Source organism: Urocitellus parryii, chromosome 8, assembly GCF_045843805.1.
Source record: "Urocitellus parryii isolate mUroPar1 chromosome 8, mUroPar1.hap1, whole genome shotgun sequence".
Taxonomy (NCBI): Eukaryota; Metazoa; Chordata; class Mammalia; order Rodentia; family Sciuridae; genus Urocitellus; species Urocitellus parryii.
The window spans coordinates 138754544-138898722 of NC_135538.1; the positions used below are offsets into that span (position 1 = coordinate 138754544).

Sequence of the window (144179 nt, forward strand, 5' to 3'; positions counted from 1 at the left end):
ATCTTGACGTTCAATCACATTGTCTGGACTCCTCATGTACATGATTATATTTGGCTGAGTTTTTCACATTGTATATGAAAAAGTGTAGGGAGAATTTAAGACCTAAGATGATGTCATAGTCCTCTAATGAGCAATATAAATTTGTTCTTGATAGATGTCTAAGGACACTGACCATCTCAATTACCTTAACCCTACAGTTGCACCACAATGTCTTTGAGGGATGATCTTTTTATGTCCACACTTATTCCTGTTGTGTAGCCTCTCAGGGTTCTGATCTAAAGTCTTACTTGCTAACTGCTGTGTCAAATCCTAACTCAAAGTTTTGTTCTCTAATTTCCCGAGTTTGTTAAAATCTCTGCTCAGCTTATCATCTTAACAGCTACCTCTTCTGAAACAGTCCTTATGGGAAAAAAGTAGGCCCAAATGCTCACGTTTGTATAATTCTTTCTTCTCCCAGATCTTGGCAATATAATTATTCACGAACCTGTTTGCATATCAACATATTCAAACAAAAAATATGTTTTAAATTTTGTTCTCCAAGGAGGGTTGGTCTAAATTGACCACACTGCCATGAATAGAAGCAAATCCCTACTGTAAATGTTTTCTTACATTTACATATTAAATACTTACCCATTCATGTTAATAGTATGCTGATCATAGCCGTACACATAATATTTTTCATAAATTAAGTGTAAAGCTATTTCCAAGCATTATTTGATAATCAGAGAGCACAACACTATCACAATTTTTTTTTGACAGGATGGTAAAGAATAAACACTATTCCTTAATTCCACAGATTTTAGAGTATGGAGAGATTATTTGAATTACCCTCCCTTCTCATCTTACAGGGACAATAACTGAACCCCAAAGAGGTTGAATAAGTTGTCCAAGATCACACAACCACTTAGTGGCAAGAGTGGACTTTAAAACCTGTTATCACACCTCCTAGATCTCTTAGGTTCTTTCTTCTACAACACGTTGGTTTTGTTGTTAGAGAAAGTTTCTGTACATGAACTGGGGGTTCAAGTGTTTTTGATACTAAGAGAGAGGCAAAGCGAGAGAACCTGAGATAATAGGGCATTCTAGTAATTAGGTACAACTTAAAGAAGGCTTGGGTAGGCATGGGGTGATCAGGTGAAATCACCGATGGATTGTTTTGAGATGAACAATGAAGAAAGCAGACAGAAACTAGGAAGAGTTGGGGGTATCCTGTCAAACATCCTTAGAAATTGGGGGTCTTGGCTGTAATAATGGTCAGACCAGGCAGCAATAATGGAAGGGAGGGGTTGATCATGCTGTGTGTCCACCAGGGTGGTGATAAGAAGCAGGACAAGATGAGAAGGAATGGCAGGAAAGGATGGTGTCCATTGCAGTGGGGAAATGTAACAGAAGTTAACGTTTTGTGGAAAATGGAGTTTTTTGAACCCATACACTTTATAAACATAGGGCACCATTTGTTTTGTGGAATAGCAAACTAGTCTTGGATGAGTTTGCAGTCTTTTTGCATTAGCTGTTGTGTAAGATGAAGGCACCATGACTTACACGGAAATGTATTTCCGTACGTCTCTGCCCCTAAAGGCACCTGCGACTTCGAGGGGGCTAGAAACTTGAAGGAGCCCTGTCTCCAGTGTGATGTTATTAGCATCACTCCTGAGCCACGCTAATTCATCCAGGCTCACACTAATTCACCCATCTGAGAAGCACTTATTAAAATTTATGCTAAGAACTAAGGAAACAGATAAAAGACATGATTGCTGCTGCCAAGAAGTTGTTTGGATTACTGATGGAATTTCCTAATACCCCATGTTGCTCTTGGCTAGGCAAAAAGTAGATTAAAAATTTTTATTATTATATAAAAAATTATAGGCCATGCCACTTGGAGAATGAAAAAGACCTCGTTGGTGTAGCAGGTTGAGGCTGCCCCTGGCGTATCAGGTACACATGGCCCCCCTGTGATGGAGGGGATCTGAGCACAGCCACTGCCTTGCACAGGGACAGCCTGTGCTGCTTTTTCTAAAACTGGGAAAACAGCAAAATGACACCTTGGAACTGTTTTCAAAGATCTTAGTGACCATAAAGACAGCCAGCACTCTTCTCAGGAAGGAAGAAAATGGTCCTGCCAGTTCTGAATGTTTGCTAGATGCTAAAGTCAGACTGGGCTGGTGACGTGAGGAATGCCAAAGCTCAGCTGGCGTTCTTATTTACAAGTTAACTAAACCAAGTCACGGTAGGCACGTCCAAGTGCCAGCACAGGGACAGGACATTTCTACCACCTTTTGCCACCACAGAAAGCTCCACTACGCCATACTGGGATGGAATGGGTCCCATAAAGAGGTTGAAAGTTGCTAGGAGCACTGCACACACCTGTAATCCCAGCAACTGGGGAGGCTGAGGCAGGAGGATCACGAGGTTTGAGGTCAGTCTCGGCAATTTAGCAAGACCCTCAGCAACTTAGAGAGACTCTGTCTCAAAAAGCAAAACAAAAACCCTAAAAAGGACTGGGATGTATTTCAGTGCCTCTGTGTTCAATCCTCAGTACCAAAAAGAAAAAAGTAAAAGACTGAAAGTTAGGGCTGCATGGGTGTGGTTAGCAAAAACGAGTAATTATGAAAAAATACAATTAAATAAGAGATTTTTTTTTAATTGCAGATGAAACTTTTTAACATGGAATTAAACCTTGAAAAGCGATGCAAACTTTCTCCTGGCACTTTGGGTGTGTGGGTATCTGAGTGTCTTGAATCTGGTCTGTGGGACTTGCAAGATGCTGTGCCCTTGTGTGCAGCCACCAGGTGGGCCGGGGATCACCGACTGCCCTGTGACTGTGCGCACACACACATGAATGCGAGCACACATGCAAACACACCCTGTCTGTCTGCTACTGGCTTCCATCACGTGGGTGAGAGTCTGTTTAAAAAGAAGGTTCTCTTACCCATGTAGTTGGACACTTTGAAGTTCTCCCTTGACCTAGTCACATGGGAGGCACGGGATGAAGTCACTCTGCAGTTGATTGCAGCTAATGCAATTCATCTTGCTCTGTTGACAGGCATGAATTCTGTGCTGCATTTACTTGCTCAAATCCAAGTCAGTTTGACACATGCTGCACTTGATTTTCAAACATAAGACAGAAGGACATGGATGCAGTACTTATTGTATCCGTGAATGACCAGGGCCTAAAACAATGTCAAATCTGTAACTGGGACTACATGACATTGGGGAGCGCTGGTTTCTCTGATGGCTTCTGTCCACCCCCTGGTGGAGGGATTCATTACCAGTTGAAGCCAAAGAAGGAAAGAGATGGAAACATGATTTCCTGAATATCTATTGTCCCCCCATAATCTGCTGTTTCTAGGTGATTGCCAGCTCACCAGGAGACGCGAAGCCTGTTCTTGCCCTTTGAACATGCTCTCGCCTGGGGATGGCAGGGGGAGCCCAGCAGCAGGAGGCTCAGCTGCCAAAACGCTGAACTTGGAACCCAAGGGGCCATGGCTCTGCTGCTCTGGCAGCTTGGACTCCTTCCCTGGGCCGTGGAGGAGACCTGGTGATTCAGAGGAAATACTGTCAGCTCTTCAAAGCAGACCCAGCTCATTGTGTAATGTTATTCTGAGGCATTGGAGAAGCCAAAAAAGACGGGAGGCTGGGAGAAATTCCTTCCTTTGCAGTGATCAGCTTACATCCTGCACCATCAGATTTGATTATCCTTATCTTTTTTTTTGCATAACTACAAATGTTATGACTGCTCATAGTGACCAGACTTCCAAAAAAAAAAAAAATCCTCCACAATATTTGAATCCATGACTGTGGCAGTAAATTCCTTAGACTGGCTACATGCTGTGGCAAAGGCTATTTCCTCTGATTTATTCCTCTACCAGTTCTTAACTCCATGAGGCACCCCCTGTTCTCACATTGGAAAAACGGGGGGGGGGGCATTCTGTTCCTTTTCCATCATTCCTTTCAGAGAGACCATTTAAATATCCTCTAACGTCTTTTTTTTCTCATATTGAATAGTAATTTAAAAAATTAACACTGTTTTTAAACTTTTTCCAAAAATTCTGAGTGACAAAAAGAACTGATTGGAAATGTTTAGGACCCACAATAAATAGAAAAAGCAAACATATCTGCCACTTCAGACTTGCAGAATCTTGATCTACCCCAAAGCAGGCAATAATACCAACTGCTGGGGTGTGCTCAAGAAATTCCCAAATCCAAATATGTGTGCATTTCCTCCTTTTAAAATGTATCTTGCTTTTCTATATCAACACATCTTAGAGACTACTCCGCATCATTCCACAGACAGTGCTGCCTCATTCTTCTTTCAGGGCTGCCTAATATAACAGTTTGAATGCACCACGGTTTGAATCAACCAGTTCCATATTGATGGGAATGTATGTTGTTTCCAGTGTTTTGTCTGTATATGAAAAGCTCCAACAAAGATCTTTGTAGGTCTTAACATACAAATGCAAGTATGTGCATTTTAAATGTTGATAGCTATTTCCAGATTGCCCTCCAAAGAGGTCATATCAATTTAAACTGTCACCAACAGTATAGGAAGAGCCCTTTCCACTTTTTTGTAAACACAGTACTTCTAATTATATTTTTCAATTTTCTATCATATGCAGTTCTGCTTGAAAACCCTCCTGTGTGTGGTGTGAGGATTTAAAACAAACACACCTGAGTCCTGTGTAGGGGGTGGAGCGCATACTTTACAAGGGTGCGGCCCTGGTTTTGATCCTCATAAGAAATTTTATAAATTGGGTCCTGACTCTGAGCCTTCCATCCAGTCTCTTCTCACACCAATCTCATCTCATAAACGCTGAAATCTAACAGAACAAAATAAATGAGATGAAAAAAACAAGCAGCCAGACAGAGCCACTTACAAGTAGGTCCCCAGGCTTATGTGCCACCAAAAATGCCAACCAGCCAGTCTGCACCCGCAACTGCCTGAGTCTGTGTTTGTGGGGGTGGAGGCGGGGAAAAGTGCTATAATTTTCATCAGACTTCCAAAACAGTCCATGATTTCTGCCAAAAAAGCTAAGAACCAGTGATCTAGGAGATTAAAAAAAAAAGAGAGAGAGATAAAATGACATGGATAAAAATCCAAATGCATGAGTTTATGGTTTTGTGTAGATAAACTAAATAACACTACACACTCAAATTACTATAAAATAATAAAAATAAAAAATTACTATAAAATAATTTAAGTGTAAAATATCTACATAAAATAATGAAGTCACTCTAGAATAGTGATTCTCAAATTTCAGACTACAATTTGTGACTCAACCTGGGTTTTGCCAAAGTTCTCTTATGTAAAACAGAGATATCAACCCCAAAACAGCTGTTCTTCTCTGTTGTCACTGCATAATTTATTTTAACACCCAAAAGTAGGAAAGCTACATCCTGAGAATAAAAGGCACTTCTTGGAGCTGGATGGATTCAACGTTTCCTCACCGTGCCATCCAGCCTGAGAATCTGAATGACACATTCAGGACAACTGTGTCACATGGGATGGCCGTACCTGGATCCGCACTTGGACAATGACTTCAACCAGGAGCCCTCTCTTGCTACAGTCTTGTTTTTGATACGTGCAGTTGGGAAATCTAGAGGAAAGAGGGATTTTTGAGTCTTGGATTTGTCCCTAATTGACTTTCATTAAGTTATTTGACCTCTTTTCAAACTTCAGTTAACATCAGGTAAGAATATTAACACATTTCCTGCCCACTTCATGGAGGTGACAAGATCAAAGGGAATGAATATATGAGCAAGTTTTTTTAAAAAAACTATAAGGTGATACAATTAAGTACTCATATTTATTGAACATTAAAAGTGCCAGATATTCTTCTAAATGCCTCATAAAGATGATGCCAACTATTCCTCTTAACAATCAGATGAGGAAACTGAGGCCTAGGGAGCCTAAAGTCATGTGCTAAATTCAACAGCCTGTGAGGAGCAAAGTTAGGAGAGCACCTCGTGACTAATGGTTTCAATTCCAAATTCTTCTTCTTCTTTTTTTTGGTACCAAGAATTAAACCCAGGGGTGCTTAACCACTGAGCAACGTCCCTTTCTTATATTTTATTTTGAGACAGGGTCTCGCCAAGTTGCTTAGAGCCTTGCCAATTTGCTAAGGCCGACTTTGAACTTGGCGATCCTCCTGCTTCCGCTTCCTGAGCAGAGGGGATTAGAAGAGTGCACCATCGCACCCAGCCTCCATATTCTTAATCATTATGGTCAACAATTTTCCTAACTAATGATATGATTACTACTGTGTTTATCATTCTTGCTTATTTTAATTCCAGCGAATGGGCAAACATCATAATAATTAACAGTTTGTCTGACTCAGGCTCTTTTATGTGTTAGCATGACTTAAGCTCTTAGTTCCATAAACAAAGGATTTGCTCAGGAGTCACTCAGTTAATAGAGGCTACTTGTTTTCTTATATTCAGGTGTAAACTTCTGCAGTTAATTCTGTGACCTAGCAGCTATAAGCACCAGCCTATATTGTTGAGAAAAAGGATTGGGCATCCTTGCTTTCAAGTTGGAAACACGTCACTGGGTGAAGAAAGGAGGGATGGCATATAGAATTAGAAATGTCAGGCCCATGAGAAATGGGACTGATGATGGAAACAGTGGGAGCTTTGCCAAGGCTGAGGTCTCTTCCCTTAGGACACTCCAGAGTGTGCCATGTTTTTCTTTCATTTTACTATGTGATTTATTTAGAGTAAAACATTACTGATTTTACCCTCTGATCAAGACAGACTCACTCTTGGTGAACTTCAGGTGGACTGTGGCTCCCGTGTGTAACAGAGAACTGTGCGGGGCTCCTGGTGGGAGGTGGAGGAGGCCTGTGGTGGTGCCCCCGGCTGAGGCTGCAGGCCGGCCCCTCCCGCAGGAGGACAGCTTGGCCTTGCTGTCCTTCCCCGGCCCAGCGCAGGGCCACATTACCCGCACTTCAGCTTCCCAGGGGGACCTGCAGCACCCGGCCCCCACACGCTGCCTAGAGCCACCCTCTTCGGGCCTCCCACCCGGGAGCTGCCAGGAGCTGGCTGGTGAGCCCGGTCCCTGGGGCACCTGGTCTGGAGTCCCCGCTGCCATCTGCCTTATCGAAAGTTCCCATCACTTCGCCAGCCTCCCTATTCCAGTCTCCTTTCTAGGGCAGACCCTGGGCCTGTGCTTACTCTCTGTCTGCGATTTTCTACTTGATCTTTCAACAGAGGACAGAATACAGAGAGGACCGGAGTCAGACAAGGTGTGGCTCTGACCCTCAGTAAAACTGCACACACACACACTATACACACACACCACATACACACTACACACACACCACACACACACACCACATACACACTATATACACACACACACACCACATACACACTACACACATACCACATATACACACACACACACCACATACACACTATACACACTACACACACACCACACACACTGCATACACACCACACACACACTACACACACACTACACACATACCATACACACACTGCATACACACCACACACACTACACACACCACACACACTATACACATTATACACACACCACACACACTATACACACACCACACACACACTGCATACACACCACACACACTACACATATACCACACACACACTACACACACCACATATACTACACACACTACACACATACCATACACACACTGCATACACACCACACACACTATACACACTATACACACACCACACACACTATACACACTATACACACACCACGCACACAATGCATACACACCACACACACTACACATACACCACACACACACCACATATACTACACACACCACACACACTACACACACACCACATATACTACACACACTACACATACACCACACACACACTACACACACACCACATATACTACACACACCACACACACACTACACACACACCACATATACTACACACACCACACACACACTACACACACACCACATATACTACACACACTACACATACACCACACACACACTACACACACACCACATATACTACACACACCACACACACACTACACACACACCACATATACTACACACACTACACATACACCACACACACACTACATACACACCACACACCACACACACACCACGTATACTACACACACTACACCTCACACTACACACACTACACACACTACGCACACCACACACACACTACACAACACCACAAAACACACACCCACAGTACACACACCACACACACACACTACACTCACACCACACACACAGGTCTGTGTAATTTGTTGGTATTTGTGGAGTGCTCCCAGTTTGTCACTGTGCTAAGTGCCTTGTCTCCCTGAATGCTTACGCACCACATAAACCTCTGAAGTAGCTGCTATTATTTCCATCTCTTGCAGATGAAAGATTGAAGTACAAAGAAACAATTTACAAGCCTGTTCAGGGGCAGAGCTGTCTGGGATATGGAGCCAATCACCTCAACTGCTGCCTGCCAGGAATTCATGAGCTTGTGGACTTGAGCAAAGCTACTTGACCTCTCCAATCCTTGACATTCTCACGGATAAACAGGGATGTGAATGTCTGCTTCCGTGGGATTAATGGGATTATGGACACGATGGCATTCCAAGAGGCTCCATGAATGTTGCAGTCTCCTTCTGTTCCTGCTCAGTTATTCGCCAAACATCTTTCACATCTGCCTCTTCTGTGCAGCCTCTCTGGAAGATGGAATGACCTATTGACCTACAGTGATTTCTTTCTTTTTTCTTTTCTTTTTGGTACCCGGATTGAACTCAGGGGCACTCAACCACCGAGTCACATCCCCAGCCCTAATTTGTATTTTATTTAAAGACAGGGTCTCACTGAGTTGCTAAGTGCCTCACTAAATTGCTGAGGCTGACTTTGATCTTGCAATCCTCCTTCCTCAGCCTCCTGAGCTGCTGGGATTATAGGCCTGCATCACCGTGCCTGGTTATGATGATTTCTTCCTCTTACAAAATTCAAACGTGCCAAGACTTAGTGTAAAATCATTTTCCAACTATTTCACTTAGGTTTTAGCCTTTACTTCCTCAACTAAAGTTTTTTTACAGGGCAGTAGCCACATTTACATTTCATTGATATCTCTTGTACTTAGAAAAGTACACAGTGAGAAATAGATAAATATTGACTGGCTTAGCGACACAGCCTGTCATTTAAAATAGCTCCTGCTAGAAATGCATATAAGTAGGTATACGGCAAATGTAGATTCATAATCTACCATTTATCCCAAAAGGGTAAATTATCCAGAAAGGGTGAATTAAAAACCAGGAAGGAGTTTTAACTTTCTTACCTGTAGATAGCCTAGGCTATGATGTACCCAGCTGTTGAAGGCTAACAGACTCTTGGTTCCTTATTAAAAAGTGATACTGTATCTTCCGGAACTGCTGTCCTACCAGAAAAATAATCTGTATTAAAAAACATGTGTCCACCAACCTTCGATGTATATGGCAGCCTATTAAGATTTAAGTGCTTCACAGACATGCTGATTATTCATGGCTGGTGTTTCCCTCTGGAGTGAGTTATGAAGACCAGTAAGGAACTGTAATTTATAGAGTTGGCTAACTATTGTGTTAAGCCAGTCCTGGGAATGAGCCAAGATAGGAACGCCAGGAATGATTCCACTGATACAAACGAGAGCCTGCAGGATTAGCTGCAGACGCAGTTCATTGCTGGGGAATTATTAACGAGGCCTGAATCAGGTTCCAGCATATTCCCCAGAATGAGTGAGATGCCAGGGCCTCACGTCTGGTCCTTTACCATCCTGAAAAACTAGCTAAACTCCAACCCCAGAGCTGCCCGTGGTCCACTTTGTATCCATTGTGCGAGGTCACACAAGCCCTTCTTTTGCTTTTACCTTTTGTCACTGACCCTTCAGATGTGATGAATTTTACCTAGGGCTGTTTTTAATGAAGCAAATGGACCCATTTCCACATATAGTTTCTCCATTTGAGTTTCTTGGATGGATGTGAGTCGGTGGGAGTTCAAAGGACACAGAAGCAAGAGGGAAGGAGTTGTCTACAGAGCACATGTGGCCAGCCACACTGTCCCATCAGGCAAAGGCAGGGCTAACTGGAGAGAGATGTTAATGAAGAAAACCTCAATGTGACTCTAGGTCAGTGCCCTTTCCATCAGGGTCACAAAAATCTGATCATTAACTTATAAAGAGGAAGGATTGATTTTGGCTCAGTGTGGAGGTCCCAGCCTATGGTTGGTTGGTCGGCCCTGTTGCTTTGGGCCTGCGGTGAGGAGTGGGCGATGGAACAGAACCACTCATCCTCATAGCCAGGAAGCGAAAGAGAGAGAGAGAGGAAGAGACCAGGGTCCCCCAGTCCCCAGGCAGTGACCTGAGGATCTCCTACTAGGCCACACCTATTAAGTTTCCACCACATCCCAACAGGATCATCCAGGGGACCCAGCCTCTGGGGGGACACCTAGCCATACCACAGCAGCTCTGCTTACGACTTATGGGAACCGGTTGGTTTCTGATATAATAAAAACTAAGCAATTTTAATTGCAGATTTCATACTATACTTCTAACAATTATATATTTCATTCAAGAAAATGTCAGACAAGTTGATTCTGGTGCATCAGAAGTCAAAATCAATAGCCTGGGCTTCCAAAAAGGGATAAGGTTTCTGAATACCCAAATAAGCCAGACTGAGAACGGCAGCCAGCCTTTGGGGAAGCTTCTGGAGCCAGCCGCCCACCCTCCCTAAGGATCCTTGCAGAGAGCGTCTCCCTTTTCTCTTCATCCTGCTGGGGGGGGGGGGTCCCCACGGTTTTTCTCAAGATACCAAGAATGGATGTGCCCGGCTGATGTACCAGTTTCCCTTCAGATGAGAATTCCAGAAGACAACATCTCAATAGTAGCAATCTTCTTGTTCTTTTCCACCATGACTACCGCAAAGCGGCCTTGGTGATGTTTAGATTCTTAAGGATTGGAGAACAGACAGTTCTGAGGAACGTCTGCTAATTCACATCCACAATGTAGGAGCCCAGGGGTTCAAGCAGCTCTCCCACTACGACCCAACATGCTCGGCTGCAATGGATATGCATTCTTTCTAGAAAGTGTACATTTCTTATCTGGAGAGTCTGAAACAGAAGTCCTGAATCCCCTTTCAGAGTAAAAGTCCTAAAATAAGTCTAACTGGAATAAACTGCAAGTAATCCTCGGGTACCTGGACCCCCAACCCTGCAGGAGTAAGAAGGCAGTACCCTGTTCACAGACCACAGCCCCTCTCAGTGACACTGAGTGGAATTAATTATCTCTGGTCACTGGGTCTTAGTGAAGGAAATTGGAATCTCATACCTTCATTCACAACACCGGCTCATGGAATTATTTTTTCCGGATTCCTTGGGAAGTTAAAGTATTTGAGAAGAATATCAGGAACTGTTGTTTCAGCCTGTTTTGTGAGCAGATAATTGCCTTCCAACTCCATTATTTCAGGAAATGATGTGTGCGGCATTGTTCCTAGGTGTGGGGGGGTGCAGCAGGACCGTACATGCATGCTAAAGCAAAACAAAACAGAGCATGCCATCCAAGTCACTTCGCTGAACTCAGACTTTTTGAATCTGGTCTCCAGATAAGAGGCTGGCCCCAGACAACGTACCCACATACCAATCACATTCCTTGGAAAGGGTGTAAGCATGTCTTGTTTTGAGAAATGAGAGAGATCACCAAAATTACTAAATGTGGTCATGAGTAACTTGGGTCAATTAAATGCTATCAAAATGGGTGCAGCAGGGGTCTATTGGAAAGGGTCAACTTTTCTCCATATTGGGTCCAAATCCAAAACCAGCCTGGGAACGAGAAGTAGAACTCATTTCATCCCAAGAAGTACCTTTGATTCCATGGAATATATTAGCCGATCTTCCTGAAATGTGACATCATTTGTGGTACCAGCTGGATGGGTGTGCCATTGAAGGATTTACAAAACTAGTACTTCTTTGCCTTTCATGCTTGTTTTAAGACCATAGAAAGCAGGCTAATCCAGCTAAATGCTCCAAGGGGAATCATTACAGACTTCAATTTAAGAAGTTTAAAGTTTTTATGATCAGAACCTATCAACCTTTTTATGGCTGATCACACAGAGTTATTCCCCAAGGGACATCTCAAATCAATGATGATGATGACGCTGAAATTGCTATAAAGCAAACATTAAATGCCATACTTTCATGTCAGGTTCTTTAAACATTATATACATGAACTCATTTAATTCTCCAAACAAATCTACGAGGAAAGTATTGGTACTTTTGCATCTCTCCTTCACTGAGGAGGAAACTGAGGCACAGAGAGGTTAAGTAACTCGCCCAAGGTTGCCTAGTTAGCAAGGAACACAGCTGGGATCTGCTCTGGTGACACTCTTATCCCCTCTGCTCTGCCACCTCTCATGATGTGAAGACAATTTTGTTTGACTCAGTTATGAGACAATGGTTACATCTTAACAGAGGATACTGAACATACTGAAATTTTCTAGCGAGGCTCTAAATATTTTCTAATTAGAATCTAAGTATTTTCAATATCAAGTGTGAGAAAGTCCAGATGCAAAGAGCCCCCGACTGTACCACACACCAGTCCCTCCATTCAGTACATTCCATATTCCAGGCTCTGGGAATACAGGACACATGAGGTGAACAAGGGTCCTGCTGTCACAGAGTTTATGTTTTAGTGGGGGGACATGGAATAAGAATAGAAAGGCACTATTTAGACTGGGTGACCAGGGCAGGCCTCTCTGAGGAGGTGATGTCTGAAGAGAGCTAGAAGAAGTGAGAGGAGGTCTTGACAGGACCTGAGGGAAGAACAGAGAGGCGGGGCTCCCCGGTGGACGGGAGCCTGGGCATGTCTGAAGGCCAGCAAGAAGGCCACAGGGTTAGATGAAACCCAGCAAGGGCCAGGGGTGGGAGGTGAGGAATGGGACAGACGGGACATGGGTGGCCGAGGCAGGGACTGTGGGTTTCATTGTGTGGGAGAGTCAGCAGTGTCCTAAGGAGGAAAATGACATGGCGTGGCCGGTGTTCTGTAAGACATGGCTGTTTCTAAAAATAGCTAGTGGGAGCAACCATAAAAGCGGATTGGTTAAGAGGCACGGCCTAGAATCGGGCCGGGGAGATGGTGGGGGTGGGTGGCTTGATTTGGGAAGGAGGCAGGGTCAACCTGACTAGCTGATGAGTTAGATAGGGAGAAGGAGGGGGAATCAAGCACAAGCCAGTGGGTAAACAGTGGTGCCACATACTGAAATGGGGAAGGCTGGGGCAGGGAAGGAAGAGGGGAAAGTGAGGCTAGAGGTGTCAACTGGGAGTCCACAGCCGGGGGACTGGCTGCAGGGAATGGCCCGTGGGGAAGAGAGGAGCCAGAGGCCTGTCCTTAGGGCTTGTTAGTCAAAAGAGGAGGTGAGCTCGAGGCAGAAGGCAAGCCAGGAATATCCAGCAATCAGAGCCAAGTGAAGAAAGTGGTGTGCTCCACGGAGGATGCGGGTGATCCTGATGAGATTGGTTTTAGGGAGGAGTGGAATTGAAAGTGGGTTATAAACGGGTCAGGGGAGAACACGGAGTTAGGTAAGTGGAGGCAGCTCTTCCCAGACATTTTGCTATACACACGAACAGATACTGGGGCCCTAACTGAAGGACAAATGTGGAGCCTCGGAGGGCTTCTTGGGCTTGAGTGGCAACTTCTACCACACTTGTGATATGTTAAATGATTTTTAAAATAATCTCTAACTTCCTTTCTCTTCATCTCCTAAAAAGATGAAAATAAAAATTAGTTTAGTTGATAACAGTTTGAAATATATTTTTCTCCTGTAAACATTTAATCTTTGTACAGAATATCATTATTTTTTTGAGCCACGAGGTAGCATACAAATGGTTGTGTGGACGTGGCTCAGCCGGTCAGCGGGGCCACGGTAACCTTGAGTTGACCAGTTACTTTTCAGGGGCTAGCTGGAGTTCTGCTTTCTCTAGCACTATTGAAAAGGGAACTTGACCTCTTCTTTGCTGAGATCCAGTGTAGTTGCCCCTTGTGGGTGAGGAGATGAATCCGCCATGGAGAGTGGTAACAGCTCACAGGCCCGACACCCACTTGTCCTCAGAGGTCCCTCCCAGCCGTCACGCCCCACACGTTTGATGTGGAGGGAGAGCGCCTTTCTTAATTCCCTCTGCACAGCTGAGATCATCTTGGAACATTTAAGCAAGGTTTCATGGAGGACTTGGGGGTTACAAAATGGAAACAGCCACAAATAAAACTAGAGAATCTGGTTTACAAAGCATAAATCACTCATCCTTGTCCCGGGTACTCCTACACAGACGAGGCCTGCAGACTACAGTCCACCTCCAGGTGGCAGGGGTCATCTGAATCTCCACCCCGTGGAAGAAGAGGGAGAGAGAGAAGGGAAGGTGGGGAGAGGGAGAGGGTGTGACGGAGGCAGGTCCTCACACCTGCCTGGGCCTCTCTCAGAACTCACCGTTTCCTCAGGCCATTAACATTAATGATGTCCCCTCACTCCAGGACTCAAGTGTGGCCTGAACTCTGTGGCTTTAACAAAATACCTTCGTGAGATTTTGAGACAGTAACTCAACATCAATCCAGGGACACACATAGGCCCGAGTATCAGATACAGAAGGTCGGAGAATGTTGTGCCACATGTGGGACTCACATGTCTGTGAGGACAGGTGTGGCTGGTGTAGACAAGAAGAGAAGTGAAATTCTTGGGGGGCTGCTCCCTACCTCAGTTGTTCTTTCTCCAGCCCCAGGGTAAGACTGTAGGCAGTAATCTCATGGCCAATGTCAGCACCTCAGAGTATCAGAGACCCCGGCTGCAATGTTATGGAAGCTCACTGAATCTGCAGGTGGAGATGCCTTGACCTGGTGACGGGTTTGAAGAGCATGACCGCCAACTACACACACTTAAAAATGTGGGTATTTGTGTTAGGGGTGAGGAGAGGGGTCCTTCTCATCTACTTCTTATTCTCAAGAAATCATATTATAAACCTCAAAAACCTCTTTTAGCATCACTTAAGAAGGAAACTGAGACTCCTTTTTTTTTTTTTTTTTTTTGAGATGAAGAACTGTTTTGAGTCAGTAGGGTAGCAACAGAAAGGGGAGTATATTGGTGGGAGGCCAGGGCTGGGGCCAAAGAGGACTTGACCCTCAATAGAAGCCTCCCTCAGTGACCAGAACTAAGAGATTCTGCTTCCTCTGCTCCTACCTGGCAATGTTACTTTCACAGCTGCAGCAAAAGCCTACATCCAGCTCCTACTAGGCAAGACTGTGGATCAATTTTTTAAAAATCATTAAATGTAGTGGCTGATTATGAGCTTTTAGCATTACAGACTGCTACTGGTGCTGTAATATTTTGAGACATGATTGTCTCTGAGGGCCAGCTAAGAGCCTAATCACCAAGGACATCATTGTTTCTATTAGGAGACTCAGTCTGAGTTCCAAACAGATGACCTAAGTGAAGTTTTAGAAAAATAAACTATTTGTTAATTGGGGGTAATTGTTTTTTTCCCAAAGAAGTAAGATTTCAAGTTTCTATTTTAGCTGTATATAATTTACCTTAAAAACTTTCCAGATTTCCAGATGAAGAACTGAACCAACAGGAATTAAATAAATCCTCAACCATTTGGCTAGGAAGTGAGCAGATCCAGAATTTGGCTACCACTTTCCTACCTCATCATTCTACAGTGAAGTACATCTAGAAAACAGTTGGCCCCACGAATCCAGAGATTTAAAACGAATAAACAAACAAACAAACAACAACAAGAAACTTCCATTCATTTAGATCCAGAAGTTCCTTTCTAGAGTACCCAGGCTGGGGACAGTTATATGCTAAGCCAATCAGCTAAGAGTTGCATGTGGCATGTTCATACAGTGATGTGTAAAACCAATGGCTGAAGCAGAATATTTGAACAAGAATTGCATCATGCAGCTTTCAAGATGGATGTTGGTCTTAGCAATTACCTGGCCAACCTGTTCACTGTATCATAATAATCATTCAAAATAAAAAACATATTAAAAACAATAACATCAGAATAAACCTTTCCAGGAAGTTTCCAGGTACAATGGTGCAGATGTATAATCCCAGCTACTTGGGAGGCTGAGGAAGGGAGATGGCAAGCTTGGGGTCAGCCTGGCCAACTCAGTGAGACCCTGTCTCAAGAAAAAAAAAAAAAAAGGCTGGGGATGAGGCTCAGTAGTACAGCATCCCTGGGTTCAATCCCCAGTTTCACAAATAAACAAAAGCTTTACAGAAAGAAACAGCAAATATTTTCAACGAGGTGATCAAAGACTTAAAGACTACTTAGAAACCTGACAGTATAGATTAAAAATAATGAAACACATCTAATCTTTATGTATTTCTTCATATTCCACACAAATGTAAATAGTAAGGATAATTAAAATCTTTTTTAACCACACTCTTGATGGGCCTTATAATGAATGTGAACTTCCCTTTTTAAAATACATAGTCAATGCATATCTGAAGCATGGGATATAAAAACTCATAAAATATTCTTTGTCTTTGAACAATTTAGTCTTCTGGGAAAGGAAATGGGAAATCCTTAAATAGGAGTAGCGGCTTAATAAAACCTCATAGTATTTCCTCACCAACTAGATAAAAGCAAAATATTTCTCTCAAAGACATACAGAAATAGCTTTAATAACTTTCTTGATTTTCCTAATTTGTAGTGGTGGTGTTTTCAAAAATTCAGTCATGGGGACTAACAATTATAAATATACATAACAAGGAAAATAGGGCAGATTATCTGAATCCCAGGCTGTGCCAGTAATGTAAGGAATATAAATAGTACACAGACGTATCTAAATATGAGTATTAAAATTCCCATAATCTTACATTACAAACTAAGATCTTCACCTCTACCCCTGTCTGTCTAGGAAATGCTATTTTCAGCTACATTCTGAAAAATCCTATGTGGGCTGGCAAATTCTTTGATCCATCAGTCATTCATCTGAATCCACAGAGCAACCTTCCTGTAACATTTCTATGGTGGCTCTTACTTTAATAGTCTCATTATCTGAAGGTTAGGCACAAATTATGGAAGTTGGGGACAATGTGAGAACCATCCAAGTGATGTTTTTGAAGTCCCTGTATAAATTTAGTGATGTAAACATGGCTAAAATGCAAGGCTCTGATTCTCAACTCGAGGTGCTTTACAATTTCTGGTCTTATCTACCACTGTTTGGACATCAAGAAGTCTATGAGTTACTGTTTGGATTTGCCAGGAGTATCTCTGGTTGTGTTTTTGACAAAATAAGGGCAGAAAATAAGTTTGAGGCACCCTTCAGCCCTAATATCTCCTAGGAGTACAAAGTGCTGGGGAATACTGGTGATCCCTAAGTGCTCACTAAACTAAACCAATCGGAAATACTCTGCCAGCTTCCCATTACCCAAATCCTAATGAATTCTTTGTCTTTATTACAAATGATTTCCTAGTCATGAGTCACAGAGATGGCTCCCACTGGAATTATTTTAATCATGTACTGTTATGCTTGGTATAGAATGATCTTCAATGTAATATTCAGATCATTTTTGGTCTTGGTTGTCAATTTTATTATTGTATGTGCACAACTGGATTGTAAAGTCCTTCAGGATAGAGGGCTATACTGCCTGGATTTCTTTTAGAACACTGACCCCGCTCAGGGCTCTGATAAACAAATGCAATTCTACTTTTTGCTTCCACACTAGGTGGGAAAAATTACCCAAATACTAGCTTTGAATTTCTATTGCTATTTTCCACTGGTTGTTATATTTTTGTGTCTCTAAATGCTGATTTAAAATTTTTGACTCCATCTTAATTTTCAAGAAAGGAATAAGGAGGTTTTCAGATTCTATATAAAAACATTGGAAATAGTTTCTGATTTGGATTTGCCAGGAATATCTCTGGTTGCGTTTTTTAAAGAATTTTTAATATTTATTTTTCAGTTTTCGGCGGACACAACATCTTTGTTTGTAAGTGGTGCTGAGGATCGAACCCGGGCCGCACGCATGCCAGGCGAGCGCGCTACCGCTTGAGCCACATCCCCAGCCCTCTGGTTGCGTTTTTGACAAAATAAGGGCAAAAAATAAGTTTGAGGCACCCTTCAGCCCTAATATCTCCTAGGAGTACAAAGTGCCGGGGGAATACTAGTGATACTGTTGGTTATACAAATGGTAACCTCGTGATTTGTGTACTATTCTGTATATCCATATAAAATCCAAAAACTGTGTTTTTAAACTGTTTTTATTCCCAATAAACCCATCACTTCAACTATATAATAAAGGAATCTGTATATTTGAGACATGAATAAAGGTAAGAAAAAATACAATTATCAAAACCATCTGGGAACACTGTGCATGTTTGCTAAATTACACATCTTTGTCCACAAATGTAATATACCCACTACACAAAATTGCTTAGAAAGTAGAAAGGGAAAAAAAAAAAAATCTGTTATCGTAGTGACACCTGCTGGTGAGTATTTAGCTACAAATTTTAGATCATTTAGTCAGAATTTTTCTTAGTAAAATAAATATTAATGTTTTCCATTTTAATAAATTATTTGATGTATAAGTAATCTTAAAACAAAGTTGTTTAGTATACACTTTACCAGATTTTTTTCCTTTGTGACAATGATGTTACTGTAATCTTTTTTTTTACTGTAATTTTATGAATCCTTCTCTTAAAAAAAAAAATACACTTCCAAAACAGGTGCTTAAGTATTTCTGATGACATAAAACTTAAAAAAGTGAATTGACCTGAGATTTTCTTTTCAAACTCTTCACCACTTCTATTTTAAGGTAAGAATTATATTAAATCTTAACATTTACAGAATCTTTTCTCTGAAGAATTATGGTAGCAATCTGGGTGATTTCGTAAATATCAGGAATCAGATTCACATGGAGCCAATTAAAGCCCTCTCTAGCCAGTTTACACAATTTTCTCTCACAGTCAAACTTCACACTCGTAGATGGTGCTAATATTTGCTCTGCAGGTTGACTCTGATTCCTGTCTGGTTTCACCACATTTTCTTTTTGAAATTTAAAAAGAAAAATGATTACTCCAGGAACGATGAAAAGGCACACACCTTCATTTTCTGCAGAGCGCATTGGGGCTGAGCGTGGAGCTGCTGGTCATGAGAGACACGTCCTTGCCAGCCCATGCCCTCCTCTCTTGCTGCAGTAGTAAGCGCTGCGCCAGGGTGCCACTTCACTTAGCATGGCTGGTTCCAAGTAGCTTTGAGTCACTCACTGGTCTCTGCAGGGGGGTACTTAACTGCTTCTTAACCTGGTCATGATCAATATATTTTTCTTTTAAATTGCCAAACCATAACTGTACATATTTATGGTATTCAATGTGATATTTCAATACACATATACATTGTGGAAAGACCAAGTCGGGCTCATTACCATATCCATCACCTCACATTCTATTCTATCTTGCAGCACAGCCTGATGACCTAGTGAATGGTTAAACAAAATTTTATGTATTCATTTATTAATGTTTGTAGCACAGAAGACTTTTTAGAAAGCTATGGAAAACTTTTTTGATCCATCTGTACTATGGATCTTTATGATATCACCTAGGAAAGTTTTTAAAAAGCATAAAAGTATTGTCTCATCTAGTCATGCAATGGGTTGTTGGTAGGTAAAACACTATATTCCTCATGTTTCCCTACGTTTTTTTCTTTAAAAGGGCCAAGTGGGTACTACTTGGTTACAAGAACAAAGTAAGATGAAATTATATATAAGGCACTTAAAAGTACTTGCAAGCTACATTATACAAACATATGCACTGTGTTTAAATACCTTACATTTATGTTGACTATTTCTTCAGAGATCTGGACCCTGAGTTTTTGTGAGGACCAAATATTAGTTCATTTATTAAGTTACTGAAATGTTGGTAACGTAGGTTTGTATTCTCTTGCTTGTGGAACATGAATATAAATATCAGAATACTGCTTTGCTGTGGCTGCCAGAATAGTCACAAGAAAGCACTATTTGGGGGAGTTAAAATTTTAAAATGAGCAAGCCAGGTGCAGTGGCCCATGCCTGTAATCCCAGTGATTTGAAAGGCTAAGGAAGGAGGATGGCAAGTTCAAAGCCAGCCTCAGCAATTTAGCAAGGCCCTAAGCAACTCAGAGAGACTCTGTCTCTAAATAAAATACAAAAAAGGGCTGGAGATGTGGCTCAGTGGTTAAACACCCTTGGGTTTGATTCTTGATACCAAAACAAATAAATAAAATTTTAAAATGAGCAGAATGAGGAAGAACAGGCAAACAGTAATTTGACTGATTTCTATTCCCTGTTCACTGAATAACTATGAGCTGTACCAAGAGAAAATATTAATGTTCACATTTTATGAGAACTGAAACTAGTGAAATAATTATAAAACATTTCTGAAGGATTAAGAATAAACCACAAGAGTTACAAAGGGGCGCAAGAGAGTCCTCTGGGAAAGCCTTGTCACACACAGTCACATCTGTTTAGGTCTAAATTCATAGACAGCACTGGAACTGGAGAGGCAAGGCACCAAGGAGAAATTGACATTGAAGCTGCGTGGGGTTTGCAGTGTTCTGAGAAAGGTATCGGTAGTACACAGAAAAGTCCAGGGGACTATGAACTCACAACCAACAATCACCAGTCACACTAAGACACTAGTCACCAGTCACCATAAGTTTGTATCAGCCACAGCAACAAACTATAGGTTCAGACACACAAATGCCTTACATACACCCCGCCCCCTCAAATACTACAATTATCACAGAATTCAAAATAAGGATTTAGTATGTTCAAAGAAAAGAAAAAAGGGCCTAATAGAACTATCCTTAATTATAAGGAAAGTTTGGAAAAAGTACCAAGGCAACCCTTCTAAAAATGAAAAAAAAAAAAACCCACAATAACTCTAAAAAATAGCAAAAGAGAAGTTAAAGAGGTGAGAGGGTGGAGAGGAGGAGGGAGAAGACAAAATTAGTGAACTGGACAACAGATCTAAAGAAATTATCCAGAATTCAACAAATAGAGGAAAAATATGTAGAAAATATGAAACCAAGATTTAGAGATTTGGAGAAGTCGGGGAGAAGGTAAAACACAAGGCTAATTTGATTTCGTGAAGGACAGAATAGAGAGAACTCAGGAGACAAAAAATTCAAAGAGATAATAGCTAAGAATCTTCCATAATTCACAAAAAGCCTAAATTAAGCATTAATTTGGGATGATGACAAGAAAGCCTTAGCTAAACACATTGTGATGCGATGAAACAAGGCTGTGGAACACCAAAGACAAAAATCTTAAACATGACTTGGGGAGAGAAGACAGAGTAGCTACAAGAATATTAGTCACACCGACAGCTGTCCCTTCAGAAGCAAAGGAATAACTGAAGAAAGAGAATGGAGGAGAAATATCAGAGAGAAGACAGCTGTCAACCTAGACGTGTTCACCCTGCTAGCTTTTTTAAAAAAATATTTTATCTAGTTGTGCATGGACACAATACCTTTATCTATCTATCTTCTATCTATCTATCTATCTATCTATCTATATGTGGTGCTGAAGACCAAACCCAGTGCCTCACACGAGCTAAGCAAGCAGTCTACCACTGAGCTACAGCCCCAGCCTCCAGCTAGCTTTTTTGAGAACAATAAAATGGAAACTTGTAGGTAAGTCTAAACAAACATTGACTCTATAAAATAATTATATTTGGAGTTAAACCTAGACAGGACTAAAATTCTAGACAATAATGTATTTGTAAATTTAGGGGAGACTATCAGACAGTTCTAAAGTCTCTAATTAAAAGTTTAGGAAGAGAGTAAAAATATTAACTTTAGATTTTGTTAACTGTGCAAGTTAAATTTCCTGATAAGCACTAAAAGATAAAATTTGAATACTTAACTTATATAAACTATTACAAGTTAACATAACAAAACTCAATCTAAAAGAAGACAAGAAAAAGGGCTTTGAAAAAACAGAAAAGGCAGGACAGAAACCAAGAAATAAAATAAACCACAAAATAATCCCTAAAATTAGTAATTTCAACAAATGTAAATAGATTAAACTCCCCAATTTAAAAAATAACCAAAAAGAAAATTACACTTTTAAGTAATTTGACTGCAGAACTGTATTCACTCAATGAAGTGATGGAAAATATTGAAGTTTATCATGAGTTCTGGTTTGAGGAAGCCACAAATTTGGCACCCAAACTTGATATTTTAATGTAATTCCCTGGGAATTCTACAGGCCCAGTGAGGTAACCTGGAATCTCGGCTAACCTCTTCAGGGTTACTGTAAAGAAGCCCTAAGTGTTCCCAGAGTGAAGCACCTTACTCAGGAACTTATCTCAGAAAAGTACCTTCAACGTACAAGCTCTTCAATGCTTATCTCTGGCACCTTCGGTCATGGAACAGCTCAAATTCTACAGGTCAGTGGAACCCCATGCTGACATGTATGAAAGTAGTGTACCTAATCCCATCACATTCTCGGCTTCAGTGTGGAAAATAAAATGAAAACCCAGAGGGAAAGACAGAGCCATTTATAGTTTTGAAGAGACCTACTTAAAACCTAATAGAGAAATCCAACAAAAGGATAAAAATCCCATATAAATACTAAATTAGTTTATGTTTTAAGGCAATGCAAACTGAAGCATCACTAGAAATAGATGCTATTGAAATTAGTAACTCCATTAGAAAATTCTAACATGTTTCAGAATATGAGATCAAGTAGAAGGAAAAAAGGTAACAGTAAAATAGAGAATTTGAGCAATACAAAAAAAAATGTTGTTCTAATGAACAAGCAACATCTGGAAAATATGTATACTTTTCAAAAAACATTTACATAAGTTGACCACCGTCTAGGTCTTAAAGCAGTTATCAACGAATTTCAGCAGATCAGTATTATATGTATCTATTCTCTATAATTCCATTAAAGAATCAATAATCAAAACAGAATTTAAAAATCTGTTAGGAAATGAAGGGAAAAAGCCTCCTGCACTCAGACAAGAAATCATAATGAATACTGGAAAATACTTAGAATTTAAAATAATTAAATAATTCTATAGTGCTTTAAAATCACAAAATATTACTTCATTTGATAATCATAATCCCGTGAACTTCAGAGGACCCACAGTATTTCTGTTCAACATAGCAGAAATGTAAATTATGAAATCATTAATATCAATTTTTACATAAAATAAATACATAACAAAAGTAGTTTGGAAAACTGGGAAACAGAAGCAAAAGTGTTCAGCACTAAAAATATCAAAAGGAGGGTAAACGAACCAGCCCTTTTAGAAGTCAGGTTGAATAACAAAATTACAAAGAAAGAACTGAGTATCTTACTGTTTAAAGCTCAAGAACCCCTTGAATTTGTTTTGGTCTAAAAGTCTCTTAGACACTTGTGTAATATATACAAACTTACAAGGTAAAGTATTTATTCATGTGAGATTAACAAAAACTATCAGAAAAGTTTTCCTGTGCCAGTTGAGCAACCACAGAGCACATTCCCACTCACACATATAATCCCGAGTTCTTGGCTACAGCATCTGTTCAATGGTGTGTTGGCGATTAATGGCATTCCGTAAAGTGCCTATGATACAAAGGGAATTTTCATTTAAGGCCCCCCTCCCTTTTTATGTGTGGGATATTTTTGGAAGTTTTTTTTTTTTTTTCCATCCACTGAAAGAGAATTAAGAAAATTCCAGCATGCCTTAGTGTCAGCAAGTACTCTTTTTAGTCCAGGTACCAGAGGATGATTGATGAACCTGTCAAGCCTACAGTAGCAGACAGAGAAAGTTGGCAGAAGTTCAGTGTTATTGAAAGAAATCTCAAATACTTATTTCATCTCCTCTATTAACTTTAATCACATTTTCAACATGCAGCCAAGAATGAAGCTTTGACAGTAAGCCATAAGTTTACACAGTCAAGCTTTGTCAATTTTCTGCAGTCGCAACACTGAGATAAGATGAGAAAGTTATTTTCTTTCTTGTACCTTTCTTGACTGAAAAGCAATGAAAACTATTAGAAAGATTTGGCCATACCTCAAATTAATTTTCCATAATTCTCTTGAAATTATTGCATTTACTTTTGCTTGGTTTATGGCAAACAAAATCAACTTAGTTCTTCAATTCAATTGTTAAATGCAGAATTTTAAGAATCACAGTGATGACAAAATTGGTACATGTTTCATCATAATACACCTGCTTATGAGAACAGACGTGAACATTAAAAAGGATTTACATTTAACATGGATCATTTGCCACGTGGACAAACACTTCTGGTTCTTTCAGAGCCAGAATGCTTATATGGTTCCAGAGGGACTCCTTGGCAGAATTTGCTAATTACTCATTAAACAGTTGAACATGTATAGATGTTATTTATCTTATAAAGCTTACCCACAGAAAAATAGACACAAAAATGAGGTAAATACTACGGGCAAGATTGTGGTTCTTGGAAAAAGGCTAAAAGCCAACATATATTTTTGGTAAGCTTTTCCTCCTAAGCATGTTTCAAAAGATGAAAATAGTAAGAGCTGGAAGGCCACAAACTTAACACACACGTCTTGTCCTCCAGGGAAATGAACGGCACTCTGCTGCACTGCAAAATCTGATCTTTCCCAACAGACAGTGCCAGCACCATCGCAGCCATCTTTGTCATAGTGGAGACAATGCTTTGATCATTCCCTCTTTTAAATGTGATCTTTGTTCCAAGACCAGCTGTTTGTTTACATTACTCATTTGGAATAACACTTCATGCATCCTTAGGTCTCTCACAGCCAGGGAAGCTGTGGGAGGCAGCTATGCTACCTGCCTTTTAAGCTACAGTAATTAACATCAACCCTGTATGAGAATGAGGTGAATGATCCTTCTAAGAAGTCTGTAGTTATAGTTCTCTCAGCTAATGATCAGAAAACAAATCAAATTCTGACAAAGAGTAAATTCATCCCATTTTCCCCCTCTTCTTCCCCATTCAAATAATCATATTTAGGCACTTGAAACAGGAATGGTAGAGCACTCTTCTTCTCTTGGCCATTCAGTCAGGCTCCAGCTGCAGTTTCTCCGTGTGCCACCGAAGAGTGCCACTGAAGGTATTGCTAAGCTTGAAGCAGAGGCTAAATGTTGGTGGGAGTATTTTGTGGAGCAGTCAATGAATTCTCCTCCATTTGTGAATGTTGTTGTTCAAGTTCTTAAAAAGTTGAGAATTTTGCTAGGCCCTTCTCCATCTCAGCATATTGTTCTTTAAGCCTTTCCATGGCTCTTCTGTGTTCTTCATCCACCTCAGCCTGACGGCGGGGTTGTTCTTTCATGAAATCCTCCCACTGGAGTTGATGCTGTTTCTCAGTAGCTATTAAGTGGTCATGATACATCTGAGAAAAGAAAATGTGAAAATCACCTAAGATCTTCTATACAGTTATTTCTATATGCAGATAAGACAAATGTAACTTTATTGCTTGATGTTTGGTTTCTGTAATGATCAACTATAAATCACAATAAGAAAAATTACATTATCATTTTAACATCCAATAAGAATAGGACACATTAGAAACACTGAAGGCTTTTTTAATTATAACTGAACATGAGTACTCACATTTTTGAAAATTCATAGGTGTTTAGTATCCTTAAATGACAAAAATCCAAGTAATTTTAATACCTCTATTTTTCTCAAGTTCCAAATTACATATACTTTATCAAGTTTAAAGAACATATGCTAAGACAATCATAAGAAATTAAAATGTCTGTCTTACATAATATGTTTTGAGTACATTAGAAGGAATCATAGATCATTAGCTACTGAAGGAGAAATCGAGAAATCTCTTCAGTTCAATTCTAGCCCTTAAAGCAAATCAACATCCAAAACAGGCAAATTAGTGTTTTCTCAAATATTTAAGGTCGAATATGTCAAATATCTAAATTCTTCTTGAGATGGTCCTTAAAGTTTCTATAAAGATAAAAGGGTTTTTCTTTGGAGCACTACAGCAACAAATAGGGAATACTACTGTAGAAAAACAACAGCAACTTAATTTTCTACCCTGAAAGAAAAACTTCAATTATTATCTTTGAACACACACAACAAAGAATTAAATTAAAAAAAGGGTATGAAAAGTAACTTTCTATATTTTCTTCAAGTATTCTACATGCATGTTAGAAGTTTTGATGTGGTTTTGATTCCCGCTATGTTCTTTTAAACAAACCAAGGGAAACTGTGACAGAAGCAAACCACAGAAGCCTATAATGCATCTGAAATCACAACTGATTCCTCCATATTAACTCCATAGAGCTCTAATGGAAAGGGACACCTGGTGGGCTCAGAGACTCGACTGGCCACTCAGAGGCTGGAGCCTGAAGCTTGTATATTAGTAGTAGGGATCTGAATAAGTACTAGAGTGGTGGTGAGAAAGGGTTCATATACCAGGGGAAGGGAAACAACTTCAGCACACTCCTTTTTAACTTCTCAGCCTTATGGATTTCAACTCCCCCCCCCCCCAAAAAAAAAAAGACAATACATGAAGAGTTTAATTAATTTTTTGGTAGGACTTCTGCCAAAAACTATTAATAGTCTCACAGAAAAGTCACAGATTAAAAACAGAATAAAAATTAAAACTTCATCAACATAGTTATCTTGCTTTAACTTACTTATTTACTTTGTTATTTATCTACTTATTTATGGTTGTGGAGATTTAATCCAGGGACACTCAGCCACTGAGTGTCATCCCCAGCCCTTATTGTTTTTTAATTTTGAGACAGCCTAAGTTTCTGAAGCTGGCCTTGAACTTGCAATCCTCCTGTCTCAGCCTCCTGAGCTGCTGGAATTACAGGCATGTGCCACAGACATAATTGGCTTAGCTGCTCTTTTGATCTGGCTGATGGCCTGGGTGCCTACTCCTATCAGGCAGCACTTTTTATCCAGAGCAGCAGACTTGGGAACCATATGCATCTCACTTCCAAGTTCTAACTCACCCATTGCCAGTTGTCTAAAGACACTAAGTTAAAGTTTAATCTAAAAATGAGAAAAATATTACTTTGTTCAAAAATAAATAATATTTATGAAGACTAGAGGTAATACATGTCAACTTCCTAGCTCAGTACCTGAGGTGCTTAAGAAAAATTAAATATTATTATAGAAATCACAAGCACAGCATCTAGAAGGCAGATCACTCCACTTTTTATCCCCGGGTAGTGAAGTTTTTGTTCTTTAATTAATTAATTAAATTTTTTTAAAAAGATTTTTAGTTCTAGGTGGACACAATATCTTTATTTTATTTTTTTATGTGGTGCTGAGGATCGAACCCAGTGCCTCATGCATGCCAGGTGAGCGCGATACCACCTGAGCCACATCCCCAGCCCCTTTACTTTATTTAACAATAGATTCTTGTAATAAATTGAAGCATACAAGTAATGCAAATAAAGTAAGTTTGCCCCTCCCATTTTTCATATTCACTGCATTCCTCCTGGATATAGCCACTGCTGATGAATTGGCTGCCAACAATCAGTGTCTCCATTTTGTACTACAGAACATTATAACTAAAGACATACACATCCAAGTGGCCTTCCCACATCAGTTATATCACTGCTTTCTCTCAAAGTCCAGGAGACAAGTTGAAAGCTGACAATCCCCAGCCCCAAATGAAAACCCAGTCTTGCTTTCTTCTCTTGAAGTTCCTGAGGTCAGTCTACTTGACCTAATTTCTTAGTCTCTCACCATTAATAATAATAATTGCTATGCACTCTTCATAAAAATTACACACACAAAAAACAGAGAAGTTGACTGTATGTTTCCATATTGACAACACTGCAGTCTTCACATATATAAAACTCAGCTACCCGGGAAGAACATCCCCTTGAGACTTAGCTGAGGAACTATGCAGCAGGGTCTTTGAGCTTACAACAAAAAAAAAGATGTAACAAAGTCCATTGGCAAGAATGCTGTTTTCAGAAGATTCTGAACCTATTTGGCCTATCACAATTCTAACTAGTTAACTGGTTTTCAGGACTACACCATATGAAAAATCACAAATAAGAAAGAGCTGATAAATGAGATATGAAGAAATGATAGTCAGCCTACGGCAAAGGAGGAGACAGAAAAACCCGAAGCACAGTATTTGAAGGCATTTGGTATAGAAACACAATCCTTTCTCTCTGATCCCAACCCCACTCTCTCTCCATGATATAAAATTTATGCATAGAAGAACACAGAATATATTTTTAAAGATTTTCATCCAAAACAGTTTTTAAAAGTCCTATAAGAGCTCCATGTTTAAGGAAGACAAAAACTTGGGCTTTTTTGTAAACCTAGCTATATAATATTATAGAGGTTCCTCCAAACATTAAATGTAGAATCACACATGACTCAGTAATTTCACTTTGAGGTCATACCCCAAAGAACAGAGAGCAAGAATGTGAACAGATATTTACACACTCATGCTTACAGCAGTATTTTCCACAACAGCTCAAAGGTGGAAGCAACCCAAGCACCCATAGACAGGTGGATAGGTGCACAAAATGTGGTCTATACACATAATGGAATAGTTCTTCAGCCTTAAAATGGAACTTAAGTCTGTAACATGCTACAAACACAGATGAGCCTTGATGATATAATACTAAAGAAACAAACCAGTCACAAAAAACCAAAATATTATGATTCCACTTTGAGCAGCCAAATTCAGAGACAGAAAGTAGAATGGTGGTTCTGAGGAGTGTGGGCAGAGAGAAGTGGGAGTTGATGGTTAGTGGATACAGAATCTCATTAGTTTTGCAAGATCAAAGAGTTTTACCGAGAGTTGGTGGTGATATAACCATGGGAATATATTTAAAGTCACTGCAATGTAAACTTAAAAATATGGTTAGGGGGAAAAAATGGTTAAGAAGGTGAATTTTATGCTGTACATATTTTACCACAATAAAAAAAATTGAAATCAAGTTTCAGATGAAAACAATTGCATTCTTAAATGGATATATTTGCTTTCTTTTGGGGATAAACTGAGAAAATTCTAAGTTTAAAAGAAAATGAAGAGGAAGTTTATTAGTGAGCTACAACATGTAGCAGAAGTCATAAGCGGCAATGGTATTATATCTAATTAACATTAGCCTGTGCAATGAGTAAATTGTACAAATTAAGTCACAACAGAGAAAGAAATAGTAATAATATACTGAGATACCTATCTATATCTATCTATATCCCATAAAAGATAAATTTAAATAAAAACCAATCCTGAAGCTAAACTATATCTAGAACCAGTTCAATAAATAAAGTCCGGAATACAAAATAAAGATAGTTTTGCTCACATTAGTTAGAATCAGTGAGTCTCAACTGGGGTGGGGGGAGTGCTTCCTTCTCCAGAGATTTTTGGTCATTGTAACAGAGGTCAGGGGAGGAGCTACTGGCAGCCAACCCATGGTGCACTGGCAGCAATCCTCAGCAACAGAACAAAGACCTTTCTATCTGGTCCAAAATGTCAACAGCATCGAAGTGAAAAATGCTGGTGTAAGAAACAATTCTGAATAATCCAACTAAGGTTTAAAAAGTATTCTGGAACATATGTCAGCAATATACGTGCTGTTAATTTTACACACACTTTACCCAGGCACAGAAAAATCTACTTTGGTAAGAAATATCAGTACAAGTGCCAAAAATTATTTTAAAGAGCAGAAAATATTTCTCAGTATTCTCCAAATCTTTTCAAGAATATGGCTTTATATGATCTCATCTCCCTCATGAAAAGAAATTATGAAGAAACATAACCAAATCTAATAAATATCTGTGGACAAGATCGAAACAGTTACATTTATTTCACTGTCTCTGGGGTGGCTGGACAGCGCTTCAAGAGTGGATGCTGCACATGAACCTAAATTTAAATTATTGACAAAATCAATCACCTTCTGTCTCCTAATGGCCTATTTTTCAGAGCTAGTGAACTTTATAAACCAATTGCATTTCAATTCACTACTTAGTGCTAGCACCCAAAATGTAACCTTTGTATTAGTGGCAGTTCTCAAGACATGTTAAATAAGTAGGGAATGTGCATTTATTGTTCTTCTGAATATACTTTTAGATATCAATTGTGGGAAATGTGATTTGGCTGAATGATGCTTATCAATTTACTTCCGGCAGAATTCCACAAATTGTCTTGGCAAAAAAGAAGTAATGATTAATGGCAATAGTCTATTTTATTCCATCACTACTCCCATCTTTCTTTGCTTTTGAGAGCCTTTCAAATATACAAAATGTGGCCAACAGGATAAGCAAAAGCAACAATTAACATTAGCCTGTAAAATGCAAATAGAAGTCATTTTTGTCTTCTACATACTTATCTCTCTCTCTCTCACACACACATGGAGGTGGAGGTGGACTGTACATATAGTCCAACACCCTGCCATGTGAAAATTTCAGAAAAAGCTAGATATGGCAGTTTAAAAAAATCCTAAAGATCCATACTTCAAATTGTTCTAGTAAGTAGATAAACATTAAAAAAAATAAAAATTTAAGACACAAGGTTCATTGTCCCACTAAGACTATAAAGAATTTTCACTTTTTGCTGGGCTGTGAAAATGCATCCCTTTAATACCTTACCTTTAAGCTGATTAATTTTACTAAACCATCTTGAGAGAAGAAAATCAGGGTGGTTCCTCACTAACAGAGGTTTCACATACTCTACAGTAATTCTCAGTGAAACTCAGCTTTGCAGTACATTTAAAAACATTAACTTTTAGTATTTTACAAAAATTAGTATAACAACATTCTCAGACATAAAGACAGTTAAGAAATATACTGGTCTAATTCCTTGAGCCACCCTCCTCCCACCTTTTTTGGTCCTCCTTCTTGCTTCTTCTGCCCCCTTTCCCTTCTCTATAATGAGGACTGAACTCAGGGACACTTGACCACTGAGCTACACCCCCAGTCCTTTCTATTTTATTTTATTTTGAGACAGGGCTCACTATGTTGCTCAGACTGATCTGGGCTCAAGTGATCCTCCTGCCTCAGTCTCCCATGTGCTTGAAGCTTAGGGACTTGTCCAAGGGCTTACAGTCAGCTAATAAAAGAACCAATCATTACAAACAGAAGAAGCCAGATTTTTTTTTTATGCAGTCTGGTCATTTTTTTCCTATATAGAGAAGGCTAATATGTTAAATATGAATATAATTCAAAGTGATAAGAGGAAATATTCCAATTATGGTTTAAGGGTTCATCCTACTCAAGAATAAAAAGAATTTCTGTTTATCAGAATTGTAACTGCTTTGACATGTCTGAAAGACCAACTCAGGTGTGAGTGCAAACTCACCCTAATCTGCTTAAGTCACATTGCAACGTGTCAGAGAAGTAGATGAGGCACAGGATGCTTTTCCATTTTGAAAGCCAAGAGAACTACATGTTAAAATGTATAGCCAGTATTCTATCAGACAGTTATTCTGCTTCTTAATAACAGAAATGCTCCTAGTGCCTCCAGTAACAGATGGCTTCATATAGCATTTTGGCTGGCTCCTCTAATACCTCCAGAAATAACCACCTGATGCTCACACACCAGCTCTATGAGACCACTGCTTTCCTGCATCTTTTGCCCTTGCATAGGTTACATTCCTTCCCTGCACTATCTTTCTTATCATCCAGCAATTGAATTCTTATTGACTGATCAAGGTCAGGCTTGAATGTCACCATCTTCCTAATAAATTATTCCTTTTGCCAAATTGCACAAATTTTTCTTCAACTTGATCACAGTTCTTACTATCCTACATTGTGTTAGCTTTAGGGGTTTGGAGCCCCCCAACTTTTAACTCCTTGAGTGTAGCGATTGTCTTAAACTTAACAAATTGAAAAACTTTCATACACAGTGGTACCTAGCAAGAAGAGGATTAAAAAATCATCTGCTCTCCAGCCTGGTATGACCCACTCAAGCCCCCATGCCTGCCTTCGAAGTTTTTGGAGCATCATGCTGGCACTACACCCCAAAATGGACAGTCCCAACTATGGCTCTGTGACTTGCTATTTCATCCATGTGCTCAGCAGTGGCTGTGCTCCCTGACCCTGCCTGCTGGGACCCTACTACCCTTGGGCAGCCTTCCCATCAGTTGAGTCCTTTCAGTAAGACTTAAATCATCCAAATGTTGAATTTTCAAACTTTACATCTGGAATTGAGTACAGAGTATAGAAATTAAAGCCCTGGAAAGATTCATTCCATTATATACTTATGTAGTAACAGATCTGAACTTTGTACTGTGGATTAACTACAACATTTCCAAAGAGATAGAGATAGTAACATTTACTGATATGCACACACGCAAAAAGGAATTGTTTTCAGAGTGACTTAGTATTTTCACATCTCTTAATGTAACTATAGGTGTATCTTTACTTAGAGTGATGAATAAGTTACAAAAGCACTTTATGAAAAGTCCAAGTGAAAACACCAAATTATCACAGAAACTTAAATTCATATGCTGTTTTCCACATCTGAATTTAATTAAGATATAATTCAAATAAGCAAAGCACCGCCCATCAAGTGATTCACATACTCCTATGACTATTCATTAAATAACCCATCTGCAGGCATGAATGCTTCCTTTTCTAGAAGAAATATACATAATATAGTCTATGCTTAAGGCTCAAAGGAAAGATTTATATTTCCAATCTGGTGGGTATTTTTTTGCTACATGTAAAACTTCTATTTTCTCTCTCCTTTGTGAGACAAATACCACTTTCAGGGAAAAGGTGAAAATGCTGAAAAGATAAAAAAGAGATCTGCAATTTGAATTATAAAAATATTGATGGTGTGACCATGTGACCACATCTCCTCAACCCATATTCAATAAATTAACTTTAACTCACTGTATAAATCAAAATAATTCAGAGAATTTTCTGATCAAAAGCAACTGCTAATGATATGATGATAATAAACACCCAGAGAGCTGGGTGTTACAGTGCATGCCTGTAAGCCCAGTGACTCAGGAGCTGAGGAAGGAGGATCACAGGAAGAAGCTAGTCTCAGCAATTTAGAGAGGCCTGAAGCAATTTAGCGGGACCCAGTCTCAAAATAAAAAATAAAGAGTTCTTTAGCTGGGCATGGTGGCACATGCCTCTAATCCCAGCAGCTTGGGAGGCTGAGACAGGAGGATCGAAAGTTCAGAGCCAGCCTCAGCAAAAGCAAGGAGCTAAACAACTCAGTGAGACCCAGTCTCTGAATAAAATATAAAAAACAGGGCTGGCAATGTTAACTCAGAGGTTGAGTGCCCTGACTTCAATCCCCAGTAAACCCCCCTCACCCCAAAACAAAAGCTGGGGATATAGCTCAGTGGTAGTGTGGATTCAATCAACAGTACCAAAAAAATTTAAAAAATGAAAAGAAACATCCATGAATCACATGCTCATTATCTACTTTTACCTTTCTTCGTTCCTGTTCCCTCTGCTGGAGTCTACAGACGGAGTCATTAGCTGCTTGCACTGAAATAAAACAGACAGTTGGTTTACAATTGTTAGCCTTTAGTCAGGAGAGACTGACTTGGATTCTGTTAATCTCAAGAAACTACAAAAAAAACTGATCATTTTGATGGCTGGTGGGTGGCTAAAGGGGAAAAAAAGTTTTGCCAATATATTTGGGATATTGTAATTAGAATGACCATCATCATTGAGCATTGAGATATGCAAGCCAAAGGGCATATGTGTACTGACTTCAATGACAAGTGTCAAGAACAACCTCAGAATTCTCTGATCGCTGCATTCTGAGGAATTATGGCTTTCCCTCATCTCTCCAATTCGATGACTCCCACCCTTCCTCACCCACACCACCATTTTCTTGCAGGCAGTGCTTCACCTCTAGATAGTTTCAACAACTTTCTACCATTCTTCTCACCCCTGCTCTTTTGTCTTCTAATATATCCTGGCAGCCAGTACAAGTTTAACTCTCCAGATCATTTCTATTAAGTCATTTCCATTTCTTAAGAACCCAAACTGCCCGTACAGGATGAGTATCCCTAATCTGAAAATCCAAAATCTAAAAGGCTCCAAAATTCAACAAAACATTTTGAGCACTACCTGGGTGTAGTGATGCACACCTGTAATCTCAGAGCTAGGGAGGCTGAGGCCCTAAGCAATTTAGTGAGATCCTGCCTCAAAGTTAAAATGAATAAACAAAAAGGGCTGGGGATGAGGCTCAGTGTTTAAGTGACTTTGGGTTCAATCCTTGGAACCAAAACAAAACAAAACCCTTCTGAGTTCTGACAACACAAGTGGGATATTCTAAATCGACTTTACGCAGTAGGTCTCAGGCAAAAACGCAAGCATACTAAAACTAGTGCATAAAATCACCTTTGGGCTATACGAATAAGATATATATGAATTAGAGGCGAATTTCCTGTTTAGACTTGGGTCCTATTCCCAAGAGATCATATGTGCAAATATTCTGAGATCAATAAAAGAAAAAAAGCCAAAATTCAAAACGATTCTATTACCAAGCATTTCAGATAAGGGATACTCATGTATTCATTACTGAAGTTATTTGAATATTTACTATGTGCCAAGACCTGCACTAAGAAATTCACATGCTTGCCGGGCATAGTGGTGCACACCTGTAATTCCAGCACCTCAAGAGGCTGAGGCAGGAGGCAGTTGAAAGCTAGCCTCAGCTGAAGTGACACGCTAAGCAACTCAGTGAGACCCTGTCTTTAAATGAAATACAAAATAGGGCTGGATATATGGTTCAGTGGTCGAGTACCCCTAAGTTCAATCCTTGGTATTCAAAAATGAAATTCACATGCTTTAATCCCCTTAATCCTATTTTTCTCTTAGAAAACAGACCATCCCATTTTATGGATGACACATCTGAGGAACAGAGAGGTGATCCTGTCACTCAAGAAGATCATACAACTAATAAGAACAGGAAACAGCATTTCAAATCAAATCTTTCTGACTCTCAAAAGACTTGGCTCCATACTTTACTGCCTCTTAATATTTCATCAATGAAACCAGTTTCAATTCTTCAGTCATTCAAATTTTTTCATTTACCAGATCTATTATTTCTGTTTACAGGTGTTCTCACTTCACTCAAATAAAGATGTTTGGATGCAGGCTGAGGAAGCCTTGGTCAGCCCAATCCAGGCTTGAGCCCTTGGTTGTGTGGCTGATCCTGGACATGTTTTCTCAGTCATTCATTCATCAAATATTTACTGAGCATTCACCATGTACCAGCACTGTTCCTGTTGCTGCTCCTACTCCCTTCACACCTTACCTCCTCACTTATTAAACGAGCATAGCAACCAATAATAGGACTTCAGGACTGACATGATAATTATACCAGATATGCATAATATAACTACTACTACTACAATAAACCACTTACAATGGTTCTTTACACACAAAGCAAGCAGTCAAGAAACTAATACAATATAGGAGAGTAAGAACTGTGATCAAGTTGCAGAGAAATTTGTATAATTTGGCAGAGGAATAATTTTTTAGGATGATGGTGACATTCAAGGCTGACCTTGATTGGTAAATAAGAATTCAGTTGCTAGAAGATAAGAAAGATAGTGCAGGGAAGGAATGTAATCTATGCAAGGGCAAAAGATGCAGGAAAGTAGTGGTCTCATGGAGCTGTGTGAGCATCAGGTGGCTTTTTTTGGAGGTGGCAGAGAAGCTGAAATGCTCTATAAAGCAGTCTGTTACTAGAGGCACAAGGAGCATTTCTGTTATTGAGAAGCAGAATAACTATCTTATAGAATACTGGCTATACATTTTAACATGTGCATGTAAAATGAGCATAACAACTAATAATAGGACTTCAGGACTGACATGATTGTTACATGAGATAACAGCAGACATTATGCTTATAATAATTCAAATACTACTAATAAAATCACCCAAAATAGCTCTTTGCACACAGCCATTAGTCCCAAAATGTTATTGTTACTATTATTCTATTTACTGCAGTACCCTATTGAAAGTGCTTTCTTTATTCCTTTCCTCTTTTTAAAATGTTTTGTTTCAAAAGCTGAGTTTAAGGTCATTGCCTTCACAAAGCCTTCCTAGATTAGTTATTCTCTATAAAGATTTTTCCTGATTTGAAATTCTTTCATCAGATACACGTGTATGTGTATTCTACCACTTTATCTTGCATTTGCTTAAACTGGAGGTTGATCTAATTGTTTTACAATTATGCCTTCCTACCCCACCCCAGGCTGGGCCCAACTAGGTCACAAGTTCCATAACAGGGCAGGGACTGTGATTCCTCTTTCAGAAAAATGTTAGGCTTCTCCCTCTGGGAATATGGTAAAAGAGGAGGAATTTGTTTTCAAAAAGCTATGTTTTTATCAGCAACCATTAATTTTAGTTATTATCAAAGACAATATTTAAGGACTGAAAATTAGGTTCCCAATCATTGTTTTTTCCCTAAAAGAAAAGATGAAAACAAAACAAAATAGGAGTTGATTAGATCTGCCTCCTTTCTGCAGCATTTATTAAGATGACATCATCTTTCCCAGGCAGTGGTTCTATCATTTCCTGTTTTTTTCCCCCCTTCCTGGCTCTGTGAACATAACTTAAAAATCCAACTTGCTGTCTTTAGTTGGTTGCCATTTTCAGATCATTCTGAGCTTACTCTAAGAGTTACAGGACTGTGCCACTTATTTTGTCATTTGTTACATCCTTTAGTTATGACACATCTGACAAAGGCATACTTGTTTCTCAACAGAATTTTCTTTATGTCTGGATAGAACATCCATTTTACGAAATTTCAGCCCCTGTGAAGTAACACATTTTAACTCATTAGCTACCCAACAGATAAAGTTTCTTTTCTGAATTCTGAAATATGCTTTTGTAAAATCTAAGAAAATCATCTTCCTACACCAAACATTCTCTTCCTTCATAATTACTGATTCCAAGAGGAAAAAGTTCATTTCTAGGAACTTTCCTATCACTTCCACATCTCTTACTGGCTCTACCTAATTCAGTACAAAGAAACTTCCCGGCTGTCTCACTGTTTTAGGAGGCTATGTTGACTTAAATAATAAAAGGTCAGGAATTTAGCAGATGCCTTTCTCTTAACCAAGATTTTTCAAGGAAGTTAGCACCTTGATAGAGTTATTGTGCCAAACATGCAGCTAGCATTGTCCCGATTTTCCCAACATAAAGGAGAAATTCTATCATGATAATAATTTTGGTTTGGTGTTAGAAGCAGATGTTGGATCACTCATTCATTTTAATGAAAAATAATTACTGAGCAGCTACAAAGTGCTAGACACAGTCATAGGTCAGACTATAGTGAACAAAAAGTCCCCAAGCTCAAGGAACTTGAATTTCAGTATGGAAAACAGGCAACATGTAGGTAAACATTCAGCATGTCAGCTGGTGAAGGATGATATGGATAAACAAAGCATGGCAGAGAAGCCAGGGAATGCCAAGTGGAAGAGGTGGCCAAGAAAGGTCTCACACTAGCACCTGGGCAGAGACCTACAGCAAATGAGGGTGCTCAGGCATCTGAGAGAAGAGTGTTCCAAGGGAGCAGTAAGTGCAAAGATGCTGAGGGAGGGAGGGAGTATGCTCGGTGCATCAGAGGAAAGTGAAAGAGGCCAGTGGCTGGCATGAAGGGAGGGAAAAGGAAATGGTAAGAAATAAAAGTCAGAATGTGGGACATTATGTAGAAACTTCCAGGTCATCATGAAGATTTGGGCTTTTAATCTATGCAAGATGAGGAGATTCTGAGGTCAGTTATGACAAGAACTTAGTTATATAAAAGGATCGTTCAGGCTTCTCTGTGGAGGATGGACTATAGGGAGGAAAAAGAAGAAGTAAAGAGATCAGGTATGAAGTACTAGAGTAATCTACTTAAGGGATGAGAGTGGCTTAAACCAGAATGGTAGCAGTTGGTGAAGTAGCAAGGATGATCAGATTCTAATTAGTCTCAAAATTGAACAAAAATAATTTGAAGTTTGGTTCTAAACATGTTATAGTGAGATGCTTATCAGACCAGGCAGTTGTATATGGAATTCAGAGGAGTGGCCTAGGCTGAAAACAAAAATATGGCATTATTGATTGGCATGCAGTTGACATTTAAAGCTATGATTCTATATGAGATCACTAAGAAATGAAGTATTGATAGGATGGCAGTTGGGGTAACCCAATGTTAAAGTCAAAGCTCTAAGTGGGAACTACAAAGCTAAGGAGGAGCCTGGGTTAGAAGGGAATCCGAGAGAGAGAGTGATGTCCCAGAGGAAAGGAGGACTTTTATTGGCTGTACAGAAGGTGACGGCCTGAAGCTGAACTTGGGCTCTGGAGTCAGCAGAATTTACTTTGCACTATAGTTCCTAGAACCTCCCATAGAACCAGGAGTGTTAAACCACTACAAATTTCAGTTTCCTCCTCTATAAAGTGGGGAGGATAATAAATATTTATTTTACTGGGTTTTATAGTTAAATAAAAAAAGAGGTGAAAATTCTAATAGTAAAATAGTATAAAAAAGTTGAAAAAAGGTTAAAAATTCATCCCTTAGTAAATACGAAAAAATTATGACTGTGTACTACAAACACTGAAAAGTGGTGGCCAAGAATAGGAACACAGATTTTAGTAAAGAATCAAGAATAAAAATCCCATCTATCCAACTCATCCCCCAAAAGTCAAAATAGGAAAGAGAAAAGAAGTTGCCAAAGCCCTTAGAATTCGAATGTACTTTCATTTGTCAAGAAAATAGATGAGGGAGGGGAAAAGGAACATGATATGTGAGAGCATCCATTCTGAAAGAAAACCTAATAAAATTCTTGATAGGTCCTTTGCCATACAAATCAACAACATGAGTTTAATGAAAGAAATCAAATGTGATGATAAAATACAGAATGAAATAAAAAGTGAGACTGCTAAGTAAATAAACTGAGAACTATAATACCATTACAGATACAATAAATGGAAAGGGGAACTTAGTAGTAAGAGGGTGGGGGAGAGAAGTGAGAGGACGGGGACACAGCCCCACCACCCTCCCACTGGGGAGGCGTGCATTCATGCTGCCAACAATGGAAACAATAAAAATAAACAGCAGCAACAACACTGCACCTTCTAAATGTTTTTTATAATTATTCTCCTTAGAATGATTTTTTAGTAACTACTATCTTTTATAGTAAAAACACTTGTTTTAAGGTATTGCCTTCTGTTTTCTTTAGATTTTTGTTGTCAAATGTAAATGAAATAAAAAATTTATACTTCAATTTAAAAATTATACAATCTCATTCTTGCCAAATGTCCTTTCTTCTTTCTTCCTTTCAATCCTTCCCTATCTACTCATCCAATGATGGCTCCTCCATCTATCCTTCTATTGGATTAAACAAGCAGATGTCTGGAATGATCTTCACCAAAGTTGAAAAGCACTTGTTATTTTTAGGTAATTATTTAGTGGGATTTATTGTTTTCCTTTTTTTTTCTTCTTTCTTTCTTTTAAAAAGTTCTCAGTTAGGGGTGTAATAACACAGGGGTAGATGATGTGCTTTCTTAGCTGCAGGTATAACTCAGGGGTAAATCATGTGCTTACATATGTGAGGCCATGGGTTTAACTCAGGAGTAGGGGGGAAGGGAGGGAGGGAGGGAGGGAGAAAGAGAGAAAGGGAGAAAGAATTTATTTTTTCTTCGTTTCTTATCACTTAAAAAGATCCTTTAAAAATAAGAAAAATCACTGTACTTAAAAAGAGAGGGAGAAGGGGAGAGAATATTCTCCAACTTTGGCCATGTAAGGTTATCTGAGGAACAACCTAGAAGCTTTTTGTCCTCCTTACTCTCTAAAATCAAGGACCCTTGACATTGAGGCAAGATCTTCTGACCTCAAACTTGGTGAAATTTATAAGCCTATTGAATAACCAATAAGTGGAACCCAGACACCACTGATGTATTCAGAATGAGAATATGTAAAGGCAATATTTTGATGACCAGTTACCTTCCCGGTTGCTTTCTTGTTTCCTGGTAGACTCATTTACTTTTTGTGGTTTTTAAGGAACCATGGATGAGTTTTGGCCTAAAATCTCTGCTCACCCAATCCCAGAACACTCTGCAAAGTGAGTAGTAATGCAGCTAAAAGCAGAAACGATGCCAAGCTGAGGATTCTGGCCCAACTCTCCACTGGGAGACTCCTAGAGGTCCCTGGCTTCCTGTTCCACAGTCTGCTCTGTGTACAATGTCAGACCAGTGGAGTATGGTCCACATCTGCAGGGTTCTAGGAGGACAATGGACTGAATCCCCTGTATGTTCTCAAACATGTATAGGAAGATACAGACATGGCTTTATTAATAAGCACAAAACTAAACTCATCACTAGTCTTGTACTCTTTAGAAAATATTCAATATATAAGCTTGCTTACATGATTTTGCAAAACTCCTTGATCAATCAGTACTGAAAATAAATAAGCTAACATATAATTTAGAATGTCAAGTTTTTGAAAATAAAACTTGCTAGGAATGACAGCCAAGTCCAGACTAATTTTTAAAACTACATCAACTTTAAAGGCAGATAATTATCTCCATTGTAACTGTTGACAGTCAGCATAATAGGCACAAGGACATTCTTATGCTGGAGCCCAACTGAAGAAGCTTTTCCTGCTATTAGCAGAAAAACAGCTCCAAAAGCCATTGCCTGGTTTCGAATGCCAACAAGACCAAAGTATTTCACAGATGTTAGAACCCTATTAACTTCACATTTTGTGTTTTAATTCATCCATTCAAGAAAATATATTTTCAGTCCAGTATCCAAACTGTCAGTTAATATTTTTCTATTTCACTGGGAAGACTTTACTTTCAAAAGGCTGTCCTTTATTCAGAGTTTCAGACCAAGAAGGCAACCAGTCAAAATAGCTATTCATTGTTTTCTACTGAGTTTCACCCAATTTACTTTTATATAATCAAAGTGTGGAAAAGAAGAGTTATAGGCACATATCAGATGCATATATAAACATTCTGATTAATAACAATTGCAGTTTTCCTTTTAGCATAATACTGGAACGTTTGTTGGGGTCTGGGTTCTGTACAAACATAGACTTCTTGCTGTCCCACTCAAGCCAAATATGATCTCGGGAATTTATCCTTCCAACCCTCTTTTAGTATTAGATAGAGTACATCAGCCTGGACTTAGTTCCACACAAAGCCATTTATCTCCATTATGAACCAAGGTCTCTGCTGATCTCCTTCACGGCCATTCTATTATAGGCCAGTTTTGTCCCCACTACTATCAAGGATACTTTTCCATTTTGTACTTCAGTAACCCATCATTATTTGCCAGTATATCATACCTCAAATGTTCTCAATATAAATCTGAGAAGCCTTAAGTTTCTGATATACTGCTAATTTTAAAATCAGCTACTCATAAAGCTTCTCTATGTTATGATTTGATATTAAAAATACTAATAAATAATCTTTTGATCAACTATCACTCTACATTAGAATATGTCACTTAATAAAGAAAAGTGATAAAATACAAACATTTATGAAAGGATTATTTTTTTGGGGGGGGGAACGGAACTAAAAACTTTCCACTTCATATTCTCCTAATTCCACGTCATCAAACATTTTCTTACAGGTAACTTTTTTAAAAATTTTTTTTTATTTTTAGATGGACACAATATCTTTATTTTATTTATTTATTTTTATGTAGTGCTGAGGATTGAACCTATGCCTCATGCGTGTGAAGCAAGTGCTCTACCACTGAGCCATAATACCAGCCCAGTAACTTTCTTTTTAAAAGGTAAAATTGTTTTGATTTTCTTGCATGCTAGAAGGACTGCCTTGCACACATCTTGCTTTGGAGATGCATGCTCCTAATATCAAGGCAACTTGCATTAGTCACTAGACAACCACTTTCATGTGTCCTGATTAGAAGTTTCTTCTTTTCCTTTCCCACCATAATACTTCAGAAAATAAATTTGGCATAGCATTAATTTGAAATCAAAATAAAAAACTTACATCTCTGGAGAACTTCTTTCAAGTTGTCCTGCATAGTTTCTCTGCATTTGGGAAGAGTATGTTCATTTGTTTCATGGATCATATTCTTCAAATTTTCAAGAACTCGCATTTCTCGAAGACCACGTTTTTCCTATTAAAAGGAAGTAAATGACTAGTACTTACTGTGTCTGAAGTCTTAATAATTATTTTCTGAGCTTTCCACTCAAGTTCTGGTTGTTATGTTATTACTTACTACTGAAATTTACAGCCTTCTAATTATTTGGCAATAAATGAGGTCATAACCTGGAGGCATTTTTTTTAATTATGAAAAGCTCCAAAAATTGCCATGAGTAATATTTTTATAGCAATGTTTGAAAATGGGCAAGAGAAATACTAAAAGAACAAGAGACTTAAGAGTACCACATATTTCACTAGGAAGAAATTAGACACTTTGATCTGACTTTAAATTTCATTGTGCATTATATTTTTTTACAATTTTTTTTTACTCTCAATAATAAAAATGGGTGGTAAAAGTAATGATATGTAGATAACTCCCCTGATAGAATAGAACGAGCAGCAACAGACTGAGACTGCTGTCCTCAGAAAAGCCTGCTTTCGAGGCTGTCCTTGGCTGAGGACTGGAATCCTGACCAGTAATCAGTGTCCTTCACTGGTATAACTTTCCATAAATTATAAAACAGCTCACTGTGCCTAAACTGTTTGCACAAAGACTGCGGTTAACACTGACACCTTCCTTCTGGCGCATGGAATTCTGGTATTCGCTAGGCTGAGGATGCCTGTTTGACTAGTCCAAGTAGAAACCCTGGACACCCAGGTACAATAGAATGCACTCTGTGCGTGTTGTCACAACCTGTTGCTAGGGGAGTCAGGCACATCCGTGGAATTGGGAGAGAAGTCTTGGAAGTTTCTGCCTGGTTCCCTCCAGACTTCTCTCAGCACCTCTTCCCTTTCCTGGCTTTGCTCTGGATCAACTGTAGCTGAGTCCTGTGAGCTCTTGTAATGAATCACAGCCTGGGGAGAGTCTTGGGGATCCTGCTATATACCCACCCCCCAGAAAGTAGAGCTTAACTACCTTCCCCACCCAACTTGAGGGTGGGCTAGACTTAGTGAAGTGCTTTGAAAGAACAGACAAGGGAAAGGGGAAACCCTTCACTTTATAGGGAGGAGAAACCTAGCCAATGTGACCTCAACTGGGCCATGAAGGTTCATGCAATTAGTGGAATCATGTCCATAGCATGTAGCCCTAATGTGATGCTATGGGAAGGGGACTTCAACTCTGTGGTTTTCTTCCCTCAAATCCATAACCCCAAAACCCAGATTGGGAGGCATTCTATAGGGTACCTTGCTAGTATAAGACTATCAAGGTCAAGAAAAACAGAAAGACTGATAAACTGTCTCAGCCAAAGAAGTCTTGGGAGACATGATAATTAAATGCAAGGTGGTACCCTGGATCAGAGCCCAGAACAGAAAGAAGGCAGTAATGGAAAAACTCATGAAATCCAAATACAGTCTGGTGTTTCATTAATAGCAATGGGCCAATGTTGATTTCTTAGTTTCTTCAAATGTGGCATGGTAATATAAGACATCAGTAATGGGAAAAATTGGGTGAGAAGTATATGGGAACTCTATACTATCTCTGCAAATCCAAAATTAATACAAAACAAAAAGCTCATTGAAAAATTAAAAACTTATAAAAGTTGAGAAAGGATAATATAATGGACCCTCGTGTACTTGTCAACAAGCTTCAACAATTCTCTACTCTACTCATGACTGATTTTGTTCCCTTTATAATACTTCACTGATTCCCCTAGAACATTTTGAAGAAAATCCTAGGTAGTGTATCATTTCACTGTAAGTATTTCAACATATCTTTGTAAGATAAAGATTCCTCTTAGGAAAAGAAATAAAGGCGCATATTCTCCCCCCTCCCCCGAAAGACACACACACATACTGTACACAAGGTCAACAATCCTTTAATATCATTAAATATCAAAGTAGTGCTCATATTCCCTCAAATGTCCTATAAATGTTCTTTCTTATCCCTCCATTTGTTTGGACCAAAACCTAAATTAAGATTCATATATTGCAACTGGTTAACATTTTTTAAGTGCTTTTTAATCTACAGATTTCTCCTCTATCATATTTTTTCCTTGCGGTTTGTTGAAATAAAGTGAGTCATTTGTTCTGCACAATTTCCCATAGTCTGTTTTTTAATGAATGAATCCCTGTGGTGTACTTTAACATACTCCACTGTCTCTTCCCTTTCCTGTAAATTAGTAGTTAGAACTAAAGGTTCAAGCAGATTGAGGATTTTGTTTTGTTTTTTGTTTGTATTAATTTTTCAGAGGTGGGTTATGCACTCTCAACAGGATGTTGGCATTCCGTCCTCATTTATCAGCAGGGATTCTTCTATGAAAGAGAAACTGCCCTTCCTCCACTATTTGGTTACTCTGAGGAATGTTCACATATGAAGGAAAACAAAACAACAACAACAAAACCAGCCTTGATTTTCTCTCCCTTTATTTACCAATTTAAAAAATAATGAGTTACTTCCTTAGTATTCTCTAGGGATGATTAGAAAGAGTTTTTGTTTATATACATCCTATAGCTTATAGATTTAAGCCTACTTGGGATTTTCCAACCTATTTCAGTATTGCTCTTCAGTGATACTCAAGACTGTCCCGAGCTTTGTCTAGTGGAAGTCTCTTCAAATTGGCTGTGGGAGGCTTTTTAGAGAATTCCACTCTTGTCATTCTCTTTGCCTTCTGGTATAACCTGATGCTTCAGACTCATCCTATACATCTGCTCCAGAATCAGCAGTTCTCTAACCACTACACCAGCACCAAGAGATGGAATTCAGAAACTGAGCACAAGGGCTGCTGGCTGCTACCGGTTGGCCATTATTTCTAACCTTTCAGTAGACAAGGCTGGGAGCTATGTGAAAGAAGGAAGAAAGGAAGAAAAGAAAAGAAATACCATGAGGTGATATTGACAAACAAATTCAGACTATAGAATTTTTTTCTGCCCTGTACTGCTGATTGAATCCAGTGACTCTACCATGGAGTTACACTCCCAGCCCTTTTTATTTTATTATTTTTTGAGACAGGATTTCCCTAAGTGGCCAAGGCTGTCCTTGAACTTGTGATGGACCCTCTTGTCTTAGCTTCCCAAGTAGTTGGGATTACAAGGTGTGACACAGCATTCCCCAGGACTACAGAATTTCAAATTACCTTCTTCTGTTTTAACTGTTTCTTTCCAGGTTTTCAAAACACCAACCCATTTACCTTATCATAAATTTGATCAAATAAAAACACTAAATATTAGCATTAACAAAATGATTACTAAAAACAATTTGATATTTTTTAAAAACTTATGTGTTTTGAAAGTATATTACATTAGAAATGTATATTTAAGCCAGGCAATCCCCAGTACCAAAGAAAGAAAGAAAGAAATGTATCATCCAATCACTGTGTTTTAACATTATTAGGAATAATTTCTTTCTAAAACACGATTTATTTCTCTACATTTAATTTGATGTTTTGAGATTGTTCCTTGAAGTTTAATTTTGATTTAAATTATGTAAAATACTTACATGGCTCCAAAACTACATCTGTGAAACAAACAAAAAATTCAAAGAAGCCTAGCTTTCATCTTTATGCTTTGTACCTTGTGTCCTCTATCACTTTCTCTTCAGGTAACTATTTTTAAAAATGTATCCAACCACTGTTTTAGTGTAAGGATATATACATCCATTACACATGTGTATGCATGTAAGTTGAAAATAATGTAAGTCAAAATGCACTTAATTCATCTAATCTACCAACATTCTAACTTAACACATACACTGGTGAGTACTGTTTGTTTCCTTTCATGATTGTGTAGCTGACTGGGAGCTGTGGTTTGAAGTACTGGCCACATGGTGAGAGGATTGGACCTGATGTCACAAGCCTGGGAACAGATCCAATTCAAAATATTTGAAAAATGGTTTCTACTGGCTGTGTATCACTTTTTTTCCATCATAAAGGTGAAAAATCTAAACTGAACTACTTAAAGTTGGAGACTGTATTTTTAAGTCAGCATTTTTGTTTTCATGGTTATGTATATACCAATTCTTTATGCAATAACCTTGTATATAATACCTCCACTTTTTCAGCTATAGTTTATTTGTTCTCTACATAAAGAATATATTAGGTGACCATCTTTTCTTTCTCTAGTCTTTCCTTATTCCTCAGGATCTAATTTGAAATACTGTCTATTATGGATTGGGCCTTAAATGTCTTCCCACAAGCCCACGTGTTGAAGCCTCATCTCCAGCTACTGGAAGGTGGTGGAAACTCTAGGCGATGGGGCCTTGCTGGTCACTGGGATGTGCCTTTGAAAAGTATTTTTTCCCAGCCCCTATCTGTCCCTTTCCCTTTGTTCCCTGGTGGATAGGAGGTAAGGAACTCTGTACCACCCATGTGCTTGCTGCCATGACATTTTGTCTTAACACAGGCTCAGAACCAAAAGAACCAAGTGACCGTGGACTAAAACCTCTGAAATAGTAAGCCAAAATAAAGCTTCCCTTTAAATTGTTTTTCTTAGGTATTTTTTTTCCACAGTGACGGGAAGTTGACTAATACTAATATTTTCAGTTAATATTTATGAGGCAACCAGCAAGGGAATCCTGCTTTTCATACACCTTCCCATCTCCTTCCATTTGCTGATAATTATGCTGCGTCTTCACTGTTAGAACACAGAGCCACTGCATGTCACACTGTTCTTCTTCTACACTATTCAGTCTTAATTCTTTAGCTCAACATATCTTTAATGCTTACCAATTCACTTTTTAAAAATATTTTTTAGTCGCCAGTGGATTTTTTACTTTATGTGGTGCTGAGGACCGAACCCACGGCCTCACACGTGCCAGGCAAGCGATCTAACACTGAGCCACAACCCTTACCAATTCATTTTACGAGGGAGTCTCTCCAAACATTGTTTGAAATTCACTCTGTTGGAAATGCTCATTTGAGCAGTATTTCCAGAGTCCTGCAGACTTTCACAGTGTGTCTGTGGTCCTTATGTCTAGGAATCAGTTTGGCTAAATATAAAACCCCCTATTGTTACTCCACTGTCTTCTAGCATAACACAGATAAATCTGTTAAGGAACTGATTTTCTTCCTCTCATAAGGGACTTAGCCACTTTGGATGCCCAGGGGATTTTTTTTTTTTTCCCTATAAAACCCAACAGTTTTATCTGCAAATGTCTCTGTATTGGTTATACCAGGTTAATCTTCACACAAAGCAGTGTGCCCTTCAATACAATTCCAATAGTATTGTTAATATGGGAAAGTTTTCTTGAATTCTTGTTTTTACATTTGTCCTTTACATTGCTTTGGTTTTCTTCTCTAGGAGCTCATTATCACACATAATCTTGGATGGTCTGTATTTATCACCAATGAACATTCTTTCCTTTTGAGTCTTTATCTCTTTATCCCTGTCTCTTTGATTTTAAACCTATTTTCAGTTTCACATAAGGACATTTTATTCAGTCTTCTTTTTCATTTAGTTTTCAGTTCTAAAATACTTCTAAAATTTTCTTTTTCCTGAATTCGTTCATCTCATCTTTTATTTCCCATTTCTATTCTATGCAATCATTTGGATAGAGTTTTTCTCACTTATGTCATCATTCTCTCCTTACTTCCCAAATTTTCTTATGTTCTCTAAGCTCATTTTGAAGTATTAGCTTATAGCTTTTAATCTTTCAGGGTAGTTATTTTTCTTATTTTATTTTCTTGAGGGATACTATTCTGCTCTTTTATCTTCTAATAAATTTCTATGGAATTTGACTTCTGTGCAGGTTTAACTGAAGTTAGGTTTCCTCCATTTTTAGAAGGAAGGGGTTCAGCCTAATTTCAAATTGTAAAACCTACCTCTTAAAAAGCCTCTATTTTTCAGCTGCTACTAACAACTACACACCTTCTTACTGATATACCTAAGTATTCAATAACTATTCAAGAAAGCACTAAGTGTATGGGGTTTGCTAAAAACTACACTGGGATTTGAACAGCACTATTTTATTTGTATTTCATAAAACTCATACACTAACATGTATCTCTCCTCAGCATCATGAGAAAGGCTAGCTAGAAAGGTAATGGCACAGAGGACAACACCCTGACTCATAGGATTCCACCTGAAAGAAAGACCTTTCTGAACTTATGTACATAATTTTTGCAGAAAATCAGGAGTAAGACAGTCAACTCTCCTTAAACACTAATGAAAATACAGGAAGAGCTCACACTACCAAGTACTTCAATAATTTAAGTAATGCTGCCACCATGTGGCACTTATTTCTTTCTTCTACAAGTAAGATTTAATCAAGGAAAAGATAACTGTTGCCATATGCATTAAATCTTTTAAATATATAAACAATTTTAGTTTTAAATGCTAGCCAACTTTTCTTAAAGTGAACTACATTTAAGTGGCAGAAGGAAGATGAAACTTCCAGGAAGTACTGATACCCCTGCTTCATCACCTTATCCTGTCCCCCAGGACACTCTGAACAAAGGACATTTTTATTAAATATAGGATATTATTGTTGGGGCCAAAATAGTTTTAAAAATGTGTAAATACTGCAGATATATATTCAAACCTGAAGCCTCTCAGCTTTTCCCTTCTAATTTTAGAGGAAATGTGAGAAGATAACAAAAGAAAAGGGAGCTGAGCCCCATATGCAGAATAATTTCTATGCTGCACTAAGCCTGGGAAAGAACAACTGGGGTGGCAATTGTGTGAAAAGCCCAGATCAAGTACTCTTCAATGGGATTGTGGCTCAGCGGCAGAGTGCTAGCCTAGCATGGGCAGGAACCGGGTTCGATTCTCAGCACCACATAAAAATAAAGGCATTTTGGGCTGGGGATGTGGCTCAAGCACTAACTCGCTTGCCTGGCATGCGCAGGGCGATCCTCAGCACCACATAAAATAAAGATGTTGTGTCCACCGAAAACTGAAAAATAAATATTAAAAAAATTCTCTCTCTCTCTCAAAAAAAAGGCATTGTGTTGTGTCCACCTATACCTAAAAAATAAATATTTTAAAAAAAAAAGAAGAAGAAGAGCACTCAAACACAGCTGACCAGGAACTTCAGAGCCCATCAAGACCATTCCTTAATGACAGAGACCCTTCTTCAAAGCAATACGAGAATGCTCCTTCATATAGGATACAAATGTATTTTTGGGTCCTGACATTATGTCTTACAAAATAAAAATATTTTTTTTTGTTTTACTCTATAGAATAAGCTTTTTACATCACAGCCAATGTGAAAGTTTTATTCTTCAGTAAACATTTTCTAAGACAATGCTTATGCCATTAGTTCAGGTAAACCATGTTTTCCCTTGAGATATTAAAAACTGGACCTAAACTCACTTAAGTTATTGCAAATTCTGAATTAACACATTTTTGTTTGCTTGTACTTGTTACAATCTTTTTCTTTCTTTTTTTTTTTTTTGTAGTTGTAGATGGACAGAATGCCTTTATTTTATTTGTTTATTTTTATGTGGTGCTGAGGATGGAACCCAGTGCCTCATGCATGCTAGGCAAGCACTCTACCACTGAGCTATAGCCCCAGCCCTACAATCTTTTTCTTAATAGTAGAAACATTTGTCTAACATCTATATACCAAGGATTTTTAAAATGATAGATCATTAAATCCTCATAAAAACTAAAAACTTCTGTAGTGTATATTATTGTTCTCATTTTAATGACAAGGAAAATGATTCTTATAAACCAAGTAATCATAATTACCAGGATTTGAATCCGGACACGTCAAGTTCTAAGGCCTATATTCTTGCTACCCTTCTATAGTGCCTCCTCTTCAAAAAGATTTTGAAGGACTTATTAGTGCAGAGTGCAGGTGTTATGGTTTGGATGAGGAATGTCCCCCAAAGGCTCATATACTGAAGGCTTGGTTCCCAATGCAACAAGGTTCAGAGATGTGTCTCTAAGTATATACTAACTAGGTTGAGAGGGCTCTGACTTCAGTGGATTAATCTATTGACGGATTCATAGGTGGATGAGTTTCTGGGGGAGGTGGTGGAAACTTCAGGAGGTAAGGCCTAGCTGGAGGAAGTAACAGGTTACTGGGCATGCCCTGAAAGTGTATATCTTATCCATGGCCTTCCCCCGACCCCAGCCCTGGGGCCCCTCTCTCTGCTTCCCAGTGGCCATAAGGTGAGTTTTACTCTGCCTTACTTCAGGCCTAAAATAATGGAACCAGCCAACTATGGACTGGAACCTCTGAAATCCTTGAGTTTAAATAAATCTTTCTTCCTTCAAGTTTTTTTCTAATTGATTTTTAAAAAATAAATGATAGCAGAATGCATTACAACTCTTATTACACCCATACAGCACAATTTTTCATATCTCTGGTTGTATATAAAATATGTTGACACCAATTTGTTTCTTCATACATATTCTTTGGATAATGATGTCCATCACATTCCACCATCCTTGCTAACCCCCTACCCCCTCCCTTTCCCTTCCACCCCTTTGCCCTATCTAGAGTTCATCTATTCCTCCCATGCTCCCCCTCCCTACCCTACTATGAAAGTGGTTTTTCTCAGGTATTTTGTCATAGTGAGGAAAAGCTCACATAGCAGATAATGCATCTCTTCTCAAAAACATGCCTATTTTCTCTTGGCCAGCTATCTTCCAGCTCAGTTAAACAGGTGATGGCTTCAACGAGAAGCCATCTTGAATACAACATATTTCAAAGCATATATAAGGTATGTTTTGAGGTAAACTTGAACATTTCTTTCCTCTTCCATTCAAGACTCAATGTTTTATTTTTATAGTGTTTTTACAGTCCTATTTTACACTAATATAGAACACCAAAAGAAGTATAATGACACTTGTATCTTAAGGACAACTCAGACACTAATCAATTAGCTTTTCGACTTTTTATTTTTTGCTCTCCAACTTTGGACTCAGTCTCTATGAGATGAAGGGTTTAGATTAGAGAAAACAACCTAATTCCAAAATTCTATTTTTCTTTTAATATAAATTGGACCTTCAGAAGTATATTTATAAATATTGTTTTAATAAAAACTATTCAGGGGCTGGGGATGTGGCTCAAGCAGTAGCGCGCTCGCCTGGCATGCGTGCGGCACTGGGTTCGATTCTTAGCATGACATACAAATAAAGATGTTGTGTCCGCCGAAAACTAAAAATAAATATTAAAATATTAAAAAAATAAAAATAAAAACTATTCAGTATTACAAATTGACCAGATTAACAAAAAGATGACTCATAAGAAAGGGCATATTAAATGTCAAGAAAACCCAAATTTAAATCCAAGCTCTGTTGCTTGTTCTTTTGAATCATATTAAGCACCTACAATGTGCCAGGTATTTTTAAGCATTCTGAACACAAGAATATGAAAGACAAGCCCCTACTATTATGGTACTTACATTCTAGTGAGAGAAGACAGGCAATAAATAGTAAATAAAAACAATAAGTGCTTGTGGCAGACAAAATTTTAAATGGTCCCTAGATCCCCACCTTTAAGGCACACTTTCTTCCAGTTAACTCAATCAAACTCTAGTGCTATGGTGAAGGGATTCTATACGTGTAATTAAAATCTCAAATCAGGTGACTTTAAGAAAGACAGATTACCTTCAGTGTACCTGTCTTGCCAGGTGAGTAGTTAACTAGGACTGAGCTCTTCCTGGCCAGAAAGATTTGAAGCATGAGAGGAATTTTCTGAGGGGGGAGCTCTTCACTTTTGGCTTTGCTGATGGAAGGGGTTATGTAGCAAGGATTATAAGTGTCCTCTGGAAGCTGAGGAACTGAGTCCCTCTATAATCATGTCAGTCGGGAAAAGAACTCTGAAACCAAAATGAGAACACAGCCTGGCTACTACCTTGATTTTAGCTTTGTGAGAACCTGAGCTGAGGTCCTAGCCATGCTGTGACCACATTTCTGACCTGGAAAACTCTGAGCTAATTTTGGGCTCAGTCTCTATGAGGTGAAAGGTTTAAATTAGCGAAAACAACCTAATTCCAAATGCTATTCTTCTTTTAATATAAATTGGATCTTTAAAGGCATATTTATAAATATTGTTTTAATAAAAACTATTCAGTATTTCAAATTGAAATAAGCTACCAAACTTCTGGTAATTTGTTACATGGCATTAAAAAACAAGAATAGCATCACAGAGGGTGAGAGGATAGAATGCCTTAAGGACTGCTGTGAATTAAGGGACCAAGTGACATTTAACCTGCAACCTAAACAAAAAATAGCAAGCTGTACAAAAAATGGAGAGGAGCATTTAGGAAAGATGAAATTGTGGGAGCAAAGACAATCAAGATGTGTTAAAGAAAGAAAGAACATGTGGCAGAAGCACAGTAAATGCATAGCTATGTGTAATAATGTATGAAAGACAAGTCGGAGTCTGTGATCACCCAGGATTTTTAAGCACAGCGAAGGAGCTAGATTTACTCTAAGTGTGAAGAGAGGACCTGGGTGTCAGATGTAGACACCATTTGGCTAGTGTGTGAAAAACACTCCACTCAGGTTGAAAGCAGGAAAATCAGGCAGAACCTATGGCAGGTGTCAGGGGACAGTTGGTGGTGGGCTGGATAACAGTAGGGGCAGTGGGAAGTGGACTAAGTAGGAAGAGTTAAGGTATGTTTTGGAGGTAAACTTGATCATGTAGTTGCTGAGTTAACTATAATTCTCACATTTAAGTATAACTAAATCCACAATTCCTATCTGAAACATTCAATGCAATTCTTAAAACATGTTTATACAACACACTGTAAAGGAACATAGCAAGTTTCCATAGAAATTTCTGCCCCTCCCCCAGTGCCTGCAAGCGAGGCGAACCTGCAAGCCACGGGCGGGCCGGTCAGGACCAGCAACCAGCCAAGTGACAGCAGCTACGCGCCAGCAGGGAACGCAGACCGGACCCACAAGGACAGGTCCGGCGGACGGCTGAGGGCTAGGCCCGTCCCCTCCCCCAGTGTCTGCAGGTAGGAGGGGGACTGTGAACACCAGCAGAGCAGGCCCAAAGCCTGCTGAGGGGCGGAACCAGCCCCTCCCCCAGTGCCTGCAAGCGAAGCGAACCTGCAAGCCACGGGCAGGCGGGTCAGGCCCAGCAACCAGCCAAGTGACAGCAGCTACACGCGCCGGCGGGGAACGCAGACCAGACCCACTAGGACAGGTCCGGCAGATGGCTGAGGGCTAGGCCCGTCCCCTCCCCCAGTGTCTGCAGGTAGGCGGGGGACTGTGAACACCAGCAGAGCGGGCCCAAAGCCTGCTGAGGAGCAGAACCGGCCCCTCCCCCAGTGCCTGCAAGCTAGGCCAACCTGCAACCCATCGTGAGGTTAGGCCCAGCAACCTATGGAGTGACACAGGTGCCCCTGGCGCCTGCTGGGTAGGTGGACCTTTGACCGACTAGCAAAGCAGACCTAGGGCCTGCCAGCATGGTAGACGGATCACACTAATTGGAGGAGGATCACAGCCACTACCTGCCCTGCAAGGGTGATTTTTCAACTATACAAGAGCAATATAAATAAATAGAGGGGGAAAATATCAAAGACACAACAATTTCACCAAGCAGAAAGAAACGACAAGGAAAGAAAGGACCACAGGCAATGCAGGTCAACTCAACTTTAGAAGAGGTAATAGCTGCAACAGATGGAATGTCAGATAGAGAGCTCAGGACATACATGCTTCAGATGATCTGGAGTCTCAAGGAAGACATGAGACAGCAAAATCAGACAATGAAAGATCACATTGACAAACAAATCCAGGAAGTAAAAGATCAATTTCACAGGGAGATAGAGGTAATAAAAAACAAACAAATAGAAATACTAGAAATGCAGGAAACAATAAACCAACTTAAAAACTCAATTGAGAATACTACCAGCAGAGTGGATCACTTAGAAGATAGAACATCAGACAATGAAGACAGAGTATTTCAACTTGAAAAGAACATAGATAGCTCAGCAAGTCTACTAAGAAACCATGAGCAGAACATTCAAGAGCTATGGGATAATATCAAAAGACCAAACTTAAGAGTCATTGGGATACAGGAAGGCACAGAGCTCCAAACTAAAGGATTAAGCAATCTATTCAGTGAAATAATACAAGAAAACTTCCCAGACTTGAAGAATGAGACAGAATCCCAAATCCTAGAAGCCTACAGGACGCCGAATGTGCAAAATCATAAGAGATCCACACCTAGACACATTATAATGAAGATGTCCAACATACAGAATAAGGAGAGAATTTTAAAAGCTACAAGGGAAAGGAAGCAGATTACATTTAGGGGTAAACCAATCAGAATAACAGCTGATCTCTCAACACAGACTCTAAAAGCTAGAAGATCCTGGAATAACATATTTCAAACGCTTAAAGAAAATGGATTCCAACCAAGAATCTTGTATCCGGCAAAATTAAGCTTCAGGTTAGAAGATGAAATTAAAACCTTCCACGATAAACAAAAGTTAAAAGAATTCGCAGCTAGAAAACCATCTCTTCAAAAAATCCTTGGCAAAACATTACAGGAAGAGGAAATGGAAAATAACATTGAAAACCAACAATGGGAGGTAGGACAGTAAAGGGGGGAAAGTAGTCAAAGAGGATAACAAATCAGGTTTAGTAACATCAATAAACAAACATGGATAGAAGAACAAACCATATCTCAATAATAACCCTAAATGTTAATGGCTTAAACTCACCAATTAAGAGACACAGGCTAGTAGAATGGATCAAAAAACAAGACCCAACAATATGCTGTCTACAGGAGACGCATTTGATAGGAAAAGATATACATAGACTGAAGGTGAAAGGTTGGGAAAAATCATATCACTCATATGGACCGCGGAAACAGGCAGGAGTGTCCATACTCATATCTAATAAAATAGATTTCAAGCCAAAGCTAATCAAAAGGGACAAAGAAGGACACTTCATACTGCTCAAGGGAACCATACACCAACAAGACATAACAATCATAAATATATATGCCCCAAATAATGGTGCAGCTGTGTTCATCAAGCAAACTCTTCTCAAGTTCAAGAGTCTAATAGACCACCATACAATAATCATGGGAGACTTCAACACACCTCTCTCACCACTGGACAGATCTTCCAAACAAAAGTTAAATAAGGAAACTATAGAACTCAATAACACAATTAACAACCTAGACTTAATTGACATATATAGACTATACCACCCAACATCAAGTAGCTACACTTTTTTCTCAGCAGCACATGGAACCTTCTCAAAAATAGACCATATACTATGTCACAGGGCAACTCTTAGACAATACAAAGAGGTAGAGATAATACCATGCATCTTGTCTGATCATAATGGAATGAAACTGAAAATTAATGATAAAAGAAGAAAGGAAAAATCAAACATCACCTGGAGAATGAACAATAGGTTGCTGAGTGATCAATGGGTTTTAGAAGACATCAAGGAGGAAATTAAAAAATTCCTAGAGTTAAATGAAAACACAGACACAACATATCGGAATCTATGGGACACATTGAAAGCAGTTCTAAGAGGAAAATTCATTGCTTGGAGTTCATTCCTCAAAAAAAGAAAAAACCAACAAATAAATGATCTCATACTTCATCTCAAAATCCCAGAAAAAGAAGAGCAAAACAACAGCAAAAGAAGTAGAAGGCAAGAAATAATTAAAATCAGAGCTGAAATTAATGAAATTGAAACAAAAGAAACAATTGAAAAAATTGACAAAACTAAAAGCTGGTTCTTTGAAAAAATAAATAAAATTGACAGACCCTTAGCCATGCTAACGAAGTGAAGAAGAGAGAGAACCCAAATTACTAGCATACGGGATGAAAAAGGCAATATCACAACAGACACTTCAGAAATACAGAAGATAATCAGAAATTACTTTGAATCCTTATACTCCAATAAAATAGAAGATAGTGAAGGCATAGATAAATTCCTTGAGTCTTATGATCTGCCCAGATTGAGCCAGGAGGATATAGACAACCTAAACAGACCAATAACAATAGAGGAAATAGAAGAAACCATCAAAAGACTACCAACTAAGAAAAGCCCAGGACCGGATGGGTATACAGCAGAGTTTTACAAAACCTTTAAAGAGGAACTAACACCAATACTTTTCAAGCTATTTCAGGAAATAGAAAAAGAGGGAGAACTTCCAAATTCGTTCTACGAGGCCAACATCACCCTGATTCCGAAACCAGACAAAGACACTTCAAAGAAAGAAAACTACAGACCAATATCTCTAATGAACCTTGATGCAAAAATCCTCAATAAAATTCTGGCGAATCGGATTCAAATACATATCAAAAAAATTATACACCATGATCAAGTAGGATTCATCCCTGGTATGCAAGGTTGGTTCAATATACGGAAATCAATAAATGTTATCCACCACATCAATAGACTTAAAAATAAGAACCATATGATCATCTCGATAGATGCAGAAAAAGCTTTCGACAAAGTACAGCATCCCTTTATGTTCAAAACTCTAGAAAAATTAGGGATAACTGGATCATACCTCAACATTGTAAAAGCAATCTATGATAAGCCACAGGCCAACATCATTCTGAATGGAGAAAAATTGAAGGCATTCCCTCTAAGATCTGGTACAAGACAGGGATGCCCTCTCTCACCACTTCTGTTCAACATAGTCCTCGAAACACTGGCCAGAGCAATTAGGCAGACGAAAGAAATTAAAGGCATAAAAATAGGAAAAGAAGAACTTAAATTATCACTATTTGCAGATGATATGATTCTATACCTAGCAGACCCAAAAGGGTCTACAAAGAAGCTATTAGAGCTAATAAATGAATTCAGCAAAGTGGCAGGATATAAGATCAACACCCATAAATCAAAGGCATTCCTGTATATCAGCGACAAATCCTCTGAAACGGAAATGAGGACAACTACTCCATTCACAATATCCCCCCAAAAAATAAAATACTTGGGAATCAACCTAACAAAAGAGGTGAAAGATTTATACAATGAAAATTACAGAACCCTAAAGAAAGACATAGAAGAAGACCTTAGAAGATGGAAAAATATACCCTGCTCATGGATAGGCAGAACTAACATCATCAAAATGGCGATATTACCAAAAGTCCTATATAAGTTCAATGCAATGCCAATCAAAATCCCAACAGCATATCTTGTAGAAATCGATAAAAGAATCATGAAATTCATATGGAATAATAAAAGACCCAGAATAGCAAAAACAATACTAAGCAGGAAGTGTGAATCAGGCGGTATAGCGATACCAGACTTCAAACTATACTACAGAGCAATAGTAACAAAAACAGCATGGTACTGGTACCAAAACAGGCGGGTGGACCAATGGTACAGAATAGAGGACACAGTAACCAATCCACAAAACTACAACTATCTTATTTTTGATAAAGGGGCTAAAAGCATGCAATGGAGGAAGGATAGCATCTTCAACAAATGGTGCTGGGAAAACTGGAAATCCATTTGCACCAAAATGAATCTGAATCCCTATCTCTCGCCGTGCACAAAAGTTAACTCAAAATGGATCAAGGAGCTTGATATTAAATCAGAGACATGGCATCTGATAGAAGAAAAAGTTGGTTATGATCTACACGCTGTGGGATCGGGCTCCAAATTCCTCAATAGGACACCCATAGCGCTAGAGTTAACAAATAGAATCAACAAATGGGACTTACTCAAACTAAAAAGTTTTTTCTCAGCAAAAGAAACAATAAGAGAGATAAACAGGGAGCCTACATCCTGGGAACAAATCTTTACTCCACACACTTCAGATAGAGCCCTAATAACCAGAATATACAAAGAACTCAAAAAATTAGACAATAAGATAACAAATAACCCAATCAATAAATGGGCCAAGGACCTGAACAGACACTTCTCAGAGGAGGACATACAATCAATCAACACGTACATGAAAAAATGCTCACCATCGCTAGCAGTCAGAGAAATGCAAATCAAAACTACCCTAAGATACCATCTCACTCCGGTAAGATTGGCAGCCATTAGGAAGTCAAACAACAATAAGTGCTGGAGAGGATGCGGGGAAAAGGGCACTCTTGTTCATTGCTGGTGGGACTGCAAATTGGTGCAGCCAATTTGGAAAGCAGTATGGAGATTTCTTGGAAAGCTGGGAATGGAACCACCATATGACCCAGCTATTCCCCTTCTCGGTCTATTCCCTAAAGCCCTAACAAGAGCATGCTACAGGGACACTGCTACATCGATGTTCATAGCAGCTCAATTCACGATAGCAAGACTGTGGAACCAGCCTAGATGCCCTTCAATAGATGAATGGATAAAAAAAATGTGGCATTTATATACTATGGAGTATTACTCTGCATTAAAAAATGACAAAATCATAGAATTTGGAGGGAAATGGATGGCATTAGAGCAGATTATGCTAAGTGAAGCTAGTCAATCTTTAAAAAACAAATACCAAATGACTCCTTTGATATAAGGGGAGTAAACAAGGACAGGGTAGGGACGAAGACCTTGAGAAGAAGATTTACATTAAACAGGGATGAGAGGTGGGAGGGAAAGGGAGTGAGAAGGGAAATTGCATGGAAATGGAAGGCGATCCTCAGGGTTATACAAAATGTCATATAAGAGGAAAGGAGGGGCAAGACAAGATAATACAAATGGAAGTAATGATTTACAGTAGAAGGGGTACAGAGAGAAAAGGGGAGGGGAGGGGAGGGGAGGGGAGGGGAGGGGGGATAGTAGAGAATAGGACAGACAGCAGAATACATCAGACACTAGAAAGGCAATATGTCAATCAATGGAAGGGAAACTGATGTGATACAGCAATTTGTATACGGGGTAAAAGCGGGAGTTCATAATCCACGTGAATCAACCGTGTAATATGATGTATTAAGAACTATGTAATGTTATGAACGACCAATAAAAAAAAAAAAAAAAAAAAGAAATTTCTATTATATTCTCACAAAGAATTGGCGACAATCTTTACACAGCATATAAAGAATAGTCTCAAGATAGCTTTCGGTGTGTCCTACCTATTCTTTTCCTATAAGGACAATGAAAATAACTGATGGTTATTCCTAGGTACCACACAATATTCTAAGATACACACACATGTGTACAGACATACACACTCACACATCTTTAATCTTCATTATCTTGTGAAGGAACAAGGAAATGATAGTTTTTGAGTTAGTCTGCTGAACTAAGAAATGTTTGTCTAATGCTACAGCTCAGTCTATCTTGAGTGCTCAGTAACACAGGCTTCCTGTAGTTTTAAGGGTTTATTAAAGAGTCTCGGCTTTTGGCAGATTTAGACACCCTACTTGGTTGAAGTCTCATTTGAAAAGAGAACCCCAATATACACAGAGTCACAAAATAGCGTAATGCCATTTATCATCTGTCCAACAGTAGCTTGGGAAGTTATTATCTAATGTACAATGAGTCGATTATACACGTGCAAAACTAAGAAGAACAAGATAGCATACTGCTGGTAGTCAAATGCAAGGTGAACAGTGGCAGGTGGAAAAGCTTGGACTTCACCCTGCAGCTAACAAATACTTATCAAAGGCTTTTAAAAAGTAAAATAATGTTAGATCACTGTAGTAGCAAGGCAAAATCTTGATCTGACTTGGTTGAGATAACAGGCACACCAGTCAGAAGGAACTGGAATTCAGTAACATCTAGAAGACCTGCCCACTGGATATGGGCCCTCAAGGGAATTTGTGATTTCAACTTAAGTGTGTCAGTGAGTGCTGATGCCCCAACTGAGGAGAAAAAAAAAAAAAAAAAGAATTCTCTGTAGAAAGTTTCTTTCTAGAAAAAAAAAAAAATTTTTGGTACTGAAGATTGAACCCAGAGGTGCTTTACCACTGAGCTACATCCCTAGCCCTTTTTATTCTGAGACAAGGTCTCGGTAAGTTGCTGAGGCTGTGATTCTTCTGCCTCAGCCTCCAGAGTCACTGGGATTACAAGTGTGCGCTATCACACTGGCTATAAAAAATTTTTCATTTTCTGTAAAACAAGCCTGGAAAATTCAGACCCATCAAGCCCTAAAATTTCTTTTTGGGCTATATGTCATTTTATAGATAAAACCCCTGCAAGCCATTGGCATTAAATACCTTAGAATAAGCACTAGAACTTGAACCTGAGTCTCTTGCTATCTGGTCTTGTACTAATCAAAGTACAAAAGTAAGTTTTGGGGGCTGGGTATATAGATTAATGGTAGCCTAGCATGCACCGGGTCCTGGGTTCAATCCCTAGCACTCTCTTTTCCCACCAAAATATTTTCACCTCTTTGTACATAATAATAATAATTTCTACTCAGTATATTTTGTAAGCCCCTGAAATAAAACTAGAGGAATTTCCTTTCTGTATAGTATCATGTTAATGATTAGGGTAGTATTTTTACAAAATAAGCTTTTGATACTCACTTCAAATTCTTTTACAAAATAACGAGTTTCACCTTGAATAACTGGTCTGTGATCCAAAAGCCTTGAATGAATTTCTCCAAGATCTAAAAAAGATAAAATGAAATTTTGGGTTAATCCATGGTAAATGACGTACTCTCTAGCTTGTTTTACTCTTCCCCTTCCCCACAAATAGATGAGAAAGTAGGTTAAAAATCCACTTCTGACTATGTATTAGGAGAAAATCTCATCCACTGCCAGTTGGTACAAAATTGGTACAACTACTTTTAAAAGCAACTTGGCAATATCTAATAAAATTGAAAATATATGCATCTAACAATTTCATGCCAAGATATACATGCAAGAAAAAAATCTTGTGAAAACGAATAATCCATCTGTAATTGTTTACTATGCATAGGTATACTATCAAAAGAAAAATTAAAGAGAGCATCCTAAAAACATTCACACAGTGGGATACTACAAATCAAGTAAAAAATGAATAAGTTACATATAACAACATGGATAAATCTCACTGACATAATGTTGAACAAAAAGCAAGTTTCAGAAGGATTAAATGCATTTACCCAAACTTTAAAAATATGTACACTAATACTTCAGACACACAGAAGCAATAAAAATAAAAGACACGCAGAAGAATAATAAACACCAAATTCAGGATAGTGGTAACCTTTTCAGAGGGGGAAGTCAATGAATGTAATTAGAGGGGGGTGCACAGTGGGTCTTTTAATCATTTATTAAGGCGGATGGTGAGTGTTCATTATAAGTATCTTTACTTTTTGGAAGGTTTGAAAAAGTCATAGTTAAGTAAGAAAGTTCTGAATTTTCAAAGATTTTGGTGAGTCTACTCATTCTTCTTAGTAACAAATAGTTTAAGATGTAAACCACAAAATTCCTGGAGAAACTGAATATCCAAATAAAAATATGTATCATCATATTCATTTATCAGGTTAATTAGTATAGCTCTCACCTCAAACATTCAAAATCTTCTCAATTGGCTTTTCTGAAATATTAAATAGTTGTCAATTATAGTTATCCTACTGTGCTACACGACACTAGAAGTTAGTCCTAATGTCCAATTGTATCCCTGTACTTGTTACTTGCTAATCGTTCTCTACCTTTGGAAGTCATTTTAAACAGAGAAAGCACCAATGAAAAGTCTCAAAATGTGAAAAATAAGGCACTAGCCAGAAAGTGGAAAAAGAGACTTGCTTACAATATGACTACTGAGATAAAAAGTAGAGCATCACTTTGACCTCAGCTGGGAAACGTGCAAATCAGATGACTCAAACTCTGACATTGCAGATGAACTTGAAATCACCACCAATATTGATTTCGGAGTTACAAGTTTGTTTTAGCAATTAAGTGAATTCAATGAGGATGGCTGTAAGTAACTAAATACTATATTTAAAAAACAAATCCAACCACATGGCTCTTTAACATTGTTCTATAGTTTCCTGCTATTCAAGAAAAATCTCATTTTCCTTAAAAATGTAAGAAATCCTCTATGGTATGATTTCCCCTAGCCTCACCTCTCAGTCACACCGAAGTAATATCTGTAGCTTCCCAAATGCACCAGCCTATTTCAGAACTCCATGCATGGCTCATGCTGTTCCAAACTAAGTCCCAAACACTAATCCTCTTTCTTCTCAACCCCCCAACACTGCATTCTTTAAGACCCAGACCAGACACTCATCTTCCAGCAGCCTCCCCAGTTTCCTAGTCCTCTCTTCCTACTCCCAACCAACTGCTGGCAACTCTCACAGACCCAGGGCATAATATCTATTTACATATTCACTAAAATCCAGCAATAATATTCAACAAATAACTGTTTATAACTGATAGTCTTAAAATGAGATGGACTAAAAATTGTTTTCAAGATGAAAAGGTCTCACGAGAGAAATCAAGAGGATAGAGGGGATAGATAGCTAAGTGGTGAAGTGCTTGCCTAGCATATGCAAGGCCCAGAGTTCTATACCTATCACTGCAAAAAAATGGAGTGGGGGGTTCCTTGGAATTTTTTTTTTCTTCTCTCAACTTTTATTTATTTATTTATTTGTTTATTTTTGTGGTGCAGGTGATTGAACCCAGGGCCTTGTGCATGTGAGGCAAGCACTCTACCAACTGAACTATATCCCCCATCCTCAACTTTTATTCTTTATCTCTTATACCCTGGTTTTATTTGGGTATCAGTTGACAACAAAAGTTATATACATTTAAGGTGTAAGAAAGTGATGATTTGATACATATACATTGTGAAATGATTACCACACTTAAGCTAATTAACACATTCACTGCTTCATACGTATAACTACCATTTTCCCCCAAAGGAGAGAGTACTTATGATTTATTTATTGTCTTAGCAAGTTTCAAGAACACAATACAGGACTGGATTTTTTTTTTTTTTTTTTTTTTTTTTTGGTTCTGGGGGTTGAACTCAGGGGCATTCAACCAGAGCCACATCTCCAGCCCTTTACTGTATTTTATTTATAGACAGAGTAGCACTGAGTTGCCAAGTGCCTGGCTAAGTTGCTGAGGTTAGCTCTGAACTTAAGATCCTCCTGCCTCAGCCTCCTGAGCTGCTCTCAGATTACAGGTGTGCCCACCAGGCCCTGCTGAATTACCTTTTTAACAAAAAAGTACTGCCAGGCACCGAGGTGCACACCTGTAATCCCAGTGGATCGGGAGGTTGAGTCAGGAGGATCACAAATTCAAAGCCAGACTCAGCAACTTAGCTAGGCCCTGTCTCAAAATAAGTAATAAAAAGGGTTAGGGGATGTGGCTCAGTGGTTAAGCACCCCTGGCTTCAATCTCTAGTACCAAAAATAAATAAATAAATACAAATAAAAAAGCACTACCTCAAAGTTTAAAAACTTCTGTACTATACATCAAAGTAGACACAATCAACAAAATGAAGAACAACTGACAATATGGGAGAAAATATTTGCAAACTGCTTTTCAAGGGAGCTAAAATCCAGAATACATAAAGAACTACAACTCAATAACAATAATGAAACTAACTTAATTAAAAATGAGCAAAGGACTTGAATAGACATCTCTCTAAAGAAGATATATAAATGGCAAACAAGTACATGAAAACACGCCTATGATCACTAAATATTACGGAAATGCAAATCAAAACCCCAATGAAATACCATCCTACACTTATCAGGCGTCTACTACCAAAGATAGAGTAATGAGTGTTGGTGAGGACATGAAGAAATCAGAAGCCTTGTGCTGGTGAAAAGGTAAAACACATGGAACACAGTATGTCAGTTCGCCAAAAAATCGACAATAGAATTACCATAAGATCCAGCGATTCCACTTTTGGATATAAATCTCAAAGTACTGAAAGCAGAGCCTCAAAAAGATATATGTACATTCATGTTCACAGCAGTATTACTCACAATCTCCAAAGATGAAAGCTACCCAAGCGTTCAGACAGATGCACAAAGTGTGGTATATACATACAAAAGGCTAATATTCAGCCTTAAAACGAAAATTGGTACGTGCTACAACATGGAATGAACAATGAGGATATCTGTAAATGAAAAAGTCAGTCACAAATGTACAAATACCTTATGATTCCACTCATACGAGTTAGACAAATTCACAGAAAGTAGTAGACTGGTGGTTGCCTGGGTGACGGGGAAGGCGAGAGGAGGAAATGGAAGTTACTATTAAATAGATACAAAGTTTCAATTTTACAGGGTGGAAAGAGTTCTCTGGTTGTCTAGTGGTGATGGTAGCACAACAATGTAAAATTACTGAATTATGCACTCTAAAATTGTGAGGATAAAATTCGTTCTTTATTTTATCATCATAAAACAACTGAAAGTCATATTTCACTGATTGCACACAAATATCATTTGACCCTAAGCCCTGTGCAAACCCTTCCTCGGAAGGCTTTCATATGTCATTTACTCCTGGCATGACCCAGGAGCAGACAGGGTCGGTAAAGGGAATAACCCGACTCCTAAAACAACTCCTAAGTGATTGCCTGGGAACCCAAACTCTTCCCAACTCCCAGGTCGGTGCCCTCTGCGTTACAGGTCGGTGTGAGACTCTCCACAATAACGCTGCCCTTCTTTGGGTTGCTGAGCTTGGGGAAGAGACAGAAGGCAGGCCTGGTGGCTAAGGGCTTTGGAAAAGGAAAGCGAGGAAGGACGAGCAAGTGGGTTGGCTGGGTACGCGGAGGCGGCTGGCTGGGAGAAACAGGCGGCGACCAACCACTGCTCACTCCCGCCCGCCCCACTCTAACGCACGCGCGCCCGCCGGGAGCTGGGCTCGGCCTGGGGCGCGGCCCGGGTCAGAGGGCGCAGCCTGGGAGGCGGGCTGCCTTGGGATCGTCCCAGGGTCGACAGCCCTGTCACTTCGTACCCTTGATAATGAGGTGTGCGGAGCCCGCAGTCCCCAGCGAGTCCCTCTTCTTGCCGCCGCCGCCGGGGGCGACCTCACAACCCACAAGGGCCTCTGTCCCTCCGCCACTCATCCCGACTGGCTCCGCCTACTTCGCTGCGCCTGCGCAAACCTATATGGTCCGCTTTGGAAGAGCGCGTAGGTGTTTTCGTCATCAAAAGGCGTCGGAGTTGCGTCTACTCAGTGGGCGGTTCCCAAACGGGGCTAGGTAGCATAGCCAGGGACGTACTGGCAGTAACGGGTGCCGCCATGTTGGACTAGGGCATATGCTTCTGGAATAGAAGGTGCCTGAAAGTATCTCTCCCTGAAATCGCTGGGGCTCCTTGTGTGTCAGGGACAGTGGAGGGCACCTAGGGCGTAATTCTAATAGTAGTATAAATATATTACCTATATTAATATCTGCCACCAATTTTTAGAAAACATTTTGGCATGCGCTGTCACATTTGGTCATCATAGGCATTCGGGGAAACACCTATAATTTATAACAAATGAAGTAACAGGGTTAGGGGTTAAGTGACTTGCACAAGTTCCTTGTCAGGCTCACTTATGCCATGTGAAAAAAATTCTCTGGCATTTGTATTTGCAAAATGTCAACCGTTTTTTAAATGGAGTAAGATAAACTATGTATAATTATGGAAAGGACTGGTTTGCAAGGCTTCTTTGAATTGATGTAGTGAAGAGAAAACCACAGGATTGCCATGTACCTAGCTGTTGCCATTTGATAAACTCCATAATGCACATCTTGTCGTTTAAAAAAGTCTTCATGCTTTCCCAAGAACCACGTGCAACTTTCCAGGAGTTTCTTTACTTCCCATGTTATCCAGTGGTTCTAAGAATCATCTCTGCTCTCCCTTTCTTTCTCCCATCTTCCTAAATAGTCCTGAACTTAAAAGGTCTCACAGTCTAGTGCTGAGGAAGGAATATAAGCCAACATTTACAATAAAGGCGTATGAACAAATGATAAGGTGGAGGAAGGTGCGGCACACACGGCAGGACACTGGGGTGACAGGTCAGAAAAAGCTTCCCAGAGGAGGCAAAGCTTGGTTCCCAGGCCTTAAAGAGAGGCATCTGGGATGGGGTGGGATGGGCAGGTAAAGAAGGAACTTGGGGTTTCCTAGCAGAAGACACGATAAGCCCAAACAGAAAGGACATCAAACAGATGAATTAATTAAAAAAAAAATCTTAACTTAGTTAACTGGTAATAATTGGGTCTGACTTCTAAACATTCAGTTCTTACTTTCATTTCCTTACCTTTATTATCAATCTCTAAAGAGCCTAATTCTTTTTACCATCATTTGGTATTCTCTCCACTTAGGCAATTTCCTTAGTCAAGCTTTTTTTTTTTTTTTCCTGTTCCTGCAAATCTTTTCTTTTTCTTTCCTTTTTTTTGTACCTGGGATTGAACCCAGGGGTGCTTAACCACTGAGCCACATCCCCAGCCCTTTCTAATTCTTATTTAGAAACAGGGTCTCCCTGAGTTGCTAAGTGTCTTGCTAAGTTGCTGAGGCTGGCTTTTGAACTTGGGATCCTCCTGCCTCAGCCTCTGTGCTGCAAGGATTACAGGCATCCTGCCTCAGCCTCTGTGCTGCAAGGATTACAGGCATGGGCCATCCCACCCAGCTGTTCCTATAAATCTAAATGACTTTTAAGCTGTCTTCTTAGTGTCTTTGAACTACTGAAAAACCTGAGAAGGCTTTCAGTAAGGATGGGTGCTCCTCCTGTGTTACTGTGGATGTTTTTAAAAAATGCAGATTTCATCTCCAAAATTTGCTAATTGATTGTGTTACAAGTGATAAAAGAAATTCTGGCTGCATTAGCTTAAGACTTGAGAATCAACCAGAATTTGGTTCAAACTCTAGCTCACCACTTAGCTGCAGTTACTTTCTGTAAAATGGCAACAAAATATTCACCTTGTCAGGTTGTTGTGATGATTAAAGATGATAATACCTTTAAAGCAGTTAGTAAAATTCCTGGAACATAGTAAATAACCCCCAAATATTTTTACCTACAGTAACCTCCTCTGCCCACTCTTAAAGTGCTAGATATTCTGCTTTAATTCTTTTTTTAATTTTTTTCTTTTTAGTTATACATGACAGTAGAATGTATTTTGACATATATATATACACATGGAGTGTAACTTCCATTCTTGTGGTTGTACTGATGTGGAGTCTCACTGGTCTTGAGTTCATATATGAACATAGGAAAGTTATGTTTGATTTATTTTACCGTCTTTCCTATTTCCATCTCTTCCCTTCCCTTCATTCCCCTTTGTCTAATCCAGTGAACTTCTATTCCTCCCAACCCCCACTTATTGTGAACCAGCATCCGAATTTCAGAGAGAACATTCTGCCTTTGGTTTTGGGGGATTGGCTTATTTCACTTAGCATGATAGTCTCCAGTTCCATTCATTTACTGGCAAATACCATAATTTCATTCTTCTTTACAGATGAGTATTATTCCATTGTGTATTTGTATCATATTTTCTTTATCCACTCATCTGTTGAAGGGCACTTAGGTTGGTTCCTTAGCTTAGCTATTGTGAATTGCTGCTCCAATTCTTCTAATCACCCACCACTAAAATATCTCCTACCTGCTTAGCACTTGGAAATGTATAAAATGCTATCATATATCATATGCCATATATCTCCTAATCCTCTCATTAACTTAATAGAGGGTTTGAGGAGGATCAATTTCAGAACTCCCTCTGAAACCCAAATCGGTAAGTCCCTTATATAAAAGTTAATTTTTTATAGAAGCTATGCATATTCTCCGCGTAGACTTTAAATCACCTACAGATGACTTATATACCCAACATGATGAAAACACTATATAAATAATTGTTACGGGCTGGGGCTGGGGCTCAGAGGTGGAGTGCTTGCCTGGCATGTGTGAGGCACTGGGTTCAATCCTCAGCACCACATAAAAAAATAAAGGTTTTGTGTTCACCTACAACTAAAAAATACATATTTTAAAAAACTGTTATTCTGTATAGTTTAGGGAATGGCGACAAGGGAAAAAGTCTTCATATGTTCCAACACAACCATCATCGGCCTACCTACATGGAACATGTCAGTCATAATGTTAAAAGATACTTTCATCGTGGTTGGTTGAATTCCCAGATGAAGAACCCACTGACTGGTGAAGAGGGCCATTCTCAGATAAAGAAACAGCAGGTCAAGGACAGTGGTAAAATCTCCAAAGATGGTCATAGTGGTTCCTCCCCTTCCTGCACACACAGGAATCATGCTGCTTGCGCTGTCAAGAGACGGGGCTCATGTCGCCTCTCCTTGAATCTGAACTGGGCTTGTCGCTTGCTTTGGCCAACAGAACACAGTGGAAAAATGTCTGTGCCAGTTGATAGCTTTCCTCCCGTGGAGAAGCACAGGAAGTGATGCTGTGGGGCGGAGAACTCCTGTTAGTTTAGACCACATACACACACATACACACACACACACACACACACACACACACACACACACACACACACGGAGGCTGCATGAGAGAGGAAGGAAGCAACCTGGCCCAGACATAAGAAGGAGACTTTCCTGAACCTGTCAACCCAGCCATCAGCCAGCTGAATGCAATCACATAAGCCCACGCATGGCCCCAGAAATATGCAGGTCAGCCCCACGGTCATGGGAGAAATAAAACTCTGCGCTGGTTTCGTTCACTGTCATGCTTATGTTCCTGGGACATTTTCTGTTGGCACCGCTTTTTAATCTCCCTTTTTCCTAACCTATTTTGGAAGAGGGTTAGAAAATTGAAAATGCAAAAATTGATGAAGTCAAGAGAGGGGAAAAGATGAGAGGGTCTCTTGGAGTAAGATACTATATATCACTGCATATGAATTCCCTGAAGTTTAGGGAGTCATGTGACACACTGGGCATGAATGTCCCTTTAGTGTGGAGCAGTGCACTGTGAATTAGCATCAGTGGTCTTCCTCTACCAAATCCTGCTATTCCCCCTAGAGATGCTTCTGGTGAAGACATCATTTGGAAAGCACCTTCAGTGCCTTCCTGCCAGAGCTACTGAAGACAAACTGCTCCAGTGACAAGCGCCACCCCATTGGCAGGTGGAATGATTCAGCTGGGCAAAAAGCATGATCCTCGGATGCAGGCAGCCAGCTCCCAAGTCTACCGTGTCCTGAGCTCTAATAGGTGCAGCACAGGAGTTCTTATAGTGTAGACATCACATTAGAATCACCTGGGAATTTGTTAGAAATGCAAAATATCAGGTCCCACCCCAACATTCCTGAATCAGAAATTTAAATCAGAGGCCAGAAACCTGTTTGAAGAAGCCGCAGGTGATCCCCAAGCATGCTAAAGGCTGAGACCCATTGCTTGCGTGCAGGATGTTGCCTGTTCCCTAGACATCTGGTAATGACAGTTGAGCACTGTCATTCCCCTTATCCAGTTTGGCTCCCCACTATCTCAGGTAACCTGAGGTTGACTGCCTCTGAAAATAGTAAATGGGAAATTCCAGAAATAACCACATCCTAACTTTTAAACATTTTTTCATTACAGTATAGTCATATTTTATTATTAGTTATTGGTAATCTCTTACTTGGTCTACTTTATAAATTAAACTTTACTGTAGGTATAAATGTGTAGGAAAAAACAGTCTTTGTAGGGTTTGGTACTGCCATAGTTTGGACCTGGAATGTCCCCAAAGGCCCATAAGCTAGTTATCCAGAGTGGTGCTACAGGAGGTAACAGACTCTATAAGAGGTGGGGCCCAGTGGGAGGTCTTAGGTCACAGTGGTGTGCCCTCGGAGGGGATTGTGGGATGCTGGTCTCTTTCATCCTTTTGCTATAAGGTGAACAGCTTGCTCCACTGCATGTTCCTCACCATGATACGCTGCCTCACCACAGGCCTGAAAAGAATGGTCTGCTGGACTATGTACCGAACCTTCAAAATTCTGAGCCAAAATAAACCTTTCCTCTTTTTAAGTTGATTATCTCAGGTATTTTATTACAGTAACAAAAAGTTGATTAATATAACTACTATATGGGGTTTCAGGCATCCACTGAAAGTCTTAGAACATATCCTCCTTGCGTAAGTGGGGCTGCTGTGTGGAGTTCATTTACCTGAGGGACATGGCTCAAGTCCAATCAGGAAAAGTCAGGAACTGGAAATCTGATGAGGCCAGTCTGAAAATTAAAAATTCCTAAGGACCTTTAAGACAAGGTGTGTATGTGATGCAGAAGGCGAGGAAGAAATGAGGCAGTGGAGAAGGATAACTTGTATTACGCAAACAGACTAGTCCACGGACGACCCCAGAGGAGCTTTGGAATCTGTAATCAGGTGGTTGGAAAGTTTTTCGTTTTGGTCAAAGCAAGCCTGCGGCCTTATTGTTTAGAGCTATGCCTTGTCAAATTAGTTGTATGGCTACAATATCTCAAGCTTAACTTGGACAGACAGGCCTGCCAGGCACAAATTTCTCAAGCAGATGATGTGAAGGAGGGCAAAAATTATCCACAGCAAGACCGTGAGGACAGATGACACTCAGCAGGAACGGCAGGCCAAATCTGCAGGATCCATAATACAATTGGCGAGCCCTAGGGACCAGGCCTCATTGAAGTGGAAGAGATAGCACGAGAGAGCCACCAAATTAACTCACCGGGCTGGAAAAGATGCAAAGCTCTCATTCCCCCCAACAAAGAAGCAAAAGTTTAGAGAATTAAAAGATTCTAAAGGAATCATGATAATGGAAACAGAGGTCCTAGGAACCTAATAGCAAAAATGGGCAACATCTCAAATTCTCCTGACTTCCCATCTCACCCTCTTTTGGCCTCTCTCCTGTATGTGAAAGATGAGTTTTGCTAGATTAGGTAGCAGTTGGAATTAGTTTTATTCACCAGCAGTGTTGGGAATAAAGGCAGAGCCTGCAGGAATGTGGGCTTCGTAACAAGTAATCATTATTGCAAAATCAAATTCCCCATCTCATCTCCGATATGCCTGTATGTAACCCTAGAGCTGGGCCTCTCGGTGTTATAAATCCAGCATACAAGACATGGAACCGTGGGATATGGAGCCCCTTGTGTATCTAAAAGCTCTGCCCAGCAAGAGAGATATATGATGGTAACTTTCTCCCCATTGCTTTTGCAATAAAAATTCACCCAGCGCTCCAGGAAGAGTTAGGAATGTAATTCAGCTTCAATAAATCAAGACTAAAATTAAGATGGCCAGATATGTAGCAGCCCGCTCAGGTGTATGGAGAATTTGAAATTTAGTGCCCTGGTAATGGGTAGCAGCAGATTATCTAATTATGGGGAGAAAGAAGAAATATTGCTCTCTGGGGTAAAAAGCTAAATGCTCTAATCCATTAAACCACCACATCTCTGCCAAAGCTAGATTAATATTAAAGTTCATGTAACATCGGACTTTTTTTTTTTTTTCCAAGGAAGGAATGAAGTCAAATGTTAGGGAAAAAATACAAATGAAAAAGCTATAGTTCACAATCATTCTCATTTGACTACCTGTCAAATCGTTGTGTATTTTATCTTTGGGTGTGATGTACGTGGACCTGAGTATAATGGGAGTCCTATTCTTTCTTAAGAATATATCTGCTGAAATTTTTATCAACATATCTTGAAGCTATTCTGGACAGACTTTCAGCAGGGCTCTTATGAATTAGATATAGTTGTGAGGGACACAGAGGTCAATGCGCTGGCAGTGGGCAATCTTGTCCATTCATTCTACCACTGTCTCTGCCTTTGTCCTTGGGAGAAACCTGAGGTACCTGTTAATGACCGTGGTGAACCATGATTGTGGGTATAAATGAAGTCATTGGAAGACCAGTGTTTAACAGAGAGTAAAAATGAGAATTCCCACATACGGTATTCCTCCTCCAATCCAAGGTTTTACTTTTCAATGCTTTAGTTGTGTACAGTCAACTGTAGGTACTATTAAATGGAAAATTCCAGAAATAAACAATTCATGAGTTAAATTGTGCAAGTTCTGAGTAGCATGATAAAATCTTGCCCTGGACATGAATCATCCTATCGTCCAGCGTAGACATGCTGTGTATGCTACCTGCCCACCAACCACTTAGTAGTTCTTTTGGTTATAAGATTCACTTGCGTAGTATCAAGAGACTGTTTGAACTAGTCCATTTAATAGTTAATGGTTAATCTCTTACTATGCTTAACTTACAATTAAGCTTTTAACATAGGTGTGTATGCAGAGAAAAAAATTAGTACACAGGGTTTGGTACTATTTGTCATTTCAGGAATTGACTGGGGATCTTAGTGCATAATCCCCTGCAGATAATTATCTTAAAAACTTGAGTGAAATGATCTTCTTGTTATACTGGATGGGGAAGGGATATTTAACTGGGAAGTCACATCAAGCATGAATGATTTTCTTGAAATTATGTCACCCATGTTGGGACAGCAGTCACTGAGATTTATAGTCACAAACCTCACAAAATACTTCAGGATATCTTGGATGCTTTGGGTAGAACTGAGCCTAGAGACAAACGGCTTTTTATTATTGCTTCCAGATCCATTATTTCCATCTTTTAAAGTTAGTATTTACTCTTTACTAATGAATAACTGTATGGATCCTCAGCTGAAGGATGATCCCTATTTGGAATTTTTAATGTTCCTGAAATGTGCATGTGGAACTGAGACATGTAACTAATTCAAGGCAGTCAAATCAAGTCCAGTGAACAGTACAGTGACAGGAGGTCTTCCAACCCTGAAGTCATACAATTTCATTTCAGCCCCTAAGGGAGGTCGATTTGGAGGTTTTTGCCCTCTAGGAGAGTTAGTCTGTTCTCCTAGCACCAAAATCAACAAAAGGCTAATAGTATGAAGTGGCCGGTACAGAGCCCAGAACACAGAAGACACTGGTAAGTGATGTCCAATTATATTTATTTATTCACTTTCAAAGAATCTGGAAGCTGGCAGCCTCCCAGAGAAAGCTTCATGTACCCTGCCCCAGGAATTTGTTCACAGATCATTGGATTATAAACCCCACGAGGGCGAGGATCTAATTGTGTTATCTCCAGGCCTAGCAGAATGTCTGCTACATAGTAGGTGCTCAATAAATTCAGAGGCAGTCGTTGAATGGTCAGTGCTGTAAGCTTCGGAGAATTACAGAAAGAAAATGGTTGGAAAGGAGCATTTTCAGAAGGAAAAGCATGCAGATGAGGACATTCTCTTTTAGATGAATCTCACTGGTCTTTTACAAGCAAAATAAGAAAAATGGACCTTTTTTCCCCCAAAAGCTTGAAAGAATGAGGCTCAGATTTTTGAAGTGGCAAGTAATATGAATTCATGTTTTACTAAAATGACAACATTCTCTGCCATCACATGCCCTGAGAGGAGCTCACTGTTCAGCAGGGTGGCATTTCAGGGATGGCAAATAAAAAGACCAAAGAGTTTGGCTTTAATAAAATTGTAGGTTAGGTTATGATTTTACAATCTGTCTTTCACTGATGATTTTCTGTGTAGTAAACACCAGGCTAGGTGATTTTTATAATTCCCATGCAAATGAAATATCAGTCATCTTTTACTCATTTCATGAGGAATTTCATGGGTAGTTAATTATCCAGTGTCTCAAAATGGATATACGGAAAGGGTAGTATGTTTGACACTCCCTGCCCCTACCGCGCAAAATGCTTTAATGAGCTATAATTCTCATAGCACAACATTTACTAAAGTGCACAGCCAGGCACGGTTGTACGTGCCTATCATCACGGCAACTTGGGAGGCTGAGGCAGGAGGATCACCAAGTTCGAGACCAGACTCAGTAACTTAGTGAGACCCAGTGCAACTTAGTGAGACCCTGTCTCAAAATAAAAAATAAAAATGGCGGGAGGTGTGGCTCAGTGGTTAAGCAGCCCTGGGTTCAATTTCTGGTACTTAAAAAAAAAAAAAGGCATCAACAGATCCTCATAATGACAACTTTGCATATCGCAGGATCTGGAATCTAGCTTCTGAATCATGAGAGTTCAATTGTGTTCAGTGAAAAGTTATATAGTACATCGGCGATCCAATTTACAAGGTTCTTTTAAAATTGACCGTTTGGCATTCAGAAGGTTTTTTTTTTTTTTTTTTTTTTTTTTTTTTTTTGTATATAAGCACTACTCACCATGGTGGAGGTAGCTAGTTGCCTCTCTAATGCCTCTTTTTCCTTCTTCCTCACTGACAGATGAGTTTTTATTCTGGGTGGCAATGTCCCCACTAAAGAACTATTAGTGGCATTTCTCTATTTTCAGTGTCAATGGATACAAATGAACAAGGCTCCCAGGAAAGGTCCTTCAGTGGACTGACTGAACTGGCAGAAGAGCCTTTGGCCTTTCTTTTTCCCCCTTTGGATCTTAACCAGACTTGACATCTACAGCTCTGATATCAATATTGGATCTTAAGTTGAATTTAAGGATGGAAACTGCCTGTTGAGTATCGAGCAGAGACAGGAGCTGGGTGCTTACACCAACTACAGACCATCTCCCACCTTCACATGAGATAAAAACAAACCTCTTTGATGTTACTTGGTTTTCCTGCTATATACAGTTGTAGCCTAATTGTAATGTATACTTTTTGGTTCAGCTCAAATGGACCTAGATGAATACTGAGCACCTCTAGTGGGTACCAGTCACTGTTTTGAGGGATGGATCTGCAAGGGAAGAGGATTGAATACTAAAGAGGCTATTCGGTGAAAAGGAAAGCATCTGGGGCAGAGCACTATCAGACAGAAATGACCATGATGCACAACTGCAATCCCACCAGAACATGGGGAGTTTCCACAGGGACACTGACAGCATCATCCAGCTCTCAGCCACGGGAGCCAGCCAGGTCTTTATCTTCCTGCCATCCTCTAGGACCCAAGTTACTGGTGGGAAGTCCTAGCACATAGCAGGACATCTGCTGCATCTATGTTGTACCCTTTAAGAAAGAACCGAGTAGCAGGTGGAAAGATTCAGAGGGCTAAGACTCACAGCTTAAAGAGGGAAGAGGGCACAATGGTTGGGACAGCAAGGCTGGGCACTCTTCTTGTGCCAACCCTATTGTCCTCCTCCATTCTTCCTGCTCTCCAGGGGGACAAGAGTGAAATGCCAGAGGAAGGGTCATTTGTAGCAGTGAAACGTCCAGGTGGTATGATGGTTGGCACCTAAGGTACATCGGCTAGCCTGCGCCGACAGTGCCCTTTGTAACATGATTAGCTTGAGCCTCTCTAGTCTCTGAATATGCAAACACCAAGTCTCCAGTCTCTAAATTAAAGGCCAATTTCTAACATTAAAAATGCTCCCAAGGGCAATGAATCCAGATTCATTCAATTCAACCCTGTAAAACTGTCTTGATCTACTGTAAGATACTCATACACTTGGCCTGTTAGTTCTCTTGACTTGGGGACATGAAGGGCAAAAATGAGGGGTTCCTACAAGTCCTCATTTCCTTATAAACAAAAAAATCCCCATCTGCCTGAAGATAAGAAAGGAAACTAACATTTCCTAATAGCCATGGGCTCTACCATGTTTTTTTTTGTACAGTAAGTAACCTTTTCAACTGCCTAAGTTACAGTTATATTCATTTTTACACATTTACTTTTACAGACTAAAAAATAAGGTTCACTGCTTTGCTCGACTGAAGCGCTGTACATTTTCTCAAGTACCTGCTCTTCCCATTGGAACTCTGAATCGTATACAAGTCAGGCCTGGGGTCAGCACCAAAGTATGCACAGTATTAACCAGAAAAGGACCCAAAGACTCTGCTTTTCTTATTTGGAAAGATAAAGAGCTTTCTTTGGAAAGATTGATTGCTATTTACTCAGCTAGTAAAAGCCATAAAATTTATAGATCCGTTAAAACATCTCTTCTTCACACAGTGCTTCAATAGCAGCTTTGATTCTAAGAGAGCTGGCTTTCTATTTAGAAAAAAATTTAGTAATTTTAAGTCCAAAATGAGAGGGATAGTAAGAATTTCCCATCTCTTTTAGCCACTGCATATTCCAGTGAACCCAACAACAGATCAAAGTCGTTAATTCAAGAAGAATGTATCTTATTCCAGTTCCCTTAAGGGCAGCTCAGTAGTTAGTTTCACCCCAATGAATACCGACTACAGGAAAGAATGAACAAACAAAATGGGAGTTTTTCAGCCACGTTTACTAGCTCACATAAATATTTAAAACAAATACATCTGTCTTCCCTTTCTCAATCCTTGGTATAAGTTATCACAGTTTTTAATAAACAAAGTATGGTAAATATCCATAGGAAAAAGAATTTTAAAATATGAAAGAGAGGTTAATAAATAGCCAAATACATCAACCATTGAAAACACTACCTTTTTTAAAAAAAGATTAAGCCACTGATTTGCAACTTTTATTAAAATAAATTTAATCTTTTAAAAACCAGGTAATTTATAACTTGATTTCACCTTTTCTTTTGGACAGCAGTTGAATTTTTTTACATCAAAATTTGCAAAACTTCAACTAAAGAACAAATAAAACATTCAGACACAGGTTTATACTTCAAAAATTCTACCAACTTCAACAAATAAACAATGACAGCATATCAATTTACATTAGTACTATGGTCCAGACGCACTTTCCATTTAAAACATTTTAATCACACCGTGTGTGGCGTGGTGACTTCTAGTGGGAGTTAGTGTATAGTCTGTTCTTGATGAAGACAACACTAGACAGATGTTGCCTGACGCCTGGGTAATGCTGAATGTGACAAAACCAGCGAGACACATTGAGATATTTCTCCTTTTCTTGAACTGTCAGGTCAACCTAAGTAGGATTGAAAACACACATACATAATATAGACATAAGCACAGCTATCAATATCATGAGATACTTCTTAGAAATTAGAAAGAAGAAAAAAAAAATCTCAGAAAAAAACCAAGAGTTCTCCCTCAAAATCTAATGTATTTAGCCACTTGGGAAAGCTATCCATTTATTAAATGTGTTTATGTTTAGTTCAAAACCAGATGTGCTTTCTAATGAAATATCACATATTCCACAAATGCAAAATTTATATGAATCCAGGGCTGGGAGGCACTCAAAGTTTTTTACTTTACTGGAAAAGAAGATGGGACAGGGAAGATAACAGCTTCTGAAACACTAAGACATAATTCTTTCTCCAACATTTTTTTAGTAAAACTCAAAAGATGGAGAGGTTCACAAATATCAACATGTTTAACAAGCGAACACTGTGTTAAAGAAAACAATCATATATTCACACACATTGAAATAGCTGTATAATGTATAATATTACCGCCTAGCTACTCAGCTGAGGAAAAACCTCACTCAAGACAATGACCCACTTAATTTCAAGAGATTATTGCTTAACAGAAGAATTAGAGAAAGACACCAAGTAAACACACAAGAACAATATACCTTCTGCATTTTGTCTGCAATAAAGCTGAACTCTTGTGGATGTAGCAGTTCACACCTGTTACTCTCAAGCTATGAGTACCCAGAGATGTGGCTATAGAAAGATGCAATGAAAACTATAGGTGCCTATCATTCCACTGGACTCAAATTCAAAGTAGATAACTCTTAGGACTCTTCTAAGACAAAGTTTGGAATTATTAAGAGTCATCAGGTAAAAAGAAAGCCAGCAGGGTGGTAGTATGCACTGGTAGTATGATAATCCTTCTCCTTTGTTGATTCAACATTTATTTAACAGATATTCCAAAATCTCCACAGCTCAAAGAAAATGAACAAAAAACCCAGTCAAGACAAGAGGGAGTCAAACCCATCAGAGGTTCTATCATTGGAGATACTTTTAGTAAGATAGAGTCCTGTGGCTTTTCACAATTTAGCATATACTTATGCTGCAAGTAAATGTTTTGCTAATAAAACTGAAATACAAATCACTTCACTATTCAAAACTTATTACAGAATGCAAATTAATATTAACAATAAAAAGGTAGTATTTTTTCAATAAACGAGTAACTGAACTCATTTGTGGCTCAGCTTACTTCAAGTGAGTTTCAGGTTTCAGCAATATACACTGAAGTCCTACACACAGGCGGCTGTAGCAAATTATAAAAATCTGTTCATCTTGCTTGAGGTGCCCTGTAACTAAGGAGATGTTACTATACATGTTTCATCAACAATACAGTAGTAAGTCCATGACCCAAAACCAAAAAGCTAACATATTAGTCAAGAAGTCTGATCAAGGATGTCTTTTTTAAATATAAAAGTTAATTTTTATTAAAAGAGAATTCATGTTCAGGTCAAAAGAAAACACCTGCCTGGTGCATTTTCATAGAAGGCACTTAGGCAATCATGTGTGGAACAATCTTGAGTGTTAGTCTGTATTTTGAAATATTTAAAAAAATATTTTGTAAAGAGCTAAATTTTTAGTCCTTATCCAAAGCTTTATGACATGTAAATTTTACCATAGACTTCAAATAAATAAATGAATAAATAAAAACCTTAATCAGTAGAAAACACAGCTACAAATCTAAATCTAACAGGATATGGGTCTGAGTTTTCTTACAAGAAACTGAATGAATGAGCCAGGCCCAGTGATGCAAGTCTGGTATAAACCCAGCCAGTCAGGAGACAGAGGCAACAGGATTGAGAACTGGAGGCCAGCCCAGGGAACACAGCAAGAGTCCATCTTCGGTGGAAGGAAGGATGAAAGGCTCAATCCACAGGGGAGAGGGAACAGATAAATATAATTTAAAATCAACTTTAGCAAACTTCTTTGGCTGATAGTTGAAGCAAACAGAAGTAACTTTTACTGCATTTCGACTTCGAATCAGTCGGCTGAAATCTGACTTCTTTAAATTTTAGTTCAGAGCTTTTTCATTTTAAAGTCTCCATGTAGCCATTTTGTGAGATGCTATTTTTTTAGTATTCTGTGTACTAAAATACACAGAGAGTAAAGCATTGCCAATAAAGTACTAATAATTGTTTGATTTATGTTCAAATTGTGCCCCTTGATTTTGAACCAAGTGAAAAGGGCAATATACAGCGAACAGTAATATTTTAGAATGACATTTGCTTAAACAGAATACTGGCATATGTTGCTAGCAGACCTATTATTTAAAACGAGAACAACATTCAATACGCAGCAAAATAAATATTCTCCAACTTAAAAATTTCATATTCAGAGTCTCTAATGGGGCTGGAGATATAGCTCAGTTGGTAGAGTGCTTGCCTCACATACACAAGGCCCTGAGTTCAATCACCAGCACCACCACCATAAAAAAAAAAAAACAACCACACACAACAAAAACAAAAAACAAAAAAACCTTACAGAGTCTCTAATGTAAGGACTATAAACACACCCACACACAGTAATTTTTATTCTAAGACCTTCTAAAGCTTGTAACATTTTCTAATCTACACTAACAATTTCAATTACATGATCTACTTTACGATATTTTTAGTTGATTTACTTTAAGGAGTGTAAATTTACTCATTTTTCCTCACAAAGTTATGCTAGATACACAGAGCTTTTCTGAAAGGTTCAGGGTTCCACTTTAACTTTCTTTTAAACTTTGGAACTTGTCCCTGCTAGTCTGAGAAAATGATGTTGAACCTCAATCAGTTACCTCTCCTCCTTGGGCAGACATTTTACATATGCAATTACTGTAAACAAACAAACAAAACAACTTTCCCTTTCCAAATGTACTTTTTTTTTTTAGAACATTTTTGATGGAATCCCCTGGGCTGCTTCACTTTGATTTTCTGTTACCCCTCTTTAGCTAACAATTTTTTCCTTTCTTATAACAGGAAACACCATGCAATTGTTCTAGTTACCATTTCCTGCTTCTTGCTGGTCTACATGCCAGTGTGTCTAGCTGTGCCTGGCTCCTTCTCCCTGCTCGGTCCTCTCTGTTTATACTGGCACTCTAATTACCTTAAACCTTACAGCCAAACAGATAATATTCTGAATCACTAATTTTCCATGAAGACATGTAAGACACACTTGAAGTGAACCCTTCCAGATCAGTGTGCAAGACTGATCTGCTCCCCTACAACTGGCACCAGGAGGCCTTTGGGACATTCTTTAGGGCCGGTGTTCCTGGACTATTTTGTAGCTATTTTACTTTTCTTTTACAGAATCATATACTCTGCTGGTGTTCCAAACTTCGAGTACTTCAGCTGATAACAATCTTATGGTCAAGCAGCACAGAACATTACAAAGGATTTCAATCATCTTATTAACAGTCTGCCCACAGGGACTACTAGTGAAATCACTGGAAGAAAGCAGTGAGTCACTGGTGTTATCAACAGCCACACTGAGGGACATTGAAACAAAGAAGGCACAATATAATATTCCTCAGAGGGATTAGGACAGATCAGATCTTGGAGTATCTCAGCCAACCAAGACTGGGCTCACAATGAAACAAAATACAGCGGTATCACTGATGACTGCTGTTTTGTACACTATGCTGATTATTAAGTATTTAACAATGTGAAAAAATAAGGCACATTTTCTAATCTACACCAACAATTTCAATTACATGATCTATTTTACGATACAGGCACAATAAGTAAGGGCAAAAATATATACACTGCCAAAGCAAACAAAGCTGAAGAACCTGATGACTATGAGCAGGTGGCCAATCCAGACTTTGAATGTCTCTGAATTAATATCTAGCAATCACTTTTTTTCTCACCTGTGTATATTTATGCCCAATTTAACAGGGATGTTATTCAACACTACACAGCAATCCTGTTGTGTGTAGATTTTAGTCTGTGAGGCCTATTCTTTAAGAAGGTCTTTAGATCTCGGAGTATTCTGCCTATACTTGGACTGTGGTGAGAGAGATGCTGGGACCCATGGTTTGAACCCAAAGAGATGGTCAGCAGGACGACATAGGTAGTATTCCACTCACAGTCATTTTGAAAGAGGCATAACTTCTTTAATCATAAATCCTCAACACCATATATAAAAAGGATGTGCATCCAAAAATAGAAATATAAATAAGCACAGATGGTTAAAATATAGCTAAAGTAACCCTAATGTCAATCAATATGCAGAACTAGAGGAAACACTCCTAACCTGTCTGAAAACCAAATGCCCTCCAGGGCACACAGACTCATAATTAAATAACTTTGCAGCTGGGCCTAAAAATATTTGCATCCTGGGATTCTGACCGTGTTCACTCTACTGGCAAAGAAAGGCAATGCAAGCTGCTGCCCTTTCAGAGCCCTTCCTTTCCTGCCAGGTTTCTGTTCTTGAGACTAAAAGGCTCAGGGGTCACTCCAGGAAAACTGGGCTAACTGGGCTGCGCAAAATAACCACACAAGAGACACAAATACCTTTTTTGACCTTAAGGGTCCGCAGGAAGAGAGAGAGAGAGAGAGCACGCGCTGACCTCTTTTATTGAGGAGAAGCTTTTCAAATGAGGCAAGGGGTCAGCCCCCCTGGGGCTGAGTCTATCTTCATGATGTCCACTGTCAGCAGGTTGACTGACACCTGGGTAGGCCACACCCAAGGGCACAGTAAGAGCAGGGGACACACACAATGCACTTCCATGGAAGATTCTATCCTAAACAGGGCAAGGGCTTATATTACAAAGGAACAGGTGAGCGTAGCTGTAGCAAGACACACCCATGCATGAGACACTGACCCTAGAACCCAAGAAAGGTGGGAAAAGCTCTGCCACATTTCTGTGACTGAGTGCCTCAGTACCCAGCAGGGGAGTGTGACTTCATTCTCATCTATTTATTTTTTTAATTACATGAGACATGTTCTCCTCTTTAATGACAGCTCAATGCTGCAGGAAGCCAGACCCTGAGTCCTGATAGATGCTCACTAGCTGCTGGCAGTCACCACAATTTTTCCTAAGATTAAGCTTTTAAAGTAACCACAGTCAGTAGCACAGGCTCGCTCAAGCCAAGTTCTGGACTCCCCAAGCTGAAAGACTAGGTTTGCCACCAGGAGAGAGATGCTTAGATACCTTAACAGCAAATCCTCTTTACCTTGGAGGCTTTTTTTTTCATTTTGAAATGAGGTAGGTGCCATGTTATCATTCTAAATTCAAAAAGCTACTAAAATATATTGAACCTAGAACGGAATAAAAAGAGGCTGGTGTGATCAATGTATTTCAGCTCCAATTACATTTTCTTCACATTCAAATAAAATTATTATGATTTAATGATACTGAAGAACATAACTAAAGATTACATTTCACTACAGATATTCAAGCTAATATACTTTACAAATAGACACAGACTGTGAAATATTGCTAATCTCAAAAGCCCAGAGCTGTACAAGGAACTGGGCCAAGAGCCAGAAGGGGCACAAAGAGAAACGACAGGATCCTCCCTGGTCTCCTATTTTGCTTAAAATTGAGCCATATTCCTTGTAAGTATGGGGACTGTTCATCCCATTTCATTCCTGCTAGTGACTGTAGGCTTTCTTTTATGGCCCAAGTGTTTGGGATGAGAAATCATATGGTCGTACTACTTACAAGCAATATTTACAGTCCAACTCATACGCTTTCTAAACAGTGAAAATTCCCCTGGATAGTCATGGTTATCCAAACACTGTATGTATTCTTTATAATTCTTTATCCTACTTTACTTGTCTCTTTAAATGATCAAATTATATTCTGATCAGAAGTTATCACTAGATTCCGTTTTCTCTAATTAACTGTTTTCAAGTAAAAGTCTTATTTTTTCAATGAGATTAATAATTCCTTGAAAATTGAGTTTATAGGTTTTTTTTATATCCCTCTCTGGTGGGCACACAGTAGGCTCTCCGGAAATAATTTAAATACAATCATAACAACAAGGAGTTTTGTGCTAAATTAAGGATCAAACTAGCCTATTGAAATAATACTATTATAGAATACAATTACTTAGGAATGTTTGAGGAACAATTTTTTATAAGGTGAAGTAAATCCAAATTATGGGATTATAGATTGAGTGGGGAGATTAAGAATACAGTAGTCTACTGGTATCTACAGGGGACTGGTTCCAGGACACCCACCTCCAGGGATACTGAAATCCACAGAGTTTCACATAACACAGCATAGGTTAAGTATAGACTCTACACAACCCTCCTGGTATCCTTTAAATCACCTCTAGGTTAGTAATGCACTCAATACAATACAGATGCTACATATGATACTAGATTGGGGAATGAACACCAGAAAAAGTCAGTACAAGTTAAGTACAGATGCCATTTTTTAAAAGAGCCTTTTCAATCTGCAGTTGGTTGAATCTGTAGACATGGAACCTACAGAAGTAGGGGGCTGACTATAACTGTATCATACATTATTACAGTCTCTTATTATAGTTTACAAAGAGTTTCCCCACACACTAAGAAGATACTTGATTCAGGAGACTAAGGTTTCTCTTGGCCCTTCAAAAAATGAATTCTGTGCCTTTGACAAATCACTCAAAATTCCTAAGCTAGTTTCTGTCTCTGTAAAAGGAAAATATTAATACTAATCTTATCTTCCTCATGGTTATGACCTAGACTGTAAAAAATAAAATTCCTCGCAAAGTATATGGACACTTGTTAAAATTTATTCGATGTGTACGAAGAGCTGACCTTACAACATCAGAACCTGATTGATTGGGTGCATGAAGTGCAGAACACAGAAAAATGTATGGGTTCTTTTTTTCTATAGGGGGAAGATGGGCACTGGAGTAAAAAGTTGAGAGAAGTTTTTAAGTAGATAGATATGCAAAAGTACAAACTCAGAAGACAAATTGCCTGGGTTATGGACCTGATTCTGCAAATTACTTAGGTGATCTCAAAGAAGACACTTGACCTTCCTAAGCCTCAGCTCTTATCTATAATATGGAACTGATAATAATAGTGCCTACCTCATAGGGCTGTTTTAAAGATTAAAGGAGTCAATATTTACAAAGCATGAAGAAGAGTGCCAAGAATGTAGAGAGTGTCATATAATTTTATGTAATTTTATGAGAGACAATTTAAAATAAAGAGATTGACCAGATAGTTAAAAGGCAAAACTGATGATATGAGCAAGAAAATAAAAAGAATTTGGAATAAGTTCCACAAAGCAGGTAGGAGAGGAAGTTTAGCTAAGAGGTCAGATGAATGGATTAGCTGGAAAAAAAAAAGCAAGACAATCCTTTTTGTGACCTGAAAAAGGAGACAAATGAATAAGGATATGCAAGCAGGCAGGCTGGAAGATAAGTACTCAAAACAGAGTTTCCACTTTCTAGTGAAAAGAGGAGGAGACAGAGGAGGAGGGCTCTATGTTAACTACTGAAGACAAAGGGGTGGGGTGGGGGGATCAAGGATTGGGAAAAGTGATAAGGGTCTCAAAGTATCCCTAGGAGGAAGCAGAGAGCTGACCAGTATGCAAGCCCAGTTGTAATTACACAGTAAAACAGTTTACTGGCAGCAACTCTGTAGTCTTGTGACTTTTCCACAGAGCTCGGCTTACAGACAGAAAAAGACATTCATCTGGACTAGTCAAGAACTGGGGATTCACAGGGAAAGGGTGGTGACTATTCAGGATAATAAAGAAAATGAAGATGCTAAAAGAAGATACAGTTGAAGTTAAGAAGGGTGTCTAAACTGAACAGGGAAGAAAGTTTGTAGATTTGGAAAAAGGAGTTGACTACATCCTATAGGTTTAGGGATCAAAAGAGCTAGGATAAGAGGCTGCGTGGAAGAGGGGTACTGGAGGTGGAGTTGGATAAAGACCAGAAAGTCCAGAGGGTGGCTAAAGAAGTGGTCTTCTAAAAAATGCAGAAGCAAAGGTTGAGAAGCAAGCAGGTCAAGGAACAGGATGTAACTCTGTTAAACAGATACGTAGAAGGAATTTTTGTACAGCACACCTTGTATTAAAAAAAAAAAAAAACTCCTTTCATTTTTATTTGATAGTTGAAAATACAAATCTGATTAAATTTAAGACAATTCTCAAAAAATATTCTGAACTTTACAGAAAATAAGCCAGAAAGTATCCAGATACTTACTATAAAGCGATGAAGTCCATAGTACAGTAGAATATCTGCTAAAGTAAAGTTATATCCTGTAAGGTAGACTTTATCTTCAAGATACAAATTCAGATCCTAGAAAAAACAGTAAAACATTTATGAACAGTATTAACTTGAAAACATTTAGATGGCTATCAGAAATTAAATACTGATATTTAATAAATTCACCCATTCATTCATTTATTCTTTCAGTGGTGGGGAAGGAACTCAGGGCTTTGCACATGCAAACGAAACAAATGCTATGTCACTGATTGATAAATTTATTTATTTATTAATTAATTCAATAAATTAATAAGTTAAAATTAATCTTCGATATTAAGACAAAAATTCACTCAAAATCACAATTAGACTCCAGTCACATCATTAAAAAACACTGAATGAACATTATTAGTCTCATTTGATTTTAAAGAACATTAAAAAATGAAAGAATATTTAAAAAACATTAGAAAATGATAGACTTCTGAACAATCTCTACCTTTTTGCTGGGCATAGTGGTTTAAGACTGCAACCCCAATAATTTGGGAGGCTAAGATAAGGGGTTCAAAAATTCGAGGTCAGCCTGGGCAACTTAGCAAGACCTGCCTCAACGTAAAAATAAAAAGGGCTAAGAATGGCAATGGATGGTAGACCACACCTGCAATCAGGAAACCCAGAAATTTGAGCAAGGAGGATCCCAGGTTCGAGGTCAGCCTTGACAATTTAGTGAGACCCTCAGCAGACTACAGAGATGCTGTCTCAAAATAAAAAATCTGAAAAAAGAATGGGGGAAATCGCTCAGCCAGCAGCTCAGGGATGAAGTGCCCTTGAGTTTAATCCTAAATTTAAATTTAAAAAGAGCTGGGGTTATAGCTCAATCCCCAGTACAAAAAAAAAAAAAAAAAGTTGAGAATTCCAAGTTACAGGGTTTTGCAGTACATTTGTGTATATGTATGTGTACTTTATGCATACACATACATTTTTAAAACTTTAATTGGAATACATTACACATAACACAAAATTTACCAACTATTTTTAAGCATACACTTCAGTAAGGTTTAGAGTTGTTTACATTGCTGCATAACCAATCTACAAACTTTTTCACCTTGCAAAACTAGAACTCTATGACCTATTAAACAATTCTCCATTACTCTCCCCTCCAAGCCTGGCAACCACCATTCAACTTTGTTCTGTGACCAACTACCCCAAATACCTCATAAGTGGAGTCATGGGGTAGTTATACTTCTGTGACTGGATTTATTTCACTTGTATAACGTCAAAGTTCATCCATGTTATAACATGCATCAAAACTGTCTTCTTTTTAAATGGCTGAAGTATACATATCTCACTATATGTATACACCATATTTTGTTTGTCTATTGACACAATAGACACATGGGTTGTCTACCCTGCCCTAGCTGTTTGAACAATGCTGCTATGAATGCAAGTGTGTAAATAGCTCTTCAAGGCAATGCTGAATTCTTTTGGGTATAAACCAAGAAGCGGGATTGCTAGATCATAGAGCAACTCTATGAATGTCTTGAGTAAGTGCTGTCCTATTTTTTGCTAACAGCTGCATTTTTTTTTTTTTTAAATATTCTCACCGACAGTATCAGTTACAGTTTTCCACATCTTTGCCAATCCTTGTTATTTTCTGGCTTTTTTAAAATGGGATTTGTTTTAGTGGGTGGCAGCCATCCTAATGAATGGAAGATGGTATCTTATTGTGAGTTGATCTGCACTTCACGAGTGATAATAATTTCAGCATCTTTTCAAATACTTTCTAGCAATTAGCATATAGTCTTTAGAAATGTTTACTCAAGTCTTTTGCCCATTTTAAAATCAAGTTATTAGTTTTTTGTTGAGTTTTTTTTTTTGTATTCTAAATATTCACAACTTATCAGATACATAATTTTCAGATATTTTCTCCCAGTGTGGGTAGCTTTTTTACCGTTTTGTCATTGGATATACAGAAGATTAGACTTTGAACATCAAAAACTATCTATTTTTTGTGACTAAAATCAGAATTCATAACTATATTTTAGCTATGAAGATAGTCTTAAATGTAGTTTTCATAAACTATGAATAGGAAATACTTTCCTAATTAGTGACATAAAAGGTTTCCTATCAAATAGAATTTCACACTTGAAATAGTCACAGAAGGGAAATGTCTAACATTTCTTTATTTTTAAAAACAAGTCTTTCTGATGCTATTGCCAAACCTGCTAAAATATTTCCTCTAGAAATCCACCAGATTTTTCTTTTTCTTCTGAGCTATTATTAAACTTTTAAACATCATACAATCGAAAGTTGAAAAAACACAATAGACAACTATATATATCATTCATCTAGAGTCAAACAATGTTAGTATTTCACAATTTTTTTAAAAAAAATATTACCTTAAAGTATTTACTCTTAAGAGCTGTGGTTTTAGCACCAAAATGGAAATTTGACAATTAAGAATTAAATCCTTTCTTAATATCCAAAGAACAAAAGATTTAAAAATTAAATAATAAGGTAGCCCAGTACAAACATGGTTAAAAAATACATACAAGTAAACTTTTAGAAATAAAAATGGTTCATGAGCATTATGAAAAAATGCCACAACAAAGTTTTATGAACACAATGTCAACAGGGAAATAATTTTTTGGCTTGCTTGTTTTAGTAATGTAATTGGGGAGGTGATGGAGAAAAAGGAAAAACCCGATGTTGTTTTGTGGAAGAGGCCACTTCATATACTGACATATTGTAAGATTACACTGTTCTGGAGTCCACAGGAAACATGTAGCCTTAAAAAAAGATCTTTTTTTTTTTCTTCTTTTCTGTTTCTGTAAGCAAATGGGGAAAACTGGATATACATATGTTGAAGAAAAAGACTAAACCCTTAATTCTTATCCTGCACAAAAAGCAAGTCAAAATGGAACTAAAACCTAGGAATTAGATCAGAAATTATGCAACTCCTGGGAGAAAATACAGGGTCAACACTCCAACATATAGGCACAGGCAACAACTTTCTCAATAGGACCCCCTAAAGCTCAGGAAATAATGCCAAGAGTTAATAAATGGAATGGCATCAAATTAAAAAGCTTCTGCACAGCAAAGTAAACAATTTAGAATGTGAAGAGAGAACCTACAGCATGGAACAATAACGTTGCTAGCTGACAAAGGATTAATATCTAGAATATATAAATAACTCAAAAAACAACCCAATTAACAAAGGGCCAATTAATTAAATAGACATTCTCAAAAAAATAAATACAAATAGTCAACAAATATACAAAAAAAAAATGTTCAGCATCATTAGCAACTACAGAAAGGCAAATCAAACCTACACTATTTATATCACAGCAGTAAGAATGGCAATTATCAAGAATACAAACAACAAAAAATGCTGGAGAGGATGTGGAGAAAAAGGAACATCTTTACACTGTTGGTGGGACTGTAAATTAGTACAACCACTATGAAAATCAGTATGGAGTTTCCTCAAAAAAGACGAGGCATGGAACCACAATATGACCCAGCTACACCACTCCTCAGTATTTATCCTAAAGAATTAAAGTCAGATAATATGCATACCCATGTTTATAGAAGCACAATTCACAATAGCTAAACTGGAACCAGCCTAGGTGTCCATTAGTGGATAAATGGATAAAGAAAATGAGGTAAATGTACACAATGGAGTTTTATTCAGTCATAAAGAAAAATGAAATTATGTCATTTGCAAGAAAATGGATGTAAGTTGAGACCATTGTGTTAAGTGAAATAAGAAATTCAGAAGATCAAGAATCATATTTTCTCTCATATGTGGAAGCTACAGAGGAAAAAGGAAAAGAAAGGGAAGGGAAGATGTCTCATGAAAATCTAAGGAAGATCAGTGGAAGAAAGAGACCAAGAAGTGGGAGATAGAGAAGAAGGTGGGAATTGCTGGGGAGTGATATTAGCCAAATTACATTATTATATTATGTGCATGTATGAATATGTGACAGCAAATCCCACCATTATGTACAACTACAATGTACCAATTAAAAAAAAAAAGGTAGGAAAAAATAATGGCAACTTTCAGGAAGAAGAAAAAGAAGGCAAGGCTTTTCTTCTAGCAACCTCCCTTGTAGGAATTTAGCCTATGAAACAAATAGGAACATGTTCAATTATCTAGCAACAAGCTGGTAACTACTTGGGGGTAGATAATTTAAACTGTGGTACCATTTTGTGCTGGAACACACAGGTTATCAAAAGCAAAGAGCATACACGGACATGAAACAATGTTTCCAATACTCCCAGAGCAAAATAAGCCACAGCAGGTTGCTGTGTCCAGTAATGGCCCACTTTTTAAAAAAGTCCCGCATGCACGGGAAGACCATAAAAAGGATTTAATAATGATGACTGAACGAAAGCATTAACAGTTCACTCTCGATCATGGGACAATGGTTGTTTAAAATGTTTTACATTTGCTTACCTATATTTCCTAAATTTCTGTAACAAATATTGACTGCCTTTAAAATTAACAACACTATCTTGAAACACCACAGTTGCAAACAAAACAAAAACACAACAACCCTTTCCTTTTCCTGTGCTCGTATGGTGAAAAAGCACACTGCAGTCCATTCACCTTCCCAACTAGAGACAGAACAGCCTGCTCCAGGCAGAGGTCACAACAGGTGCAAGCTACCTTGAGCTAAAAGACAACAGGCAAAATGCAGCCAAAGTTGGAGGTCTGCATACCTTGAAGCAAAAGAGAACAGGTAAAGGCAGCCTATTCCCAGGTCTGGAACCCAAAGGGAGAGATTTCAGCTTATTACAGTCCACGCATTCCAACAAATCACAATACCTTCAACAGCGTGTGGATATCCTCTTTACTGGACTGTCTGTCTACTCGAGTGACCCTGTACTCCAGCCACTGCTGAACTGTTGCTTTTTCTTCTGCAGTACTCCCCAGCAAATACTCCTTGTTGGCTTCTTTGACTAGATGAGTTGCTATGGTAGTCAATCCTGTTAGGCTTGGACCATTGTTTGTTTGAAGAACTGGAATCTTAAAAAAAAATTCTTCAGATAAATTAAAAAAATAAAGACCATCAATCATGACTATAAGTTCTTAGTAACCACTATATCATGCAGCTGGTTTTCCCATAGTCTTTGTTTTTAAGATCAAGATTATCTACACAGATTAATCTTTGTTTTTAAGATCAAGATTATCTACACAGATTACTCAAACAGTGCTAATCCAGGTAAACTAGCAGTAACAAAACCTAAACTCTTAGCTTGCCCAATATAAGCTCATTTCTGACTTAAGCAAAGTCTACTGAGGTCCAAAGTAACTGAAGTGTAGCCCAGAGATTTGGGCTCCTTCCATCGTGGAAGTGATGTTTGTCACTATTTCATACATCTCACAGCCAAAACTTTCTCTTAATTCACTTTTTTGGTCCCAGAAAATGTTGATTTTTGTCATTCTCTGATTCTGGAAAAGATTATGCCTTTGCAACTACCAACTTCTGAGAGTGACATGCATTTCATTTACCTAAGATCTATTTTCAAATAAAATCAATTTAGAATAAAAAAAAAAAGAAGAACAAAGGTCACTTGGTTTATAATGGCAGAGTCAGGGTTCAAATAAAATACTACTGGCTCAGAAGTCCATTCTCTTTATATAGCCTGAAGTATACAACTGCTAGTCTTATGTGGTTGCAAACATGGAACACATACTACTCTCACATCAATCTTACAGTTCATGATCTTCAAAGCAATTACTTTTAATGGCTGCATAAGTAATATTCCAATGTGGTAATGTACATTTTGGGAGCGTGGGGGTGGGGAATGGTAGGGATAGAATTCAGGGTCTCAACATTACTCTACCACTGAGCTACATACCTATCCCTGATGTACCATAATTTAAGGAACCATTCTTCTACAGCTTAATCCCTAGGCTGTTTTCAGTTTTAAATTATTTTGGAATATGTGGCAGAGAGCTTTAATTCTGGTTTATTTGCTGTCAGTTACTTAATCAAAAAAAAAAATGGCTGAAACTTATCTGCTATGCCCAACCCTTTCTCTAAACACATAAACAGAAACTTTCAATAGCTACCCAGTGCTAAAATTTTTTTAATCAAAATAAAATAAAACACCACACTTTGAACTGGAAAGCCCTTACAGTTGGACCTCAACTATGATTTTGGGTTTACCTTGCATTGCAAGCACTCCCCATACTGATTTTACTTATTGCTCCAGACTTTCCAATCTTTCATCATTTATTGCTTTCGCACATCTTTCAAAACCTAATCCCTTAAACGCCAGCTTTTCCAGGAAGAGTATAAACCCATCTTCAAGTCAGAATTAACTTCCTCTTCCACATTTCTCACTAATGTTTTCTTCCATTAGTACATATCTGTCGTGCTTTCATTTAATTATTGTTGGCTGCTTCTCATACCAGGTGACAAAGGTTTAAGTGTTCCCAGTGTTTTCTAAAAAATATAAACCAATATTGAAAAGTGGCTGACCAGAAGGAATCGGTACCAGGAGGAGGAAAAAGAAAAAACAGGCCACCTTAGGGCCAATGCCTAGCCTACTCTGTCACCAATCAGAGGGCCCATCTTAGGCAAGTCACAACCTCACCAGGCTTCGAGTTATTTTAAGTGTAAAAACTAATCACAGGGCCCATCTTAGGCAAGTCACAACCTCACCAGGCTTCGAGTTATTTTAAATGTAAAAACTAAAATATTGCTACTATTGAGACAAGATTTAACATCAACCAAGGAAAGAAAAAGTTAAGGGCAAAACACACTAGTCTGGAAAAACCTCAAAGGGGCCAGAAACATCAGAATGCATCAAAGTAGTGTTCTACGGCACTTTTTTTGCTGTAATACATTCGCTCCTCGGCAAACAATGACCTTCATAAAACACAAATGTTCTTTTCAATACCCTGGGAAATCTGAGTCTTTATGCTTCATTAGTCAGTCTCACACCCTGTAACTTTCCCTCATTCTCTGCACAAAACAAACCGAATTTGGGATTACTGGCCTCAAAAAAAAAGAAGCCTTCCCTGAATCCTCCAGAGCCAGCCAAGACCCCAGCACATGTTCCCTTTTCCATACCCGCGTCAAAGTAGCACTTTCTGCTACTATAATTTAAATCACTGCCAAGTTTGTCCACCCAGCCAAAAAGCAAGCTTCTAGAGGGGAGGGGGCGTGTCCCTTTTATTCAACGCAGAATTCCCCAGGCCCAGTGCAGTAACACCGGGTCCCGGTTCGCGCTGACCTGAGTGGTTGCGCAATTAACCAAAGATGCAATTTCGGCAAGAGCAGCCGGTGAAGGCGAACGCTGGCCTCCACCTTGCTCCATCGAAAGGTCTTTTGTGCCTTCCCTCAAATGGTTTCGTGATGGCTGAATGGGATGCTGAGAATGTCACTGGAGGTAAAGCTCACGCCAAGCCCGTCCTGAGCAGGTTCCCCTTCGTCCCTCCAGGACCTAGAGTGACAGATGCCTAGCGAGGACCAGCCGAACCGCGGCTCGAACGCAGACACGTGGGAGCGGCGGAGCTGCATCCCAACCCCACCGGGTTCGGCAGGCCCCGCTCCAGTCCGCTCCTTCCCCTCCGCGCCGCCTCTGCAGCTCACCTGTCGCTCGCCCTGGGCACTGTACTTATTTCCCCTACTCAGCCCCAGGGACTTCTCCAGCAGCTTCAACTCCGCGGCCGCCGCCATCTTCCGGCCCCAGCTCTTGAGAGGGGTGGAACCAGGACAGCAAAGGCCTCCTGCATTGGCGGAGACGGAAGGCAAGCGTCACCGGTGATTGGCTGAACGCGCAGGGGAGCGTGAGGGCGTGCCTGAACGCAAGAGGCGTGGCCAAACGAAGGGGCGGGGTCTAGGGAGGGATGTGGGACCGGTGAAGCCGTGATGGCCAATTTCCATTCCCGAGTTTCGCCTCCAGGTAGAGCGAGCAGCAGATCCGAGCTTGGGTTGCTGCAGTCTCCTGTCTTTGCCGGCATCTGAGTGGCAGGCTGCTGGCCTGGCTGCCAGAGTTAACTAGGTACTTCATTTGGCAGCCTGAGACTTCGAATATAATGAGTAGTTTGGCTCAGGGGTCTGGATTTGAAAGATTGATAGTAAGGAGTTCACAGTCCATTAAGAGTTTCTAACCTATAACATCATTCACAGGGACTTTAATTGTGATGTAAGGGTGATTTGGAAAACCTGAAAATCCTCAATCACATCTCTACAGGTCCTTTTTCCTTAAAAAAAAAAAAAATCACGTTTACAGATTCCAGAGATTAAGATGCTTCCAGACCTTCATTTCCAGAACACATGGAACATTCATGAATTTGTATCTTAGGGCTAGAAGAAAACAAAGATTCTAAAGGACAAATACATGATTTATTAAAAACTAATAATAAAATAAAAATGTTAAAGGCCTTTGAAATCTAGAATTACAAAAACATTTCTTGTAAAAAACTCTTTGTTCAAAAAGGAAATCCAAGGTGAAATTGCAAATTCTGTTATGAGGGATATAGTAATAGGAGAAAATTTATACTATAAAATATTCATATTAATAAAAATGAAAATAACGAATTTTAAAATAAGACAAAAAGCAAAAGCAAAAAAGTAATAAAAATAACTATAAGGAAACAAGGAAAATTAATAAATAAATTTACAATTAACAAAGCAATTGCTAAGGTAAGAAAGAAAGAAAAAGGGGGCAATGCATAAATACACAAAATTAGAAGTGAAAAAAAGGAAATGTGAGCATAGCAAAGGAAATTAAAAGAAAATCGTGAGACCTACTTTTCAGAAGTTATGTAAATAAATGTGTAAACTCAGATGGAGCATTTCAGAACAATTTTTCAGGATAATTTACTGTAAAAATGCGACCTAATAGAACTGACATTGGTGGGAGAGGAATTTTAATTATATCAATTACTATGGTAGAAATAAAGGAAGTAATGAAAGAATTTTCTCATAAGAAGTACCAACTCCAGATGTTTTCACAAGAGTAGTAGATCAAATTTTGGCAGGTGCCAGGGTACATGCCTATAATCCCAAAGATTTGGGAGGCTGAGGCAGGAGAATTCCAAGTTCAAAGCCAGTGTAAGCAATTTAGAAAGACCCTGTCTGAAAATAAAAAAAAATTAAAAATATGAAGGGCTGGGGATATAACACAGTAATTAAGCACCCCAGGGTTAAATCCCCAATACCAAATAAATGAGTAAGTGAATAAATAAATAAAAGAGTGGTATATCAAATCTTTAAAGATCAAATCATCTTAATGCTCATGAAACTGTTACGGATCACAGAAGAAATAAATATGGAGTAAAAAATATTCTATAGAGTAGAAGCATTGATCTCAACACCTACCAATGATTTCTACCAATGATGAAACTAAAGAACGATGTCAGTTAAAATTGTAAATTTAAAAAATCATAAAATAAATAATACATCATCACTAAGTGAAATTTATTTCAAGAATATAATGGAGTACAATATTAGGAAATCTATTAATATAAATTGTTACTAGTGCTAAGGAGAAAAGTCATAGAATCATTTCTACAGAATCAGAAGTCATTTGACATCATTTACTATTCAGTCATGTTAACAATACACAATTAAAAAAGGAAAAGAAGTAGTTTATTTTTTATTTAATAGGAAAATTTAGAGGTTTTTAGTAAGACTGTCTTAAAGTAAAAAATAAAAATAAAGGAGCTGGGAACACAGCTCAAAAGTAGAATGTTTGCCTACTATTTGCAAGGGTCCCTGGGTTCAATCCCCTGTATGAAAAAAAAAAAAAGTGTAAAGTTAAAAAGGTAGGTGAAAAGCTTGGTAACACAACTTATAAAAATCAGATATCCTTAATGTATGAAACATTCTGAAGAAAAAGACTAGACCAATTGCATAGAAAAATGAATGAAAATATGTACAGAAATTTAACAAAAAAGTTACACAAGTGTCTTATTAAAGGTATAAGAAGTTGCTCAGATTTACTCATAATTAGAGGAATGCAATTACAAGCATATCTATAATTGTCAACTTGTCATCTATCAGACTGGCAACAATCCAAAGGGATAACAGCATACTCAAGTAGGCTGTTACACAGAAACAAGAACTTGCTTACATTTCAGGTGAAGGTCAAATGATACAGTCCATCCCATAGAATATTGGCAAAAATACCAAAAAAGAAATATGCATGCATAAGATAATTGAATGTTGTTCTGTTTGTGATAATAAAAATTGCAAACAGATATTCCTACATAATGAATTGGTAAAATGAGCCTCAGTAAATTCATACCATAGATTCTTTTATGCAGCTTTAAAAAAGAATAAGGAACCTCTCTCTGCAGTGGTGTGGAATGATCTCTAGGATATGTTAAGAGAAAAAAAGCAAAGCAAAGAAAGTGTTTATGGCATGCTATCATTCACCTAATAAATTTGGGGTGATACAAATATAAACACATTTTTGCTTCCATTTAAAAATGAATTATATACCAAAAATGTAAGAAAAAAAGAAAAAAATATGACTTGTGAGGGAGGGAATAGTATGTAGAGAGCAGAAATAAAAACCAGAATTTTGTAACTATATCTTTTCAGTAAGAAGTCTTTCATGTCTTCAAAACACAATGATTTAATCACACATTCTTTGTGAGAATATTCTATACTCTAAGGACATGAAGTTGTGAAAAAAGTTTTTGGTTTTTTTACTGTTGTTGTTTGATGAGCATATTGGCAGTGTCAGTGTTGGTATTGTTATTCCAAAGCACATGCATATATATGGGATAAAACAAAAGAAAAATTGTGGAACTTGGAGCTTTGGCATTGCAGAAAAGGAAGTAGATGTACCTTAGGTAAAGCAAAATCAAAATTCTTCAGTCCTGAACTTGAATCTGAGTTCATAATGGCTTTATCTTAAGAAGAATAAAAATATTTCCTTCCTGTTTTATTTAAAAAGGCCTCAAAACAAGGACCACTCAATAGCAATAAGAACCCCTGAGCACCTAGGTTCTACTTTCAGATACTATTTCTCACCAAAAGGAAAATGCCTAGAAAACTGGAAACATTTTGGAGATTGGCAAATTCCAGACCTGAGCAGAAAATATCTGAATTGGGCCTGGATAGTGTTGTGTAGCACAAAGTGAAGAAATCATATAAGAGTGACTATGGATGTCAAGGGATAAGATAAGATCACTTTGGGGTCAATAAGAATAATTACAATGAGTTGAAACACTTAAAATAGATTTAAGTCTATCAGTTTATTATGATGCTGAAAAAGAAAAATAAGACCAAACGTGAAACAACCTTTGCTGGTCACCTTTTGAAGACACTAGAGATCTAACTTATTATTTTGAAAATGATAGAGAACAAATAAAGAAATCAACATTTGTCTTAATCATCCTATACAAGCTGTATTTCAGGGACATCAAGCACTGATGAAGGGAAGTCTCTTTATAGAGGTATTCCAGCTAATCAAGGAAGGCAGAAAGCAGGATATCATTGTTTTGCATCGTCCAGTGAAATAATGGACCTAGGTTATGATCACCGATAGCTGTTCATTGCCCCTGAAGTATCCTGGACAAACGAATCCGATTTTGATCAAGACTTTGGATCTAATGCCAACTTTCTAGCGAATCACAATGGGAAAGAAGATCATGTTACATGATTCCATGGAGATGCAAAGAGCTCATTCTAAACCAAGGAAAATGCTGTATGACACATTGAGGTAGGAGCTTAGGAGCATCAAAATAGCAGAGGCAGGATACAAGAAAAGTGCTGTTGGAGTACAAGATGCACAGATGAGTCTTCCTGTCCCTGTTTACAGGACTCTCATTACCATGAAGACTGCTGCTGAGGGCTTATTCCCCGTGGCAACTCTCACCACAGGCTCTACATTTTAGTTAGGCGAAAATAAAGTAACCAATGGGAACAAATGGAGCAAAGTCTTCAATCAGGTCTGTAGGGAGGGCAGAAGGTGGCACAGCTCTGCATATAAGACCAGACTAGTCCAGACGTCAGGGCCTTGAGCCATTCTCTCTAGCTAGGCCCACTCCACTCTACTCTATGGGGTGTTACTTTTACTTTTCATAAATCTATGTGCTGCTCTTAGGGAACACACAGATGAGGATGGTGGGAACCCAAGGTTACAAAAATAAATCTATAAAATGGGTCTACTGTGCTGACCCCACATGCTTTCTTTTTTCCAAGAAACTGATAGATTTAAATATATTTTAAGCATTTTAATTCATTGTAATTATTCTTATTGACCCCCAAAGTGATCTTATCCTATCCCTTGACATCCATCGTCACCCTTATATGATTTCTTCACTTTCTGCTACACAAGATGATTTACCTGAAGCCCTTCCTGGCTTAGCTGGGCAGGCTATATCACTTTCTTCAGCAAACTACCAGTTATCTGCAGGAGACATGCAGGCCCAAGATAATGTCAGTGAGAGGAACCCAGGTTACCTGAAGTGGGGAGACTTTTGAAGCTCCAGGAGGTAAGGTTCCTCCTAACCATAAAATCTGTAAAAATATGGGGTTAAGAATCCAATTAAGATTGGTCAGCATGGGCCAAGGTGACCTGGAGTTGTCATGGCAGTGGGGACTTGAAAGTCCGATATCATCTTGCCATCAGTCAAAAGCCGAGAGGTGGACCTGAGTGAGACTCTCTGGAAACCTCTCTAGGATCCCCAATAAATCTCGAGTGCAGGGAAGACATGCTGTCCTCTTCTCTGAGGGGCCCCCTTCTCTCCCTGGAGAATGTCCTCTTTCCCTTTTTCTATCCCTTCAATAAACTCATTCCTATTACTCTGAGGGACTTCTCTGAAATCTTTCTGACTTGATTGCAAGAATTGGAGTTTGAAGTGGGCAGCCTTCACACTACCTCTGTTGCTCCGAAGGCCCCATCTTTGTAACACTGCCTGTTATTTTCACATATTTCGCTCGATTCTTTATTCAGGTTGTCAAGATCCCAAGTGGACACTCCAAGGGTATCAACATAATTGATTGTGTCAACAAATAAATTCCAAAAAGAAAGAAAAAAATGAAGGAAAGGAGAGAAGAAGGGAAATGTAATTTGGGGTGATCTGTATATTTGATTTTGGAGATGTCTGTATCAAGACAGCCTAACTCATAATAAAAATAATTCGAGGAATTGAGTTTGTCGGATAGAACATTTCTCCAGTCTCCTGATAGCACAGTCAAGTTCTAAGTCCACAGTACCTTAGGATTCAAATTAAACGTCAGATGAAATTAATTTGGCAAGCAGAACACGGACTGGGTGGCTTTCCTTTCTGGAGCAGACGTGACAGCTCTCTGTGTCTTACTGGCATCTGTTAAAATGAGCTGCACAGGCCAGAAGCTGTTAGTGTATCGAATTGCTCTTAGTGGTGCCATCAGCTGAAAATGCGCGGTTTCAGGGGAGTGTATCATTCTATTTCAGAGTATGTTGGGGTTTTCAACTCAGGTTTAACTGATATCCAATGTGTGGCAAACAGGGTGTTGACAAACAGGTGTGGCAAACAGGTCTGTGACAGAGAAAGAAAGCACTTGGCCATGTGTGCCTTGCATCTGCCCCACCAGTTCATGGAGACATTTCTATGCACCAGGCCCTAAAATAAGCTCCGGGGACACATGGGGGATTAACCCTCCATGAATCTTAGGGTAGCTTCAGGGGAGAGTGGATCTATGTCTGAACCCAGACTGCCTTCTGGCCACTTTTGGACCTTCTGCAGGATGAGATGGAACCCAAGGTCTCCTATGTGCAGGGCAAGCATTCTACGAATGAAACTGAGATTTATTCTTAGAATCTTTTACTCATTTTGCTATATTTTAGAACTTTGGTTTGTTATGCACTTTCTCTCTCCTTAATAATATTCGTGTGTTAGAATAATACAACAAAGGATTCCACAGTCTTAGAAGTTTAGCACGCAAAAGTTTACATCTTGCCTGTGCCACTGGTCGGCGTGAGTCTCTGATTGACACTCATTGAGAAACCCAGGTTTTATAGTTCTATCCTTCTGTAAGTCCCCTCTGTCATTTGAACTGTACAAAGAAGGAGGGTATGGAGGGCCATGCCAAGTATTAAGGGCCAAGTCTGAAAATATTGTGTATCCTTCTGTCCACATCCCAAGGGCCAGAACTTTGTCAGAAGGCCACCCCTGGCTGAAAGGAGACCAAGAAATGTCTGTCTCTTGGTTATTTTTTTCTGCATCTGCCTCCACTTCTATCCACTGCTCTCTTCAACTCTTTCAGTGCCTCAGAAAATCTACCTTGTGGATGACATCACCCAGGTCTCTCATTTTTTTTTGTTTTTGGCTTCCAGATAGGGTCAATGTGGAAGGCACAGAGGGCAGACTGGAGAGCTAGAGTCTAGAGTGTTTGTACCTTGCTCCCTCCTTACATTTGTCTGGGTTTGGCCTTCATAGTGCCTGGGATAGGGGGTCTGACTGGAGAAGGGTTCTCATGCCTGTGATCGGCCTGGGGGGTTCAAAGCTCCTGGTGCCTGAAGAGCTAAGGAGCTAGCCAGCGGGGTATGGTGGCACCTAGAACAGAGACAGAATGATTGCAAGTTCAAGGCTAGCCTGGGCAACTTAGCAAGACCTTGTCTCAAAATAAAAAATAAAAAGAGCTGAGCTCATTTGTGATATTTGACAGCCTACAGCATTTAGGCTTCCTTGTCTGAAATAATAGGATTTTTAGCAGCAGCACATCTCACCCAGCTATCTGGAGAAAGGCTCAAGGGTAAAACATGTCCTTGGTGCTACCTTTCAGATGATGATGAATGCAAGTAAAACACCTCTGGTGCTTTGTGAAAGGACCCTCTTCCCAACAGCTCCTGAGCTCTTGTTTTTTTTTTCTTTTCTTGTTGTTGTTTTGTTTTGTTTTTAGGATGGGATGGAACCCAGGACCTCATGGAAGGATCTATCACTGAGCTATATCCCCAGCTCTTTTTATTTTTTATTTTAAGTTGCCCAGGCTAGCCTTGAACTAGGTACCACCATACCCTGCTGGCTCTGCTCTTTGTTCTCTCCAGTTAGGAAGGCTTTCATTTGCCCTTCCTGCCCTAGAAGTCCCTTGTGTGTAAGTAATAGACTTGCTTTAAAACTATTTTGGCTTTTGTGCTATAATTTGAATATGTCCCCCCGAAGTTTTTGAGTTGGAAACTTGGTCCCCAATGTAATAATGTTGGAAAATGAAATATCTGGGTGTATACTGGGTCATGAGGACTCTGCCCTCACAAATGTATATTAATCTTTTCATGGGTTCGTGGGTTATCAAGGGAGTGAGTTGGTTCTCTTGAGAGTGCGTCTGTAATAAAAACCAGCTGGACCATCTCTCAGGGTCCTTCTTGTCATGTGATGCCCTGTGTTGTCTTGGGAACCTATAGGGCATTCCCACTAGCAAGAAGGCCCTCACCAGATGCCGATGCCATGCTCTTATAGACTTCTCAGCTTCCAGAACTGTGACCTAAATAGACCTCTATTCTTTACAAGTTACCCAATCTCTGGCATTCTGTAATAGCACAGAAAATGGACCAAGACAATGGAGAAATATCATTGGTCTCAATGTATAACCTATTGATTGGGAAGAGTCCATCTCTTATTTGTGGGATGGTCACAAAACAGGCCATGTTATCTAATAAGGATTGGTAATCTAGAGGTGTTACTGGCTTTCTATTCTTGCTCATACCTAAGTTTCTCTTATGGTTTAGATATATAATGTCTCCCAAGGTCTTATGTGTTCAGAGGTAGGACTTTGGGGAAGTTTTCGGATCATGAGGGTTCTGATCACATCAGGAGATTAATCCATTGATGGCTGCATGGACAACTGGGAGATGGAACTTAGTTGGAGGAAGTAGGTCAGGGGGGCATGTGGTGGAAGTGTCCCCCCACCCCTTGGCTCCTTCCTCTTTCTTTGCCTTAAAGACACCATGAACTGAGCAGCTTTCCTTGGTCATGCCCTTCCCTTTGCCTTGGAGTCAGCTGACCTTGGGTTGAATCCTCTGAATCATGATCCAAAATACTTTTTTCCTCCTCTAACTTGTTCTTGTGAGGTACTGTGGTCATAGAATTGCACAGCACAGTACCTGACATTCCTTATTAATTGTCTTAATCCCTTCCATGCCTCTGCATATAGTCCTTCCATTAAAGTTTCTTGAAGATTCTGTTCCTAGGGGCTGAGGTTGTGGCTCAGTGGTAGAGCACTTGCCTGGCATGTGTGAGGCACTGGGTTCGATTCTCAGCACCACATATAAATAAATGAATAAAATAGAGGTATTGTTTCCATCTACAACTAAAAATATTTAAAAAAAAAAAAGATTTTGTTCCTGCAAGGATTTTGATTGGCACCAGAAGAAGATGAAACAGGTTTAGTGAACATTTGTTAATTTGTTGTCACATTATAGTCAATGCCAACCTTTAAATTTTATCTTCACTTTCAGCAGATATGGATATATGTTTCACATCTTTTATTGCATGTATGTATATGGGTGTTAGTAAATTTAATAGAGAAGGATCTTTATCAAACAGTTGAGGCTGAAGTGTCATTTTGCTTTAAAACATTTTTGGGATTTGAATGGCATTTGGACATGTATTGAGATAGAGGCTACTCAGGTGTTATTGGCCTTTAGCTAATAGGAAACAAGCATGTTTTAAAATCTTCAGTGTAGTGCCTGTATGAGTCAGCTTTGAGTTATTACAATGATGTAGCTGAGGCAATTAATTTATAAAGAGAAAAGGTTTGTTTTTTTTCATGGTTCTGGAGATTTCGGTCCAAGATTCATTGCTGTGGGCCTCTGGCGAGGGCGCTGGATGGCACTGGCAGGGAGAATGTGGCAGAGCAAACTGCTTATATCAGAGGTCAGGAAGCAGAGAGAGAGGGGGGAGAGAAAGATCACACAGTCTCGGGTTTCATAACCTCCTTTGGGGGCACACCCGCAGTGACCTATGGACCTCCCATTAGGCTCCGCCTCCTAAAGGTCTCATCACCTCCCAATAGCATCATTTAGAACTAAACTTTTAAGACATGGACCTGTGTGGGGATGCTATCCATTTTCAAATCACAGCAGGCCCCAATGAGCATTAGTGTGCAAGTCTGTAACAATCATCCTGCAAACTAGACACACCCTTTCTACTCACCCTGCTGTGACACACATGGCTGTCTGTGTCCTAAGATCTGCCAATGCTGAGAACAGGCTCTGTTCAATCAAGGGGGCAGGAGCTAAAGAAAGTGGGGAGAAAGGCCTGCCTTCCCACAGAGCTGCTTGGAATTCAGTAAATGACCTCCCTGCCTATGCCTTACTTAGTTACTGCATTGAAATTAGGCCACTGAAACTTCTGTATGTATCCTTTATTTGATTTCATATCAAGCATCCCCTCTACATTGAAGGGCATTTTTCAAATTCCCATAAAGTTTGTGGACAAGAATCTCCGAGGAGGTTTTGCGATCTCTGTTCCTGATTTGTGTGCTCTTGCTGGCTTGCAGCTCTTTCCAGGATCTCTGGTGTTAAATTAATAACAACTGATGTGGAGCTGACAGGTAGGAGAAGATGGAGAGGATCATGATATTTAAAAAAAAATCTCAATCTATTATGTAGCACAGAGTGCAACCCTTTGTCAGGTTTTGCCTGTAGGTATCTTAATTTTACTTAAATATTTTGCTCACATCTTTTTAACCCAGAGGAGGAAAACAGCCCTTAGCATCTCTCTAGCTGACTTTGTAGCATGTGTGTTAATGTGATACAGAATACCAGACTTTGCCGGTTGCTTGGGATTATTTGGAAAGGCAGTGGATAACTTAAAAAGGATAACAATACTTTTGGGGTGTAGAAATTGTCTCGATCTCACTTGAAGTCATAAGGCAACATATTTTGGATATAAATATAAACATATATTTTCTCATAAACAGAGAGAGCTATCACTGTCTCAAAATTAGAATGTTCCTTGTAAGTATTTTAGCAATTGCAAATCATCTGCCAAGAATTCCTTGGAAATGATTCTTAGCAAGTATTTAAAATATTGAAAGAATACTTTGGCAATTTTTTAACTGCATGCATTCCATCTAGTTTAAATATTAAATTGCAATGTAATATTTCTTTCAAAATATTTACTATGAAAAATTTCAAACATACCCACAAATTGAGTGAATAACATAATGAACCCCAGTTTCAACAACTATAAAAAATTTTTTAAAGGAGGTGTTACTTCTAAAAAGAGATTTAGAAATTACTGAATTAGATGATGTCTGAAGATCCCACAATTTTATCTTATAGGCAACATAAGGGTCAGCTTTCCAAAAAAACATTTTTTTCTTTTTAATTGATAATTATTTTACTTACTTACAAGGTACCCTGTGATAATTCAATATATGTATATATGTCTAATGATCAAATCAGGGTAATTAGCATTTCTACCTCCATATACTTTTATCATGTCTTAGTGTTTGGGGCCTTCAAACTCCCCTCTTCTACTTCTCCATAAAATTTTAGGTGCTGTATACTATATCCTACTTACTGGGCTGTAGAATATTAGAACTTACTCTTCCTATCTAATTGTATTTTGGTACCTGTTATCCCATTATTCCCTACCTATTCCCTGCCCTCTGCTTCAGATCCTGGCACAATATATTACTCTCTACTTGTATGTGTTCAGCTCTAAACATTTGCATATTAATGAGATCAGGCTGTATTAGGTTTTCTGTGCCTGAATCATTTCACTTAACGCAATATCCTCTAAACTCCCTCATTGTGCTACAAATGGCAGGATTTCTTTTTCTTTTTTAATGGCTGAATAGTATTCCATTACATTTCCTTTACCCCCTCATCTGCCAATGGACACTGAAGTGGCATTTTCTTAATGTAAGTTGAAAGAAGTTCTTATTCATGGACCTCCTGAGATGTCCTCTTCTTCATCTGTCTTCTTCATCTTCATTCCCAGCTCTGCTGGGGACAGCTACTTGTTTCTCTATTGTTATTCTCAGGTAGTTTTGGATAAAATTCCTGAGTAAATATTGTTCCCTCCCCGTGGGTGGGGGAAATGGGGCAGGCTCCACCTGCCTCTTCTGTTGTCACCCTTTGTTTTCTTCCACCCGTGGGTCAAATCAACTATAAGGAATGTCAACCAATGCTGTTTCACATTTAACTATTTGGTTCAAGAACTAGTTCCCATTCAAGAAGCTCTGTTTCCTAAGGGATCCTCTCATGGACATTCCCAGGTCCTGACCTCATTTCTTGTGTCCACTGATTGACCCAATTTCACAAAGGTGCTCTTTATTTTTCTAACTTTCGTGATGGGCTATGTCCATTGATCTTTCAGAAAACCCCATGGTATACTCCCTGGGCTTGGTCTCTCTCTTCCCATTTCTGCAAGCCTGAATCCTTCAGTCTGGAAGCCCTCTCTGGGGAGAAGGGCTCCAGAATGACAGCATTTTGGTTTTGCCTTGCCAATGCTGTGGAAGATTGGAATGTCCTAAGACCCATTCAGGAAGAAACGACTATTCATTCCTGGTCCAGTCCTCTCCAGTGTGTCCACTATCCCCTGGACTCTCTATTTTGTTCACTGAGCAACTATTAAAGCAAACACACCCATTTCCTAGGACAAACTTCAATTCTTAGCTCAGGCTGTATAGTTGAAACCAAAGCCACAAAATTGTAGCCAGTGAGCCAGACTCAATCTGTAGATGTGTTTTGTTTAGCCAATATGATGTTGGCCTACACAGTTCAGAAAATTTGAATTAGCTGCCAACCTTTAAAATCAGAAGAGTTAACATAAAACCCCGGATATCTAGTTTTCCTTGAGAAGTAGGAAAATCTGGCAATGCTGAATACCATTTCTGCTTAGGTCCAAGGGAGTAGCTCTCCTTTGAAGGAAAGAATCCTTTTGTTGCTTGATATAGACCTCATCCTTTTTCTAGTATCCCAGGTACTAGTTACTCTTTATTATCTTACATTAGCCCATTTCTTTTTTTTTAAATATTTTATTGATTTTATTTTCCTTTAAATACATGACACCAGTGGAATGTATTACAGTTCTTATTACACATACAGAGCACAATTTTTCATATTTATGTATATAAAATTTGTTCATGCCAATTCATGCCTTTATACATGCACTTTTTTGTATTACATATTTTAATACACATATATACCACAATTTTTCATCTCTGTATATAAAGTATGTTGACACCTAATTCAAGCCTTCATACGTGTACTTTGTATGATGATGTCCATCACATTCCACTATCCTTACTAATCCCCTGCCCCCTCCCTTCCCCTCCCATCCCTCTGCCCTATCTAGAGTTCATCTATTCCTCCTATGCTCCCCCTCCCTACCCCAATATGAGTCAGCCTCCTTATATCAGAGAAAACATTTGGCATTTGTTTTTATGGGGATTGATTGGCTAACTTCACTTAGCATTATCTTCTCCAATGCCTCCACCCATTTACCTGCAAATGCCATGATTTTGTTCTTTTTAATGCTGAGTAAATTTCCATTGTGTATATATATATGCCACATTTTTTTTATCCATTCATCCACTGAAGGGCATCTAGGTTGACTCCACAGTTTAGCTATTGTGAACTGTGCTGCTATAAACATTGATGTGGCTGTGTCCCTGTAGTATGCTGTTTTTAAGTCCTTTGGGTATACACCAATGAGACAGATAGCTGGGTCAAATGGTGGTTCCATTCCCAGAGAGCTAATTTAAGTTCTTCTTTTCCTATACATGTTCCTTTAATTTCTTTCATCTGTCTAATTGCTCTGGCCAGTGTTTCAAGAACTATGTTGAATAGAAGTGTTGAAAGAGGGCATCCCTGTCTTGTTCCAGTTTTTAGAGAGAATGCCTTCAATTTTTCTCCATTTAGAATGATGTTGGCCTGAGACTTAGCATAGATAGCCTTTACGATGTTGAGATATATTCTTGTTATCCCTAGTTTTTCTAGTGTTTTGAACATGAAGGGGTGCTGTGTTTTGTCAAATGCTTTTTCTGCATCTATTGAGATGATCATATGATTCTTATCTTAAAGTCTATTGATGTGATGAATTACATTTTATTGATTTCTGTATGTTGAACCTACCTTGCATCCCTGGGATGAATCAATCCCATTTGATCATGGTGCACAATCTTTGATATATTTTGTATTCGATTTGCCAGAATTTTATTGAGAATTTTTGCATCTATGTTCATAGAGATACTGGTCTGAAGTTTTCTTTCTTTGATGTGTCTTTGTCTGTTTTTGGACTCAGGGTGATATTGGCCTCATAGAATGAGTTTGCAAGTGCTCCCTCTTTTTCTATTTCCTGAAATAAATTGAAGAGTATTGGTTTTAGTTCTTCTTTAAAGGTCTTGTAGAACTCGGCTGTGTATCCATCCAGTCCTGGACATTAGCCCATTTCTACTATTTCTATTTCTCACTTGGCTCCTTTAGCCACCTGAATTTGTGTCTACAGATGAAAAACCCACAAAAAGAGCAATATTTTTCTGACCACCCTGTTACCATCCAATGCAGTTCTCTTTATTATGCAAAGAAATGTTCCATTTTTATAACCTCCCATGCAACCCGATTTTATTTTGCCCTATCTACAGGAATTTTGCAAAAGGCTCATTCCTGAGCAAACATCTCTTTATGATTCACCTCTGTAAATCCCCACATGAATGGCAAGCTTTGAAATGACTTCATGAGTTTCTTAGCTAAGGTACATTCTAACAATCTGGGGGAAGACTTTATAGAGAAAGGAGTGATTTCATTTTTCAGCAATTCATGACTCAAAGCCTTGATTAAGTAGCATGTCACCTCTATCCATTAATGGAATCTCTGAAATAGAGTAAACAAATATTTTCATTTAATTTCATTCTTGAAAGGATAAGTACGTCTGTGTGGAGCATGTCTTTGGCTTCTGGAGAGAGACAATCAACAAGCAAACAGTAAATACTTCACATGATTTCAATGGTTATAATTACTATTGAGAAAATAGAGATTTATCAGGAAGTGGATCCAGGAACAGCTTTTCTAAAGAGTGATATTCTCTTTATTATGCAAATGAGACCTGAATATGGGAAAGAGCCAGCTCTGAAGAGTCTTCTCTGGTACAGGAAGCACAATATCCTGAAGTACATCAGAACTTCATGAAATAGTTCGAAGAGAGCAAAAGGAGATGAGGTCACAGTGGTGTGGAAGGACCAGGACGTCACAGGTGCCTTTAGGTTTTATTTCAGACACACTGGTGGGGGGAAGGTCTTCAGAATCTTTACCTTCAAATGTCACTTTGGTAGCCCTTTGAAGAGAGGATGGTAGGGCACAATGACAGGTAGTTATAGAACACTTTTCTTGGGTAGACTCGTGACTGTCCAAAACAAAGACTCCATTTCCCAGTCTCCTGTGTGTCTAAGTGAGGTTGTGTGGGTAAATTCTGGTTAGTGGGATTGCAGTTAAAGTGTCATGCAAAGGAATGCTCCCCTCTTTGATTTTTCCTTCTGCAGACTGGCTTAAACTGGAACAGCCACATTGGACCACAAGTAGGGAGCTGCCCCGGATTACGGCAGAAAAACAGGAGTTACAGATTGGTCATCAGCTTCAGATACCTCTATGCAATAGAGAAATAAAATTTTGTTTTGTTTCAGTTATTGATTCTTGCGCATTTGATGGTTTTTCTGTCCCATATATAACCCAATCTAGTCCTACTTATTTCTCTTGCCGATCTGGCAAATTCTTATTCATTCTTTAATACTGAAATAAAAACCTCACATAATTATTTTTGTCTTCTCCGTAATAGAATTATTTGCTCTCCTATTTCTTGTCTGGAGCATTGTATGAAGACATCTTTCCTAGAGTGAAGTCACCATATTTTGTCATACTAATGGCTTGTATATTATGGCTGCTCTGCCTGCTAGTAAACTACATTTGTTATTTTGCTGTGTATTTCCAGTCTTATCACAACACCAGATAAGTGGCAGACAACCAATGCTGACTCAGATTCCCAGTTCTTTATTTTGTCCCTTTTATATTTCAAGCGATGGTCATGGTTGTGTATTATAATTTTTTTCTCTTTTCTGATGAGGATTACTGGGAAGAATCTTAAAGCTTTATGCATGAGAACAGAGTTGCAGCTTTCATATGGATCAATGACATTTTGAAAAAATGTACTTCTAAAATTACCCAGACTTGGAGGTCTCATGGTGACATTTCTATCATATTCTATTTATCAAAGGCCAGCCAGATTCAAGGGGAAGGGAAATAAACTCTTCCTCTTGAAGGGATGTGGCAAGGTTCTGGAAGGGCACAGGGAATAAAATTATTGTCACATGCATTTTTGGAACGTGCAGTCTGCTACAGGATACCTCTGGCCATAAAAAATAAAATACACCTGCCCTAAAGCTTCATCTTCTATGACTGGCTCCAACTCAATCTCCAGTGTCTCATCACTTACAACTGATCCAGGGTCAGGAGAGCAGCTCAGGTGTACAGCATTTGCCTCGCATGTGCGAAGCCCTGGGTTTGATCCCAGCCCTAGGGTAAAAGAAAAAGTCAGGTCTAGGTGAGGATGAGGTTTTCAAAATTCCTTCCTTGAGAACAAGTCCTCAAGGACTTTCTTGTGATGGGAAGACTGTAGCTAAGTGATGAGTCACCTGGACTCCACTTTGCCAACACACAGTGGTGGAATAGTCGTGGGATGTCCACTGCAGACACGCCTGTTCACAAAGAGCAAAGGGACCCTTTAAGGGAAATACATACATTGAGAGGTTTTATGTTAGAAGCAGCAAGTAACTAAAACCTAGCCCCTCCTCTGGTTGCCTGCCGCCCTCCCCCAGGAATGAAGGTTGGATCAGCTTGGGTGAAACCACAGGAGAAAAATGCAGAGAGTTTTCTGATTCGATGTTTTTGAAGGAAGGAAATACCCTTGGTGGTTCATTGGTGACGGAATACTTTAGATCTAGAATGTCCCCCAAAGTCTCATGTGCTGAAAGTTTGGTTCCTGATGCAGAAATGTTCAGAGGTGGAGCTTTGGGAGAGTGGTTGGTTTGACCTTGAGAGCTCTGACCTCATCAGTGGATTAATCCATTGGCAGGCTCATCATTGAACAGACCATGGGAGGTGGTGGGAAGTGAGAGAGGTGGGGCCTATTGAGGGAAAGGATCCTTGGTGGCCCTGGCCTAGTTGAAGGGAGAGGGTCCTGGGGGACAATATCTCTTCCTCCGCCCAGCCCCTTTCTCTCTCTGCCTCCTGTCTACTGTGAGGTAAGCACCTCTGTTCTGCTACACTGTGGCCCAGAAGCGAGGAAGCCAGTTGACCACGGACTAAAACCTATGAACCCATGAGCCAAAACAAAACTTTCCTCCCCTAAGTTGATTTTTTGGTCAGGTATTTTAGTCAGGAAAGCTGACTAACACAGGTGAAGACTAGAACTAAACCAGGCATGGTGGTGTATGCTGAAATCCCGGCGACTCAGGAGGCTGAAGCAGGAGGACTGCAGGTTTGAGACCAGCATCGTCCACTTAGAGTGGCCATAAGGACCAAGTGAGACCTGTCTCCAAATAAAACATTTAAAAAAGGGCTGGGGGTGTGTGTGTGGCGTGGCTCAGTGGTCAAGTGATCCCGGGTTCAATTCCTGGTGCCAAAGGGGGGGGGGAATAGAACTAAAGTAAATTTCAGTCATTATGTGGTTTTCAAGCCCTTTCATGAGGGAGTGAAGGTCTTAGCCACATTCTCCTGAAAATAGCTGTTCAACTTGAAGATACAGATGCTCCTCAACTTCCTAGAGGGCTGTATCCCAATATACCAACACATTAAAAATACTGCAATTTGAAAGTGCATTAACCTTTAGACCCTCTTAGATGAGCACACAGCACACTGCTGAGTGTTGGTGGTATCCTCTCAGGATCCTAGGGCTGACGGGGACCTGCAGCCCACTGCTGCTGCCCAGCATTGAGAGAGGATGGGACAGTAGATCCCTCCTAGAAGAGAGCCACATTCAAAACTCGAAAGTGTGATTTCTACTGCACTGACCCATGGTAAAGTGGGGACTCGACCCCTGTGGGCTCACCTGTCACATGGATGCAGAGGTGGGGCAAGAAGCATTGCCTCCTCCTGTCCCTCCAGCAGTGGACTCATTCACCTGGAAGAACTTCTCTGATGGGTGGATGGGCTGAGTGAAGCTTTTGCAGCTGGGCTGGTGGGGATGACCTTCAACTGGTGGGAATGACTTGGATACTTCAGGAAGGATTATGAGGCTTCTTTGGGTTTACTAGGAAGATAGGAACAAGCTGTCATGGGCAAGAGGATAATGTGGCACCTTTGTGACCAGGACTCATGAAGAACACACTATGCCATCTACAAGTTCTTTACCTTAATTGTGGTGATGACTTCATGATTGCTACCTATCAAATGGGATGATTGAAGTTTTATACTTTTTATGTCAATCACATCAATAGAGCTGTTTCTTAAGATTTAAAAGAAAAGATAAAGACACACAGCAGTCACAGGCACAAGTGACAAGTTGAAATCCAGCGTGTGTTGCCTGATCCATGACTGGGGCTCAGTTCTAATGCCTGGGAATGATTCACTGTGGTCTTTAGCCCCATCTTTTGAAATATCCTTCTTTTTCCCTGAAAACATGGCCCTGTTTGGAACTGAGTAATTTTTTCACCCTGTTTTCTGTCCATAGAAATAGGAGAGTTCAAATTTGAAAGTTCATTTTATTTTATATTCTCTGTGGCTTTCGTTGAATCTAGAACATGCAACTCCTTTGAAATGTTAAAGGTGCGCATGTGTGTGATTGTGAATTGATTTGTAATCCAGTCCAGTAGAAAAAGATACACCCCAAAACTCTCCATTAACTCTGCTCTAGGTTAGACTCACTGTAGGGCAGCAAGGGACAGTGACATCAAGGCTAATCTTACAGAGACTCCCCCCACCCCACCCCCACCTTGGGAAGTGACTTCTGAGATCTTAGCAAAAGGTTTTATTGTTACACACTTGCCTTCATCTTTAGCCCATCCTTTCCTCATAATAGTCTGGATTTGGTTTTAGAGGGCTGAGGGTGCTGTAACGTAATTCTTGATTTTTGCATTGTTTTCTATCTGAAAAGTCTGGGAGTGAGAAATTATTTTTAAACTCAGCAAGATCTGGCTCCCTTATAGTAATCATTCTTTCTCTAGTTTATTTAGTTTATCTTGCATTTTACTGCAAGCAGTAAAGAGACCAGCAGCACTGTCAACACTCTGCCTGGAAATCTTTGCTGGATTTTCCCTTCTGAACTGTGCTTTCTCTTTCCCTGTTTGCATAGGCAACAGTGTTACTAAATCCTTTGCTATTGCAGAACAAGTATCCCCTCAGCTTCTGATAATGTTTTCTTCACTTTGCTTTAAGTCCTCCTCAGCTGCTTTCTACAGGCCTCCTCAAGATTCTGCTAGTAGTTTGTTCAGGTCCTTGGGACTTCCAACCACTTGCATAGAATTTTGCAAGAGAAGCACTCCACTTCTGGGTACCAAAATCTGGCCGTTGTTTATCTATATAGTCCAAATATCAAATGGTAACTATTTGATGTGGAATTTAGTGGAATTCAATTTTCAGGGTTATTTTTTTTGCCTTTTCCCATCTTAAATGGGCATAGGTATTATGATTATTTTTATTTTCTTGGAATCTAGTGGGGAATGTTAAAGTTTTATGAATGAGGAAAGAGTAGTATTTTTAATAAAAGATCAATGACATTTATAAGTATTCTCTTTTGAAGTTACTCTAGCATACAATTTGATACTATAATTTGTTCATATTCTTTAGGGCCTTTGTGAGGAACAGGAAATTACTTATAAAATAACAACATTCAAAATGATTTTCTCTCTCTCTCTCTCTCTCTCAGTGTGGGAGAAGTTGTTGGAAAGATTCCTTTTGTTTAGGATTCTTTTTGCAGGTAAGGAAAACTTAATCTATTAGAATCACCAAGTCATTATCTATGTATTAATTTAATCAATCAATGGGAATAGGGTTTTTAAAATACGTATTTAGTGGTAAAGTTGATGGGTTCATAAAAGCATCTAGGAGTTTCCATTTCTTATCTTAGGTCAGCTGTCTGCAGTAGCTTAATCCTCCCCATGGGAGGTGGACATAGCTTCTCTGCTTTTTCAAGGTTGTGTTCCATTGGGCCAATGTGACTCCCTCCACGCCTCCTTGTAGGAAGAGATTGCAGGGAACAGTGATTCAAATTAAGAACAGGAAAAAGCACAGAAGCAGGAGCACTTGCACAGACAGACCCTGGGGGTAGACATGGAGCCATGGTGGGCATGTGGATGCATTTCTCCAACAGTCGCTGCAACCTCCCCCTCCCATGTCCACTGCCTACAAGCCCTGTGTTCTGTTCACTGTCACATACACTTGCAAGAAAAAAACCCACTTATCACCTTTGAGATTCAAAAGAACATGGTGAACAAATACAATCACACAACTACTATTTTTTTGGCCACAAATAAATAATTTGCAAATTTTTTTTTTCATAATTTAAGGGGCCTAATAGCACTTTTTTAAAAAAGAGAAACGGCACATTTTAAAAAGTTTGATTGTTGAATAACTTGCATATGGAAAAGTGCATCAGTTGCAAAGGTTAGGCTCCGTGAAATTTCACAAATAGAACACACCTGTGTTAACAGTGCCTGGCTCACTAAAGCAACATCTCCTGCACCCCTTGTAATTCTTCCAGTTACTCATGCTAAGAGCAATGCCACCATCCTTCAAACACCACACATTAGTTTTGCCTGTTGCTGAAACTTTATAGAAACATAATCACATGGTATCTTTTTAAAAAAAGCTTTATTGAGGCATAATGACATACAATAAATCGCCGAATTTAGAGGATGCAATTTGATGAGTTTTGACATGAATACACCCATGAAACCATCACCACAATCAAGATAATGAACGTATCCATCACCCTTAAATTTCACTCATCTCCCCCCTCCTTCTCCCACCCCCACTCTCCCCAGGCCACTATTGATCTGCTTTCTGTCACTATAAATTTGTGTGAATTTTCTAGATGTCAGTGGAATCATGTGAAATTACTCTTTTTTGGTCTTTCACTCCTTACAATTATTTGGAGATTCACCCAAGCTGTTCTATGTATCTTTACTTAGTTCCTTTTTCTTGGCTAAGTGTGGATTCAACACATTGGCTTTTCTCCACTTAGCTGCTAGTAGGTGCTTTTTGGTATCTGGCTGTTTTGTTTAATGTTACTCCTTTTCCTTATTAGAAACACAGCCTGGGAGTCAATTACTCCTCATTTCTGTGCTTTAGTTTTTTTTTTTTAATCTGTAAAGTGGGATATTTCTAAAATATAATCCCTTCATAGGTTACTCATGAGGACCAAAGGAGTTAATGCCGTCATCTCTCAGTGTCCAAGAGAGGTTGGTTCCAGGACTCTCCAGGGGTGTTCAAGTCCCTTGTATTAAATGGTACAGTATGTGCCTATAATATCCACATATTCTCCTGAACTCTATCTATCTATCTATCTATCTATCTATCTATCTATCTATCTGCCAACCTATTTATTTTTTTTATCAGGGATTGAACTAAGGGGCACTCAACCACTGAGCCGCATCCCCAGCCCTATTTTGTATATTACTTAGAGTCAGGGTCTTACTGAGTTGCTTACCGCCTCACCATTGTTGAGGCTGGCTTTGAACTTGCCATCCTCCTGCCTCAGCCCCCCAAGCCGCTGGGATTACAGGTGTGCACCACCACACCTGGCTTCCCTCCTGTACTTTAAACCATCTTCACATTGTTTACGATATACGATACCTAGTGCCATGGAAATGCTGCATAAATCTTCCAGAAAAAGAAGACTGTACAGGTTCAGTACAGACCCAGTTGTTTTATTTCTGAATATTTCCAGTTCATGGTTGGTTGAATCCATGGATGTGGATCCCTCCAATATGGAGGACAAACTCTGTGGTGTGTGTGTGTGTGTGTGTGTGTGTGATTTACATAGTGCTATGTAATGTTAGCAATGTGTAGTAGGTAGCATCTGGCCAGACTGCCCCACTGTGGCTGAGCACCCTGCATGGATTTGCTGGTGCATTCAGAGCTGCATGGTGGATCCGCAAGGAGGTTTGATGGAGCTGAGGTTTTATCCAGTGCATTTCTTGCCAATAGGATTGGCTCCAGGACAATTTGAGAAGTAAAGTCATTCTACATCATTCTCCCTTTGTAGTATTTGTTCTCTCCATCAATCCATCAATTTTGGATAGCCTTCCTCTTCTTTTTATAGGTCAATGTCTTTGTAGGTCAATGTCTTTGTGATCCTAATGCTCAATGTGATCTTAATGATCGTTATATCAGTGGGATGGGTCCAGAATCAAGCCACGCAGATTTCCAGTTTCTTATTTTGTTTAAATGTGTTCTTTCACAGATCTATCGGTCCATCCGCAAACATTATGGAACACGTCCTGTGTGTTAGGCAACTGTTCTGCACAGGATGTGCTGGGGGAATGACAGAATTTCTGACAGTGATATTGGATTAATCCACAGGAAATAATACCAAGTACTGAGAATTCTGGCATTTGTTAGGCTACTAAAAGAGATACTGACCTTTTCCTGGACTATTTCAAAACATTTACATGGTAGCATGTGAGGCCTTATCTACCTATTTGAAAGATATGGTATTACAAATACTACAGAAATTTAAAGACAGCAGGAAGCTGGAATATTTAGAGTCAAGAAGTTAGGCAGTGAAAGAGGAATGCGTATTGTGAATGCAAGAATTTGATGGAAGAATTCTGTATCCTAAACTTTGCCTGGTCTGAAACCAACCAGTCATTTTATGCTATGGCTCTTCAGAATAGCACAAGTGGAGCTAATGATTTGATCCATCAGTTATGACCACAGGACTCAGGTGCTATTGCTACAGGTGGAGAAAATGATTAGGTACTGTCTTGACCACCCCAAGGAATAACAATAGTACCCTTCACTGTGCTGATTCTACTTTCAGCAAGTTATTAGAAGCATGTAAGGATTGTGTAAGATGCCACTGCACAGCTTTTCTCACTTGATATTGCTGATCAAATATAAATATCCAAGAGGTTTCATCTGTCCTCTGTAATCCCTGCCCCACCTCATTCATGCCAATGCTCCCATGGCTTCTCCATATGCAGTTGGGCTTCCACCAAGATGCTCTGTGGTTGCTCATTAAAATTAGCTTCATTCCTACCTTGAAGCTTTCACTCACTCTCCCCCCTTGGTTAGATAAATTTTTTAAAAAATCTCTTGCTCGTTATTTTCTGGTTCTACTTAAAACACACCTGTTCAATGAAACATTCCAAGATGGCTCCAATTCTTTAATTGCATCTAACTTTCCCCCTTCCATTTCTAGACTACTCTGTTCAGAAACTTGATTGTGCACCTTGGCCATTAATCAAAGACTGCTCTGCTGACTAGCTGCATGGGCCACTGTGGCTCCTTAACTAAACGGCAAGTTCCTGGAAGACTTCCTTTCCCATCCCCACATATGCCAGAGCACCTGGAACAGTGCTGAGCAAATACTTAGCACCTAACAACAGCCCAGAGCATAGAGCGCTGTGGGTATGGGTCTCAGTTTTATGGAGCCTGAAGCATGTACAGTTTGAGGCACCATCTTTTCAGAAAAGACTAAGATTCTGAGTACAACATCAGAGCAAAAGTGAACCTTCCTGGAAAGGCATCCATTGGGCCCTTTTTGGGAAAAGGAACTGTTTAAATCGGGGGAGGGCAGCTCTAGAGATCCAGCAGCTCTGAAACTAATGGAAAAATCTAGACATTAGCCTTCCCCATCTGTCACATAGAAACCAAACTTCAGACCACGCCATCTTTCTCACAGCTGCACCTTCCCTCACATGGTTAGATTTGCGAGGACCTCTCCTAAGTTAGTCCAGGTGATGGATCTGGGTGTGTGGTTGCTAGGGAGAGAAAGGATTGACATTTAAGCATCAACAATGTTGATTTTGAGAAAGGGAGGAGGAGTCAGTAAAAGCCAAAGTATCCATGCACTTTTATGTATTTATTATAAACATATGAGCCTACTTATGCCTCCTGCTGTACATATTATTTAAATCAGAACAGGCACAGTCAGGAGAGCTGGCTGGCATACAAGGGCTGCGTGGATGTCATTCTGAACACAGTGTGCCCAGATGAGCCATTTCCTACCCGCTGAGGCTGTTGTTTGGAGTCTGACCAGCTGATGTCACTATGGGACCATGAATGTGGACATATCCAGGGATCTTGGTTTAGAAAAACTTGGGATTGACATTGTAGCCCTGGGAAAGATAACCTCCCTCCCACCCAACCTGTCTCTCCCCTGCCTGCATAGTTTATGAAATCGAAAATTAGCTGACGGATTTAATTTTGATGGAGAATTACCTATAGGCAAGAGGGCGATCAAACCCATACTGTTAAGGAGAGGAAGGCTGAGGTAATGAATCTATGATCTACACTTAGCAACTGCAGACTATCAGGCTAATCATCCTTCGGTTCCTTTTTCCTACGCTGTAAACTTTCACTTCCAGCTTGTTACGTATGATGAACTCAGAACTCTCTGTAAAGGGCTGACTCACCTGTTGGTGTATTTTTCAGGCTCACACTTTTCCATTCTCTGTCCTTCAACTATTTGGACTACCCAAGAATCTCAGGTGGATTTGGGGTTTTGAATCCATCTCTTGGGTACAAAGTTTCAGCAATCATGGAGGTTTAGTAGAGGAGAAGATTGAGGTAGGAGCTAAGAAGAGTTTTGGATTAGTCACAAGTGGAAGCATTTCTCCTGTAAATCATGTACATATTTTATAGGTCACAGGAGATCAGAAACACCTTGGAGTTCAAAATTCCATTAAGAGCAATGCTGACTCAGGGCTCCTAGCTGCGTACCCCTGTTGTAGTCACACGGGGCTTCCATGATAAAGTACTACACCTGGGGCGAGGAGCCTCTTAAACTGTAGACGTTGACCTCCTTGTGATTCCATAGTCTGCTAGTGCGAGGTCAAGGTGTGGGCAGCGTTGGTTTCTCCTGAGGCCCCTCTCCCTGGCTTGCATGATCAAGGCTGTCTTCTCCCTGGGTCTTCACATGGTCTTCCCTCTGTCTGTGACTTGGTCTCCTCTTTTTATAAGAGATTGGACTAGGGTCCACCCCAGTGCCCTCATTTTAACTTAATTTCCTCTTTAAAAACCCTGTCTCCAAATAACAGTCATATTCTGAATTACTAGTATTAGGACTTCAAACCTATGAATTTTGGGGAACACTGTTCCAGCCCTAACCCCCATCCCACCTCCCTCATGTGCCTAGAGACAAGTTGTCCAGTCCAGAAGGCTGATTATCTGGCTGCAATATGTCCTCCAACTTTCTTAACTTCTCTATGCTGTTTTGAGTAGCCTCGTACAGACAGCCAGCAGCCTGGGAGCCCCTTTTCAGAATCATGAGATCACAGAGAATTTCTTTTTGATGTCCAGAACCTCCCTGGGGCTTAAACACACAGGAGCTGGGTCAAGCCTGTGCTTTGGAAAGAGCTTCTGATTGATCCCAAAGGATCCACTTGGTCTCCTTCTGCCTATCTTTAAGTGTTAGATAGGCGTTTGAAAGAACCTGTTATACCAACATGCTCAAAAATTAATTTATTGAAAAGAGTCAATACAAACATAATTGAATTTATAATATAGCCTTTCTATGCAGTATGGAGAGCTTTAATATTTTACAACTTAAAAAATAAGGAAACATGCATTAAAATAATATGCAGATAATATGCACTTGTTATAAAATAACAAGAATAATGTTCATGTTAGAAAATTTAGAAAGTGAAGGTGAACAAGAAAGAAAAGGCAGACATAAATTATCTTTATTTCTCTTTGGGTTTAAGCATATTTTACCAACAAAACAACAACAACAACAAAACCTAGCATAAGTGCTGCTTTTTTTTTTTTTTTTTTTGGTGCCAGGGATAAAACCCAGGGTGTCATCCATGCTAAGCACATGCTCTACCAGGAACTACACCTACAGCCCCTGAATAATGCTTTTTAACAAATAAAAAAAGTTTTAACTGAAAAGAAAAAGTCTCTTCAATTAATAACTTATGTATAAATCAATTAATTCAATCATCTTGATGCATGTTGCATCTCATCCTGGGGACAGGGCAGTGAACAAAATAGACCAAGGGGGCTGGGGATGTGGGTCAAGTGGTAGCGCGCTCGCCTGGCATGCGTGGGGCCCGGGTTCGATCCTCAACACCACATACAAAGATGTTGTGTCTGCCGAAAAACTAAAAAATAAATATTAAAATTCTCTCTCTCTCTCTTTAAAATAAAATAAAATAGACCAAGTCCTTTCACTCACATTCTAGAGGGGAGACACAGATGGCAGATAGCATCTCAATGCACACTGCATTTCCTTGGATTCCAGGGCGTATATGTTTTGTAAACAGCTCTGATATTGGGATGCATCTTACAGTCACTGTAAGCCTGTAGCATCACTGCCTGAAAACAACTTCAAAATGGGCATCAAGAATTTGGGAGAAAAATCCCAGTGACAGTGGGGAATGCTCTTCTATCTCTACAATCAGTGATGTGGCGTGGAATGGCAGCAGTGACAATCCTAGGACTGTAGCACCTTTCTGGAAGACAGAGTCCAGTAGGCCTACCATGTATCATGCAGGAGGATTTATGGTCTATTACAGATATTTAAGAAAAGCTGCATGATCAAGGACCTTAAGTTACAAAAAAATAAAAAATTGACACCGTGTGCCAAAATGTAAACAGAAAACAGCTCTCAGTTGGAAATTGTTTCAGGAAGGGGAGATGCTGTGAAAAAAAAAATTCAGGATTATCTTAACTGATTCATTTCATGTCATAAAGACGTGTGCATAAGAGTGATACATGATATAATTTATGCCTAATCAAGTCTAAAAACTCTTTTAGTGAATATGCAAGGCTTGTCTAAATAAGGAAGCATGTTCAAAGAGTGGTTTTTCCCTCAGTGGATATAAAATAGTAGTACATGTCAAATTTGAGAGTTTATGAAATATACTGACACATCAGATGGTGCTAAGTGACTCAAATAAATTCAAGGTGAACTTGGAGGAACCCAGGTAGACAGAAGTGGTCTGCAGGATTGTGGGACATGACCTTGGGCCTACTGGCAGAAGCAGGAACACCTGTATTTGGGTCCTGGTTCTCCTACCAAGTTCCTGCTTGAGTTTATGGGAATTCTTCAACTTCCCTCAGCTTCAGTTTCCAAATGATAGCTGTCCTCCTTGTTTGTCAGAGGCTGAGTGACGGTCCTACGGTATCCATTCATGTGGCCAGTCCATGAAGAATTTAACCTGGAGGTCTGTGCTTGGCACTGAGTACAGCATCAGCCCTCTGCAGGATAACATTTGATGGAGCACTGACCCAGTACCTTACCTACCTATTCAGTTCCTTCCACTTTCTCTGCCCACTAATAAAAAGTAATATACAGCTGGGTGCCGTAGCACACGCCTGTAATCCCAGTGGCTTGGGAGGCTGAGGCAGGAGGATCATGAGTTCAAAGCCAGCCTCAGCAACTTAGCAAGATACTAAGCAACTCAGTGAGACCCTGCCTCTAAATGAAATACAAAATAGGGCTGGGGATGTGGCTCAGTGGTCAAGTGACCCTGAGTTCAATCCCTGGTACAAAAAAAAAAAAAGTCATATACAATGTGGCAAAAATCAAGCTTTTAAGCCACATTTGAAAGAAATAAATGAATACCAGTAAATGGACTTTAGATGCCTCTTGATATAATTATCTGGAAATTGTTTAATTATTTCAATATCAGGACTGGTTCTTGATAAAATTGTGAAATAAGAGCAGTTGGCCTTCAGGAGGTCAAACATAATTTTGGGTAAATTTCTCCTTAGTGCTATAGACATTGACTTATAAGGGTCCGGTTAGTGTCTTTGATTCCCACCCCATCTTTTTGTCTGCCTTACCTCTGCTACACATTCGTGCTTCCAAAATTTACTTTTAGGAGCTAATATATATGAAGTGGTAAGTGACTGATCAAAGCTGAAGGTGTATTCCTTCATAAATGCTCTGCATTTTAAATGGGATCAGGGCCTTGAGTAAATAAATTATTATTATATATATTTTTTCCCAATGGGTTTTAGATCAGAAGCATTAAATAAAGAACTTGATGTCTGCCTCACTGTCGGCCCCTCGCAGGCACCTGTGGGACAACCTAAACCATCCCAATTATGAGCACTTACCCTGCCTTCCAGGCAGGTTGTTCCACTTAACAGGAAATTTTGTTGCTATTGTTGTTCTATTTATTTCTTATTATAATTTTTTATCAAATTTATCTTCTCAAAGTCAAATACATTTTCAGGGAAAACTTGTTCCCTAACTCCACCCCCCTCTCTTTTTTGTTATTAGGGATTGAACTCTCAGAGCTTCTTTACCATTGAACCACATCCTCAGATGTTTTAGTATTTTATTTAGAGATAGGTCTCACTAAGTTGCTGAGGCTGGCTTTGAACTTGTGATCCTCCTGCATTAGCCTCTGAAGGCACTGGGATTATAGGTGTTCACCACTGCACCCAGCTGTTCCCTAATTCTCTAACTCTAGAACCAGGAGAATTATATCTTATGTTTAATTTCTTTGAATGACCTTATAATTTTAATTTAAAAATATGTTAGATGGCAAAGTGTTACTATGTGTTGGAATAGGACGTGCATATTTAAAAACAAAACAATATAGATAAAAATAACATGTCATTTATACTCCTTATTCTAATGTTTGATGATTCATTTTAATTAAAGGAAAAAATGTGTGTGTGTGTGTGTGTGTGTGTGTGTGTGTGTGTGTGTTTTCGTAGCAGGTATTGAACCCAGGGGTGCTTAACCCTGAGCAACATCCCCAGCCCTTTTTATGTTCTATTTTGACATAGGGTTTCCCTAAGTTGCTTATGGCCTCACTAAATTACTGATGAAAAAATGTGGTTTCTTAATTTAACTGGAAGAGTGACTTTTGTTGTTGTTTAAAAGAATTCCTCCCTCTTTCTGCATTCCTCCATCAACACCAGTTGATGGGATTCTAGCCAAGGGCAGAACCTGCCATACTGAAGAGCAGGACAGGTGTTTGCAGTAGCCTAGATGGGGTTCATATCATATGCACAACTTACTAGCATTAGCCTAATTTGATGCAAAATTTTAAGAAAGAATGTTCTCAACAGCGAACGATGATCCAATAAAATCACTTTGCTGTTAGCTGAAGTTTAATTCATAAAATGATCAGCAGTGAATTTGCTCTACTGTCCTGCGTTGGTGGGTGTTGTCTTCCCTCTCTGGTCCTGCATCCTGGTACTCAAGGATCAGAAGTCAGCGGGTATGGAGCTGTCGTTGCTCTTGGGAGACTCAGCAGCTCACGGAGAAGGGCCTCCGTTTTAGTTCTAATTCTGGGGACATGTAGCCAAGCTCTACTCTGGCCCTGCGGGCATCAATGAAGAGCAACCGTTGGGAAAAATTGTCCATCTCTGCTGATCTTCCAGATGAAGAGGAATGAGGGAGGGCAGAAGGGATGGAAGGACTGTCCTTCTGATGGGAACGCCAGACATTTTCAACAGCTGAACATTACAGTGTAATGCAATTGGAAGAAGCCATTGAGTTAATAGGCAAAATTCACCTCCATTGTCATCAAAGTAATATCTTTCTCCCCACGGGGAAAAGAAGGAGTGAAGGGGCTTCAGATTCATTAAATGTTCAGTAGACATTGAGGCACTTCCTTCACTGTCAGTATCTTTCCTCTCACTTTACAACTGAGGGAACACTGGGCTCAACATGGCTAAACCACATGCCCAAGGTCACGTAGACATTGCTGCGGTTTGGATCTATGTTGCCCAAAGGTCCTTGTGTTCAAGACTGGATCCCCTGGGTGGTGCTGTTAGGAGGTAGTGGAAGCTTCAAGAGGTGGGGCCGAGTGGGAAGAAGTTATGTCACTGGAGACAATGGGGATATTAGAACTCAGGCCCTTCCCTATTCTTTCTTTGCTTTGCAGCTACCATAAGGTGAACAGGCCTTCTCTTCCCTGTGCTCCCACCATGATGTGCTGCCTTGCTACAGGACCCAAAACAATGTGGCCAAGCAACCATGGACTAGAACCTCTGGAACTGTGAGCCAAAATAAACCTTTCCTCCTTTTAAGTTGTTTATCTCAGGTATTTTGTTACAGCAATGGGAAGCTGACTAACACAGGTATCAATAGAAGAGCTGAACTTTGGATTCCTAAAATCAAAACTTACATTTTCATCTTTCTAAGGAAATAATACTACTTATTTGTATAAATGACTTTTCATATTTATAGAACTTTAGAACTTTAAATCTTGCACTATAGATTTTTTTCTTTTTTTTACTAAAAATGTCACGCCTTAAAGGAAGAAGCTCCTGTTACAAAGTTTTAGAAAAATAGAACATACATGGGCTCTGTAGTTCCATAGAATGGCTTAAAGCCCACTGTGGGTGGTGACCTATGTGATGTTCTTTCCTTCAAGTTCTTCATTTATAACATGAGAATGCTTGCATGGAGAAGTTATAGACTGTATAAATATCATCCATTGTATAATTCTAAATATATCACATGAATTGATCACAATGAAGGAATATTTTATAAAGCATATTGAATAGTTCTTAAAAGTATCATTTAATTATTCTCAAAACATCTATAATGTCCATCCATAATAATTTGAGCAGAGGTCTTGACAATTTGCTGCATTGGTAAAACTGGATCCAATTTAATAGACTCTAATGTAGTGGCACAAGAAATACAGGAAATTTCTTCATTGTTTTAAACCTGAACATGTGAATGTTCATTCTCGTTGATTTCAGAAAGACTTAAATTTGACAACTGAAGATAACATTTTATTTTTCTTTAAAAAATAAATTGGGTCAATTGATAAACTTCAAATTCCCTATCTCTGCCCCTAAGGAGGACCTTCCAGACTCATGGATCTCTTGGGAACTGAGACGTCCTGGCCCTCCTGGTCACTTTGCATCCTGCCCAGGGAAGTGCTGAAGTGTGGTAGGTTCTGCTTGGGTGCTGGGCATCCTCCCAGGGTCTGCTGAGATGCCGTCATCCCTGGACTCTAAGGTCCCTTTGGTCTGCTCCCAGACCAATGTCTCCTCCGGCCATTGGTTCCCTTATTTTCATTTAGGAAGTGTATTCAAGGAGCCGGATAATTCAAGTGAGCATGAAGCCTAAGAAGAGCTTCGGCCAAGGCAGGCAGGTATTCACCACCATTTCTACAAAGATGGAAACTTGGGAAACTGATTGATCTGCTGTTGCTGGGACCTTGGTGACTTGCGGGTGAAAACTGATGTTTCCCGGGCATCAGTGTACAAACCAGGGGTGCGAGTCCAGACGGTGGTTCCCGAGAAGGGTTTCCTGTGAAGTTGCTCTCCAGCTGCAGCTTGAAGAAAGTGAAGGAAACAACTTTCTAGACCAAAGGCAGTGACTACTGTATTCTCTGCCTGGTATATCCATACCACCATTCCATTCCCTTCTTGGGAATATACCAGGCAGAGAATACAGTAGTCACCTGCTATTCACAGGGGGACACATTTTAAGACCCCCAGCAGATGCCTGAAATTGTGACTAGTAAGAACCCTATATATGCTATTTTTTCCCCCATTTATACATGCCTGCAATAAAATTTAATTTGTAACTTAGGCATAGTAGAGAGATGAACAGTGATCATAAGTTAGAAAATAGAACACTCAAAACATTATTCTGTAATAAACTTTATGTGAATGTGTTGTCTCTCAATATTTCTTGCAAAATATCTTTCTGTTCTGGAGATCTTAGCAACCTCAGTGTATGTTTTTTTCTTTCTTTATTAAGCCAAGAAACTTCTACCTTTTCACATAAAGAAAGAACTTTATGATTTTTCTTTGGCATATCCAATTGCCAGCATCACTATTCTTGTACTTTGGAGCAATTATTAAGTAAAATAAAGGTTACTTGAAAAACACCATCACTGCAGTCTCCCCACAGTTGGTGGATAGCAGAGATGGCTACCAAGAGACTGACAGGCGGGTAGCTTATATAATGTGGATACACTGGATGAAAGGATGCTTTAGGTTCCAGGTAGGAAGGAGTGGGATGGTGTGAAATTTCACTCAGAAAGGCACACAATTTAAAATTTATAATTATTTAATTCTGATGTTTCCATTTAATCTTTTCAGACAGTGGTTGGCCATGGGTAACTAAAACTTCAGGAAGCAAAACTACAGATAAATGGGGACTACTGAAGAGCATCTGAGATGGCCCTGATGGTAGTTTTTGTTTGTTGGTTGGTTGGTTTGTTTTTTGAGTAACTGAAAGGCGGTTTAAGGGGGCTGGGGATGTGGCTCAAGCGGTAGCGCGCTCGCCTGGCATGCGTGCGGCCCGGGTTCGATCCTCAGCACCACATACCAACAAAGATGTTGTGTCCGCCAAGAACTAAAAAATAAATATTAAAATTTCTCTCTCTCTCTCTCTGTCTCTCTCACTCTCTCCTCTCTCTCTCTTAAAAAAAAAAAAAAAAAAGAAAGGTGGTTTAAGGGTAAGATGTACATGGGTGGAACTGGAAGCATCAAAAGATAGGGCTGGAGAATAAAAGTGAGACCAGGTAAGAAGGTCTGTAGTGACCACGGTAACCATGGCCACCATAGCCAGTCAGTTCCAGGAGCATAGGAAGTGTCAGTCAGTGCTCCGTAGAGAAACAGTAACAACAGATTGTGTATGTAATGATCAGAGCGGGTTGATTAGATTGGCTTGCATGATCAGAGGCTGCATCGTCCCACGATGACCATCTGCATGTTGGAGGGCCAGGGAAATCAGTTTCAAGAAGCCGGAAGCCTCAGATGAAAAGGACCCATCATGCAGCTCCAGGCTGAGGGTGCAGGCTGGAGGCTTCCTGGAGAGTTCTGGTGTGAGTCCTCCTTCCAAGGCTCAAGAAGGAGCCTGACGCCTGTAGACCACAGCTGTAACAAAAATCCACACCTGCTCCAGAACATTGGGGCTTGCAGCATGTGGGAGCTTCTCTCTTCCTTTTCTCATTCTATCCTGGTCCCCAGCCTGTTGGGTGATGCCACCCACATGCAGGGTTTGCAGACATCCATGCCAATTGCCTCTGGAAACACCCTCACAGACACACCCGGAAGTGTGCTTTACCAATTTTCTGGGTGTCTCTCCACTGAGTCAAGTTGACTTCCAAGATTAAGAACCACAGGAAGTCACAGAAGGCTCAGAAGGTCATATGCTTTGTGGGCATATGACCTGGCAGTACTGAAGAGGATGGAGCTGGGGGAGTGTTCTGCAGCAGTCCAGAGATTTGCTAGAAGACAGGTGTGGATTCTACGCCTTCCACCATTTGTCTCCCTCCGCTCCATAAGAGTTCTCTGGAGACAAGGGCAGAAGCTTTCCACAACCTTCTTCCTCATAGCCGTCTCTTTGACTTCACATTTATACAGTCAGCAAGGCTGAAGGCACATGTGAAGAGCCTTGGCCAGTTTCCTCAGAAGCAAGGTATAAAAAAAAGTCAGCTGGTAACTAAGCACAAGTAGGTTAAACACAAACACTCATGAAAAAAATTGGAAAGTTTGAAATTTAAACTACTAGAATATTAGGAAACCCGAATTAAGAAATCACTCGGTTGCCAACACAGCTACAGACTAACATCATTCAGGGGAGGAAAACTTCCTTAGAGTTATTTTTATATTCCAGGTTTTTTTGTTGTTGTTTTGTTATTTTTTCCTCTTAATTTTAGAATTCTTTCAGATTTAAACTTTACCTTTAAATTATTGAACATAATTTAGGTATTGTGAGCTTAAAATAAAAAGGTTTCCAAACAACAACCCCTTTACCATAAACAAACCCCTGGCAAGCCATAGCTTTTTGTTTCAGAGTTTAAAGCCTATGAACAGTTTTTTTTTTTTTTTAAAGGCCATGACATTTGGTGGTTTAGCCTTCACACTTGACTGAAGGGAGCTCATAGACTTTTAAGTACTGGTTGAGATCTGTCCTCATAAGGTTTTCGGGTACTGTGGGACCCATTGAAACCAGAGGCAGGAAGGGCATCTCTGAGTTTGACCCTTTTTATCACAAGCTTCAGGATTTAAAAAGTTATTACTAGTACTTTTAAATCACTCCAAGAAAAATTTCTCCATTTCTTTCTCACCACTACAGATAGTATACATTAATTCTACAGGAGACACCTAGTATACATTAATTCTACAGCCTGCCTTAATAAGCCTGTGCACCAAAGGTGGACTTGATTGAGGGCCAGGCGAGAGGCAGAGGAGACGCTGAAATGGCAGGATGACCTGGTGGTTCTGACCTTAGAGAAGTGGGATTGGGTTTTGCTGGTTGTGTATTTATACTGAATAATAGATTTCATACTTTTTAAAATTATCTGTGTCTGTATTGATTTTCATGTTTATAATGTTTTCTCATGCCAAGATTTGTTTGTATTTTTTCAGTGTTAAATTAAATTGATTTGGGTAAAAAAAAATCAGAGCTGGTTCTATTACTTGAATAAATAATAAGGAAATCCTTTAGGACTTTGGGACTTTTATGGGACACTTTCCATTTTACTCCAGTTAACAATTTTTTTTTTTTGTATTCTTGTCCCCTCTCAGTTTGGTACGGGGAAAAGCACATGCAATTTAGTGTTAGAATGGATAAGGGGAAAAGTTCCTTCATTTTTGAGGTCTGGTTCCTCAAGTGACATAATGTAAGCTGTCTGTCAGTGTTTTTCTGAGGGTTAAATGAGCTAATATGTGAACAACAATTAGCATCATATCAAATCATATCAAATATATAGTAGTCACCCAATAAACCCCACTCCTTTTTAGTTTCTTCTCTGGCATGCTCTTTCCTTAAGGAAAGCTTGCATTAGCCTCACAGTCAATGAGATGGAATGAACAAAGGTGGGGAAAAAATGGAAAAAGAGGAAAAAAGGGGAAGAAAAAAAGGAAAGAAATGGTATTAACATGACATGAAAATTAGTTTGGATACACAATGTTAGTTAAAATGATTGTTTAGTATTATGCTAAACAAAGTGATTAATTCAGGATTTTTTTAAAAAAATTGGTAGTACCTCATTTATTTAACACCTACTAAGTACCAGATACTGGGATGAAAGGTGAGCACCCATGAGTCCTGGGATTAAAAGGTGCCAGCCCTCCAGGAGTTCAATTTCATGTGGGAAAATAGACACAAAAAATATCTCTAACAAGATATGCGAAATCCTGTAACAGAGGAAAGGCTGCACATTGGTGGCTGTGTGTCCCATGTTGTCACATTAGAAGGGAGACTTAGGTTTAGCTCCATGAGCTCCATTAGTCTCTAGCACATTAGAGCGAGTTTTTTTTAATTAGTTATACATGACAGTAGAATGCACTTATATACTTTGTTGTATCATACATAGATGGGGTATAATTTCTAATTTTTCTGAGAATCACATTGGTCATGCAGTCACATACCTACACGCAGTAATAATGTCTGTTTCATTCTACTATTTTTCTTATCCCCACATCCTCTGCCTTCCCCCTCCTTTCTCTTCCCTCTACCCATTCTAAGGTAACATTATATATATTTTTTGCATTACAATTCTTAATACACATACATACCATGCTTTTTGTATTTGTATATAAAGTAAGTTGACACCCAATTCAAGTCTTCATACATGTACTTTGTAGGATGATGTCCATCACATTCCACCATCCTTGTTACTCACTCCCCTGCCCCCTCCTTTTCCCTCCCATCCCTCTTCCCTATCTTGAATTCATCTATTCCTCCCATGCATGGCTCAGAGCGGCAGGACTAAGTCTATTTTCCATGTTTATGGCATTCCAAATGTTACTCGGCAGACACACAGTAACCCATGGTAAGAAAAAAGAAAAATAAGGATAATTCTGATGAAGATGATGCTGATTAGCTGGAGGACAGTGATTAACAATCATTCCTGACTCTTCAATAACTTCTGTACCTGATAGAATCCATTTTTCTATGGCTTCTGAATTTCTTCCCTTCTTTGGTCATATCAAGTTTCACTAAAAGGTTTTTATTTGCTCTTCAGGATGATCTGGTGGGATGAAAGAAGGTAAGAAGTTTTCTGTAAGTCAGAACTCTTGCTCTCCCTCCAAATCCCACTCTGAGTCAACCTCCCTATATCAGAGAAAACATTCGGTATTTATTTTTTTTGTGGGGGGGATTGGCTGAGTTCATTTAGCATTATCTTCTCCAGCACCATCCATTTACCTGCAAATGCCATGGTTTTGTTCTTTTTTATTGCTGAGTAATATTCCATTGTGTATAGATATGCTACATTTTTTTATCCATTCATTCACTGAAGGACATCTAGGTTGGCTCCACAGTTTAGCTATTGTGGAATTGTGCTGCTATAAACATTGATGTGGCTGTGCCCCTGTAGTATGTACAGCGAGTTTTCCCACAGAGTATTTTCCCAGGAAAATTCCTTGCCATTGGCTGGACAGTTGGGATAATTTAATGCTCAGACAAAGAATGACATATTTTGGCTTCCGTAAAAATTATCTGATCAGGGAGGCAAATGATTTTATATTAGGGTAAGCTATAAGATACTCAATTTCCTCAAGGGTTAAAAAATTTTATCATTTGTTGGATTTTGTAGCAGATCAACAAATGCATAAAAGACCCAAATGAAGCATCTCATCTCAATGTTCTAAAATAAGTTGGCATATCCAAGGAGAAGGTATAGGTTGGAAAGAGCCCCTGTCTCGCACAGCTTTAAGCAGATCCGACAGTTTCTGGTTTAGAGAGAGCGTGCTCCTTAGTTGACATGAAAAGTTTTGATGACACGAGGCCCTAATTATCTTCCACGCTCTGGAAGAGCTGAGTCCACAATGCGATTCTGGGTGACGTATTTGTGCCTTTCTTGCTATTCTCAGTCTCCACTAACTGGTCATCATCAAGTCAATCTGCAAATACAAACTCCCAAACCACTTAATGAGACCCTTATCTATGGCCAACTTTGAGGTCTCTATTGAACTCTCTCCCAACCTCTCCTCTGATAAACAACATCAAATAATGCTTCCGTGAAAATAAATGCATCTTTGTTGGGGATGTCAGATTTAGGGATGCCCGGCTTTTCTGAAGTGGGCTAAGACATCACTCTTTTGCTCTGACGAGGTCAGGAGCTCACTGGAGCGATTAGAGCAATTATTCAGAGCTACCTGTCAGGGGCAATCAGCTCTGGCTCAGCGGATGGGAAGAGGTGACCTAGACCTGCCTTTTCAGACCAAGCATTGTTAATCGGTGGCATCTGTGCCCCCCTGCATGGCCGAAGATGTGCTCAAGTTTCAGACAGCTATTGGCAAAACTTCACTTTCTTCCATTTATTTTTCTGTTCTCTTTTAATAGTCTTCCTCCTTGGAGAAGGTCATTGGAGGCTTGTTGTGATTTATTTTTCTTCTGCAAGCTCTGTGTTATAACACCTGACATATTTTATGGTTGAATTCCCTTGTGATAAAGCAAGAGTTCTGAGTTATAGAAAACTTCTTACCTTCTTTCATCCTACCGGATCATCCTGAAGAGCAAATAAAAACCTTTTAGTGAAACTTGATATGACCAAAGAAGGGAAGAAATTCAGAAGCCATAAAAAATGGATTCTATCAGGTTCAGAAGTTATTGAAGAGTCAGGAATGATTGTTAATCACTGTCCCCCAGCTAATCAGCATCATCTTCATCAGAATTATCCTCATTTTTCTTTTTTCTTACCATGGGTTACTGTGTGTCTGCCGAGTAGCATTTGGAATGCCATAAACATGGAAAATCGTCATAGTCCTGCCGCTCTGAGTCACGCAATTTGAGGCAAGTGAGACTCAAAACATTCAGTAAAAGTAACATATTAAAATTTGAGCAGAGAACAAACAAGACCTCAGATGGCAAAAATAATTGAAACACTGTCTTTACATCAACACTTTTTCCCCCCCTAAGTGTGAGAACTGAAGGAAATCCACAAATGCCACTTCATCAGAGCAGGGCCAGGAGAATATCATTATCACTCCTCTAATTTTGGGGGACAGAACTCAGGGAGGAAGGACATTATTTTATGTACTTTAGAAAAGGGAATCGGTTGTCTCTACTAATGGGACAGTTCAACCCCATTAGCAACTTTATTAAAATTTGTTATCCTGGTAATTTTTGTGAACATGAAATCAATTTCATTATCTGATCTTGGACAAGAGCAATGGCAAGGTTGGGGTGGCCGTCTCCTGGGTGATCCGGGGACCTTGATACGTGAAAAGGTGTTCGACTTTATCTGGATCCAGGAAAGTTCTCTCTTTTCTTTTTTTTTTTTTAATTTTTTTTCTTTTTTTTTCTTTTTTTCTTTTTTTGTTTTATTTTTTTTTTATTGTTGGTCGTTCAAAACATTACATAGTTCTTAATACATCATATTTCACAGTTTGATTCAAGTGGGTTATGAACTCCCAATTTTACCCCGAGATGACCTCACTCTAGAGCTCTGTGGGCATATCTCTCCTTTTTATTGGGAAATAGCATCTAATAGTTCCTTCTTACCTTTCCGTAATCAACATATTTCCAAGCAGAACTGGAAGAAAGATCCTTTACCAAGTATGGATGCAGGAAAATAACAGTTATTCATGAGAAGTTTGCTCTCTCTGTTCTCTCCACGAATGCCTTTCGGGATCCTCATTATGTACCAGAACCTGCTTTCCCCTTCTGCTTTGGTCCAAGTTCTCCACTGGGAGATGTTTTATTCACACCCAAAGTCGTCCCAGGTGATATTTGGGGATTGGAGGGTGAGGTGATTCCACTGGATTCTCATAGCATTTATTGCCTTACCAAGCAGATGTTGCCATGTATTATCATTGTTACTATCAACATGAATTCACCAGACACTGGCATCATGTTATTTGGAAATTCCAATCACTGGAGTTGTAAGCCACATCAACCTCTTTTCTTTTTACATTACTCATTCTCAAGTGTTTTGTTACAGCAACCTCTGCAACCCCTTCTCACCCATTGTATTTTTCCCACACTGTACCTAGAAACATTCCCCTTCACAGCTTGCTGGGGGAGAAAGACATTTTATTCATTAGGAGACAGAAAATATAAATCAAACATGAGTGACTGGAATAATGCCAGCAATCTTGCAGGTGGTGTGATTGCTCAGTGTGATATTTCAAAACCTCTGAAGAGAAAGCCAAGATGATGGAGTCAGTCAGGGTGACACTCAACTGGGGCCTGGAGAATGGCAGCCTTTTCCTTGTGACATGTTTTTATGTTGGGTTTTTATGTGTGAATTTTTATGTGTGATATTTATGTGGCATCTATTTTAGAATTATAATCCAGGAGCTCTGCCATGCAGGTTTTTTTTTTTTTTTAAATTTCCGTAAGCTCTTTCGGGTTTTGAGTTTTCTACCACACTTGCCTGAGCTAAAGTTTCTCATGCATGAGAGAATTAAAAATTTAAAAAGCAATTATAAACAGTGTGAAATTCAAAGATGCCAGAGACATTGTAATAGTCAGGGTTCTCCAGAGAACAGTCAGCAGTGTGTGTGTGTGTGTGTGTGTGTGTGTGTGTGTGCATGCACATGTGTACACATGTATGTGTACAGATTTATGATAAGCAATCAACTCTCGTTCCGGGATTTGCAGTCAGTATGCTGGAGACCCAGGAGGGCCAGGGCTGTGGTTCCAGTCTAAGACCAAAGCCTGAGGACCAGGAAGAGCTGCTGTTTCTACCTGTGTCCAAAGACGGGAAAGAGGCGATGTCCTTGATGAAGGCCACCAGGCAGGAGCTATCCCCTCTTACCTGGGGAAGGTGATCATTTTTGTTCTGTTGAAGTCTTTAACTGATTGGAGGGAAATCTGTTTCAGGAACCCAGTCAACCAATTCAAAGGCCAATCTCATTCAGAAGCACCTTCTCAGATACAAGTGGGATCCTGATGTTGGACCAAATGTCTTGACACTTCACGGCCCACTCAAGCTGACTCAGGAGGTCACCGTGACAGACGGCTGCTGACCAAGTGCTAAAGTGGGAGTCAGGAGGTCTGAGAGGTGGGGCGTCTAAAAGGTCAAAGAGGCAAATTCCTAGCATGAGCTGTCATCTCCTTGCTATTTCATCTATGCTTTGTGAGTGGGTAGGCTTCATGTCACTTAGGTCATGTCCAGTTGTTCGTCTGCATGCTGGGCTTGTGGGTTTGCAAAATGAAGTTTTGTTCCCTGTCCATAGGGCCTATAGGAATCCACTGAGGATCACATGCTGACCTGCCATCAAGCCTCCTGGCTTTTAATTTGGATTTGGCCACCCGTTTGTTGTGAATCTGTGCAAATTATTTGAGCCTCATTTTTCTTATTTGTAAAACTCCTGAATTAGGCATCACCTGAGTAATCTCAAAGGTCTCTTCCAAACTACAAATCTTAAAATTAATAGATGATGTGCAAACTTCACAGAAAACCAAACAGATTTTTTTTTCCTGTTGAATTCCAGGGCTAAACATGGACATAAGCACACAAAATAGGCGGAGAAGAATTTTTGCTTCTTAGTGCCATTTATTTTTTATTTTATTTTGGATACTTAGAAATGATGAGTTTCTTACTTCCTCATTTGGAATGAATTCTCTTCTAAGTAATTGCTTCGAAACTTTATTATCTTGCTTTGGTTATCTGTCTGAAATGCCATAAAGAGCTTTGAAACTAAGTTTCTTTCTTTCCATAGGAATCAAAATACATTTGTGGAAACACCTAACACCGCCATATGAGATAATAGTTGTTAGTTCATAACTTGTAAGTTCTCGATTTCGTAACTCCAGGGCAAAAACCAAGCTCATTATCTCATCCGTTGGTTTTGAATCCAATGATGACATGCACCAAGAAGACAATCTAGAAGGCTGATTGACATTGTGAGGATAGAGAAAACTCTAACATGAATTACAGTTGGAGTTAGAGGACGCGGGATAGAAGACACATTTCCTATTGCTGTTTTCTTTTGTAGAGAAGGCAAATAATCTACTACTTAGAGATTAGTCTGCTAACTTCATAACTTCATCCTTGAACTTTAATCTCCATGTTTCAGGACCACACAGGATGTCAGTGCCGAGGTGAAGGCTATTGATCAAGATCCTTGTGGAACCGCCCACACATTCTTCATAGAATCAGGGCTGACAGAGTGACACACTATATGTTTTCACAATGACATAGAGATTGAATATGGAAAAGTTAAATATAAATCTTCGCGGAAGTTTCAGTAATTTTTAATAATTTGTTCTTTTGTGGCATGCATATGTGAATGATATATTTGCCCTAGAGTAATATGAATTCATTTCCCCACATCTGTAATATCTGCAGTAAGCTAAATTAAAAATGCATTTGTACTTGTACAGTTAAATGATCATATTTAATGAAATGTCAGAGATGAATCTTAGCAAATAGTCAGGAAATTATTTTAGAGAGTACGGCATTTCATTACTAGCAGACAGGGCAAAGCAAAGTGATTAAACAAATGGTTTACTGCTCTAAGGTGTTGGCTGCCCAAGAAGAATTCGGAGCCAGCGTGTGCGGTCGATAGACAAATACTGCATTTTCTGTCTTTGCCCTCTCTTCTCCGGCTCTTCTCTACCTGCATGGAATCTTTTTTTTTTTTTTTTTTTTTTTAAAGATAGAGTGAGAGAGAGGAGAGAGAGAGAGAGAGAGAGAGAGAGAGAGAGAGAGAGAGAGAATTTTTTTTAATATTTATTTTTTAGTTCTCGGCGGACACAACATCTTTGTTGGTATGTGGTGCTGAGGATCGAACCCGGGTCGCACGCATGCCAGGCGAGCACGCTACCGCTTGAGCCACATCCCCAGCCCCCCTGCATGGAATCTTAAGTTGAATAGTAGCTCACATTAGGAGAGTTGCAGACTTTCCCCATACAATAAGGGAATTCTGCCAGTAGGAAAATGATATGATGATTAGACATCCTTCTCCATGAGTTCCAAATTTGTATAAGTCCATTTTCCATTACTATAACAAAATGCATGAGGATGGATAACCTTTGAAGAAAAGAGGCTTATTTTGCTCTCACTTTTGGAAACTGAAAGTCCAAGATCAGGTAGTCTCATTTGTTCAACCTCTGTGAGAGCCTCATGGTGGACAGCATCATTTCCAACTGAATCTGGGTGTAATCAAAGTGAAACTGGCAAGAGATGGGAAATTAGTACCTGTGCTGTGGGTTAGAACAGGGTGAAAGAAGATGGGCAATAGTATAGGTGGTAAGAAGAAGTGGAGAAAGAGAAGGGGAATCAAGTGAATAGCAGGGAGTCTGATGGGAGTGTATTGGTCAATGAAAAGGGTAGAGTGTTACCATTATTCGTCACTAGTACAGGGCCACATCCATATAAATCCATCCAGATTGCATACAGATGCAATTTGATGTGCCATCAATCCAAAAGTTAGAATAAGAATTTTCAAGTATTTTGGATTGTGTTATAGGTTGGTTTATGTCCCCTTAAAACATATGTTGAAGTCTCAACCCTTTGTACCTTGGAATGCACCCTTCTTTGGAAATGGTGTTGTTGTAGATGGAACTAGTAAAGAAGAGATCTTACTAGAGCAGGGTGAGATCTTCATGCAGTGAGCCTGGTGTCCTCTTATGGTCATGTGAAGGTACATAGGGAGGCGGCTAGTGATAGGCAGTGATGGGCAGCATGTGGTTGCAAGCCAACTTGTCCTTAGGATTAATAGCCACACGGGAAGCTGATAATAGACAGGGAAGGATTCTTCCCTAGAACCTTCAGAAATGGTGTGGCCCTGCTGACCTTGGGCCCTTCCAGAACGGTGAGAATAAAGGTCCACTGTTTGAACCACCCAATTTGGGGTACTTTACTATGGCAGCCCCAGGATCCTAATGTGGTCAGAAGAAAAAAAACACAGCTTGAAATGACAGAATTGGGAAGCCATACTTATCAATCTATTGAAATTTTTCTTAAGGAAATTACATTATTTTCCATTTACATTTTTTATACTGTCATCTGGAACTTGGGTGAGACAAACGGGACCTAATTTAAAGGGCTGCTGAAAAGTTGAGTAATTAAGATAAGTAAACTTTTAAGGCAATATTTTAAAAATAAAATTCTGACCAAAACATCAATGATGAAGAAAAGATGAGCATTTTACATACAGGATCAGTGTTAGGAATTTTTGCTCTCGTCTTTATGTGGCATTGCCAACATCTACATAACACAAATAAGTTCACAAATGCTTATAATGAAGGACATAAATGTAAGAATGTGCATATAATATATAATATATGATATTTTTTTAGTTTTTATCTCAGGCAGACCCCCAAAAGAAATGGCATGGTAACAACAGGCCGATGAAATGGATTCCTTTTCAACATGTGAGGACTTGGGACTGTATCTGGACACTGGAAAGACCAGATCAGTGGCATCAGGTTACAGTGGAAGCTCAGTTAAGTCTCGTTCAAATATGAAATCTGCATAAAAAAGACAAGCTGCTGTAATCCAGTGGGTGAAGGGAATTAGATTCTTTGGCCTTTACCACATGACAGTAAACGACAGCATAATAAATAAAGCAAAAATGATTTCCGACTTGTATTTTTCGCATCATATCCCGGAGGCACTTGGCTACGGGTACAAGTATATTAAGTGTAGGTCTGATTATTTCCTAGGGAGAGATGACAAGGGGCAGATTCTGCAACAGGGGAGCTGCTGGCCTGTGTTTGGTGGCTAATGTTTACTGGGTGCAGACTTCCAAAGCTGGGGCAAGATCAATAGTGGAATTAGGAGAGACCCAGTGTGGAAGATTTCATCATGCCTCTAATTCAGTTGGACTTTCTTTCAGTTGCTTAAAATTATTGTTGGGTATTTGTTCATCACTGGACGATGGCTATTTAATCCTCTCTCATCCTCTGAAAGGACAAGTATCACTACAGTGGCCAATGGACAGGACTAAGATATGGATTTTATGATTGAGAGGAAATGAATAAAGATAGAAATAATTAAACGAAACATGGAGATCTGTGTTGCTGGAAAATGTTATGAATTCCCTTTTTGGTGCATAGTTCTATGAATCGTAACACATATACAGATTCACGTACATATTGCCACCATCACAGAAAAAAACAGTCACATTCTTTAAAATTTGATTCTATCTTTTCTTTGTAAAGTTTCCTGTTATTTAGGGCTGACTTTTTACTCGATTCTTGTGCTTTAAGATGTGGTTCCATCTAGTGAATATTCTGAAAATTTATTTTGCTTTTCATAATTCCAACCTATCTAGGTTTTGGATTCTCTGGACTTCAGGTTCATGGTTTAATAAAAGATATTTGATAAAAGGAGGAATCCACGGAGGTGAGGCCATTGTTGGAACAGAATGAGACACTGAACCACACTCATCCAAGAACGGTATAAACCACTGTGTGTGAGAGTCGGGGCACACGCTCAGCTTTTAAGGAGTATTTAATGTTACAACACAAAATTTCTTTCAACAACAGTATTTTTATATCCAGTATTTTTGATAATGCGGAAAGGGTTCAGATAGTCTGAATGCACCTTTCTTTAATAGTTTTTATTTTTTTCATTCTAGCTATTTCCAAGTGTAGGGTTCTATGGCATTAAGCACACATTATTGCACCACCATCACCATCATCCATCTCCTGAACTTCTTCATTTTCTAAAATGGAACACTGTACCCATGAAACCTAACTCCTCATTCCACTCTCTTCCCCAACCCTGGCCACCACTAGTCTGCAATCTATCTCTGTGAGTTTGACTACTTTTAGAACCACACATAAGTGGAATCATATTGTATTTGTCCTTTTGTGGCAGGTTTATTTCATTTTGCATCACCTCCTTGGGGTCCATTCATACCTTTCTGTGTAGCAGGGTCTGCTTCCTTTATGACACTGAATCATGTCCTGTGGTCTGTGTAGTCCCATTTTAGCGTATTCTGCCTTTTGTCTGTCAACAGACCCTTGGATTGCTTTAAACTTTTGCCTATTGTGAAAAATGCTAAGAACATGAATGTACAGAGACTTCTTTGAGTCCGTACTTTTGATCTTTGAGGGTATATACCCAGAAATAGTACTGCTGGATCATGGTAATTCAATTTTTAATTTTTTTGAAGACCCAGTGAATATATTTGAGACAGTTTTAAAGTTTTCTCCTAGCAAGTCTAATGCCTGTGTTTCTTCAGGGGTGGTATTTGGAGATTTATTTTGTTCCCTTGAATGGGCCATGCTTCTCTGTTTCTTTGTCACTTCTTGTAATCATTTAATTGACGCATAGTAATTGCACATATTTATGGCATACAGTGTAACATTTCAATTGTAATCATTTGTTGAAAATTGGGCATTTAAAAGACAAAGAGGGGCTAGGATTGTGGCTCAGCGGTAGAGTACTTGCCTAGCATGTGTGAGGCACTGGGTTCGATTCTTAGCACCATATATAAATAAATAAATAAAATAAAGTTCTAAACACACACACACACTTTTTTTTTTTTTTTAAAGACAAAGAGCCACCTTTCTTGGTCTATGTAGACTGGTGTGAAAGGCCTTCACTAATTAGTGCGGTGTGTGCTGAACCTTGGGGTCAGCCAGTGAAGACTTGGTCTTCTAAAATCTGTTCTAGGTGTGTATCTGAGTGTGTGTGTGTGTGTGTGTGTGTGTTTAAATTTCCTCCATATGCACAGCTACACTTAAATATTTTCAGTTTCTAGAGCGTCTCACCCTAGCCTCTCCCTTGAGGCTGACATGTCCTATCCTATTCCTCTGCTGGTACATTTAGATATGTCCAGGTCTGCAGTGCCTCTGCAGCTCTCAAACACCATCTTCCATTGCTTCTCCAGTCTGAGATATGCAGAATGCTGCCAGTCTCTCTATGAACTCTGATTTAGCTGAGACGGTCCTGTAGGTAGACCACAGACAGTTTAGAATGTTAGTTCTGCTCTGATCCTTGTAGCCCTGTGTTGCTCTTGGGAGAGAAAGGAGCAAACAAGCATAAGAGGCACCACACTGGCTTTCTCTTGTCTGTATTTGACAAAGGATGTTTTATTAAGTTTTTAAAAATGCAATTTAGGGGGCTGGGGTTGTGGCTCAGAGGTAGAGTGCTCGCCTAGCATGCATGGGGCACTGGGTTCAATCCTCTGCATCACATAAAAATAAAATAAAGATATTTTTAAAAAACTTTTAAAAAATGCAATTTAATATTTAATTGATGCATAGTAATTGCACATATTTATGGCGTACAGTGTAACATTTCAATACCATGTATACAAGACTTAATGATCAGATCAGGGTAATTGGCAGCTCTATTAACTCAGACATTTATCATTTCTCTGTGTTGAGATCATTCCAAATTTTCTCTATTAGCTATTTTGAACTATTCAATTAAATGTTGTCAACCACAGGTATCCTACTGTGCTGTAGTGTAATGCCGGATTCATGGGACCCCCAATAGGCCTCCAGGAGCTGAATCTGATGCAATCACACAAGAGTCTTTACTGCAAGCTCGAGCCTGGACTCACAACTGATCCCGACGCAGTGGTCCCAGGGAGTGAGTCTTGGTCCTTTGTCCAGTGAGATTTTATAGGTTTTGGGGGGGATACTCTATGCGTCACAACATCATACAGTAAATCATCCATACTGTGGGAAAGTCAAACAACAACTCTTAACATTGATTAGCACATTCACTGGTGGGAAGAAGTTGGGTAGGGGTGATTGGCTAGTACAAGATGGGGGTTCCTTTGAACTGATTGGTTTAGGCCACGAGGGGAGTATGTGCTAAACTCCATGGTTTCCCAACATGTTATCAACCACCATAAACTACTGGGGGCTCATCTGGCATCCCAGGTATTTTCCCTGTCTCATGCTGATTGGTGGTTGCTAGGGGGTGGCTATGGGTCCTCACCAGGCCTAAGTGAGTCAGGGACACCTGGTGCACAGACCTCTCCTGTTGTTTACAGACAAACAACTCAGCAGGGTGGGTATGTGCTTAGGAGTGCTCTGTGGGTTTTTCCAAGGACAAGGCCCCCTTCCTTAGGATAGGCTTTGAGGTAGAAGCTGCTGTTATTTACTTATTTTCAAAAATGGAGTCACATCAGTTTCTCAGTAGGACATTAGAAGTTCTTCTTCATCTACACCCCTGTACCCATTTACCAGCCTCCATCCATCTGTCCCTTCCCTCCACCCTTCCCAGATCTTGAAGCCCACTAATCTACTCTCTATTTCTTTGAGGTCAACCTTTGTAGCTCACACAAATGAGTGAAAACATGTGGTACTTATTTTCCTGTTCCTTATTTCTCTCAAAACAATACCCTTCTGTCCCTTTCATGCTGCTTTCAAATAATAGAATTTCATTCGTATTTTTTGTGGCTGAGTAATATTCTATTATATATATATGAACCACATTTTCTTTATTTATTCACATGTCGATGGCTAACTAGGTTGATTGAATGAATATTTTTTGATTGATCATTTGCTTGCTTGCTTAGATCTTTGACTGTTTTTCAGAGTTGTTAGAAAGTCATTTTGAGTTAGTTTCTATATGTTGTTTTTGTTGGTTTTTTGTTTGTTTGTTTTGTCTTGTATTTCCATAGAGTTCTGGGGCTTCTTAGTCTGGCATATCGCTGGTCTCTCTTTTCATAATTTAATAAGAGTAAATGACAGGATTCATTTAATAAAGGTGTAGAGTCTAATCCTGTGGTCTCTCGTGTCTAGTAATCATCAAGTGTGTTTCACAGAAAAGACATTATCACCAAAAAAGAGATTGGGTGCATTCTAAAACCTGAAGAACAGCATTCATAAACTGATATTAGCCATGAAATCTCTCAGAGATTTAACAATAAAAGTATCCCTCTTGTTTAAAACACTATATATTAAAAGAAAAACAAAAGATGAGTTTTCACTAGATTCTCATAAAATGAAAAATTCGATGTCCTGGATGTCAAGAGAAGCACTACCAGGTTGTAAGGATGTGTTAGAGGTTGCAGAACCAGGCAGGGTGAGATTTCAGGCTGGTCACATTTCCGTGATCAGTCAGTGACAACCTTCTCACATGCAGGGTGCGTGCGTCGTGGTGTGTTTGTGAAGAACTCCACAGTTCCATGGTTTTCTATCAGAGGACTGTTTCTAACCCCTGAAAAAAGGGGTGGCCAGGATTAATGGTGCACTAGGTTTAGTTCCTGTGTTCTAAGACCTCGAAGGAATGGCAAAGGTGAAGTATCTTAAGACACAGCAAAAACAAGAGCGCTGTTGTCCTTGCACAGGATGGGCTCCTTCTCCACCTGTCCTGGGTGAGCGTTTGCTTCTGATGCTTTGGAGGATACCATGGTGGGAAAGTTGGTTCCACTGACCTGAGATGTTTGGAAATGCCTTTCTCTATGATAGTTGAAACTGGCTTATGGGCTGAGTTTCTTGATTTTTTGGATGTCTTAAAAGAACAGTGCTATTTTCCATTCACAACTTAAAAAAAAATTGCATTGATTAGCTTTTTTTTTTTAAAAAAAAAGTGCTAAAAGATGCTTTTTAAAGTTAAAACAAAATTTAAAGGATTCATCGAGATGAATTTTCAAGAAATTGGATAAATTAGTTGTGTTTCTTGTGTCATTTATATGACCCCAAACAAATGAAAGGAAAAAAATTGGGCAATTCACCAGTGTACACAAAGACAGGTGATATTTTTGACACATTTTTCCAGCATCAAATTAATGAAATAACTGATTACTTTGATTCCTCATACACAAAGCCCCAGAGCTGTCAAATGCTAGAGAGTAGCACAGCTAAATTCATTTGCTCTTTACAGGAAATGGGGGCCCAAACTATTTGGAATATTGAAGGCAGACATTGAAAATCTACTTAAAGTTGGCTGGTAAACACATGTAGTTTCTTTTATTTACATTTGCAAAATAAAATGGAAGACAGAGTCTCCAGTTTAGTAGAAAGGATTAACCTACATTTGTTAATATAGTTAATATAATATTTTATATGAAATTTTTTTTCAATGCATATAATTTGTTATTGATTCTTTCATCCAACAAATATTTTTCAAGTTCTTGAACTGTGCCAGCCCTGGGAGACACTCGGAAGAAGACAGAGTTGGAGACTATACCCTTGTTACCACATGCTCAGTCCTTGTCCCCAATGCCACTCCAATAACGAGGACACTGTTTTGAGAAAAAGGAAAAAAAAAGGTTTATTGCTTTGCTAGCAAAGGAGAAGCACAGGGGACTCCTGTCCCAGAGACTGTGATTCTGCCCATCTGGCAGGAGGGCTTTTAAAGAGGTGATTCAAAGGCTACATTTCACGTGCTCTCTGTTGTAGTTGTAATTCACTTGTTAATTTGGGAGACAGTCATTTCTGAGATCTTCTGGTGCTATCCCCAAAATCTGGATACCTAGTTCCTATGGTGTGTGTGTGTGTGTGCCCAAGGACAGATAAATCTGCCTAGGATGGGGGAGAAAGGTAATCCCATTTTCCCTAAGATTAAGGAGGGGGAGAGATTTGGGAGGAGCAGGGAGACAGGAAGAGAAAGAAACTGTCTATTTTAAGAAAAAGTCGCAGAGGTAGAGCAGCAAGGGTTATATTGAAAGCATAAAGTGGATCACTGTTAGTTACACCCTTAGGGAACGTCCTGTTTTGGAGAAATACTTGGTAGTGATGGTAAACAATGTGGAGGTTTTAAGAAGGTCAAAGACAAAGGTCTAGGAAGCTCAGAGACTCAGAGATAGAGATGGAGGGAGCAGGGAGAGGAGAGGGACAGAGGTAGGAAGGAGGAGGAGGACCTTCTGCAGGGCAGGGAGTGGTTTTTGGGGAAAGATGGCATTTGACATGAGTCTTGAAGGATGATTTGGAGATGCAGGGATGGGAAAAGTCTCCTCTGGCAGAAAACACAGTAAGTCCAGGAGAGGTGGTGTGGGCTTCACAGGGCAGGCCTCCTTTGGAGCTGGAATAGGGAATGGGCGGGGGAGGTTTGGAGTAGGCTGGACAAGGAAGAACGCCTTAGAAGGCCTGGGGCAGTTGCTCTGCAGTAGGCACTGATGGTTGCTCTAGAGGTTGTCATGTTTTTCAATCCCTAAGGCAACTTTCCCCCAAAAGCTGTTATTTCCACTTTGTTATTATTCTTTCTCTAAAGTGTTATTGTCTCTCTTAATAAATGGGAAAACCAAGGTGTAGAGAAATGAAGGGACCCGCTAGAGATTGCCACGTATTAATTAGCAGGTTCAATTGACTCTTAAATCCAAACTTTTTCCTGTCTGCTGAACGGCCGTGGATGAAATACTTGTCAGGAAGCCGGTGGCCGCAGGCAGGCTGGGCTGGAGGAAATATGACTTATCAGTTTTATCCCCACTGAAGCAGTGTGCTAAGGCATGTCCAAGGAAAATTTAACCTATAATACAGATGCTCCTGGGCTTCCGTGAACCCTGGGTAGCTGAGGGAAAAGTTTGCACTTACAAAATGGTGAAACTTTCTTAGGTGCACCATCCATTACTGTGGTAAGCATGTTAGCGGACAGGAACTCCATAAATAATTGCAGCAATTGGAAGCTTGGTGTTCATTTCACAAAAAGGAAAAACTGGGACTTAGTTGCTGAGAGCCATAGCCAAGTTGGAATGACGCATGGCATTTTGGGGTTGAAAGGTGACCCTGCTCAGGGATTAAGGTGGCTCCAGGTTTAGGGCAGATCCTGCTGGGATTAGGGCGTATCCTACTGCCTCAGGCGCCTGCTCCTGGAGTTCCCATTGAGTTCTCTCGGGGTTCTGAGAGAATTGATACGCACAGCCTGGTGGAGGCAGTGTATTTTCCCAGAACGTGTGTGTAGAGTGTCGGTGAGAGTTCAGGAATAAAGAGTTGCTGTTTGAATCTACAAGGCTTTGTGGTGGCTCGGTTGTTTTGTGCCCAGCCAGACTGCAGCACTTAGTGAAGTCATGTCACCTGGTCAAGAGGCCAAGAGTTGACTATGTATAGAGTTCATCGGGGCAGGTCGTCTTCAAATCTAGGCCTGCTTTCATAACTTTTTTTTCTTTCTCTTGCTATTGGCATAAAAAGTCAAAAGAATTTTGATGGGAAAAAATGACTCCAGGAGCATGGGGTAGAGTATGTGCTTAGCCTGTGTGAGACCCTGCACAAAATCAATCAATCAATCAATCCATAGAATGGCTCCACCAAATTCAGCCACCTGTGAAGGCAGCTTTGTCTGGGGCCACCGATGCCCGGTGAATGTCCCCACCCCAGCTACTCGGTGCAAGCTCCTTGACTCTTTTCAGCATCTCCTGCTCCCCTTTGTCTTCTTTCGCCGGGGGCTTCTCATGACAGCTTGGACGGCCACCCTGGGGTACACAGATCACTTTGACATGGTGCCACAGCCGTGATGGAGCGTGGCTTTGCAAGGCCCAGGAGTCTCTAGAGAATTTCGGTTTGCTGTGCCTTGCTGGGGACCCAGGGGATCGGGGCTGGAGAGAGGCTTTGACCTTCACTAGCTTCTTGTTTGCGGAGACCTTGGCAGTTTGAAAACGTCCCTCCCTCCCTCTCTTCCTTCCTCTTTTCTAAAAATGAAGGGGAAAGGTCATGAATTGCAGTGACTCATTGTTGGCACAATTATTCCTATTTATACCCTTTTTATTTTCCCCTCTCGATCATTTTCCCTAACCTCTAGCGCTCGCTGCCTTCTCATTTCAATCGGGTTGGGCGTATTTATGGAGGGACTACTATGTGCAACCTACTAAGTGTCCTAACACTAATGTACAGTCTTCAAGTCCGGATGGGAGATGATGACGACTAAGTGAACGAATGTGACCCCGGATGTCTTGCCTCCTGTATTTTCCCCCATAGATGCTGGTTACTTGGAATGACACCCACCCAGTCCTCTTGGAAAGCTGAAGAGCCAAAGAAGGTCAGTTGCTTTAAGCTACAGTAGCTTCTTGGCAATTCATAGTGCTAATTACTGCTGATACAAATTGCACAATGGATTTGTAATAAGCACCTATAATTCCATTAGTCATGCTCTAATTAAAATACAGAGTCTCTGGATATACTTTATATCCTCTATGGATAGCTTACAGTTGCTGAAGGTCCGTGGGTAAAAACAGCAATGCACCATGTCCTATGGTGACTGATGTGTCATCACAGGACATCCTTAGACACAGGGCTTCTTTCGGCCAGAATGGGAAAGAAAACAGAATCACAAATTATGTTGTTAGTAAGTTAGCCCTCTTTTCTCATTCTTGCCAAATTCCTTTATTTTTATTTATTTATTTAATAGTGGTAGGTATTAAACTCAGGGCTTCCTGCACGCTAGGCATTTACTCTGCCATTGAGCTACATACCTAGACCCTGAAAGTCCCTTTTTATTTTTGACTGGCTCTAGTGAATTAGGGAGAAGTCTAAAATAGTGATTTTTCTGAATATTCTTTAAGTTTGAGAAAGCATAGCTGTTATCATAAATTTATAATAAATTAAGCTGCTTACATTTCCTGACCAGGAGGACCATCTTTATTGGTTGGGGTGACTGTGAGTGAGTGTGTGTGTAGAATTCTTTTTCTTTCCCTGGGTCTATACCACAAAGTGGGTAGTGGTTGG

General features: G+C 39.4%; 2 protein-coding genes across 2 annotated transcripts; both read right to left on the reverse strand.

Moving 5' to 3' along the window:
- Positions 1 to 23698: 23698 nt before the first annotated feature.
- Bloc1s5 (biogenesis of lysosomal organelles complex 1 subunit 5) lies at positions 23699 to 64838 on the reverse strand. The gene is made up of 5 exons (XM_026384644.2): positions 64721 to 64838; positions 60347 to 60429; positions 41913 to 42042; positions 33377 to 33435; positions 23699 to 25375 (listed from the first exon to the last, which is right to left on the reverse strand). Exons 1-5 carry the CDS (start codon positions 64830 to 64832, stop codon positions 25196 to 25198), a joined length of 564 nt encoding a protein of 187 aa, XP_026240429.2. The 5' UTR covers positions 64833 to 64838; the 3' UTR covers positions 23699 to 25195.
- An 11015-nt stretch (positions 64839 to 75853) lies between these two features.
- On the reverse strand, positions 75854 to 92354 carry Eef1e1 (eukaryotic translation elongation factor 1 epsilon 1). Its single transcript, XM_026384645.2, has 4 exons — positions 92248 to 92354; positions 89469 to 89669; positions 84644 to 84739; positions 75854 to 76498 (listed from the first exon to the last, which is right to left on the reverse strand). Exons 1-4 carry the CDS (start codon positions 92332 to 92334, stop codon positions 76358 to 76360), a joined length of 525 nt encoding a protein of 174 aa, XP_026240430.1. The 5' UTR covers positions 92335 to 92354; the 3' UTR covers positions 75854 to 76357.
- Between the last annotated feature and the right edge of the window lie 51825 nt (positions 92355 to 144179).

Coding starts and splice junctions, on each gene's coding strand:
- Eef1e1 (XM_026384645.2), bottom strand. CDS start 92,334: ATGGCGGCGGCCGCGGAGTTGAAGCTGCTGGAGAAGTCCCTGGGGCTG. Junction 89,670..92,247: donor GTGCCCAGGGCGAGCGACAG/GTGAGCTGCAGA, acceptor TTTTTTTTTAAG/ATTCCAGTTCTTCAAACAAA. Junction 76,499..84,643: donor ATGGACTTCATCGCTTTATA/GTAAGTATCTGG, acceptor AATCCTACTTAG/GTTGACCTGACAGTTCAAGA.
- Bloc1s5 (XM_026384644.2), bottom strand. CDS start 64,832: ATGAGTGGCGGAGGGACAGAGGCCCTTGTGGGTTGTGAGGTCGCCCCC. Junction 42,043..60,346: donor ATTTTGTAAAAGAATTTGAA/GTGAGTATCAAA, acceptor TCCTTTTAATAG/GAAAAACGTGGTCTTCGAGA. Junction 25,376..33,376: donor GGGAACAGGAACGAAGAAAG/GTAAAAGTAGAT, acceptor TTCTTTTCTCAG/ATGTATCATGACCACTTAAT.